Source organism: Amblyomma americanum, chromosome 1, assembly GCF_052857255.1.
Source record: "Amblyomma americanum isolate KBUSLIRL-KWMA chromosome 1, ASM5285725v1, whole genome shotgun sequence".
Lineage (NCBI taxonomy): Eukaryota > Metazoa > Arthropoda > Arachnida > Ixodida > Ixodidae > Amblyomma > Amblyomma americanum.
The window spans coordinates 306,151,360-306,291,089 of NC_135497.1; the positions used below are offsets into that span (position 1 = coordinate 306,151,360).

Sequence of the window (139,730 nt, forward strand, 5' to 3'; positions counted from 1 at the left end):
CCGCGAGGCGACACCTCATCTCGCTCTACCCCAGAAGAGCACATCCGGTGGAGCGAGCGGCGACTGTAGCGGCGTCGACGGCGGCCCCATCTGTTGGAGCGCGGCTGCGGCGTTGCTAGGCAACGGCGGATCAAAGTTGTTCGTGGGCCACGGCATACGGCTCAAGTGCGAACACGCGACGAGCCCAGCTGGCTGGCGTAGTGTTGCTTTCGCAACAAAAACAGCTTTGCTTCTTGGCGAGCAAAGGCGAAACTAGCGTATGCGTTGGCTAATGAGTGGGAGTGTCTTTATAAAGGAAAAGAAAATTAAATAAATAAATAGGGAAATAAGAAACCAATACTTTCGCATCAAAGCACATAACTAGTCTTAAGTGCGCTCAGCAATTTTTCGCACCCAGTACTCTCAGCCTACAATGCTCAGGGAGCTAAAATGCACAGGGAGCCACTGCGAAGCGAACTATTTGGAACGGCCAATAAATGGCAACAGAGACTTGGCATGTGTGCTTTTTGAAGGCTCTCTAATAAATCAGAGCTGACCTGTGGATTCATCGCGCGACTCAGTATTCGTTGCCGCACATCATATATACACGATGCGACCCACCGTTGACCCATGACGCAGTGAACGTGTTGAGCAGTATGGCCACAAAATTTTCGTTGCATGCTTTCTTCCTTGTAACGATACGTAACGCCTTAGTATGCACGGATCACCACATGCTGATCGCCTGCGACTGCTATATAATTTATAACTGAGTTCTTTCTGAGGCTGCTTCGGCTTTGGTTTAACAGCCGGTTGATGGCTTTGTGGCTTTGATGTCAAAGGTCAGTATATATCACATGAGGCATAATAAAACTTTTAACACTATAATCGCTGCTTTTTCATTCGTTGTCGTTTCGGCTCTTGAAGAAGGTTGGCTTTAGTGCTGTAGCGTATTAAAGCAACGAAGCGGCGATTCCATCAGAGCTTTTACATACGTTCGGTGTTAAACCGAAACTTAAACAGCATAAGAAAAGGAATTCGATTATAAATTTTTCAGCTGTCGTAGGCAAATACCATGTGGCCATGCATGATTACAAAGAAGAAAGAAGAAAGCATGTGACAAAAATTTGGTGTCTGTACTGCCATCCAACCAACCAAGGTGTGTTTCGTTCAATAAATGTTTTCCAACCAACCAATACTCCTTGAATCCGCAGATGATGATGTCATCAGACTGAATCGCACATCAATAGGGCACATTTTCCCTTTCTTCTTTTACTCCCTCCTTGCTCTGGAGCCCCAAAGAAGCGGGAAGAAAAAACAGAGAACGACCAACAACGTAAGCAGGGGCCAAAACGTGACGAAATAAAGGAGGACAGCCATTCTTTACAGCGAGCTTCTTTATGTGCGAGTACTCGAGTACCTGTACGAGACTTTTTGATCCCAGCTTCAGAGCGCGCCCGAGAATTAGCAGCGTACTTTCGCTTTTCACAAAGCGAGATCAGAGTATCGCATCCTATATTATCACATCTTCTGGTCACACGTACGCGAAGCACACTTTAACTTCCCGCACCGTCGCATCACAGAACGTACGCGAGAAACACAAACGGAACAGTTGAGAACGCCACCTCAAAGAGGATGACACTACGACGAAGTTAATCCAGAGCTCCGCGCTACGGCAGTTGTCTTCATTCATTAAAACACCTCTCGCCATCATCGCTTCACTGACAGCGTGACTGAGCTGTTCTCCGAGATTAAAACAGTTATTGCGTAATACCTTTCCTCACTGCCAGTTTTCAGCGATACCAGTGAGGTGATAAAATATAGAAGCCTTGATAGTGACGAAACCTTGGATCAATGAGGTATTGGGTAACTGATTAAAATCCATCCGAGATGTACGCATTTAGCACACTTTCAAAGCGGTTTAAGTAAGACTTTGCGCGTTGATCAAGGTGACAACTACAGTAGTTAAAGAGTATGGTTGCGGAAAACAGCTGTAATCCACATCCTAATGCACGTATCCGAAAAACAAGCGGAGCTGAATCGAATTTTTTTCACTAAGAATCTCTATCCGCGTCATTCCGATTTAGTGAGAACTTTATCGCGGAATGTTGAAATATTCGGAGAATTCCACCTTGCTCCGCGATTCCCGTGGCTGAGGAAAAAACAAACAGGCAAGACATGATAGAAGCCAGGAAAGTACCTGACGACGACGGGAGAAATTCTTCGCTTTCGGTCTGAAAGCGCGTTCCGTCATGCATCCTTGTAAGCTGATCGATGAAGAGATGCTCGTCAGAAGAAGCGGAGGGTACGGCACTCAGTGTCACGAGACGCGGAGCATCGCCCTCGTAGTTGGCGCATGACTCATTGCTTCCTCATCTTGCGTCTCACTATTGCGCTGCCCAGTGGCTCGCTTTCCATAGCGGAAAAGATGGGTAGTCATCGCGTACGTGTTAGAGGACTTTGTTGCACGTCCGCACAGGTCGTCTGCGACATGCACGAGTATTGTGAGTCGCGACAACATGGACCTACGTATCGCTCCTTCTCTCAAGGAGCGGCTCATGTGTCTACCAAGAATGACGGTGACATCACGCATTTCCTTTCCTCGAAGCGTTATCGTCCTGCTCCTCCTAGAACAACTTCTCTCAATCAACGTCAGACAATATAGTTTCGTCATTCGGCTGCTGAGCACGAGGAGCCGGAATCAGACCTCGACTGCGACGGCTGCGTTTAATGAGGGACAAATGGAAAATATGTCCGTGTCTTGTGCGATGTCAATTCGCGTTGAAGAACCCTTGAGGCGCCAATATTTACCGGAGAGCCACTTTTTCTCTTCTTTCACTCCTCGTTTTTTATCTGGCGCTCTTTGGGAGTCCACACTGAATGAGACAATTACTTGTGTATTTATTTTCCTCGTAGCCAATTGTAGAGCGAAAACACTTTCTGGGAGGCACTCCGCTAAGAACCGCGCACCGCAGCAGTCGCACTGTTTCGCACGCGCTGCTGAGCAAAGTCCTAAACGCCGCCACTGATGGCGCTTTGGCCACGGGCATCGGAGATCTAGCGTTAGAGAAAAAAAAAGGTGAAAATAAAATTGGTTGTGAGGAAAGAAAAGACGCAGTAATTGTCTGACTTCTTGGTGGACACCTCAACCCCGCTGTGCAGGAAGGGATGAATAAGGGAGTGAAAGAAGGAAGAGAGAAAGAGGTGGCGTTGTGGAGGTCTCGGGAAAGAGAGAGAGCGAGAGTGAGAGAGTGAGAGACAGTGAGAGATAGAGAGACAGAGAGACAGAGAGAGACAGAGAGGGAGAGGGGGTAATAACTTTAATTCGCACCCGTCAGCCTAAACGCCCATTCATTCCCGTAACTGTCGGCCGGAAGCCCTTGGGACTGGGCGGCGGTCATGGCGAGACCGATGCCTGTGCGTTGCTCTTCTGCCTCGTGGTTGAGTAATAAGGTCTCCCAGGATTGTACATGTCTGTTCGGGTTGTTATAGGAAGGGCAGATCCAGGCCAAGTGGACTAGATCCGAAAAACTCTAGCAGCGCGTATATCTAGGATTAAATACTTCTGGATGCCAATTACTCTAGAGTTGAGGGTTTGGAAACACCCCGGTTTGCAATTTCCTCCACATGATTTCCTATTTTCTGCTGAGCTGTTTATCTGCTGCTGGATAGGTCTTACGACCGAGCTTATAATGAGAAATGATTTCGTGGAATATTGTGAGTTCGTCACCAGAAGAGCTCCTCGCGTGGAGGCAGCGCGTCAGCGAGTGATCGACCAGAAAGTAAGCCCTCGGGCGATCGCGTGCGCCTTCTCGTTCCCCCACAGACGCTGATGAGCCGGGGACCAGATTATTGAGATTAGCTCTTGTGGTACTTGCCCTTCTCTCAAAATTTTGGCGGCTGCAGCAGAGATTCTGCCCATATCACAATTCTTAATGTCTGTCTTAGAGTCACTATCACCCTTTTACCGTTTTGTGTTATTGCTAGAGCAATGGCAACTTTTTTGGCTCAGTTGCACTTGCGTTTTTAACGGTGCAGAGCGAGACTGGGTCTCCGCTCTCACGGACCACTACCACTGTGTATGCTTCCTTCGAACACTTCGACGGTAGGGCTTCTAAGGCTAGGTGTCGGGCGCGCAGCCGCATCGCATGCGAACGTAGCCGGAAGAAACTGCCGCCGCGGTTATGTGCGTGTACGCGCGGGCGATTCGGCGCACCCAAGAAACAGCCGGCGCTTTGTGTTTTTATGTGTGTGCTTGCCGCTAAGCGGCGAGGGACGAGAGAACCCCCCCGAACAGCAGTTACGGGGGCATCATCCGATAAGACCAAGGTCTGCGCGCCGCCTCCGTAACGACGGGAAACTGCTCAAGATGCCTTCCCAGGGAGCCGACCGAAGTGAGCAGCGGGGAAGCAAGGACGAGAGAGGGCAAGCTGGAGAGGAGGACCGGGAAGCGAGGAGAGACGACCAAGAAGGACTGGAGAGACGGGTCGTGGACGCCGAGACGAGAGGCCGCATCCCGACGGCACAGTGGTGTCACCGCAATAAGTGCATAGAAGTCAATAAATTCGGCACTTTATAATCTGAAGTCTTCATGTGGTCTGGCTGAATCGGGAGAAGACAAAGGAGTGAAGGGAGGAGAGGAGCCTGCCTGACTCTAGGTGTCTCCAACACTCTGAATGAGCTGACAGAAGCCGCCACGGTGTCGCAGCATCAAAGATTTTTAAAAAGCAAGACCGGAAAGAAAAATCATGCAGCGTCTGGGGTTCGAACCCTCGGAGTGTTCAAAGCGGACAGATAACGTACCTCGAGCAACTAGGGATAGACTCAAAATTCCAGCCCTGCCAAAGAACGTGCATCCAGTATCTCACGAAGGTAGACGCAAAGATAGGGCTGTGGCCCTATAGGTCAAATTTCAAGCTTAATCCGATGTGCTCTACACGCACGCTGTCGAATATGATAACAATGCTGCATTTGGCTGCATCTTGCGATAATACATGCGCTTTCGAAAGCGTGCTGGCAAAACGACCCCTTGAGTGCACGTAACTGGTCGAAAAAGAAAAAAAATTGTCGAGCCACTTCGCAAAAGAGAATCGCGTATTCGAAATTCTTAAAACTGATATGGTTATTACCATCGACTAGCTACAAATCTCTAATGGCAACTAAGCGCCAGCTGTAATAGTTTAAAAGTTAATTATTAGAAATTAGTTAACCAGCTTACTAGTTAATATGATTCACCTCTTTTCCGGCGTCTGCCAACCCCGGCAATCCCATGCCGCAAAAGCCACAGTTTGCCCGCGAAACAGTGGCAGTCTCCAGGGTCCTTACCTGTAATAATGTATAAGCATGGTGCCAACACGTTTCCGTTTGTCACAGACATCGGCGACGCAGGAACACTTCGGCTTCTCCCCGGTAAATGCTATGAAGACGCACAGCCTTGGTCAAAAGTCTTAAGGCCAAAGGCTGTTCGCTTCAGTCGCATAAGAGAGCCGTTACAACACTATTGAAGACCGAGTGACCTTGAAATGCTAGCAGAAGTTTTCTTCTTGCGGTAGAGAAGCTTCCTGCTTTACTTTTGTTTTGACTGTTCCGCTACACGAAGCATTCTAGGAACAATCATTTTGCTGCAGCTGAACGCTGTAGCCTTAAGACTTTTGACCAAGACTGTACGTCTGTTAGCGCGATTTAGCAGCGGTCGACAGCCACGCCATCGCCGCAGATTAAGTGTGATACCCTCTGGTGGCCTTAGAGAATTAAGTGCTCAACGTCCAAGACGCGATTGACCTCCACAAAACAGCGCGAATTTCGGCTCAAGCAAGGAACGCCCATGCAGTCATTAGCGACGAGCTATGCGTGGACTTCCACTCATACCTTGTTGACAGACTTCGCAGCGCCCCCTCAAGTTGAATTTCCTCGCGAATAGCTTACGTTTTTGTGCGAGAAGTACCACATCATCCACGTACAATCAACGAGGAAGACATTGGGCAATCGTTAGTCCTATGTCAATTAAGCTGAATAAAACCTGACTCTACTCTCATCTGGCATCTGTTCCAACATTGCTATCAAAATCATAAAAGACTGTGGCGACAGGGGGCACCCTATTGTCGTAAGCCTCTTGTATGTTCCCCCCTGGCATGCTATTTAGCCCTTCTCAGTATATTACATCGTTTTAATTAGCCCTATTAAGTAGGCATCTACACTGCCGTGCCCACTACCGATACTTCCCGGCAATATGCAAGACAGCAGTTCGTCAAGTGTTTCATAACTCGGCAAAATCACGACTGCTAACTCAGGCTCACTCACAAAAGTTTTGATACCCTACGGGCTCCCTCAAACTCACACTCACAAAGGTCCAGGCTCACGCGAACTCATGAACTCAAACTCATTTAGGCTCACAACTCACTTGAGTTCACTCAGACTCACTACTCATCCGGGGTGAACCACCATAGCGACTCATGTCTCAAAGACTCACTACTCATCTAGGCTCACTCTCATTTCAAATCGCGACTCATTCGGACTCACTCATTTCAACTCCCGACTGATCTGGACTGAATACTGACCTGGATTCACCCATTTCGCTCACTCGTTCGGACTCACATGCACACTTCAACTCATGACTCAACCAGGCTCACCTTGACTCAGGACTCCTATTAGCTCACATATCGGGCATATGAATTTTTTTCAGACCCAACGGCCCAAGTTACGCGCCTAAAATGCCAACGATGGTGCGGCGAGATCTTATCTGCAGCTAGCCTGTAGCCACGCCTGGCTCAGAGGCCTAGAGACCTGTCGCTGCCGCTCGCGGAAGACGTAATGATCTAACGCCAAAAGAGCTACAACTGGGGCTAGTTGGAAATGCATCCTTGAAGGTATTGGTGAGCGCTACCAAAATAGGGAAAGGGACGAACACACAGGACAAGCGCTTTCTAACACCTGTTTATTCTCTGAAGAAGCATGACTATATACGCATATTAACGCCAAATCATACACAGAAGAGGGAAGAGCACACAGCGCTGACAGGAGCGATATGAAAGAAAAATATATAATAATAAAAAAATAAAAAGATCAACACGTACCTTTACAACAGCCGAAGATTACTATTCCTGAGGTAGTTTAATTCAGTCCTCCCTAGCATCACCGAAGAGGAGCTGACGCATTGGTTATCTGGAGCAACATGCATAGCGAAAGCTTCGATAATTTCGCGTTCCCGCCTGTTTCTGGCCCGACCTATTACCTTGGTGATTTTTAGCATCGGGGTGCATTTGCAGTGTGCGCAATGTGGTGCCGGATTCCCGGGTTTTGCTACTTGCTCGCATAGTCTTTCGTGCTTTCTGAGCTTCTTGTTCAGGCGTCTACCCGTTTGCCCTACGTAGGTTCGTTGACACCTAAGAGGAATGCTGTAAATGACGTTTTCTTCACACTTACATAGGTGATGTCGTGTGTTGCACCTGGCTGCAACGTCAAACACGACATCACCCCTTCGGTGATGCTAGGGAGGACTGAATTAAACTACCTCAGTAATAGTAATCTTCGGCTGTTGTTAAGGTATGTGTTGATGTTTTTATTTTTTGTTGTTATATATTTTTTTCTTCATATCGCTCTTGTCAGCGCTGTGTGCTCTTCCCTCTTCTGTGTATGATTTGGCGTTAATATGCGTATATTCATGTTTTTTCAGAGAATAAACAGGTGTTAGAAAGCGCTTGTCCTGTGTGTTCGTCCCTTTCCGTATTTTGGTAGCGCTCACCTATACCTTCAAGGATTTAAGGCCGCTGAATGTGTTGTGAAACCAATTAAAAACAGCAAGGGAAGATATAGAGCAACTGTGATACAGCAAGCCACAGTTAATATCCAACAAGGCCAAGAGCGGCGACTAATCAACTTTTCTCGCCTTTTATTAATGTTCTAGAGTGCAGCAGCCATAAAAATTACATACCACAGAGCAATGAAATTGCTATCTATCAGCATTTCTACCAAAAACTTATTCAGTATGACCAGTGCACAGGAAACCCTCGTTTATGAAAGTTACAAAGTCGCGCCCGATCGACACCATGGATTCTCTTGAGATCATGGGATTGCTCAATCTCACATCATGGTCTTATTTGGTTTGATAGGCCCACACTCTGCCGGACGACCGGGACTGAGATCATGATCTGAATGTGAGTACGTAGTCACGGCTCACAGAATGATTTATATGTGAGCCCGGATTCACGACCCAGATCGTGATATGAACGTGAGCCCGGACTCACTCACAACTCACATTACGATCTGAAGATGAGTCCGGGCTATGGCTATAAATGGTGGACTATAAAAACCTCTAAATACACTGAAAAGCCAAACTAACACTCAGGAAGTAACTATTAATGTCAGGAAACCAATCCAAACGCTAACACGCCTTAGCTGTTCGTCGATACATCCCCTACAGGCAACAATTCTAAAATATCATTTGGTTCAAGAGATCTATTTTTTAAATATTCTTACTGCTGCAGCCCGCATGACATCCAAGCATGGCATCAGGGATCAGAAGTGACAACAGATGGGACAGTTTGCATAGAAGAAGACGAAGCCGTAGCGCACCATCGCTCGAGGCTCTCGTGCGCTCTCGTGTTCGAAACCGTGCTAGGCTTCGTTCCCCCGACTGATTCCCAAGTGCTGTCGCCTTGGGGCACGCCCCCAGTATCGATCACGTAGCGTGCTACCACTGGCATCGCCACGGCCGCATCTGAAGATCCGGGAAAAAAGCAAGAACTCGTGTTCCGACAATGGCTGCGCACACTCTGAGCATGAGAGCGTGAGTACCAACGCTTCGTCCAAGCGCACGTTAGACCGCTGTGGAAGGAATACACCTGCTTCGTTTCGTATTACGGCTCCAACGGAGTTTTTCCGGGCGTGTTGAAACGGCGATACTAGCATGGACGGTGCGGATAAGCATTATCCTTGGCGTTGGAGACTCCAACACTTGCTACGTGGCCTATGCAGCGAACGCTCTTGCTCCGCGGGCGACCACAAAGAATGCTGGCTTATTGACAATATAGCCTCGTGGAACAAAGCGCTGCGGGCGACGAGGCTTGTGTTGTCACAATTTGAACCGGGCAAGCTCCGTCTGCGCTCTTACGATGACCGAGATGACCACTGGGCGAGGTACCAGGGTTCCGGCAATGAAAACGATGGCGCCTTCCTCATCGCCTGGCTCCCGAGGCAACATCCCTGCATCCGCGAGGTGCGTGTGTACGACCGCACACACATTGCCCGGCTCTCCTTTATCTCGTCTCTCATCGTTGGACCGGCGAACAACCTGCAGAGCCTCGTGCTTCATGCCAGCCGTGGACTTCTGCCTGAGAGCAGACTTCTCGAAGCCTTTGGCCCTCCGAAGTGCCTGCGTGAGCTTCACCTTACCAACGTTCACATCAGCGATGCCCTGGCGCCCAAGGTGGCCGATGTGTTGAAGATAAACGGGCAAACTCTGCACAGCGTCAAGCTGGTCGGCAACCTACTGTCACGGGAATCTGCAAGCTCCCTGTTTCTAGCCCTAGTCGCATGCAAACGGCTTGAGGAATTGACGCTCAAGGACAACAGAAAGTCTTTCGCCTGCGATGCCATGACAGAGGCCTTCAAGAACATCAGGTTTCTGCAGAAACTCTCCTTGGGCGGTCTATGCGCAACAGGTATGAGCTGCGGGCACTTAAGCGGGCGGCGAGGCTGCGTTGAGTGTTTAACAAGTCTGTTTGGTGCGTTAGAAGGCATTCGATCATTTCAGCATCTGGCTCTGGAAGAGACAACAATTAGTGACAAAGTGGGAGAGCCATTGGCAAAGTTCTTGATTGGCCAGCACTCACTCCACACACTGTCGCTTCTAAATTGCACCATTGATGGCAGAGGCGCTACATATATTGCCGAGGCAGTATCTGCGAACTGCTCTTTGGAGCACCTCAGTTTGCACAATTGTTACATTGTAGCAGGAACTGTCAGCAAGTTTTGCATGGCACTTCCTTCCAACGATACACTGAGGAGCCTCGTTTTACCGAAGCTCAGCAGCAGAAGGCCATTCCTACAGGAGAAAAACTCCACTCTTGAGCAGCTCAGACTGGAGTGTCCTGGCCGCGTGCAATTTTACCTGTTTGTAGACGCACCTTCGGCCGTGCCCGAAGTCCTGGCACAGGCCCTTGGATTCGCTACAAAGGTGAAGATCAGCCACAGCGAGCTCGTCGCCAACGTCCTATGCTCTGTGTATGCCTCGTTGGCGTTGAATCCCTCACTGCGCTCACTACACGTTGTCTACGGGGGAGTTGCCAATAGCAATGACGGCAAAACACAAGGAGATATTTCCAGTGCGCTCTGTGCAGCTCTCAGGGCATGTGGGTGCCTGCAGAGCTTTCACATAGACGTGCGAACAGCTTACAATGAGCGAGAGGAGACGGCCCCACTGATGGCCGAGATCTTTGATGCCCTGAAAAGCAACAAACGCCTAAGGAAACTGAAGCTGGACACCTCTCGGCTAACCTTGAAGACTGCTCAGTTACTTTCGGTCCTGGTTCCCAAAATCAAGAGAAGCTTAGTTCAGCTGCGCATCGGGAGCACCGGCGTCATGTCCGGCGCGGTCCGTGGCGTGCTTCAAGATATTATCACCAAGAATGTCTTCCTATCGAGAGTTACTGTAAGGTGCTCTGCCTGGGAAGACGTGGTGTGGTCTTGTGAAGCGATGAACGATGCTAAAGAACAAAACCAGGGCCTGCTGAACAAGGCAGTGAAATTCGTGATGAGCCTTGAGGGACGCCCAACACCTTGTGCCAAACATCCCTGCGCATCTGCCTTCGACGAATTGTGCGGTACTGCATCGCTACAGGAGCACCTGGTGTCACTGTCTGGAAAATCCGAGCTCCAGGTGTCCATGGACGTGAAAAAGGCAAGGTGCTATCTGGATAACAACTACATGATCTATGCTGGCGTCGTGCGTGCAAGGGTTCTCTGCGAGGTTGGCGATGGCAGCACACAGCTTGATGAACTTGATTCTGACTGCTGGCGCTCCATAGTGCAGTACCTGAAACTAAGTGATGTGGTTTGACAACTAACCGAGTCCAATGACACTGGAGGATCGCTGTGGTCTTGTTCGTGGTATGTGTGTCTTCTGTGTGCATGTTCGTTCTTCACACTTAACACATTTATGCACTTGTTTCGTTGGCTTGTTTTCAGTGCCGTAGCCCAGCACGGTGTCCAGTGGTGAACGTGAATTTCAAACGAAACCTCATTCTCCCGTTGAGCTTCCTCCGCGGCTGGGTCTCCAAGGGCGTTATAATGGCTTGACAGGACTACATGGTGGAGACAGCACTGTAATTTACCAACTCCCTGCTGAACCGAAAAAATATTGCATTTTCTTGAAAGCTTCTTAAGTATAAATTTTTCTTGGCAGGAAACGCAAAGATGGGACGGGACAATCGGCACCGAAAATTCATTTTGAAAGAACAATAAAGGCGATTACTTTCCACTTGGTTCAAAAGAAAGTCCTTGTCTTCGCGAACAAGTTGGAAAAGTGTCACTGCCGTTGCATGAATATGTTCTTCAAAAATGTTCCCTAGCGAAAGAAAATTCCATCTTTTTTTTTACACCTATAGCATGTTTAAGGTTTCTGAATGAGACTTTGCGTGCTTAAGTAAAACAGCTTTACAAACGACGCGGAAAGTTGTTTCCTCTAAGAGGAGTTGAAACATTGCGGAGACAAGTTGTGTTATGTTGAGCTACCATCCGCCATTGAGACAGCCCTGTTTGTTCCTTTCTGCCTACCACTGGCTGTGTTAACAAAGGTTACCCATGGTGAAGACTTAAAGCTTAATTTTCATGTTCACATGTCCGTTAAACTTGTGCTACGACTGACACAGTCATTTCAGGTCTGTACAGCCATTCCCGGAATCATAACGGGGATGTCCTATCTTCTTCTTCCTTGCACTTCGGCTGGTCTTTAAAGAGGCTAAAAGGAGACTCCCACACACTAACGCTCTTCTAAGAAAAAGTGAGAGGAATAGTTGAGCTGCCCCATGAGTGCGCCCGCTCCCAGGTCCATCGGATCACATGACTAAAGCTGGCTCACTCACGACCACTCCCCAGAGCCCACATGTCCCTTACCGCTCACGTTCGCCTGAAGAACGTGTTCTTTCGCAAGCAAGGAGAACGCCTCAGTGTTCGGACACGATAAACTAACTCGACGTCGTATATCCCGAAGGAAGTACCCCAGACTGATACTCCTGCAGAAACTCCCGAGCATTTCACTCTCTCTTGCGGTGAAGTGGCAGCCGTACTTTTACCCTAGGCCCCTTACCTCTCTTTCGATAGAGGTATTTCTCGTGAGCCTGCAATTCATGGACTTGTGTCGCATGGCCGCAGTCTGAAAGGCCAATACGTGAACAAGTCAATGCCCCTTTTCCCTTGGGCAGAAGATGGACACGTAATCTCGGAGTGAAACACCATTGAGAATTTTCCGTCACTAAAGTCATAGTAACGCTCATCATCGTCATCACCTGCATGATTTCGTCCACCGCAGCACTAAGACCGCTCCCACTGATCTCCAATTAATCATGTTCTCCTACAGTTGTGGCCACAGTATCCAAGCAAATTTCCCAATATGCCCTCCCCACCTTACTCTATGCTGCGCACTGCTGCATGTTCCTTTCCGTTGAATTGTAGTGGACTGTCGGTAGTATATTCCCAGCGTTACATGCCCCTCCCGAGTCCCTTTCTTCTTCCTTATCACAGCTTAACATCATCAGCCTAACCACATCCACCGCAGGACGAAGGACTCTGGCAGCTGTCCGCACTGTGCCGAGAAGTCTTCGGACATCTACCACATGGTATAGGCCTGCCCCCCCCCCCCAACCCTGCTAAATAAATAAATAAAATTCATTTATTTCATCACATATATACATGGTAGGAGCTCTTGGGCAAAAAGCTGCTCGGGGCAGCTTGACAAGGCCCAAGAGACCATAACAAGGTAGAGCTGTGCAGACACATGATTGCAGTATCGCAAGAAAACAATATTATATGCAATGTTATATACAAGGAAAGCACGGCTGGTGCATACAATACAAAAATTGACTCTGGATAGAAGTGAGCATATTACACGTTCAAAAACCAACTATCGTAGATGTTTCAACAGGACTTGTCGGGCTAGTTGGTTGATCATAATGCAAAAAAGACGAACTGCGCAACAAGAACACGGACGAAAGGGAGGCAGACACACACTAACGTCTCTGCCTCCCTTTCGTCCGTGTTCTTGTTGCGCAGTTCGTCTTTTTTGAACTATCGTAGGCGATGTAATTCGTATTTGTATCAGTATTTCATAAAGAAACACAGGATGATCAAAAGCTGGACAGACATTTAGGTTTTTATAATGCTTTTAGAAATTGTTCCCGCAAGTCGTTTCTTGTGGGCTTAGCGTTAAATTTAAACTTGTTTAACAGTGAGGTGAGGTTATGTTTCAATGACTGGTTCTTATGATTTGTTCGGAAACGGGGAACGTGCCAGTTTTCTGTGTTTCGTGCGGATACGACTCCCCCAACCCCACCCGTTAGAACTAGGAGGCGACCTTGCTCGGCTGCTCTGGCCAACAGGCCCAAAAAGCCCTGGTTGAGCGCTCCCGGACAGCGGCCGACTCCGCTGAGGTGCCGTACTAGGGAGCTCCACCCAGTGTTTTTGAGGGCCGCCCCTAAACGTCGGTCCAATCATACCTCTCTGCGCTCTTTTTTTTTCAAGGCAATAAAGGTCTTTCACCACCACTACCACCATCAAGTGAGGGGCGGATTTAAGGGAGAAGGGCAGCCACCCCCCCCCACCCCCCCCCCCCCCACCCCGTCTCCAGGCGAGAAATTTTAGATAGCAAACGGCGCTGACTCTCATCGTTTTCCACAGAGAGAGTGGACAGAAAGATAATTAGATAAATTTAATGAAACGAAGGCAAAAAAAGTCTAAGCCCCGCCCCCTCTCCCCCAGCCGTCCTGCAGGAGTGAGCCATACGCCTCTGCTTCCAATGATCTCCCAGTGACCCGGTCCTGCGCCTGCGTTAGCCGCCGGCTTCCTAATCTCATCCGCCCATCGAACTCTCTGCCACCTTCTGCTACACGTTTGCCTTCTTTTGGAATCCGTTCCTTTACTTCAGAGATCTTAGGTTATCTTGCCTTCGCATCACATGTCTTGACCAAACCCATTTGATCTTATTTCGACTAGGTTGTCATTAACTCTCGTTTGTAGCCCGACCCACTCTGGCGTCTTATAACGGTGATGCAATAACTAAGATGGAAAACTGCGCGCAACAAACTATGCGGCTCATACAGCGGATTGCCAACAGAAGACACGGCATGAAAGAGCATAATCTCCTACGGCTGGTACAGGCGTTCGTAGTAAGCCGTATCTCGTATGCTGCCCCCTTCCTTGATCTTAAAGTTTCAGAAAAGGAAAAAATAAATGGAATTATCAGGCGATGCACGAAACAAGCTCTAGGATTGCCCATCCGTACATCCACTCACCGCCTCCTAGAGCTGGGAATGCATAATACCCTGGAAGAAATTACGGAAGCAGTGAGAACGTCCCAAATCGAACGCTTAGCCGGGACCACAACCGGCAGGGCCATTCTAGAAAAACTCAATCTTAGCCGAGATAACAGAACAACCGCCAAAGTTGACATGCTCGGAAAAATTCGAGACAATATAGTTGTACCCCCATTACCCAGGAATATGCATCCTATTCATCACTCAGTGCGCCGGGCCAAGCGGGCAGAGGCGCTAGAGAAACGCTTCCGCTCCTACAAAGACGAGGACGTGGTCTACGTGGATGCCGCTGAGTATGGTAAGAACACGATGATCGTCGCGGTCGTCAATAATAAACAACTCCTCAAAATAAGTGCCTCCATACTCTCGGGTAACCCAGAGACTGCAGAGGAAGCTGCCATAGCACTGGCTTGTGTAGGCACAAAAGCGAGATACATCATCAGTGACTCCAAAGTTGCCATACTAAATTTCAGCAGGGGCCGGGTCTCCCCTCTAACGAATACAATTCTAAGCCGTCATGTAATAGACCGGAAAATTACGCTAGTCTGGACACCAGCACATGCATCCCTGCCTGGTAATGAGACGGCCCACGAGTTCGCCCGAGGCTTTTCTTTCCGGGCGGACCCGAGCGAGGTGGTCTTTACAGACAGGGATCGCATGGTGACCTACAGAGAAATTACACAACACTATCGTTTGCAACGAGCTAGACTTCCTCCAGCGGATAGATCCTTGTCCAGATACCAAGCCATCAACTGGCGCCGGTTACAAACTTACACATTTCCAAACCCGGCCCTCTGGAGTCTTATGTACCCAGGGCAATTTTCAGAAAAATGCGCGAACTGCGAACTTAGGGCCACCTTGGACCACATACTATGGGAATGTCCTCATGCTCCCCGGGAGGGACGAGGTATTAACACAAAAGATCAATGGGAGACCTTACTACTGAGCTCCGACCCGGCGACTCAGTTACAACTCGTCCGACTGGCCGAAGCCGCCGCCGAGAGTCAAGACCTTTCGGCCGTCGTCTAGGCGGGTAGCCCTCTGGCTACCCTCTTTCTGTTGGATATTAAAAGTTTTCCTATCCTATCCTATCCTGTATATTAACGTCACGCCCATTATTTTCCTTTCAATAGCACGCTGGCCTCAGCCTTTTCGTTAGCCGTCAGATTGTACCCCTCTAGACGTCTGCTGGTAAGACTGCACAATTACGTACCTTGCTCTTGAGAGATATCAGTAAGCCGCTGTTAATAACTCGAGGGTGCTTGTCCTATGCTCTCCATCCCATTCTTACTATGGCGGTTTTTTCTGCTTTTATAGAGTTAAGATTTGAGGCCTGTTAGAAGTTGTAACGCCGTAATAGCTATCGTAAATCTTTGTTCCAAGAATACTGATCATTAATTTTTTCTTCATAGGCACTTTTAAGCCCAGCCATTTTACTTTGTGTTTTTAGGCACTCAGTCACGTGTTGCGACCCATCCCCTGAGTTATATAGCCGACACTGCAAGCAGCAAATCGAAATTATCTAATGTGTGCTTTCTTAACTCTTGCGCTGAGTTCTTCCCAACCCAGCCATTTACGCTTTTTATTTGGCTCTCCAGTTCATCTCCTCGGTGCGAGACCCGCGTACGTGGGTAATATTCACCGATTCGCAATCCGCACTGGAATCACTTGACAGCGCTTGTTCCGTACCATGAAAAGTTAGACTGGTATACGAAGTTCTTAAAGAACTTTCCAAGGCTACCAAAAATCAGCATATTATAGCTTTTCAGTGGATGCCCGGACATTGCTTTATTCCTGGAAACACTGAGGCGGATACAGAAGTAAGTCAAGTACACTCCAATGCCCTCACTTCTGGCCTTCCTTTATCGAGATGTGCATTGCGCCGTTTCTTGAATACCATGAGCAATGAAATGAACGAAAAGATGTGGTTTGAGCGAAAGCATACAGGCTATGATCTGCATTTCATCGATCCGTTGCGGCGGTTTAATATTCAATTATCTATCAGCAGAAGTTTGGAAACGCTCCTTCATCGCTTGCGTTTAGGAACGGCTTACACGAAGCACTTTCTTTACAGAATTTGCCGCGCGGACTGCCCATGGAGTGCGTATGGTCAAGAAAACGAGGATGCCGCTCACCTATTATTGGACTGCCGAGTGCCAGACAACCTCAGATCCCGATTCAAGAGAGACTTGAGCGCTCTTGATAAAAGACCCAAAAGTCTGAGAAAGCTCTTAGGCCCGTGGCCGACATGTGAACTGCGAAAGCGAGCGCTTGTGGCATTGATAGCATTTCTTGTGGACTGCGGTATACTTGGGAAGTACTAGCTTTGTAGAATTGCAGTCAATGCTAGAGCTCTTACCTCTCTGTGTGTGAGTGCTTCAAAATCTTTGTTATTTGCTTTTGGTGTATTTACTGCAAACAAACTCATTTTTGTTTTTGTTTTCTGTTTTTGTGAGTGAGTGCTTTAATGCGTTGTTATCTACTTTTGCTGTGTGTACTGCAAATGAGCTTATGTCTTGTTCTTCTGTCCGTGTTTATTCATATCTCTTATGTATATTGTATTGTGTACTGTTCTCTTAACACTCAAGGTGTTTTTGTTTTCTCATTATTGTTACTGTAACTGACGCTTGTACGTTGTTTTACATATGTTGCGTACTATTTGTGCTTGCTTTATGTTATGTTGAACAGTACATCGGCCGATCGAGTGGTTCCTACGAATTGGTGAAAAGAGTAGCCGGAGCCGCTATGCAGCACCAACCAGTCATTTACTGTTCATCTAAATAATAATAAAATGGCTGTGGTTTAGCTCCGGTTAGCCCTAGTTCAATTGCGAAAGCTTTGTTTCCTTGGCACGTCGTCTACGCTGCGTCTCATTCCGACGCTCTCGATAACTCAAACCGGTCTCTTCCGCAGTTCTAGAGTCACCCCGGGACGCGGCACGACTTCTTCTAGCCCCATCTTCGTTACGACGCTTCTCGAGTCGTGCGGCGCGTTCTTCTGCCGTTTCGTGAGCTCGTTGTCTCTTCCTCGCTTCGTTCTTTCGTCGTTGCCTCTGTTTCGCGCTCCCCATAACGATTAGAATCCAAAGAGGCGAAGCGCATATATATATATATATATATATATATATATATATATATATATATATATATATATATATATATATATATATATATATATATATATATATATTGTAACGGGGGGTTTGTTACGAGGTACTGGGGCGACGGGAACGGCAACGGCAGCAGTCTGGGATCAGATCGGCAAAAGACACACAAGCGTAGCGCTGGCAAAATCTCTCGAGAACACTGTCACCTCGTCTTCGTCTTTTCAAATCATCCCACGCATCTTCTTCTTTAGCCTTACAATCACCCCGGGGACAAGAGGAGCCATCCTGGCGACTTAGGATGATGGCAAGACGGCGGGGTCGTAGTAGGGCTTGAGGCGCTGGACATGAACGGTCTCCCGTCCTCGGCGGCGATCAGGAGACGGCGTGAGGGGTTCCACGATATAATTAACCGGAGAGGTGCGCTCCAGCACACGGTAGGGACCATGGTACTTCGCAAGAAATTTTGAGGAGAGACCGGGAGTTCCTGAAGGGATCCAGAGCCACACAAGTGCACCAGAAGTGTAGTTCGGTGGGGTTTGGTCTTGGTCGAGGCGGGAGCGCTGGCGATGCTGGGTGTCAGTGGTGAGTGACCGGGCAATTTGGCGGCAGGCTTCGGCGTGTTGCGCGGCGTCGGAAACAGGCCGATATTCGGATTCATCAGGGCGGTAAGGGAGGATAGTGTCGATAGTAGCAGAGGGTTGGCGGCCGTAAAGTAGGAAGAAAGAAGAGAATCCGGTGGTAGACTGCGTAGCGGTATTGTACGCATAAGAAACGTACGGAAGGACGAGATCCCAATTCGTGTGGTCAGAAGCGACGTACTTGGAGAGCATGTCTCCGAGTGTGCGGTTAAATCGCTCAGTGAGGCCATTGGTCTGCGGATGATAGGCGGGGGTAGTTCGGTGAATCGTGTTGCACTCTTTGAGAAGCGCCTTCACCACCTCAGATAAGAACACGCGGCCTCGGTCACTGAGCAGTTCACGAGGTGCACCGTGGCGAAGGATGAATCGGTGCAAAATGAAGGAGGCGACGTCCGTCGCTGTGGCAGCCGGAAGGGCAGCAGTTTCGGCATATCGTGTAAGGTGATCCACCGCTACTATAGCCCAACGGTTGCCGTCTGCAGTGTATGGAAGCGGACCGTATAAATCAATGCCAACGCGGTCGAACGGGCGTGGAGGGCATGGTAACGGCTGCAGCTCAGCAGCAGAACGATGGGGAGGTGTCTTGCGACGTTGGCAGGGAATGCATGCGCGCACGTACTTCATGATAAAGGTGTACATTCCGCGCCAGTAGTAGCGCAGCCGTATGCGGGTGTAGGTCTTGAAAACGCCCGCGTGACCGCTGTGGGGGGCAGCATGGAAGTATGCGCATATCTCCGAGCGTAAGTGACGTGGAATAACGAGCAGCCACTTGCGACCTTCGGAGTTGTAGTTACGGCGATAAAGTAGGGTGTCACGGATCGCAAAATGGGCAGCTTGGCGGCGGAGCGCACGTGACGGTGAAGCAGCCGTCGGGTTGGCGAGAAAGTCGAGAAGGGAAGCGATCCAGGGATCCATGCGTTGCGCTGAAGGCATGTCGCTGAGGCGAAGCAAGGGCAGAGAAGCGTCGGAGGTGGAAAGGCTGGCGATCTCGGCTGGAAGGGGGCAGCGTGACAGTGCATCGGCGTCTTGATGCTTGCGGCCGGTGCGATACACGACGCGGATATCATATTCTTGCAAGCGAAGGGCCCACCTAGCGAGGCGACCGGAGGGGTCTTTCAGGTTGCAAAGCCAACAGAGCGCATGGTGGTCGGTCACAACGTCAAAAGGGCGCCCATAAATGTACGGTCGAAACTTCGCGAGGGCCCATACAATCGCCAAACACTCTTTTTCAGTTACGGAGTAGTTGCGTTCTGCTGGTGTGAGTGTGCGGCTAGCATAAGCAACGACGTATTCGTCAAAGCCAGGTTTTCGTTGGGCGAGGACAGCGCCGAGGCCAACACCGCTGGCGTCCGTGTGCACTTCGGTAGGAGCGGCCGAGTCGAAATGGCGCAGAATGGGCGGCGCCGTGAGGAGACGGCGCAAGGTGGTGTATGCGTCGTCGCACGCTGGAGACCACAGTGATAAATCCGCACTTCCAGACAGCAGTTGAGTCAAAGGCGCAGCAATGGACGCAAAGTTGCGAATAAACCGGCGGAAATATGAGCACAAACCCAGGAAGCTGCGCAGGTCTTTGATGGAGGTAGGTTTGGGAAAGTCAACCACAGCACGAAATTTCGCTGGGTCGGGACTGACGCCCTGCTTAGAGACAACATGACCTAAGATGGTTAATTGACGAGCGGCAAAACGGCATTTTTTTAAGTTCAGCTGCAGGCCGGCGTCAGAGAGGCAGGTCAAGACGTGCTTCAAACGGGAGAGGTGGGTGTCAAAGTCCGGGGAAAAGACCACAATGTCGTCGAGGTAGCAAAGGCATGTCTTCCACTTAAGTCCGCGCAAAATGGTGTCCATCATCCTCTCAAAAGTCGCGGGGGCGTTACAAAGCCCGAAGGGCATCACCGTAAATTCATACAAGCCATCCGGTGTCACAAAGGCGGTTTTGGGGCGATCGGCTTCTTTCATAGGAACTTGCCAGTACCCGGAACGCAAATCAAGAGATGAAAAGAGTTCGGCCCCTTGCAAAGAGTCCAGAGCGTCGTCTATGCGCGGGAGGGGATAGACATCTTTGCGCGTAATCTTATTAAGGCGGCGGTAATCTACACAGAAGCGTATGGAGCCATCCTTCTTTTTGACGAGCACCACAGGCGACGCCCATGGGCTGCTTGAGGGCTGAATGACGCCGCTCTGGAGCATCTTGTCGACTTGGTCTTCAATAACTTGGCGCTCGGCGACAGACACACGATAGGGACGTTGTCGCAGCGGTGCGTGGTCACCTGTGTCGATGGCATGGGTGACAGTGGAAGTTTGGCCCAAGGAACTTTGATGTGAGTCAAATGATGAGCGAAACTGATTAAGTAAAGTGAGAAGCTGTGCCCTTTGCGGCGCTGGAAGGTTGTCGTCGATGGAGCGAAGGAATGCTTCGGTTGAGGAGGGATCGGGCGCAGCAGTAGGTGGGCTGAGTGCGGCTATGGAGAGGTGCGGCGCGTCGTCCGTCTCTTCGCGGATGAGCAGAGACGCGAATGGTTGTACCGTGCCGAGACATTCACCTAGGCGCAAGGCGTTGGGGAACGAGAATGGGTTAGACACGAACAGTACGGAGAGGCCAGCGGATATAGTCAGTACAGCGTATGGCAGAGGCAGACACTTGCGGTGCAGAAAGATAGGGGACGGAGTGAAGAGGACAGTGTCGTCGCGAAGAGGGCCGCAAGAGAGGGGTACGAGGACTGAAGAGCAGGGAGGCAGGTCAATGTCTTCGGCAACTAGGGCCTTAACACAGGCACCAGGAGGGGCAGTGTCCAAGACAGCTTCGGGCAGGTGAGAGAACTCGACTTCAGCTCGAGCACAATCGATGATAGCAGCATGGCGCGATAGGAAATCCCAGCCCAGGATAACAGCATGAGAACAGCAGGGCAGTACGACGAATTCGACGGCATAAATGGTCCCCTGGATTACAACGCGAGCGGTACACGCTGCTGACGGCTGGATGTTCTGAGCGCTGGCGGTGCGCAGTGAGAGTCCAGCAATTGGCGTCCTTACTTTTCTTAAAGAACTACACAGCTTTGCGTCCATGACGGAAACGGCAGCACCAGTGTCGACAAGCGCCAGGACAGAAACGCCGTCGACGGAAATTTCAATGAGGTTAGCGGCTGACGGATGAGGCCTTTCGAAGTTCGTTGTGGACGCAGTTCTCGCCTCAGGAACTGCGGCGCCTAGTTTTCCTCCTGGTTAGCGGTGGGGCGCCGTCGCATAGGCGAAATAGACCGGCGTCGTGGAGAAGAGGGCCGGCGGCTGGAGAGGGTAGAACGGTCCGGCGAGGAAGTACGACTTTGCGGCGGCGCAGCTGGTACAGAGTACTGACTCGGTGGGGGCCAGTACCCAGGAGCTTGGGGAGGAATTTCCGCGTCCGGGAGACGACGGCGGCAATGCCGAGCTACATGACCTGGGAGACCACAAAAGAAGCAAATCGGCCGATTGTCCGTTGTGCGCCAGGAATCGCTGACCCTTGGAGTAGGTCGTCGGTAAGCCACTGGCCCTCGCAAATGCGCCGGAGGCGCACTATAGATTGGCGGCTGCGGTCTTGTTACGACATCGGCATATGTCACTGGAGCCGCGACAGGAGGCGGTCTCGCGACGGCTTCGGCATATGTGAGCGGAGCCGCCACAGGTTGTGGTCTGGCGACAACGTCAGCGTATGTCAGCGGAACCGTGACAGGTGGTGACGGATGAGCCGGTGGAAGAGCCTCAGCAACTTGCTCTTGAATTGTATGTCGGAGCGCTGGAGTCAGATATGATGGTCGGTCGTGAGCGCTCGGCAGAAAGGAAAGTTGACGTGCCACTTATTCCCGCACGAAGTCTTTAATCTGCTGTAGCAGCGAGGGGTCAGGAGCAGGCGTGAGCCCAGCGAGCGACTCAACCTGCTGTGGCCGCTGGCGTGTCAGAATCCACTGCTTGCGCAACTGCTCAAAGCTTTGACACAGCGTGACGACTTCAGCAACGGTACGCAAGTCGCGCGCTAGAAGCATCTGAAAAGCGTCGTCATCGATGCCTTTCAAGATGTGTTGGATCTTGTCGGCTTCCGACATACGAGCGTTGACCCGCTTGCACAAGTCGACGACATCTTCAATGTAGCTAGTGAAGCTTTCACTAGCCTGCTGAGATCGTTCACGCAATCGCTGTTCGGCTCGGAGTTGCCTGACAGCCGGTCGACCAAATACGTCTGCAAATTTAGTCTTAAAAATGGACCAGGTTTGAATATCTGCCTCATGGTTGCGATACCAGAGGTTAGCCACACCGGCGAGATAAAAGATGACGTTGTTTAGCTTCGTCACATCGTCCCATTTGTTGTATACGCTCACCCGCTCGTACGATGTGAGCCAATCTTCCACATCGTTCTCGTCAGTCCCGCTGAAAATGGTCGGGTCCCTTTGACGAAGAGAGCCGCCACAGATGACAGCCTGGCCCACTTGTACGGCCTGGTGTTGGACGTCCTCAGGCATCGTGCGCGCCGGGAGAGCACGACTACGGAGCTCCAGGGCCGATGTTTTTACCCGGCACCTCCACCAAATGTAACGGGGGGTTTGTTACGAGGTACTGGGGCGACGGGAACGGCAACGGCAGCAGTCTGGGATCAGATCGGCAAAAGACACACAAGCGTAGCGCTGGCAAAAACTCTCGAGAACACTGTCACCTCGTCTTCGTCTTTTCAAATCATCCGACGCATCTTCTTCTTTAGCCTTACAATATATATATATATATATATATATATATATATATATATATATATATATATATATATATATATATATATATATATATATATATATATATACGCACACCAACCGCGAGACACCTCATCTCGCTCTACCCCAGAAGAGCACATCCGGTGGAGCGAGCGGCGACTGTAGCGGCGTCGACGGCGGCGCCATCTGTTGGAGCGCGGCTGCGGCGTTGCTAGGCAACGGCGGATCAAGGTTGTTCGTGGGCCACGGCATACGGCTCAAGTGCGAACACGCGACGAGCCCAGCTGGCTGGCTTAGTGTTGCTTTCGCAACAAAAACAGCTTTGCTTCTTGGCGAGCAAAGGCAAAACTAGCGTATGCGTTGGCTAATGAGTGGGAGTGTCTTTATAAAGGAAAAGAAAAATAAATAAATTAATAGGGAAATAAAAACCAATACTTTCGCGTCAAAGCACATAACTAGTCTTAAGTGCGGTCAGCAATTTTTCGCACCCAGTACACTCAGCCTACAAAGCTCAGGGAGCTACATTGCACAGGGAGCCACTGCGAAGCGAACTATTTGGAACGGCCAATAAATGGCAACAGAGACTTGGCATGTGTGCTTTTTGAAGGCTCTTTGATAAACCAGAGCTGACCTGTGGATTCATCGCGCGACTCAGTATTCGTTGCCGCACATCATATATACACGATGCGACCCACCGTTGACCCATGACGCAGTGAACGTGTTGAGCAGTATGGCCACAAAATTTTCGTTGCATGCTTTCTTCCTTGTAACGATACGTAACGCCTTAGTATGCACGGATCACCACATGCTGATCGCCTGCGACTGCTATATAATTTATAACTGAGTTTCTCCTGAGGCTGCTTCGGCTTTGGTTTAACAGCCGGTTGATGGCTCTGTGGCTTTGATGTCAAAGCTCAGTATATATCACATGACGCATAATAAAACTTTTAACACTATAATCGCTGCTTTTTCATTCGTTGTCGTTTCGGCTCTTGAAGAAGGTTGGCTTAGTGCTGTAGCGTATTAAAGCAACGAAGAGGCGATTCCATCAGAGCTTTTACATACGTTCGGTGTTAAACCGAAACTTAAACAGCATAAGAAAAGGAATTCGATTATAAATTTTTCAGCTGTCGTAGGCAAATACCAAGTGGCCATGCATGATTACAAAGAAGAAAGAAGAAAGCATGTAACAAAAATTTGGTGCCTGTACTGCCATCCAACCAACCAAGGTGTGTTTCGTTCAGTAAATGTTTTCCAACCAATCAATACTCCTTGAATCCGCAGATGATGATGGTGATGATGATGTCATCAGACTGAATCGCACATCAATAGGGCACATTTTCCCTTTCTTCTTTTACTCCCTCCTTGCTCTGGAGCCCCAAAGAAGCGGGAAGAAAAAACAGAGAACGACCAACAACGTAAGCAGGGGCCAAATCGTGACGAAATAAAGGAGGACAGCCATTCTTTACAGCGAGCTTCTTTATGTGCGAGTACTCGAGTACCTATACGGGACTTTTTGATCCCAGCTTCAGAGCGCGCCCGAGAATTAGCAGCGTACTTTCGATTTCACAAAGCGAGATCAGAGTATCGCGTCCTATATTATCACATCTTCTGGTCACACGTACGCGAAGCACAATTTAACTTCCCGCACCGTCGCATCACAGAACGTACGCGAAAAACACAAACGGAACTGTTGAGAACGCCACCTCAAAGAGGATGACACTACGAAGAAGTTAATCCAGAGCTCCGCGCTACGGCAGCTGTCTTCATTCATTAAAACACCTCTCGCCATCATCGCTTCACTCACAGCGTGACTGAGCTGTTCTCCGAGAGTAAAACAGTTATTGCGTAATACCTTTCCTCACTGCCAGTTTTCAGCGATATCAATGAGGTGATAAAATATAGAAGCCTTGATAGTGACAAAACCTTGGATCAATGAGGTATTGGGTAACTGATTAAAATCCATCCGAGATGTACGCATTTAGCACACTTTCAAAGCGGTTTAAGTAAGACTTTGCGCGTTGATCAAGGTGACAACTACAGTAGTTAAAGAGTATGGTTGCGGAAAACAGCTTTAATCCACATCCTAATGCACGTATCCGAAAAACAAGCGGAGCTGAATCGAATTTTTTTCACTAAGAATCTCTATCCGCGTCATTCCGATTTAGTGAAAACTTTATCGCGGAATGTTGAAAAATTCGGGGAATTCCACCTTGCTCCGCGATTCCCGTGGCTGAGGAAAAAACAAACAGGCAAGACATGATAGAAGCCAGGAAAGTACCTGACGACGACGGGAGAAATCCTTCGCTTTCGGTCTGAAAGCGCGTTCCGTCATGCATCCCTGTAAGCTGATCGATGAAGAGATGCTCGTCAGAAGAAGCGGAGGGTACGGCATTCAGTGTCACGAGACGCGGAGCATCGCCCTCGTACTTGGCGCATGACTCGTTGCTTCCTCATCTTGCGTCTCACTCTTGCGTTGCCCAGTGGCTCGCTTTCCATAACGGAAAAGATGGGCAGTCATCGCGTACGTGTTAGAGGACTTTGTTGCACGTCCGCACAGGTCGTCTGCGACATGCGCGAGTATTGTGAGTCGCGACAACATGGACCTACGTATCGTTCCTTCTCTCAAGGAGCGGCTCATGTGTCTACCAAGAATCACGGTGACATCACACATATCTTTCGTTTCCTCGAAGCGTTATCGTCCTCCTCCTCCTAGAATAACTTCTCTCAATCAACGTCAGACAATATAGTTTCGTCATTCGGCTGCTGAGCACGAGGAGCCGGAATCAGACGTCGACTGCGACGGCTGCGTTTAATGAGGGACAAATGGAAAATATGTCCGTGTCTTGTGCGATGTCAATTCGCGTTGAAGAACCCTTGAGGCTCCAATATTTTCCGGAGCGCCACTTTTTCTCTTCTTTCACTCCTCGTTTTTTATATTCCCTGATGGCGCTCTTTGGGAGTCCACACTGAATGAGACAATTACTTGTGTATTTATTTTCCACGTAGCCAATTGTAGAGCGAAAACACTTTCTGGGAGGCACTCCGCTAAGAACCGCGCACCGCAGCAGTCGCACTGTTTCGCACGCGCTGCTGAGCAAAGTCCAAAACGCCGCCACTGATGGCGCTTTGGGCACTGGCATCGGAGATCTAGGGTTAGAGAAAAAAAAAGATGAAGACAAAATTGGTTGTGAGGAAAGAAAAGACGCAGTAATTGTCTGACTTCTTGGTGGACACCTCAACCCCGCTGTGCAGGAAGAGATGAATAAGGGAGTGAAAGAAGGAAGAGAGAAAGAGGTGGCGTTGTGGAGGTCTCTGGAAAGAGAGAGAGCGAGAGTGAGAGAGTGAGAGACAGTGAGAGACAGTGAGAGACAGAGAGACAGAGAGAGACAGAGAGGGAGAGGGGGTAATAACTTTAATTTGCACCCGTCAGCCTAAACGCCCATTCATTCCCGTAACTGTCGGCCGGAAGCCCTTGGGACTGGGCGGCGGTCAGGGCGAGACCGATGCCTCTGCGTTGCTCTTCTGCTTCGTGGTTGAGTAATAAGGTCTCCCAGGATTGTACATGTCTGTTCGGGTTGTTATAGGAAGGGCAGATCCAGGCCAAGTGGACTAGATCCGAAAAACTCTTGCAACGCGTATATCTAGGATTAAAGACTTCTGGATGCCAATTACTCTAGAGTTGAGGGTTTGGAAACACCCCGGTTTGCAATTTTCTCCACATGGTTTCCCCTTTTCTGCTGAGCTGTTTATCTGCTGCTGGATAGGTCTTACGACCGAGCTTATAATGAGAAATGATTTCGTGGAATATTGTGAGTTCGTCACCAGAAGAGCTCCTCGCGTGGAGGCAGCGCGTCAGCGAGTGATCGACCAGAAAGTAAGCCCTCGGGCGATCGCGTGCGCCTTCTCGTTCCCCCACAGACGCTGATGAGCCGGGGAACAGATTATTGAGATTAGCTCTTGTGGTACTTGCCCTTCTCTCGAAATTTTGGCGGCTGCAGCAGAGATTCTGCCCATATCACAATTCTTAATGGCTGCCTTAGAGTCACAATCACCCTTATACCGTTTTGTGTTATTGCTAGAGCAATGGCAACTTCTTTGGCTCAGTTGCACTTGCGTCTTTAACGGTGCAGAGCGAGACTGGGTCTCCGCTCTCACGGACCACTACCACTGTATGCTTCCTCCGAACACTTCGACGGTAAGGCTTCTAAGGCTAGGTGTTGGGCGCGCAGCCGCATCGCATGCGAACGTATCCTGAAGAAACTGCCGCCGCGGTTATGTGCGTGCACGCGCGGGCGATTCGGCGCACCCAAGAAACAGCCGGCGCTTTGTGTTTTTATGTGTGTGCTTGCCGCTAAGCGGCGACGGACGAGAGAACCCCCCCGAACAGCAGTTACGGGGGCATCATCCGATAAGACCAAGGTCTGCGCGCCGCCTCCGTAACGACGGGAACCAGCTCAAGATGGCTTCCCAGGGAGCCGACCGAAGGGAGCAGCGGGGAAGCAAGGACGAGGGAGGCCAAGCTGGAGAGGAGGACCGGGAAGAGAGGAGAGACGACCAAGAAGGACTGGAAAGACGGGTCGTGGATGCCGAGACGAGAGGCCGCATCCCGACGGCACAGTGGTGTCACCGCAGTTTTGAATAGATGTCAATAAATTCGGCACTTTATAATCTGAAGTCTTCATGTGGTCTGGCTGAATCGGGAGAAGAGAAAGGAGTGAAGGGAGGCGAGGAACCTGCCTGACTCTAGGTGTCTCCAACACTCTGAATGAGCTGACAGAAGCCGCCACGGTGTCGCAGCATCAAAGATTTTTAAAAAGCAAGACCGGAAAGAAAAATCATGCAGCGTCTGGGGTTCGAACCCTCGGAGTGTTCAAAGCGGACAGATAACGTACCTCGAGCAACTAGGGATAGACTCAAAATTCCAGCCCTGCCAAAGAACGTGCAACCGGTATCTCACGAAGGTAGACGCAAAGGTATGGCTGTGGCCCTACAGGTCAAATTTCAAGCTTAATCCGATGTGCTCTACACGCACGCTGTCGAATATGATAACAAGGCTGCATTTGGCTGCATCTTGCGATAATACATGCGCTTTCGAAAGCGTGCAGGCAAAACGACCCCTTGAGTGCACGTAACTGGTCGAAAAAGAAAAAAAATTGTCGAGCCACTTCGCAAAAGAGAATCGCGTATTCGAAATTCTTAAAACTGATATGGTTATTACTATCGACTAGCTACCAATCTCTAGTGGCAACTAAGCGCCAGCTGTAATAGTTTAAAAGTTAATCATTAGAAATTAGTTAACCAGCTTACTATTTAATATGATTCACCTCTTTTCCGGCGTCTGCCAACCCTGGCAATACCATGCCGCAAAAGCCACAGTTTGCCCGCGAAACATTGGCAGTCTCCAGGGTACTTACCTGCAATAATGTATAAGCATGGTGCCAACACGTTTCCGTTTGTCACAGACATCGGCGACACAGGAACACTTCGGCTTCTCCCCGGTAAATGCTGTGAAGACGCACAGCCTTCGTCAAAAGTCTTAAGGCCAAAGGCTTTTCGCTTCAGTCGCATAACAGAGCCTTTACGACACTATTAAAGACCGAGTGACCTTGAAATGCTAGCAGAAGGTTTCTTCTTGCGGTAGAGAAGCTTCCTGCTTTACTTTTGTTTTGACTGTTCCGCTGCACGAAGCATTCTAGGAACAATCATTTTGCTGCAGCTGAACGCTGTAGCCTTAAGACTTTTGACCAAGACTGTACGTCTGTTAGCGTGATTTAGCAGCGGTCGACAGCCACGCCATCGCCGCAGATTAAGTGTGATACCCTCTGGTGGCCTTAGAGAATTAAGTGCTCAATGTCCAATACGCGATTGACCTCCACAAAACAGCGCGAATTTCGGCTCAAGCAAGGAACGCCCATACATTCATTAGCGACGAGCTATGCGTGGACTTCCACTCATACCTTGTTGACAGGCTTCGCAGCGCCCCCTGAAGTTGAATTTCCTCGCGAATAGCTTACGTTTTTGTGCGAGAAGTACCACATCATCCACGTACAATCAACGAGGAAGACATTAGGCAATCGTTAGTCCTATGTCAATTAAGCTGAATAAAACCTGGCTCTACTCTCATCTGGCATCTGTTCCAACATTGCTATCAAAATCATAAAAAACTGTGGCGACAGGGGGCACCCTATTGTCGTAAACCTCTTGTATGTTCACCCCTGGCATGCTATTTAGCCCTTCTCAGTATATTACATCGTTTTCATTAGCCCTATTAAGTAGGCATCTACACTGCCGTGCCCACTACCGATACTTCCCGGCAATATGCAAGACAGCAGTTCGTCAAGTGTTTCATAACTCGGCAAAATCACGACTGCTAACTCAGGCTCACTCACAAAAGTTTGGATACCCTACGGGCTCCCTCAAACTCACACTCACAAAGGTCCGGGCTCACGCGAACTCATGAACTCAAACTCATTTAGGCTCAAAACTCACTTGAGTTCACTCAGACTCACTACTCATCCGGGGTGAACCACCATAGCGACTCATGTCTCAAAGACTCATTACTCATCTAGGCTCACTCTCATTTCAAATCGCGACTCATTCGGACTCACTCATTTCAACTCCCGACTGATCTGGACTGAATACTGACCTGGACTCACCCATTTCGCTCACTCGTTCGGACTCACATGCACATTTCAACTCATGACTCAACCAGGCTCACCTTGACTCAGGACTCCTATTAGCTCACATATCGGGCATATGAATTTCTTTCAGACCCAACGGCCCAAGTTACGCGAATAAAATGCCAACGATGATGCGGCGAGTTCTTAACTGCAGCTAGCCTGTACCACGCCTGGCTCAGAGGCCTAGAGACCTGCCGCTGCCGCTCGCGGAAGACGTAATGATCTAACGCCAAAAGAGCTACAACTGGGGCTAGTTCGAAATGCATCGTTGAAAGTATTGGTGAGCGCGACTAAAATACGGAAAGGGACGAACACACAGGACAAGCGCTTTCTAACACCTGTTTATTCTCTGAAGAAGCATGACTATATACGCATATTAGCGCCAAATCATACACAGAAGAGGGAAGAGCACACAGCGCTGACAGGAGCGATATGAAGGAAAAAATATATAATAATAAAAAAAATAAAAAAAGATCAACACGTACCTTTACAACAGCCGAAGATTACGATTCCTGAGGTAGTGTTATTCAGTCCTCCCTAGCATCACCGAAGAGGAGCTGACGCATTGGTTATCTGGAGCAACATGCATAGCGAAAGCTTCGATAATTTCGCGTTCCCGCCTGTTTCTGGCCCGACCTATTACCTTGGTGATTTTTAGCATCGGGGTGCATTTGCAGTGTGCGCTATGTGGTGCCGGATTCCCGGGTTTTGCTACTTGCTCGCATAGTCTTTCGTGCTTTCTGAGCTTCTTGTTCAGGCTTCTACCCGTTTGCCCTACGTAGGTTCGTTGACACCTAAGAGGAGTGCTGTAAATGACGTTTTCTTCACACTTACATAGGTGATGTCGTGTGTTGCACCTGGCTGCAACGTCAAACACGACATCACCCCTTCGGTGATGCTAGGGAGGACTGAATTAAACTACCTCAGGAATAGTAATCTTCGGCTGTTGTTAAGGTATGTGTTGATGTTTTTTATTTTTTTATTGTTATATATTTTTTCCATCATATCGCTCTTGTCAGCGCTGTGTGCTCTTCCCTCTTCTGTGTATGATTTGGCGTTAATATGCGTATATTCATGTTTTTTCACAGAATAAACAGGTGTTAGAAAGCGCTTGTCATGTGTGTTCGTCCCTTTCCGTATTTTGGTAGCGCTCACCTATACCTTCAAGGATTTAAGGCCGCTGAATGTGTTGTGAAACCAATTAAAAATTCCAAAGGAAGATATAGAGCAACTGTGATACAGCAAGCCACAGTTAATATCCAACAAGGCCAAGAGCGGCGACTAATCAACTTTTCTCGCCTTTTAGTAATGTTCTAGAGTGCAGCAGCCATAAAAATTACATACCACAGAGCAATGAAATTGCTATCTATCAGCATTTCTACCAAAAACTTATTCAGTATGACCAGTGCACAGGAAACCCTCGTTTATGAAAGTTACAAAGTCGCGCCCGATCGACACCATGGATTCTCTTGAGATCATGGGATTGCTCAATCTCACATCATGGTCTTATTTGGTTTGATAGGCCCACACTCTGCCGGACGACCGGGACTGAGATCATGATCTGAATGTGAGTACGTAGTCACGGCTCACAGAATGATTTATATGTGAGCCCGGATTCACGACCCAGATCGTGATATGAACGTGAGCCCGGACTCACTCACAACTCACATTACGATCTGAAGATGAGTGCGGGCTATGGCTATAAATGGTGGACTATAAAAACCTCTAAATACACTGAAAAGCCAAACTAACACTCAGGAAGTAACTATTAATGTCAGGAAACCAATCCAAACGCTAACACGCCTTAGCTGTTCGTCGATACATCCCCTACAGGCAACAATTCTAGAATATCATTTTGTTCAAGAGATCTATTTTTTAAATATTCTTACTGCTGCAGCCCGCATGACATCCAAGCATGGCATCAGGGATCAGAAGTGACAACAGATGGGACAGTTTGCATAGAAGAAGACGAAGCCGTAGCACACCATCGCTCGAGGCTCTCGTGCGCTCTCGTGTTCGAAACCGTGCTAGGCTTCGTTCCCCCGGCTGATTCCCAAGTGCTGTCGCCTTGGGGCACGCCCCCAGTATCGATCACGTAGCGTGCTACCACTGGCATCGCCACGGCCGCATCTGAAGATCCGGGCAAAAAGCAAGAACTCGTGTTCCGACAATGGCTGCGCACACTCTGAGCATGAGAGCGTGAGTACCAACGCTTCGTCCAAGCGCAAGTTAGACCGCTGTGGAAGGAATACACCTGCTTCGTTTCGTATTACGGCTCCAACGGAGTTTTTCCGGGCGTGTTGAAACGGCGATACTAGCATGGACGGTGCGGATAAGCATTATCCTTGGCGTTGGAGACTCCAACACTTGCTACGTGGCCTATGCAGCGAACGCTCTTGCTCCGCGGGCGACCACAAAGAATGCTGGCTTATTGACAACATAGCCTCGTGGAACAAAGCGCTGCGGGCGACGAGGCTTGTGTTGTCACAATTTGAACCGGGCAAGCTCCGTCTGCGCTCTTACGATGACCGAGATGACCACTGGGCGAGGTACCAGGGTTCCGGCAATGAAAACGATGGCGCCTTCCTCATCGCCTGGCTCCCGAGGCAACATCCCTGCATCCGCGAGGTGCGTGTGTACGACCGCACACACATTGCCCGGCTCTCCTTTATCTCGTCTCTCATCGTTGGACCGGCGAACAACCTGCAGAGCCTCGTTCTTCATGCCAGCCGTGGACTTCTGCCTGAGAGCAGACTTCTCGAAGCCTTTGGCCCTCCGAAGTGCCTGCGTGAGCTTCACCTTACCAACGTTCACATCAGCGATGCCCTGGCGCCCAAGGTGGCCGATGTGTTGAAGATAAACGGGCAAACTCTGCACAGCGTCAAGCTGGTCGGCAACCTACTGTCACGGGAATCTGCAAGCTCCCTGTTTCTAGCCCTAGTCGCATGCAAACGGCTTGAGGAATTGACGCTCAAGGACAACAGAAAGTCTTTCGCCTGCGATGCCATGACAGAGGCCTTCAAGAACACCAGGTTTCTGCAGAAACTCTCCTTGGGCGGTCTATGCGCAACAGGTATGAGCTGCGGGCACTTAAGTGGGCGGCGAGGCTGCGTTGAGTGTTTAACAAGTCTGTTTGGTGCGTTAGAAGGCATTCGATCATTTCAGCATCTGGCTCTGGAAGAGACAACAATTAGTGACAAAGTGGGAGAGCCATTGGCAAAGTTCTTGATTGGCCATCACTCACTCCACACACTGTCGCTTCTAAATTGCACCATTGATGGCAGAGGCGCTACATATATTGCCGATGCAGTATCTGCGAACTGCTCTTTGGAGCACCTCAGTTTGCACAACTGTTACATTGTAGCAGGAACTGTCAGCAAGTTTTGCGTGGCACTTCCTTCCAACGATACACTGAGGAGCCTCGTTTTGCCGAAGCTCAGCAGCAGAAGGCCATTCCTACAGGAGAAAAACTCCACTCTTGAGCAGCTCAGACTGGAGTGTCCTGGCCGCGTGCAATTTTACCTGTTTGTAGACGCACCCTCGGCCGTGCCCGAAGTCCTGGCACAGGCCCTTGGATTCGCTACAAAGGTGAAGATCAGCCACAGCGAGCTCGTCGCCAACGTCCTATGCTCTGTGTATGCCTCGTTGGCGTTGAATCCCTCACTGCGCTCACTACACGTTGTCTACGGGGGAGTTGCAAATAGCAATGACGGCAAAACACAAGGAGATATTTCCAGTGCGCTCTGTGCAGCTCTCAGGGCATGTGGGTGCCTGCAGAGCTTTCACATAGACGTGCGAACAGCTTACAATGAGCGAGAGGAGACGGCCCCACTGATGGCCGAGATCTTTGATGCCCTGAAAAGCAACAAACGCCTAAGGAAACTGAAGCTGGACACCTCTCGGCTAACCTTGAAGACTGCTCAGTTACTTTCGGTCCTGGTTCCCAAAATCAAGAGAAGCTTAGTTCAGCTGCGCATCGGGAGCACCGGCATCATGTCCGGCGCGGTCCGTGGCGTGCTTCAAGATATTATCACCAAGAATGTCTTCCTATCGAGAGTTACTGTAAGGTGCTCTGCCTGGGAAGACGTGGTGTGGTCTTGTGAAGCGATGAACGATGCTAAAGAACAAAACCAGGGCCTGCTGAACAAGGCAGTGAAATTCGTGATGAGCCTTGAGGGACGCCCAACACCTTGTGCCAAACATCCCTGCGCATCTGCCTTCGACGAATTGTGCGGTACTGCATCGCTACAGGAGCACCTGGTGTCACTGTCTGGAAAATCCGAGCTCCAGGTGTCCATGGACGTGAAAAAGGCAAGGTGCTATCTGGATAACAACTACATGATCTATGCTGGCGTCGTGCGTGCGAGGGTTCTCTGCGAGGCTGGCGATGGCAGCACACAGCTTGATGAACTTGATTCTGACTGCTGGCGCTCCATAGTGCAGTACCTGAAACTAAGTGATGTGGTTTGACAACTAACCGAGTCCAATGACACTGGAGGATCGCTGTGGTCTTGTTCGTGGTATGTGTGTCTTCTGTGTGCATGTTCGTTCTTCACACTTAACACATTTATGCACTTGTTTCGTTGGCTTGTTTTCAGTGCCGTAGCCCAGCACGGTGTCCAGTGGTGAACGTGAATTTCAAACGAAACCTCATTCTCCCGTTGAGCTTCCTCCGCGGCTGGGTCTCCAAGGGCGTTATAATGGCTTGACAGGACTACATGGTGGAGACAGCACTGTAATTTACCAACTCCCTGCTGAACCGAAAAAATATTGCATTTTCTTGAAAGCTTCTTAAGTATAAATTTTTCTTGGCAGGAAACGCAAAGATGGGACGGGACAATCGGCACCGAAAATTCATTTTGAAAGAACAATAAAGGCGATTACTTTCCACTTGGTTCAAAAGAAAGTCCTTGTCTTCGCGAACAAGTTGGAAAAGTGTCACTGCCGTTGCATGAATATGTTCTTCAAAAATGTTCCCTAGCGAAAGAAAATTCCATCTTTTTTTTTTACACCTATAGCATGTTTAAGGTTTCTGAATGAGACTTTGCGTGCTTAAGTAAAACAGCTTTACAAACGACGCGGAAAGTTGTTTCCTCTAAGAGGAGTTGAAACATTGCGGAGACAAGTTGTGTTATGTTGAGCTACCATCCGCCATTGAGACAGCCCTGTTTGTTCCTTTCTGCCTACCACTGGCTGTGTTAACAAAGGTCACCCATGGTGAAGACTTAAAGCTTAATGTTCATGTTCACATGTCCGTTAAACTTGTGCTACGACTGACACAGTCATTTCAGGTCTGTACAGCAATTCCCGGAATCATAACGGGGATGTCCTATCTTCTTCTTCCTTGCACTTCGGCTGGTCTTTAAAGAGGCTAAAAGGAGACTCCCATACACTAACGCTCTTCTAAGAAAAAGTGAGAGGAATAGTTGAGCTGCCCCATGAGTGCGCCCGCTCCCAGGTCCATCGGATCACATGACTAAAGATGGCTCACTCACGACCACTCCCCAGAGCCCACATGTCCCTTACCGCTCACGTTCGCCTGAAGAACGTGTTCTTTCGCAAGCAAGGAGAACGCCTCAGTGTTCGGACACGATAAACTAACTCGACGTCGTATATCCCGAAGGAAGTACCCCAGACTGATACTCCTGCAGAAACTCCCGAGCATTTCACTCTCTCTTGCGGTGAAGTGGCAGCCGTACTTTTACCCTAGGCCCCTTACCTCTCTTTCGATAGAGGTATTTCTCGTGAGCCTGCAATTCATGGACTTGTGTCGCATGGCCGCAGTCTGAAAGGCCAATACGTGAACAAGTCAATGCCCCTTTTCCCTTGGGCAGAAGATGGACACGTAATCTCGGAGTGAAACACCATTGAGATTTTTCCGTCACTAAAGTCATAGTAACGCTCATCATCGTCATCACCCGCATGATTTCGTCCACCGCAGCACTAAGACCGCTCCCACTGATCTCCAATTAATCATGTTCTCCTACAGTTGTGGCCACAGTATCCAAGCAAATTTCCCAATATGCCCTCCCCACCTTACTCTATGCTGCGCACTGCTGCATGTTCCTTTCCGTTGAATTGTAGTGGACTGTCGGTAGTATATTCCCAGCGTTACATGCCCCTCCCGAGTCCCTTTCTTCTTCCTTATCACAGCTTAACATCATCAGCCTAACCACATCCACCGCAGGACCAAGGACTCTGGCAGCTGTCCGCACTGTGCCGAGAAGTCTTCGGACATCTACCACATGGTATAGGCCTGCCCCCCCCCCAACCCTGCTAAATAAATAAATAAAATTCATTTATTTCATCACATATATACATGGTAGGAGCTCTTGGGCAAAAAGCTGCTCGGGGTAGCTTGACAAGGCCCAAGAGACCATAACAAGGTAGAGCAGTGCAGATACATGATTGCAGTATCGCAAGAAAACAATATTATATGCAATTTTATATACAAGGAAAACACGGCTGGTGCATACAATACAAAAATTGACTCTGGATTGAAGTGAGCTTATTAAAAGTTCAAAAACCAACTATCGTAGGCGATGTAATTCGTATTTGTATCAGTATTTCATAAAGAAACACAGGATGATCAAAAGCTGGACAGACATTTAGGTTTTTATAATGCTTTTAGAAATTGTTCCCGCAAGTCGTTTCTTGTGGGCTTAGCGTTAAATTTAAATTTGTTTAACAGTGAGGTGAGGTTATGTTTCAATGACTGGTTCTTATGATTTGTTCGGAAACGGGGAACGTGCCAGTTTTCTGTGTTTCGTGCGGATACGACTCCCCCAACCCCACCCGTTAGAACTAGGAGGCGACCTTGCTCGGCTGCTCTGGCCAACAGGCCCAAAAAGCCCTGGTTGAGCGCTCCCGGACAGCGGCCGACTCCGCTGAGGTGCCGTACTAGGGAGCTCCACCCAGTGTTTTTGAGGGCCGGCCCCTTAAACGTCGGTCCAATCATACCTCTCTGCGCTCTTTTTTTTTCAAGGCAATAAAGGTCTTTCACCACCACTACCACCATCAAGTGAGGGGCGGATTTAAGGGAGAAGGGCAGCCACCCCCCCCCCACCCCCCCCGTCTCCAGGCGAGAAATTTTAGATAGCAAACGGCGCTGACTCTCATCTTTTTCCACAGAGAGAGTGGACAGAAAGATAATTAGATAAATTTAATGAAACGAAGGCAAAAAAAGTCTAAGCCCCGCCCCCTCTCCCCCAGCCGTCCTGCAGGAGTGAGCCATACGCCTCTGCTTCCAATGATCTCCCAGTGACCCGGTCCTGCGCCTGCGTTAGCCGCCGGCTTCCTAATCTCATCCGCCCATTGAACTCTCTGCCACCTTCTGCTACACGTTTGCCTTCTTTTGGAATCCGTTCCTTTACTTCAGAGATCTTAGGTTATCTTGCCTTCGCATCACATGTCTTGACCAAACCCATTTGATCTTATTTCGACTAGGTTGTCATTAACTCTCGTTTGTAGCCCGACCCACACTGGCGTCGTCCTGTATATTAACGTCACGCCCATTATTTTCCTTTCAATAGCACGCTGGCCTCAGCCTTTTCGTTAGCCGTCAGATTGTACCCCTCTAGACGTCTGCTGGTAAGACTGCACAATTACGTACCTTGCTCTTGAGAGATATCAGTAAGCCGCTGTTAATAACTCGAGGGTGCTTGTCCTATGCTCTCCATCCCATTCTTACTATGGCGGTTTTTTCTGCTTTTATAGAGTTAAGATTTGAGGCCTGTTAGAAGTTGTAACGCCGTAATAGCTATCGTAAATCTTTGTTCCAAGAATACTGATCATTATTTTTTTCTTCATAGGCACTTTTAAGCCCAGCCATTTTACTTTGTGTTTTTAGGCACTCAGTCACGTGTTGCGACCCATCCCCTGAGTTATATAGCTTGACACTGCAAGCAGCCAATCGAAATTATCTAATGTGTGCTTTCTTAACTCTTGCGCTGAGTTCTTCCCAACCCAGCCATTTACGCTTTTTATTTGGCTCTCCAGTTCATCTCCTCGGTGCGAGACCCGCGTACGTGGGTAATCTTCACCGATTCGCAATCCGCACTGGAATCACTTGACAGCGCTTGTTCCGTACCATGAAAAGTTAGACTGGTATACGAAGTTCTTAAAGAACTTTCCAAGGCTACCAAAAATCAGCATATTATAGCTTTTCAGTGGATGCCCGGACATTGCTTTATTCCTAGAAACACTGAGGCGGATACAGAAGTAAGTCAAGTACACTCCAATGCCCTCACTTCTGGCCTTCCTTTATCGAGATGCGCATTGCGCCGTTTCTTGAATACCATGAGCAATGAAATGAACGAAAAGATGTGGTTTGAGCGAAAGCATACAGGCTATGATCTGCATTTCATCGATCCGTTGCGGCGGTTTAATATTCAATTACCTATCAGCAGAAGTTTGGAAACGCTCCTTCATCGCTTGCGTTTAGGAACGGCTTACACGAAGCACTTTCTTTACAGAATTTGCCGCGCGGACTGCCCATGGAGTGCGTATGGTCAAGAAAACGAGGATGCCGCTCACCTATTATTGGACTGCCGAGTGCCAGACAACCTCAGATCCCGATTCAAGAGAGACTTGAGCGCTCTTGATAAAAGACCCAAAAGTCTGAGAAAGCTCTTAGGCCCGTGGCCGACATGTGAACTGCGAAAGCGAGCGCTTGTGGCATTGATAGCATTTCTTGTGGACTGCGGTATACTTGGGAAGTACTAGCTTTGTAGAATTGCAGTCAATGCTAGAGCTCTTACCTCTCTGTGTGTGAGTGCTTCAAGATCTTTGTTATTTGCTTTTGGTGTATTTACTGCAAACAAACTCATTTTTGTTTTTGTTTTCTGTTTTTGTGAGTGAGTGCTTTAATGCGTTGTTATCTACTTTTGCTGTGTGTACTGCAAATGAGCTTATTTCTTGTTCTTCTGTCCGTGTTTATTCATATCTCTTATGTATATTGTATTGTGTACTGTTCTCTTAACACTCAAGGTGTTTTTGTTTTCTCATTATTGTTACTGTAACTGACGCTTGTACGTTGTTTTACACATGTTGCGTACTATTTGTGCTTGCTTTATGTTATGTTGAACAGTACATCGGCCGATCAAGTGGTTCCTACGAATTGGTGAAAAGGAGTAGCCGGAGCCGCTATGCAGCACCAACCAGTCATTTACTGTTCATCTAAATAATAATAAAATGGCTGTGGTTTAGCTCCGGTTAGCCCTAGTTCAATTGCGAAAGCTTTGTTTCCTTGGCACGTCGTCTACGCTGCGTCTCATTCCGACGCTCTCGATAACTCAAACCGGTCTCTTCCGCAGTTCTAGAGTCACCCCGGGACGCGGCACGACTTCTTCTAGCCCCATCTTCGTTACGACGCTTCTCGAGTCGTGCGGCGCGTTCTTCTGCCGTTTCGTGAGCTCGTTGTCTCTTCCTCGCTTCGTTCTTTCGTCGTTGCCTCTGTTTCGCGCTCCCCATAACGATTAGAATCCAAAGAGGCGAAGCGCATATATATATATATATATATATATATATATATATATATATATATATATATATATATATATATATATATATATATATATATATATATATATATATATATATATATATATATATATATACGCACACCAACCGCGAGACACCTCATCTCGCTCTACCCCAGAAGAGCACATCCGGTGGAGCGAGCGGCGACTGTAGCGGCGTCGACGGCGGCGCCATCTGTTGGAGCGCGGCTGCGGCGTTGCTAGGCAACGGCGGATCAAGGTTGTTCGTGGGCCACGGCATACGGCTCAAGTGCGAACACGCGGCGAGCCCAGCTGGCTGGCGTAGGGTTGCTTTCGCAACAAAAACAGCTTTGCTTCTTGGCGAGCAAAGGCAAAACTAGCGTATGCGTTGGCTAATGAGTGGGAGTGTCTTTATAAAGGAAAATAAAAATAAATAAATTAATAGGGAAATAAAAACCAATACTTTCGCGTCAAAGCACATAACTACTCTTAAGTGCGCTCAGCAATTTTTCGCACCCAGTACACTCAGCCTACAAAGCTCAGGGAGCTACATTGCACAGGGAGCCACTGCGAAGCGAACTATTTGGAACGGCCAATAAATGGCAACAGAGACTTGGCATGTGTGCTTTTTGAAGGCTCTTTGATAAACCAGAGCTGACCTGTGGATTCATCGCGCGACTCAGTATTCGTTGCCGCACATCATATATACACGATGCGACCCACCGTTGACCCATGACGCAGTGAACGTGTTGAGCAGTATGGCCACAAAATTTTCGTTGCATGCTTTCTTCCTTGTAACGATACGTAACGCCTTAGTATGCACGGATCACCACATGCTGATCGCCTGCGACTGCTATATAATTTATAACTGAGTTTCTCCTGAGGCTGCTTCGGCTTTGGTTTAACAGCCGGTTGATGGCTCTGTGGCTTTGATGTCAAAGGTCAGTATATATCACATGACGCATAATAAAACTTTTAACACTATAATCGCTGCTTTTTCATTCGTTGTCGTTTCGGCTCTTGAAGAAGGTTGGCTTTAGTGCTGTAGCGTATTAAAGCAACGAAGCGGCGATTCCATCAGAGCTTTTACATACGTTCGGTGTTAAACCGAAACTTAAACAGCATAAGAAAAGGAATTCGATTATAAATTTTTCAGCTGTCGTAGGCAAATACCAAGTGGCCATGCATGATTACAAAAAGGAAAGAAGAAAGCATGTGACAAAAATTTGGTGTCTGTACTGCCATCCAACCAACCAAGGTGTGTTTCGTTCAATAAATGTTTTCCAACCAATCAATACTCCTTGAATCCGCTGATGATGATGGTGATGATGATGTCATCAGACTGAATCGCACATCAATAGGGCACATTTTCCCTTTCTTCTTTTACTCCCTCCTTGCTCTGGAGCCCCAAAGAAGCGGGAAGAAAAAACAGAGAACGACCAACAACGTAAGCAGGGGCCAAAACGTGACGAAATAAAGGAGGACAGCCATTCTTTACAGCGAGCTTCTTTATGTGCGAGCACTCGAGTACATGTACGGGACTTTTTGATCCCAGCTTCAGAGCACGCCCGAGAATTAGCAGCGTACTTTCGCTTTTCACAAAGCGAGATCAGAGTATCGCATCCTATATTATCACATCTTCTGGTCACACGTACGCGAAGCACAATTTAACTTCCCGCACCGTCGCATCACAGAACGTACGCGAGAAACACAAACGGAACTGTTGAGAACGCCACCTCAAAGAGGATGACACTACGAAGAAGTTAATCCAGAGCTCCGCGCTACGGCAGCTGTCTTCGTTCATTAAAACACCTCTCGCCATCATCGCTTCACTCACAGCGTGACTGAGCTGTTCTCCGAGAGTAAAACAGTTATTGCGTAATACCTTTCCTCACTGCCAGTTTTCAGCGATACCAATGAGGTGATAAAATATAGAAGCCTTGATAGTGACAAAACCTTGGATCAATGAGGTATTGGGTAACTGATTAAAATCCATCCGAGATGTACGCATTTAGCACACTTTCAAAGCGGTTTAAGTAAGACTTTGCGCGTTGATCAAGGTGACAACTACAGTAGTTAAAGAGTATGGTTGCGGAAAACAGCTGTAATCCACATCCTAATGCACGTATCCGAAAAACAAGCGGAGCTGAATCGAATTTTTTTCACTAAGAATCTCTATCCGCGTCATTCCGATTTAGTGAGAACTTTATCGCGGAATTTTGAAATATTCGGGGAATTCCACCTTGCTCCGCGATTCCCGTGGCTGAAGAAAAAACAAACAGGCAAGACATGATAGAAGCCAGGAAAGTACCTGACGACGACGGGAGAAATTCTTCGCTTTCGGTCTGAAAGCGCGTTCCGTCATGCATCCCTGTAAGCTGATCGATGAAGAGATGCTCGTCAGAAGAAGCGGAGGGTACGGCATTCAGTGTCACGAGACGCGGAGCATCGCCCTCGTACTTGGCGCATGACTCGTTGCTTCCTCATCTTGCGTCTCACTCTTGCGCTGCCCAGTGGCTCGCTTTCCATAGCGGAAAAGATGGGCAGTCATCGCGTACGTGTTAGAGGACTTTGTTGCACGTCCGCACAGGTCGTCTGCGACATGCGCGAGTATTGTGAGTCGCGACAACATGGACCTACGTATCGCTCCTTCTCTCAAGAATGACGGTGACATCACGCATTTCCTTTCCTCGAAGCGTTATCGTCCTCCTCCTCCTAGAGCAACTTCTCTCAATCAACGTCAGACAATATAGTTTCGTCATTCGGCTCCTAAGCACGAGGAGCCGGAATCAGACCTCGATTGCGACGGCTGCGTTTAATGGGGGACAAATGGAAAATATGTCCGTGTCTTGTGCGATGTCAATTCGCGTTGAGGAACCCTTGAGGCTCCAATATTTACCGGAGCGCCACTTTTTCTCTTCTTTCACTCCTAGTTTTTTATCTTCCCTGATGGCGCTCTTTGGGCGTCCACACTGAATGAGACAATTACTTGTGTATTTATTTTCCTCGTAGCCAATTGTAGAGCGAAAACACTTTCTGGGAGGTACTCCGCTAGGAACCGCGCACCGCAGCAGTCGCACTGTTTCGCACGCGCTGCTGAGCAAAGTCCTAAACGCCGCCACTGATCGCGCTTTGGGCACTGGCATCGGAGATCTGGGGTAAGAGAAAAAAAAAAGATGAGAATAAAATTGGTTGTGAGGAAAGAAAAGACGCAGTAATTGTCTGACTTCTTGGTGGACACCTCAACCCCGCTCTGCAGGAAGGGATGAGTAAGGGAGTGAAAGAAGGAAGAGAGAAAGAGGTGGCGTTGTGGAGGTCTCTGGAAAGAGAGAGAGCGAGAGTGAGAGACAGTGAGAGATAGAGAGGCAGAGAGACAGAGAGGGAGAGGGGGGTAATAACTTTAATTCGCACCCGTCAGCCTAAACGCCCATTCATTCCTGTAGCCGTCGGCCGGAATCCCTTGGTACTGGGCGGCGGTCAGGGCGAGACCGATGCCTCTGCGTTGCTCTTCTGCCTCGTGGTTGAGTAATAAGGTCTCCCAGGATTGTACATGTCTGTTCGGGTCGTTATAGGAAGGGCAGATCCAGGCCAAGTTGACTAGATCTGAAATACTCTTGCAGCGCGTACATCTAGGATTAAAGACTTCTGGATGCCAGTTACTCTAGAGTTGAGGGTTTGGAAACACCCCGGTTTGCAATTTCCTCCACATGGTTTCCCCTTTTCTGCTGAGCTGTTTATCTGCTGCTGGATAGGTCTTACGACCGAGCTTATAATGAGAAATGATTTCGTGGAATATTGTGAGTTCGTCACCAGAAGAGCTCCTCGCGTGGAGGCAGCGCGTCAGCGAGTGATCGACCAGAAAGTAAGCCCTCGGGCGATCGCGTGCGCCTTCTCGTTCCCCCACAGACGCTGATGAGCCGGGGACCAGATTATTGAGATTAGCTCTTGTGGTACTTGCCCTTCTCTCGAAATTTTGGCGGCTGCAGCAGAGATTCTGCCCATATCACAATTCTTAATGGCTGCCTTAGAGTCACTATCACCCTTATACCGTTTTGTGTTATTGCTAGAGCAATGGCAACTTCTTTGGCTCAGTTGCACTTGCGTTTTTAACGGTGCGGAGCGAGACTAGGTCTCCGCTCTCACGGACCACTACCACTGTGTATGCCTCCTCCGAACACTTCGACGGTAAGGCTTCTAAGGCTATAAGTGTCTCCAACACTCCAAAGGACGTGCATCCGGTATCTCACGAAGGTAGCCGCAAAGATGGGGCTGTGGCCCCACAGGTCAAATTTAGAGCTTAATCCGATGTGCTCTACACGAACGCTGCCGAATATGATAACAAGGCTGCATTTGGCTGCATCTTGCGATAATACATGTGCCTTCGAAAGCATGCTGGCAAAACGACCCTTCGAATGCACGTAACTGGTCGAAAAAGAAAAAAAATTGTCCAGCCACTTCGCAAAAGGTAATCGCGTTTTCGAAATTCTAAAAACAGATATGGTTATTACTAACGACCGGCTGCAAATCTCTAATTGCAACTAAGCGCCTAGCTGTAATAGTTAAGAAGTTAATTATTAGAAATTAGTTAACAAGCTTACTAGTCGAAATAAGATGAAATGGGCTCGGATAGGGCATGTGATGCGAAGACAAGATAACCTAAGATCTCTGAAGGCAAAAGAACGGATTCGAAAAGAAAACAAACGTGTAGCAGGAAATGGCAGAGAGTTCGATGGGCGGATGAGATTAAGAAGTCGGCGGCCAACGCAGGCGCAGGACCGGGTCACTGGGAGATCATTGGAAGCAGAGGCGTATGGCTCACTCCTGCAGGACGGCGGGGGTGGGGGGGGGGGGGGGGAATGGGGCCTTAGGCTTTTTTTGCCTTCGTTTCATTAAATTCCTCTGTCCATCTTCCTCTCGACTCTTTCTGTGGAAAAAATGGGAGTCAGCGCCGTTTGCTATCTAAAATTTCTCGCCTGGAGACGGTGGGTGGCTGCCCTTCCCCCTTAAATCCGCCCCTTACTGGATGATGGTAGTGGCGGTGAACGACATTTATTGTCCTTGAAAAAAAAAATCGCAAGGAGGTATGATTGGGCCGACTTCTAAGGGGCCGGCCCTCACACACACTTTGTGGAGCTCCCTAGTACGGGACCCCAGCGGCGTCGGCCGCTGTCCGGGGGCGTTCAACCAGGGCTTTTTGGGCCTGTTCGTCACAGCAGCCGAGCAAGGTCGCCTCGTAGTTCTCCCGGGTGGGGTTGGGGGGGCAGGCCCATACCATGTGGTAGATGTCCGAAGATTTTCGGCACAGTGCGAACAGCTGCCAGAGTCCTTGGTCCTGCGGTGGATGTGGTTAGGCTGATGCTGATAAGCTGTGATAAGGAAGAAGAAAGGGGATCGGGAGGGGCATGTAACGCTGGGAATATACTACCGACAGTGCACTACAATTCAACGGAAAGGAACATGCCGCAGTGCGCAGCATAGAGTAAGGTGGGGAGGGCATATTGGGAAGTTCGCTTGGATACTGTGGCCACAACTGTAGGAGAACATGATTAATTGGAGATCAATGGGAGAGGTCTTAGTCCTGCGGTGGACGAAACCCGGCGGGTGATGACGATGATGAGCGTTACTATGACTATAGCGACGGAAAATTCTCAATGGTGTTTCACTCCGAGATTACTTGTCCATCTTCTGCCCAAGGGAAAAGGGGCATTGACTTGTTCACGTATTGGCCTTTCAGACTGCGGCCATGCGACACAAGTCCATGAATTGCAGGCTCACGAGAAATACCTCTATCGAAAGAGAGGTAAGGGGCCTAGGGTAAAAGTACGGCTGCCACTTCACCGCAAGAGAGAGTGAAATGCTCGGGAGTTTCTGCAGGAGTATCAGTCTGGGGTACTTCCTTCGGGATATACGACGTCGAGTTAGTTTATCGTGTCCGAACACTGAGGCGTTCTCCTTGCTTGCGAAAGAACACCTTCTTCAGGCGAACGTGAGCGGTAAGGGACATGTGGGCTCTGGGGAATGGTCGTGAGTGAGCCATCTTTAGTCATGTGATCCGATGGACCTGGGAGCGGGCGCACTCATGGGGCAGCTCAACTATTCCTCTCACTTTTTCTTAGAAGAGCGTTAAGTGTGTGGGAGTCTCCTTTTAGCCTCTTTAATGCCCAGCCGAAGTGCAAGGAAGAAGAAGATAGGACATTTTTATTTTATTTCATTTATTTCATAATACTGCAGGCCACTGCTTGGCCCAAGCAGGCCCAAGCAGGAGTGAACATATAATGTTACATAACCAAAAGAATAAAGTTATTCAATATTAGCTGCGCACGGATACCAAAAGAATAAACCAAACGAATAAACGTATACAATATCAGCAGCACACGTATACAAAACATACATATAATCAATATTAGCAGGTAAATAGACGATTTAACGCATCAGAAAAATTTTGCGAGGAAAAAACAGATTCCGGTAACGAATTCCAATCTTGCACTGTTCTAGGGAAAAAACTGTATTTAGAACTGTTAGTTTTGGCGAAAAGGGGAGTAAGTGAATGTTCAAGAACGTTCCGAGTCCTTCTCACTAGAGGACGCTTAATGCACTCCGGAAGCTTCAGTTTATTTTTAATTGTTAAATTATTAAACAAGAATACCAATCTATTAATCTTTCGGCGGACTTCTAGTGCAGGAATGTTATTTGGCATCATTAACTGCGATGGAGAGTCTTCCCTTTTGTATTTTCCGTATATAAACGTAACCGCTTTCCTATTTACTTTTTCAAGGACCATTATGTCCTTTTTCGTGTACGGGTCCCAAAAGATTGAAGCATATTCAAGTAAAGACCGCACACAAGTTTCGTAAGCCAATTTTTTCATGTGTGCTGGGGCAGTTTTTAGCTTTCTTCGTAAAACCCATAGCTTTCTCAATGCGGCTGTAGAAATATTAGTAATGTGTGACGACCATTTTAACTTACTGTCAAGTGTTACACCTAAATATTTATATTGCTCAACTTCCAAAATCCTATTACCGCGAATAAGGTAAGGCAGCAAACTTGGAGACTTTTTTCTAGTTATACGTAAGACAACAGTTTTTTCACTCTTAAGTTCCATAGCCCATTTAAGACGCCATTCTTCAATGGCAAAAACTGCTTTTTGTACAGAGCTGTGGTCATATTCGGATGAAATTTGTTTAAACACAACACAGTCGTCTGCGAATAACTTAACAGAAACATCTTCAGGTACGACCGCAACTAAATCATTAACATATATTAAAAACAACAATGGCCCAAGCACACTTCCTTGGGGGACTCCTGATTGAACATTAACAACACTTGAAGCGGTCTTATTAATTTCTACATATTGCCGTCTGTCTGTAAGGTATGCTTGAACCCACCGAATGATAAAAAAAGGCACACCCATACATTCCATCTTATAGAGAAGTTTACCATGTGGCACCTTATCAAAGGCCTTGCTAAAATCAAAGAAAACCACGTCCGTTTGCCCGGACATATCAAGCACCCGCGCAAAGTCGTGCACAGCCAGAACAGTCTGAGTAATTGTAGATAAACCCGGCCTAAACCCGTGTTGACAATCAGACAGAAGATTATGATCGCTCAGGAACTTTCGGAGGTAGCCGGCTACAATGTGCTCCAACTTCTTACAGCAACTGCATGTTATGGAAAAAGGCCGATAATTTGAAACTGACAGTCGATCACCTTTTTTATACACAGGAACCACACGTGCTATTTTCCAATCTGAAGGAAGTTTTCCGCATGCTAATGATAGTTTAAAAATGTCTGTTAGGCAACCTGATATTTGTTCTGCGTATCGCCTCAAAAATACATTCGGAAGACCATCGGGTACAGCGGATTTTTTAGTGTCCAGTTTCAAGAGCATCGCCAGGACACCCTCACGAGTCACTTCAATGCCCTCCTCTGGTGCAGCCGCTGCTTTTATTTCATATTCATCTAATTCTGAAAACGCCTCGTAGAAATACTGGTTAAAATTCTCAGCTATTTCGGCAGCGTCCGTGATAATCTTGTCTCTAACTTTTATTTTGGTAAGTGCATCTTTGGGTCTTCTGAAGTGCCGCCAAAATTTCTGCGGATCAGACTTTAGAAACTCTGCTAAAGTGTGCGAAAAATATTTAGTCCTGGCGCTGCTCACTTTTGATAACAGGTCATGTTTGATGTCTTTAAACAGCGGCGTTGGCGTCCCATGATTTTTACGATATCTCTTAAGTCTACGCTTAATGTGTATAATTTCACGAGTAATCCATGGATGTTTCCGCTTTTTAAATGTTTTTCTGTCTGGAACGTAATCTTTAATACAATGCCTAAGCACATTAGCGAACCGTTGCCAAGAGCTTTCCACATCACATGTAATCACAAGATTTTCTTCAATATAGTCAATAATCGCCACATCGTCATCTCGACTAAATTCCTTAACTGTAGCAATATCGAGCGCGTGTGTTTTTGATTTTTCAACTTTCCAGGAACAAAAAAACTAACTTTGGTCAGATATACCGGGTTCAATTGTAACCGTTCCTTCTTTAAATCTTTCGCTAATGAACAGCAGGTCAAGAATTGATGTTTCGCGAGTACATTCAGTAATTATTTGATCAAGACCAAGAGCAAGCATAACATCAAGGATAATATCGCTCGTTTGCGATAATCCAAAAGACAGATTGTTCCAATTTAGTAAAGGCAAATTAAAGTCACCCGTTACAATCACATTCTTGTTTCGTAACAACAACAATCGATCATACAATTTACTCAAGAAGCTTTCATCAGCATCTGGAGCACGATAAACCGCACACAAATGAAACGCTGTTTCCTTCACTTTGATTTTTAAAAAAAGGCTTTCATACTCAGCAATCTGGCTTTCGACGTCAACATCGACACAGGATTTAACAACAACAGCAACACCACCCCATATAGATCCTCGGTCCCGCCGATATAGCCGATAACCTGGTGGGACGGTGTCATCGTCACTGATTTGCTCATGTAGCCAGGTTTCAGTTATGATGCACACGTGCGAATCCAAAGAGAGCAAACATTCTTCCAGTTTTTCTGTTTTGTTTACAACGCTTCTAGCATTGAGAGAAACTAACCGCACATCGGACGTATCTGGCCATTAACTTTCAGATAAAGATGTGGTGTTGCGTTCTATCAATCTCCTAGAGTTTAGAACAGCATCCCATTTATAGAACCGCCCATCAACCTTCAACTTGTCATAAATCAAGGAAACCTTACTTCCAGCCTTTTTTTTTTTTCAAGTTTTGCACTTTGCCAAAGATGCTTGCGTTTGCACAACGTTTCCGCGCAGTAGTCATTATCGATTCTAATGTTTTCTCCTTTTAGTTTAGACACATTGCTCCAGACTGCTTGCTTTTCCCTATAGTCCTGAAAGTACATTATGACAGGGCGATTAGAACTTTTCCCCATTCTATGAATTCGAGCTACAGATGAACACTGCACTCCCAATTTAGCGGAGAAAACATCATCTATAACTTTCCTGCGCAAATCCGACTCTGATTCAATAGGATCTTCCTGTACGCCAAAAACAATCAAATTTGACCTCCGACTTCTATCTTCTAGATCTTCAAGCCTGGCTTGATGCCGTGCAAGTGCATCGTGCACACCATTCAAAGCTGTGCTTATGCTTTCAATTTCATCTGTTTTCATCCGCAGCTCTTTTACGTTTGCCTCTATGTTACTTAAGCGATGATTCCGGGAATTGCTGTACAGACCTGAAATGACTGTGTCAGTCGTAGCACAAGTTTAACGGACATGTGAACATGAAAATTAAGCTTTAAGTCTTCACCATGGATGACCTTTGTTAACACAGCCAGTGGTAGGCAGAAAGGAACAAACAGGGCTGTCTCAATGGCGGATGGTAGCTCAACATAACGTTTGACGTTGCACCTGGGTGCAACGTCAAACATGACATCACCTATGTAGAGTGTGAAGAAAATGTCATTTACAGCATTCCTCTTAGGTGTCAACGAACCTACGTAGGGCAAACGGGTAGATGCCTGAACAAGAAGCTCAGAAAGCACGAAAGACTATGTGAGCAAGTAGCAAAATCCGGGAATCCGGCACCACATTGCGCACACTGCAAATGCACCTCGATGCTAAAAAACACCAAGGTAATAGGTCGGGCCAGAAACAGGCGGGAACGCGAAATTATCGAAGCTTTCGCTATGCATGTTGCTCCAGATAACCAATGCGTCAGCTCCCCTTCGGTGATGCTAGGGAGGACTGAATTAAACTACCTCAGGAATAGTAATCTTCGTCTGTTGTAAAGGTACATGTTGATCTTTTTTATTTTTTTATTATTATGTATTTTTTCCTTCATATCGCTCTTGTCAGCGCTGTGTGCTCTTCCCTCTTCTGTGTATGATTTGGCGTTAATATGTGTATATAGTCATGCTTCTTCAGAGAATAAACAGGTGTTAGAAAGCGCTTGTTCTGTGTGTTCGTCCCTTTCCGTATTTTGGTCGCGCTCACCAATACCTTCAAGGATGCATTTCCAACTAGCCCCAGTTGTAGCTCTTTTGGCGTTAGATCATTACGTCTTCCGCGAGCGGCAGCGACAGGTCTCTAGGCCTCTGAGCCAGGCGTGGCTACAGGCTAGCTGCAGTTAAGAGCTCGCCGCATCATCGTTGGCATTTTAGGCGCGTAACTTGGGCCGTTGGGTCTGAAAAAAATTCATATGCCCGATATGTGAGCTAATAGGAGTCCTGAGTCAAGGTGAGCCTGGTTGAGTCATGAGTTGAAATGTGCATGTGAGTCCGAACGAGTGAGCGAAATGGGTGAGTCCAGGTCAGTATTCAGTCCAGATCAGTCGGGAGTTGAAATGAGTGAGTCCGAATGAGTCGCGAGTTGAAATGAGAGTGAGCCTAGATGAGTAGTGAGTCTTTGAGACATGAGTCGCTATGGTGGTTCACCCTGGATGAGTAGTGAGTCTGAGTGAACTCAAGTGAGTTGTGAGCCTAAATGAGTTTGAGTTCATGAGTTCGCTTCAGCTCGGACCTTTGTGAGTGTGAGTTTGAGGGAGCCCGTAGGGTATCCAAACTTTTGTGAGTGAGCCTGAGTTAGCAGTCGTGATTTTGCCGAGTTATGAAACACTTGACGAACTGCTGTCTTGCATATTGCCGGGAAGTATCGGTAGTGGGCACGGCAGTGTAGATGCCTACTTAATAGGGCTAATGAAAACGATGCAATATACTGAGAAGGGCTAAATAGTATGCCAGGGGTGAACATACAAGAGGTTTACGACAATAGGGTGCCCCCTGTCGCCACAGTTTTTTATGATTTTGATAGCAATTTTGGAACAGATGCCAGATGAGGGTAGAGCCAGGTTTTATTCAGCTTAATTGACATAGGACTAACGATTGCCCAATGTCTTCCTCATTGATTGTACGTGGATGATGTGGTAGTTCTCGCACAAAAATGTAAGCTATTCGCGAGGAAATTCAACTTCAGGGGGCGCTGCGAAGTCTGTCAACAAGGTATGAGTGGAAGTCCACGCATAGCTCGTCGCTAATGAATGTATGGGCGTTCCTTGCTTGGGCCGAAATTCGCGCTGTTTTGTAGGGGTTAATGGCGTCTTGGACATTGCGCACTTAATTTTGACATTCTCTAAGGCCACCAGAGGATATCAGAGCGAATTTGCGGTGGTGGCGTGGCTGTCGATCCTTGCAACATCACGCTAACATACGTACAGTCTTGGTCAAAAGTCTTAAGGCTACAGCGTTCAGCTGCAGCAAAATGATTGTTCCTAGAATGCTTCGTGTAGCGGAACAGTCAAAACAAAAGTAAAGCAGGAAGCTTCTCTACCGCAAGAAGAAAACTTCTGCTAGCATTTCAAGGTCACTCGGTCTTCAATAGTGTTGTAACGGCTCTCTTATGCGACTGAAGCGAACAGCCTTTGGCCTTAAGACTTTTGACCAAGGCTGTGCGTCTTCATAGCATTTACCGGGGAGAAGCCGAAGTGTTCCTGCGTCGCCGATGTCTGCGACAAACGGAAACGTGTTGGCACCATGCTTATACATTATTACAGGTAAGGACCCTGGAGACTGCCACTGTTTCGCGGGCGAACTGTGGCTTTTGCGGCATGGTATTGCCAGGGTTGGCAGACACCGGAAAACCAGACCTTGCTCTTGAGAGATATCAGTAAGCGGTTGTTAACTCGAGGGTACTTGTCCTATGCTCTCCGTCCTATTCTTATTATGGCGGTTATTTCTGCTTTTATAGAGTTAAGATATGAGGTCTGTTAGAGGTTCTAACGCCGTAATAGCTATCCTAAATCTTTTTTCTAAGAATACGGACCATTAATTTTTTCTCCATAGGCACTTTTAAGCCTAGCCATTTTACTTTGTGTGTTTAGGTACCCAGTAACGTGTTGCGATACATCCCCTGAGTTATATAGGTCGACAGTGCAAGCAGCAAATCTAAAATATCTAATGTGTGCTTTCTTAACTCTTGCGCTGAGTTCTTCCCAACCCAGCCAACTGAACACTTCTGGTACGCATGCAGTGAATAACTGCGGATTGTGACACGTTCTTTTATTATATTTTTTCGCAGAAATTTGACCGCTATGTAGTGGTTGTAGATATTTTCTGCAGCGTTTACAAATTCCTTTCTACACGTTGACAAGACAAAACAAAATGAACAAAAGTCCAGGGGGAGTCTCATTCAGCGAGCGTATTTGATAAGCGTACTTGCCTTCGTCTGGGCTCGGTTACGAAGAGCCACACCCTGATTACGCTATGCCAGCATGGCTCCTGGACACTAAAATGCACCATGCCCTTTTTCGTAATCTATAAAATCTGCGCATTGGAGCCAGTTATATTCCTTGCATTACTCTATAACCTGTTTGATGTCATGCAGATGCCCTGTTGTCTAGTGTCTTTTTCTGGAGCCAGCTTGTTCCTTTCATTTATAGAAACTTAACGGTGCTCTGATTCCAACATCAATTATTTTAACACACAACGTGCTTTGCAAGAAAAATATAGTGAATTAATCATTCTATAATTTTTCCAGCTTTTGGCATTTGTTCGTTTTGCAATATTAATTTGTCCGCATTTTTTTGTTCTTCTGTTACGCTTTCGGTCGTGAGGCATAGTGTATACAAGGTTTCAAGCGTTCTTAGCACAGTGTCTTCGCCTCTCTATCTATCTCTTTCGCCGTCTGTGAACAGAACTGCAGTCACCTGACCGTCACCTGCTCCTTTTGCTCCTCTGCGTTTCCTAAATTTGCAAATGACATTGCCATCCTTGCACTGACTACGAAGGTCTCATGCCTACCCATACCTAAATACTGCGTTGCTTTCAGGCTTCCTCCGTGGTTTGCCCTTTACGTGTTATACTTACTTATGTCGCTTACCTTATACGCTTATTCATTTTGACAATTCTGCTGGCTCTGTGTTGTCTGTAGGGCTTGATATATTTTCACGTCTTGGCATTTCTTAATAACCGCCCACGTTCGTAGTCGAAGTTACCCCAGCAGCAGTTTTCTCAGTACAAAGTGGCTGGGCTGTGACAGTGTACACCAGAAATTAAACTGCCTTTGTACTGTACTTGCGTAAACAATTCCTAAGGAAGAAGTTCTTCCGAGTGGTCAATTCATATAGACGCCGGCCAGCTACACGAACTACTCGTGCGCAAAATAAGCTTGGCGAATGCTATCCGGTTCCCTTTCCCCCGGCATTCGGCGTTCGATGAGGTCACGTGCAAGGTAGCCACGTCATACCTGCGCCACTATTGCGCTGACGGCAAATTACGCAATACGTACGTCAGCCCCAGCATTGGTAGCGTCTTCGTGAGTTTTAGCAATTGAGGCAGAAGGTAGGCTCAAGGCATTGCCTGACTGCGTTCAGTCGACACTGACAACCTTCGCAAAAGTCCTGCTCCGCGCTGAGTGTTAATCACTGAGCAAGAGGCTGCGCGTGCGTTCTGCATAGAGCACGTGTTCTGACTCCACGTAAAAATTCAAAGCGTTATGTTTACAATTTACCAGCTCGACGACACATTCGCGCGTTCCGAGCTGTATTGCGCTCAGGCAGGCAAACGACCCCCGCTAGGTCTGCTCTCCAATCGCGTGTCAGTAGAGCGTTGTGTGTGGGACGGGCGGCGCTTGTTAGAGCAGGCCCGGGAAAACCGGCACTCTACCCTTCATTTGGGAGCACGCGATCGGGGGACCCTGTAATGAGGCACGCAGCTATGTACACACCCATGTATTCCGTACACGACAGCGCCGCGTCGTTAGAAAAGGTGTGCCGTCAAGGCGAAACTCGACACCGCGTGGCCTGCATCTCGGCCGAAGGCGTGCGGCGGAGAAAGGCGAAAATGAAATCCGGGAAGAGGAGGGTGGAAGGGGGGAGGAGGAGGGAGGGTGTAGCAGGAGCGGCGGCACACAGTGGCATCACGTCGTAGCCGCGCACAAAGGGGCCCACTGGCACGCGGGCGGCCGAGTCCCTGTCGGACGATACGCACGCGGCACCGATAGTGGGTCGCCAGAGAAGAATGGCCTGCTGGCAGCAGCAGCCGCGAAGGTGCGGGCCATCGACACCTTCGCGGCTGCGCGAGAAAGCTTGTGGCACGCGAGCAACCTTTGGTGCGGAGACGAAAGAGTTGGCACAAAGACAGAGCGGGAACGAACGCCGGGGGGGGGGGGGGGGGGGAGAAAACAAAATCAGGAGGGAAACGTGACCGAGAGCAAATTCAGAAAGTTCGCCGTCTCTCCTGTTCTAGAGCCTTACTGTCGGTACAGGGCTTCCAGCCGAGCTGCGACAGTCTTTCAGCAGCGTAGTTATTGCTTCGCGAACGCAGCGGTGAAGGCGTCAACATTAAGCCACGCTATACTGCTACCGGCACCGCACAAAGACACGCACATCAGAGCACCACCCTCGCAGTGTCGCAACGTCACGCTGAGTGGAGTCCACGCTGAAAGCTGTTGTCGAAAACACTTTGCGATGGCCGGTTCGAATTCTTGAGAATTTATGCCTTGCCTGCACTTTTTCGAGATAGCGAGAGGTGCGGAGCAAATCCCCACCTCTCTTCTAATCCGCAATGCACGACGCATAATAAACTTCTCGCAACACTTTCGCCCGACCCTTTGGCCCCGGCTTCTCTGGGGACGCGCAGGACGGCAAGCTGTCTTCTCCGCAGCGCTCGGCGGCGCACGCGAGTGCCGGCGGCGGCGGCCAATGCGGGCGCTGGCGCGGACTGCGGCCAGCCGTAACCGGCTCTGCTGCGCGGGCACTGCGCGCCGGCGGGGGGGAGCGAGGAGGGCCCCCGAAGAAGGGAGAGGGCCCGAGAAGCTCATCTTCGAAGTAGGCCATCACGGACCGGTAACTGAGTATAAGAGACTCGCGAGGTCCCCGGGCTACATTTGGGTGCCCGCTATCCGTACCGGCGGCAACGGGACGCTCCTCCGCGCCGCAGCACTGAAGGAGAAGGGCCAGAGAGACGCTTCGTGTTGTGACGGGATGAAGGACCTGTGTGTGGTGTAGCCGCTCTTCTTTCTCCTCCCTCCCTCCTCCGGCTTCGGATTTGACTGGGCCGTCGGCTGCCACGCCACGACCACGACCACCGCAGGCAGCAGGAACAGCCGACGCTCTCAGTGATCAGGACTACTGCTCCAGTGTAGGAAGGACCCCGAGGATGCTGCTCTGCTTCTGAGGCTCCAAGTGCTCCCGTTTGCCGCCTCTTGACTCGCACCCTGGTCAGCCGGGGCGACGCTGACGCTCCCTGAATGCGTTGTCTCGTGCGTGCGCGACAGACCACCGCCTGACTCCGCCCCTTTGTTTAAGGACGAGGATACCCTTCTGGACTAAAACGAACGCCTACGACCAGGTGAGCGCTTCCTTCTAGCTACGAGGGGAACCGCGGCGTTGATTTCCGTTTGCCTTGCCTGATATGCAATGGTATTCCGATGGACTTGGGAAGTTGTCCGAAAGGAGTGTGCGGCATCGCACGACATGAGCTAACGAACCCCAACGACGACAAAAATGCTTTCTTTAATGAGCGATAAGGTGGCGGCGCACGGACGCTGCTGCATTTCGATGCCTCCAGATTCGAAATGCAGCCGCTCCCGCCTGGAATCGGATCGCTCTGAATTATATGTCTAGCACTGGATGGATGTTGTAGGGTGCACTGAGGGAGTCCCCCAACTGGCCTATGAGCGACAGTAACGGTGTGCTCGGGTTCGCTATCGTGCGCATACGCGGAGGAGAGGAGAGAGAGGAGCAGCAATCGAAATAATTTGCAACTTTCGCGCTCTTCATGCTCTGAAGGCAGCGTGCAGTTTGTCTAGGAGGCGTGGCAAAAGCTATACGGCGCGTGCACGAAACAGCCATCCCGAGTAAGCGCTTTCCATTCCCCGTGCCTCTGCCACCGACTGCGACAACATACCGGCACGCGTATCGTGCACGCTACATTGTGCAGGAGGTGGCGCGAAAGAAAGAAAACAGCGTCTGACCGGCCGTTTTCGCCCATCCGGGCCTTTCGCGCGAGCCACCTGCAGTGTGCATTGCAGTGCACGAAACACGACGACAGCATAGACGGCCTTCAGTTGACAGTGCCGGAGTACACACAGACAGGCTTTAATGAGCGAGTAACTAAGATGGTTCTCTGCGCGTAGATCCGCAGGATGCTGTGTACTACACATGCAGGCTGATAATGCAACACAAGAGATCATGTCAGGAAAGAAGTGATGCCTCGTAGTAGTTATGTGAGCTCAGTAAGGAAGCAATGTCATTTCTCACATTTGATGATGCAAACAAATGGCACAAAGGTGCTGCAGTTGAGGCGGCCTAGGAGGACCACTAGGGGGATACAGGTTGACCGCTCCGTTGCTTAGCGAGGCGCGGATACCTCTGGATGGAAGAACGCGGAAGCCCAACGAGCGGATTCGCCGACAAAGGTTGGAAGAAGAGAGCGCCGCATCCAGCCAGGGCCAGACGGAAGGACACGACTTGCCACTAAAGCCATGCTTTCTCAGTCGTGAAAATAACCGGGCGGTTAAGGGGTCATAGCCAGCGCCGACCCCTCCGCCAGCAGCAGCGACAACAGTGCAAGGAGAAGACACGGACGTCTTTTTTTTTTCTCTCTCTCTCTCTTTCCCGTGGAGCGGAATAAGCGGCTTCTCTCCAGCGCGTGGACCGCCTAGGATGACAGAAAGAGAAAGAAAGCGCCGCAGCGATTCACAGAGAGAGAGAAATGCAGGGGAACAACGGCGCACTCGAGCTGTACAGCAGCAGCGTCTTCTGTGGCGATCGCATGAAAACGAGAGAGCGAATCCGAAGCCGCCACTGTCCCCGCGATCGAGCGGAACGGCTGCCGCGGTGGTGCGACCGCCAGGCTCTCCGTCGGCGGCCAAGCGCGCAATCGGACGGTCGCCCCCGTATAAAGAGACTGCCGAGGGAAACTGTTTTCTTTTTTTCCTTATTCGCTCCCCTCTGAACTCCGCTTCCTACCGAAATCCCCGCCAAATCTTCCGATCTCGTTCTCTCTTTCTCCGGCGCATGCAGCTTTCCACGCGGCGACGAAAGTCGCGTCGGGCGTCGTCGTCGCGGAACGGGGATTCTCCCGTTATTCGGGGGGTCAGTGTCGCGCCTAACGGTCCTTGCGTCCAAGGCCAGAGGCTCGTTCGCGAAAGTAAACGTAGTACGTATATACGTACACCACGTCGGCTGGGAGCAGCGCGTCCGCAGTGCCTGAAGGCGGGCCTCTCTCGAAAAACAGCGCCTACTGGTGGGCGAAAGCCCCCTCGATGTGATCGGTCCTGTGAGCTCGTGGGTAGTGGTTTTGAGCCTCGCCAAAGCGGCATTCCGAAAAAAACGAGCAGGAACCAAAGTCCAATGCGTCGCTCTGCGAGGGTTGGCCGATATGTCGCAAGTCACCACTCAGTGCTCAAAGTTTCTGCCACGTGTGCAGCGTCTTTTCTGCGTGCTTGTGTACACTTGCGAACTTCACTTTGTATATTACGTGAGAAGACGAGGCACACTTGTACCCAGCTCGCAGTCTATGTCAGCAGTTCTGCTCGTGGGAGCCGTGACACTATATTTCGTATGTATAACCAGCTTTACTTTGTGTGCACTTGATCGGTAATAGTTTATGTCCGGTAACTACAGGGGTATTTTCTGACATTCGTAAAAAGGAAAGCAACACGCTTAGTGTGTCCCCGAGCAGCCGAGAATGTACAGGAACCGTCTGGCGCTGATAGCCGCTGTCACATATGAATAGTGTAGTTTCTGAGTGGCATGAAAGTAGTCACGTCATAAGTGTTTCGAGGTTCGACGAGCAAATGTACGCCTTCAGCCCTTAAGCAAAAGGGAAACCGCAGCATAAGGCCCAACGCTCTGCCCGCAGTGCTGACTCAAAAGTGCAACACCTTGCGTCGTTGGAGTAAACTCTCAAGGATTTTCTCATTGATTTCTATCTGATGCAGTGTGCCGAGTTCGCCATTCGTATTTTACCCATGCGTATAACGTGGCGAATACAGCATCATCGGTCGGCAAGAGGCGATGTAGAAAACTGTATGCGTCAGACTCGTGACGAGCGAATGTACGGCTGGAAGTGCAACCTGTTACCAAGCCTGTTGCGGTGCTCTTCTTCCACGTGTTCCAGAGCGCGCTGAGAAGCTGAGCCTTCCTCATATTCGTCGCCGACTTCACAGTTGCAGTTAACTTGAAGAGAAGTGATGACGCCCAATCTGTGATTGGGCGTCATCACCCCCCCCCCAGCTGTCATTCCAGCCAAACCAGGGTGTAACGAAACAGGGGCTTCGGACAAACGTCCCGGCTGCACTGGCCCGGCGGGGACGGTGTCCTTCCAGCCTCGTCAGACACAACGGCGTCCGTCGCTTCTCTGTAACACCGTCTCTGTCGCCACTTCACGCCCGGTTTTACCTCTCTAGTCTTACTTTCGTCTTTTCTCGGTCTTCAATCTCGAGTCATCGATTTTTCGGCAAAACGCATGTGATCCAACCGAATCAGGAATAATCCGACACCTCGACGTTCCTTCGACTTAAAGCGTTCAAGCTAAAAAGCGTAATTTCAATAACGTGGTTCCCCCATTCTGTCCCCGTCTGTGAAGTTGAGCTCTTTGGTCATGGCTGCGAATATGCATTGAGGACAGTGCCACTTTGACCAAGCATATCCTCGCGAGGCAATGTGACAATTTTAATTCTTTTCAACTTGACGCACTGCGAGCAGAGATACATATTTTCTCTCGTTGCAAATTAGTTTGTTGATCCCCGCATGAAGGAACCCAGCACAGAAGGACGGTACATCAGCGAAAGAAGACGGTCCTATCAATTATTCCAGTGTGCAGTGTTTTTATTGTTTGTCCTGCTACTCTCTCTGTCTACAGCTAAAAAGGATACTAAATTCCTTGACGACGCCTATTGCACAAAACAAGCTATGGGAGGTAACATAGCATCCTTGAAAACTTTGCACTGAAGCTACATTTAATTGACGCTGAAAATCGCAAGTGAGAACGATTGGTTTGGTTTGTAGGGGTTTAACGTCCCAAAGCAACTCGGGCTATGAGAGACGCCGTAGTGAAGGGCTCCGGAAATTTCAACCACCTGGGGTTCTTTAACGTGCACTGACATCGCACAGTACACGGGCCTCTAGAATTTCGCCTCCGTCGAAATTCGACCACCGCGGCCGGGATCGAACCCGCGTCTTTCGGGCCGGCAGCCGAGCGCCCTAACCACTCAGCCACCGTGGCGGCTGCAAGTGAGAACGAAAAAAAAATCTTTTGGATTTCATTATAGGTGGGTAAAACTGTCGAGTGAAGACGAGGCTCCCTCAGCCCCGGTTAATTCAAAACACTCCAAAAGTTGGCTCTAATCCGAAGAAGGCATAACACGGTTGCCACCCACGAAGTCGCTATCACGAGGCCCCGACGAGCAGGTGCCCCCTGCCAGCGGCAGCCGAGGCCTCCTAAACGTGACGTCACCGGTGCCAGCGGCTATGCTTCGGGCCTCGTCGGCAAAACGCGCTCGTGATGCAAGTAGCCGTAATGGCACACAGTGACAGAGCTTGCGCAATGGGGGCTGCGCCAGGTCACATTTTTTTTGGCCGACGCAGCCGAGAGCGGCGGCTATCGGCGGGACGCCTTCCCGGTAAGTGACCCAGAAAGCGGCTCGCGATGACCAGGCAGCCGCGCTCGGGGCGGCCGCTCTAAAACGGGTCACCAAGAAGACGAGGAGAGGCCGCCGGCGGCGGAGGGAAGTGGGCCCCCTTTCCCCCTAATCGATCGAGCCTCCGACGACGCTTCTCCTCTGCGCGCGGAATGCGGTTTCCGCAAATTCGACAGCTCGGGCGACGTCATTGGAGAGCGCGCGCTACAAACAAGCCAGTGTCGAAACAGGCGTCAGCAGGATTAGCATCGACAGCAGCAGGAGCCGCGCAGTACATGCTATCAGAGGCCAACAACAGCCGCAACACCGCCATCTTTTTGTTGTGAATGTTGCTGCCATGCAACCTTTGAAAAATATATATAGAAAGGAAACAGACAAAAATAATATGTACAGCTAGCTACGGCGTCTCCCTATTAATCCGATCCCTTGACACCGGGAGAGGTTCGAACTCGACCGCGGCGGCTGCCTTTTTATCGAGACAAAACGCTAAGGCGCCCGTGTGCTGTGCGATGTCAGTGCACGTTAAAGATCCCCAGGTGGTCGAAATTATTCCGGAGCCCTCCACTACAACACCTCTTTCTTCCTTTCTTCTTTCACTCCCTCCTTTATTCCTTCCCTTGCGGCGCGGTTCAGGTTTCCACCGATATATGAGACAGATACTGCGCCATTTCCTTTCCTCCAAAACCAATTATTATTAAACCGGGAAAATAATAGTAAAAAGGAAGGAAAAGATTTTTGCTAGCCCCGGCATCTGCCATCGATACTGAAGCACCTGCGCTGCCCCATCGATACTGAAGCACCTGCGCTGCCCCAGCTCAGGTGCTTCAGTATCGATGGCAGATGCCGGGGCTAGCAAAAATCTTTTCCTTCCTTTTTACTATTATTGTAATTAAAAAAACCAAACCGTGAAAGCTCTTTTGCGGGTGGCTATTTCATGAGCCTCGATCAACTTGCGTGCTCAGATGCGAACGCGAAGAAGAAACCAACAAAAATACGGATGAGGCGTAGGCATATACTTTAAGAATGCAGAGCGCCCGGGGTGGAATGAAGGGGAAGGGACCATCAGCCTCTCGTGTGGTAGATGCCACACTTTTCGTGACAAACCTGCCAGCGAACAAATCGCCTTTACAACAAAGGTCGTCGCAGAAACAGGCGCCCTCTATCTCTTCACGCATGCATCATGTGCCTTGTTTTGGCAACAGAAGTCGGGCACTGGCAACGGGAGCGGTTGTGCGCTGACATGCGCAAAATTAAATCTTGAAGTGTGCTTCTATTTGTTCTGCAAGTCCCGGCTGTGGTTTCGGGCAACAGATTTTTATTCGTTTCGGAATGCTTGGAAGGTGAGTGTGCACTCAAGTTTCTGAGGTTTAGTTACGTTAAGCCACGTTGGGCAATAAGGAATCTCGGAGTATTCCGAGTCCACCGTCGCAGAAGAATGGACCAAAGACAACTAGAGAATAAAAAAAAATAGACTGATGGCGTCAAGAAGCAAACCTGTAATACAAGTCCGAATTCCAGTTCAAGGTTCGAAACCTGCCTCCGAACAAACGCCGTGATTCAGCTCGTCAATCTATGTCTTTTTCCCCCAATAAGAAAGCGAGAGATTGATTTTAAAATGCACTAAGCGATGTTGGCCTCTAACGAATCATTACCGAGTTCTACTGAAAAAAAAAAAGGCTCATTTCACCCGAAAACGGAGATGTTATTAGGTAGAAAATGCTAAACAATGAATTACAGGCATCGCCGCCACACAGTTTTCACAACAAAACTGCCGTGGCGCTCTTATTTTTGTTTTGGTGTATATTTTAGAGAATCTCTACTCGTTTATCACGTCGGTGACCAAAGAGTCCCCAATATGTTCGACGTTATTGGCAACATCACCAGTTCGAACTGGGCGGCGGAAAAAAAAACTATACCAATTCCATGTTTTACTTCAAATTTCACACCAATAATTGCGGATTGTCATGTCAAACAAACATCAAGAGACCCCGAAAAGGGAAAGGGCCAACAATCGAATTTTGCCAAGATCAAAACTAATTAATTGCACGTAGTTCCCTTTTGTCCTTTCGTATAAACTCCGATGGCCTATACTACTACGAAAAGGGTTGAACATTATGCCATCCATGCTGGCGAGTAACCTCGAAGTTTACATGCATCCGCATAGTTGAGGTAGAGTCTAGCTTTTCTGATTTTATTTGTTTGTCCACCTTGTTTTGATTCCACCTTTCAACGTTGTTGCCAAGACACCGCGCTCGAAAACACTTAGGCACGACATCATTATCCTCCCTACCGTTTCCATCGATTTTTTTTAGCTATTTAGGGCTCGAATCGATCGCAGCGCCGGTGTGCTCTTTCAGAAAAAGAAAAAAAAAACCAGACGGGCACAGTACATGTCACGCATAAGCACTGTTGTGCATTACGGCACTTACCGGACATTTTCTTGCGCATGAGAAACCCACGCACAACTGCAACAACGCACAAGGCTAACACGCGCTCGTGAAAAACGCGGTTCTTTGCGAACGAATCTGACGTAGTTTGTACACTTGCAGGCGACAGCGCAGCAGGCGCGGAATTGGCGTCAATTCCGGTTCTCACGTTCCTCGTCATACGCTCTTTTCTAAACTCTGCGGGCGCTTGACGTCACAGGGTAACTCCCCCAAATCACGCTGTAGAGAGGTTCAGCTCCTGGACGTGGTCGCATCCTTCACGTCTAGCAGTGCATACAACAGCAGCCAATGAGATTTTCGAGCCCTCCTTCGATATAATGTCCAAATTCGTAAAAGTTTCACGGAAAAGAAAAAGTCAAATGGTAAACATGGATCTGAAGGAAGCATCGCGAGTCCTGCCGCATGAAAGTTGCTCCGATGCAATAAAAGTATCCATGGAATAATGCTAATTGTCATCCTACCTTCCTGGACTTCACTGTCATTATCTTTCAGTTGATGCGCGTACAGAATGCTGCCTCTGCGTTCGCACTGTTGTAGCCCACTTAGTTTCAGGGCTAATAAGCGACTTGTGCACCCAACTCCTCATGCGCAGTGTTCCTACGTACTCTTACCGCCCTGCAGGCATGGCACTGTTACTGCTCATGCCGCGCACCGAGCACGCAAAAGTAGTGGAGGGCTCCGGATTGATCTCGAACGCGCGAGGTTTTTAATTAACTTACACCGAAATCTTGAATTATTGGTTGTCACAATGCCTTTGGTTTGTTGCCCTTTGCCCTAACAACGGCGTCGCTGGACGCCAGGAAGACAAAGATAAGGTGCTCAACATGCATTGTTTGACAGGTGCACGTGGTGTAGTCACGGGAAATGCAGCCACGGGAAATGTAAATAAGCTGTACGGTTTCCCTCCTCAACGGAGTCCGACAACGTCATTCGGAGACGGGACCTGCGGGGCTGAACGAGTCAGCCTACTCAAGGGCCTCTCCGCCTCCAACTGTGGCGGCACCGGTGGCGTTGAAGGGCAATCTCCAACACTGGTAGCTTGCGATGGGGTTAGAACCACCCCCCCCATCCTCAACAATGGGAAAATGGCATCGCTAAATAGGGTTACAAAAGAAGCATGGGTTAATTTTTTTTTAGATCTGCGCCGGGGGACACACTTAATGACAGATGTTAATGGTTCCGTGTTAATAGATGACACAGACTGCGGCCATGTATTATCAACCAGAGAGTAATCGCATGTTAGCATCCACCTGAGCGCAGCTACAAAGAAAACCTGTGAAGATGGATAGCTTCCTTTTGTAGCCGTATGGCTACCCTCATGTGGATGCTAATAAGCAATTACTCTGCAACTCTCGATCTCTTGATCAATTCGGCCTCGCCCTACTATCTACTAGCCGTCCTGGGTTAGCTCTATTGGCAGAGCGACTGACACGGTTAGGCGGTGGTCCCGGGTTTTGATCACCGGAATTTTTCTTTAACTGCGAAACTTCAAAGAAAGCTGTAAACACTTCCTTTGTAGCCGTACGGATGCACTAAGGTGGATTATAATGAATAATTGCTCGCTGATGCAAATTTAGTTCGTCTTGAAGGCTTCCCCTAAATACAGCGGGCTATGTTCACTGTTTTGAAGGTTAGACATCTCGCCATTAGGCACGCAAGTAACCCTGAGATGAAGCCAGTTGAGCATTTATTAACTGACTTAACATTTCTGAAGCCTTTCGGCTTCATCGAAACGCGCCGAGGTCGATCCCGCCAACTTCTGCTCAGCAGCCGATCGCCGGCAGCCCCAACCCACCGTGGTGGCTCAGCGGCTTTGGCCTCCGGCGGCTGAACCCAAGGCCGCGTTTCGATGGAGGCGAAATGCAAGCGACGCCCGCGCTCTGTGTCACGTCAGCGCACGCCAAATAACCCCAGGCGGCGAAAATCTATCCGGAGCCCTCCACTAAGCGGCGTCTCCCGTAGCCCACGTGCAGTAACGTTAAAAATTGCCAACCACGTCACGCCAACGTGTAGCCACTGCGCCACCGCGGTCGCGTTAGAGCGAAGCAGGCCCGAGCTGCAGGGCCTTCCTGGCGTCGCTAAAAGCGCTCGGCATCTTCGACCCATCGAGGGGCGCTCACGCCGCGCGGGTCCCGAGCGGAAGTTCGTCCGCTGCGTCGTCGCGCACGCGAAGGACTCCGCTGCTGCGCGAGGCAGCAGAGCTCTTCCGCGGTGGCGCCTTTCGCAACGCCTCGTGGCGCGCACCGGGAAGTTGGAGTGGGGGGGAAGCCCGAGGCGCCAGGAAACGCGCGCCGGTCGAGGTCAATGGCGCGGGAGCCGATGGGCCGCCGCTCGGCGAGTAATTGGCCGCCTCCTCCCGGGGGCAAAGGAGCGCCGTCCGACCGCCGGCACGCGGGGCCACGCAACCGCGTCGCAAGGCCGGGGCGACGCCAGAAACACCCTCCGAGACCGCGCGCGGTTGTAGGAAGAACGCGGGGAGACAAGCACGTGGCGGCCGCCAGCGTACGTCTGCTGCGCTGTTCAGCGCTTCTCCTTCCACCGCACGTCAAGCGGAGCAGACGACAGCGCCGTTCATTTGATGGCACGCTGAGCGGAGTACAGAATCGAGTTCCGATTATTTATTAGCGCGCCGAAACAGATAGTACGCTGTGTCGTACGGGGGAAAGAGCTCTGATAAGGCAGAAAAAAAAGAAAAGAAAAGCGAAAGGTACGCATCGACGCCGTAGTCGAGTTCCAGAGACAACGCACTGTCCACTGCACCCATCGCCGGCCACGACTGGTTCCATAATTACCCAGAAACGTTTGCCGGCTCGTTGCATTCGTGCAATCCTATATAGTCGAGCAAGTTCTGTTCAAATAGGAAGAAAACAGAGCTGTGGGTGCTGACGAGATTCGGTAATGCGAAGCATCTCTCGCTTCACACTTTGTCTGCGAAAGGCGTTCGCACGCAGAGATTTCAAGCGTGAGCTCGCATTCGTGCTCACCGGGCTTTGTCTGGTCAAGCGGTTTCGTTCTCTGGATCCGGCGAGTCGGCCGCTTCCAACATGCTGTGCGCGGTCTCGCAGTGGAAGATGTCCGTATTTTTTTTCTTACGCCGTTTTTCTTACAGCTGTTGCAAAGTCCTCGGCAGATATAAAAAAAAAGCTTTGGACATCCGGCGGCAAGAGGGCTGGTCAGCGAGATGGGAAAGACCAAACCTTTCGAGTAACGCGACTTCATCCTTGCGCCAATTCCTTCGTAGGGTAGGTTTCTGCTTCGTCACCACCCGACAGCGAACTCGCGGCATCGTGGCGTTCCGAACCCGAGGTCTCGCTGGCTTCGCTCTCTCCATTCGGGGGCTGCCTGTGGGGCGCCGCCGTGGGCAAAAACGTTAGCGGCGCTTAAAGTGTAACCCCACTCCCTTAGTTCGAGTTTCGTACTCGAGAGCAGCAAAAGGGTGTATTCTGGTGACACCGTTTCTTGCGCAAAGCGCATGGTAGCCACCACGCCGGGGTTTTCTCTTCGCTTATTCACCGCAATATCCTGGCTTCCGACTGCCTTGGCTACCACTCTACTTCTGCTATTACTACCCGCGATACGTTAGGGATACGGGCGAGGTCTCTCTTTTTAGACATTACACTACTACCTACCTACCTATATACTACCTCCCTACCTACTACTACTACTACTACTACTACTACTACTACTACTACTACTACTACTACTACTACTACTACTACTACTACTACTACTACTACTACTTCTTCTTCTTCTTCTTCTTCTCCACTACTGTGGCGCCTCTGATTCGCCGAAAGCGGGGAAGGAAGAAGGGGGAGGGGTATTATTGCATAACTTTTTATGCAACTCACGATGCAACAGTATGCAACAGTTTTTATGCAACAGTAACTCACGATGTTCGGAGGAGTAAACAGGCAAGGATATTTAGGAAATCGTTCGTCGCTTACTGAGCCTCAGAGTGATACCTTTGCGCAGATGAAAAAAAAAACCGTGATAGCGTCAACGAGGGGCACTATACGCCGTCCAAATTAATGTTTTGCTTTAGTTTTCATTTAACGGCCGCCTTGAAACTGCACGCTCCAAAACACACACACACGCATACACATCGGTGTGGTGGGAGTGAGCACCATGCCGTCCTCGCAGTACTGCGGTCATCAGTACAACGAACGGCACCTCACACTAAGTGCGGGGTATCCTAAACGTATCTTCACATCACCGACGCAATATCGCGCGGCACACGTGAATCGGCGACTGTCGGCGCGCTGCAGCCAAGCGGAGCTGATCTCTTGGCGCTATAAGGCCTGGCGTCGCCACACGCTTCGCACGCACAACAGAGTCGCTCTATCGAAAATTCCTGCCCGAGTTCATCGTGATATAGTCCGTCACCGATCTTTACGGTCGTCCTCTCTTCCGGCTGCCACTTGGACTTTTCGGCGAGGCGGCTGGGTTTCCACACCGCACGGGCCTGCGTCTGCTGACACTCCCCGTACCAGCCGGCGCTTTTGGGTGGCGCAAGAGAAGCGCCGTCTCCGAGTGGTTTTATTACGCAATCATTGGCCCATCAGATATAAGCACTATATTTGAAATCGTTTCTGCTCCGACGCGCCTGGGCTAGACTCCAAAATATCCGGAAAACGATGCTTTTAAAAGAATGCCGCCTACACACACGCACCTTATTGATTTCTTTGATTTAAAAGTGCCACTGCGGAAGACGTTTTCAGATAAGCAATCAATCCGTAATATAACACGCATGCTTTCATTCTTTCGCTCTAGCGTTGCGCTCGTTTATCGCGTTCCTTCTAAGCGAACTTTTGGCGCCATTTCATCGTTGCGGTATAAAGATACGTGGCAGTAAGAGCCGCTTAGAAACAGAGTACTCGAGCGCTATGGACTCTGACGCTTGATCATCACAGGCGAGTTCTCTCAAGTACACGTGTGGGGTACTTTCGGTATAGTTCCCTGCCTCTCTGAACCCGGCTTTTGCAAAGGCGATAAGCCTGGAGCGTGAACATTCAAACGGAATAACCTTGGTGTTATTAGCTGATCGGCCCGTGAGCAATCAATATGAAGCATTGGTCGGGGACGTGTAACACTATTCCAATCTATTCTAGGCCAAGCGTTCCTTCCGGCACTCCTGATTACGCCAGCCAATGTCGAAGGTCGCGAGGCGTCAAGCTGTAATATAACTAACTCGTGCCGTCGTATTACTGCTATTTACTTGAGACCGCGCAGAGAGCAATTTCGTCCACAAGTGCAAGCATAGCTGAAGAACATCATCAGACAGTGGAAAGGTTGTTGCCCGCTGTTCTCACAGAGGCGATTTTCGGTCCATTTACATTCGCTTGAAATGTGGCGTCTGTAAATGCGTGCTGAAATTTTTGTGGTGCGTGCCGCGTGTGTTAGAGGACGAGAAGAATAAAGGAATAGTAGCCAGCGTGACACGGCGTGAGAAAAAAGACTGTCTTTCGAAGGCACTTAGCAGAGAGGTATAGGAGAAGATATGGAAGATCAATATTTTCAAACCTTGGAACAAATGTGCATTTGAAAGTCGGGCAGTTACAGATTTGACGACCATATTCGTCGGGGTTGAGGTCGGTCGTGAATGGCGAGCGCTGCTGTCACGAAGTTATCAGTAACTATACCTCTAACGCGTGAAATTAAAACATGTAATGTCTCAATTTGGGATTCTTGGGGATGCAATTAATAGGATACGGGTCGTAAAACTCACTCATAAAGCTGCCCTTGCGTAAGTCCGGTTCAAAGCTGGATGACATCGCATGCGCTGGCCATCATTTTTTTTTTACCTGCGAAAGCGCGATACGACAGCTAAGGAGACCACAAATGACAGACCTATTGAGAATTTATGCATCTTTCGGACAGCTTCGAAGCCCTACTTCAGATCCGTGCTCTATAGCGCATGCAGCGCCCACTTCATGTCTGCAATCAAGGCGTAATTTTGAAGAATATGGAAACATAAACGTAGCAGTGTGTCTTGCGAACTAACGGTACATGCAGTAGGAAGAGTACGCTTAGCAGGGAGGGCAGTAATTTCAAGTCCACCGAGCTTTACAGGCATCTGAAGCTACACCCTTATAGCCTCGTTTTTGGACCGCAGTACCAAAGGGACGCTGTGCCATGCCAGCGCCAAGTGCACAGGAAAGGCATTTGCTTCGGCTCAGGAAGCAGCCACTCCAGCGCCACGACAGACGAAGCAGCGTGCTGGGATAGCGCCTTGCGAGTAACAACAACAAAAAAAGAAGAAAAGATCGGTCTCCGGCACGAAGATTGACATGGAGGGCTCCTGGGGTTTAGGCATGATTGACACGTGACGCGAACATCTGCGATCACGAATCTCTGCCGACCGAACGCACTTGAACGCGACGACGGTTGGGAGATAACGCGAGCGCACGAGCGCGTCAGAGGTATCCTGGCCGAGCGTTGAAGAGCCCCCCCCCTCCCTTCAGGAATTCAACTGCGCGCGCGGCCAAGTTGGGAGCTGCTGCGGCGCCGCGCGAGCCCCGTAGCCTGATTCCAGTTGCAGAACTAGGCCTCGACGTCTTGAGAGCCGGTGGACGTTTTTTCTGTAAGATTGCAAGGCGGAAGCCACCAGCAAAATGGACCTGCCCTCTCTTGTGCGTGTGTTTTAACGCGTTTGTGGAGCGCCGAACGAACCTTCACTCCCGGGCCGGCAAAACATAGGAAGTTGGTCAGTCAGGGTTCTGACCGCCATTCGGCGGTAAGCTCTGCCTCAATTCGTGCTGAAGCGCTTGCGGGGAACGGGTTGCGAGGACGTCCCACTTTCGAGAGGAGGGGAGAGGGCGGGAGAGGATGTCTGGCGCGTGTATTTGCCGCGCACAAGGTGGCGAACATCGGCAGCATTCGTCGCTCGTGGCTCTCGCGGTCTGCCTGTCATTGCAAGTGGACTTGTCCGGAGACCCCATGTGCCCGCTGTCGTCTGCGACGTTCGCAACGATCGACCGTAGTGAAGGGAGGAGCGTGCAGTGTCCCTACTCGACGGCGACGCATTGGAGCAGGGAGGGAGATTGCTAAAGCTTGCTTTCTTTCTTTTTACAGGTCGAAAGCTTCGCACGTAACGGTTCTGCGGGGTCATTTGCGCCGGCGTCTGTCTGATGGCATCAATATTTCCACTGACCATCCGCCGGTTTAAACTCCAGGGAGGAAAAAAACAATGAACAGTTTTCCATGCATTCGCACACAACGTCACCATTTGATACCGCTCACATCGTTCGAAGAAGCAGTGACAAAAAAATTCAGGCGGCACTTTGTTGACCTAAAGTGCCGTGAGGCGAAAGCCTTTATAGCGCTGTGTTGCTGCTTGTGTCCCTTATGTGTGGTTAAGATGTTAATGAAGCACACAATTGTTTTTTAATCTTAAATGCTGGAGACACTGGAGGGCATTTGGGAGGCATCCGTCTGATTCGACGCCTTTCCGCAAACACTCTCCAGCCTCCCAGACAAGGGGAACTACATATGCGTTGGCAGGAAGTAGCGTAGTCGTTAGCACGCTCGGCTGTGGAACGGAAGGGTGGTGGTTATAGAATACCATCGTGCACAAAGATTTTTTTACTTATTGAGTTGAAGAGTGTCACGGACGGACGGACACCGCGAGTATGAGCCAACAGACGTTTTTAGCATACCGGAGACGTATACCGGTTTACCGGACTCCTCTCGCGCATGCGCAGAGGCTCCCCCTTACCCCAACAATGCCCCTGCGCATGCGTAGGAGGTGTCCGGTAAACCGGTATACGTCTCCGGTATGCTAAAAACGTCTATGAAAGGCTTTCGCCTTAATAGCACCCTTTGAGCTCATAATATATTCACCTGTTCAGTCTCGAATCAGCATGCTGTTGAAAAACCAGGCGCGCACAAGCAAAGTGACGCTGTCAATAAAACGATAATGAAGCCTGCATGAAACGGGCGCACGTGCACGTCAACGTCCCGCTTGCAAAGTAACTCATGGTCGCGCAGAACGCCACCGCTTCTCAAACGTTGTGATCAGAGCGCGTAGGCCGGCCGAGAAAAACACGGATTACCGGTTGCGTGTCTCATTACTTTTTTCTTACTCACCGCGTGTAGACTGAAACTGCATGCCAACGTCTTCGTGTTCAAACAGTGAAGGTTGCCTAAGCTTTAGCGCGAGCATTTGTGAACAGCGGCGCGTAATTCGAAGGTTTTATTGCAATACGTTATAAGATATTGATGCGACCCAGAGAGAGCACAACTGCTACAGCTAGCTTCCACCGGGATAGCATACCGAAGTTCGCACACTTCGTCAAACAATACCATCATATTGTACCGTTTAATCAAGCTCCCTTTCGTAGTAGCCGCATTGCAGTGCGGAATACGTCGCTTGCCTTAGCTACAGCATGAGGTGTCAGCGTGCAAGTCAGCTTACTCAGCGGCGGATGACGGTTGAGTCGCCGCCACGATCGTCAACCGCTACGTGCTGGGCTGTCGCACATTCGAGGAAACCCTTACAGCCAGGTATGCTTCACAGGCGCGCGTGTTTGTGGCAGATGAGCTCGCGCTTGCCGGACCCTTCCCTCGGCCGCCTCAGCGGACCGACCGCGCCGCCGTCTGTGAGACCCCGTCACGCGGGAGGCGCGCAGGCCGAAGTGACGACAATAAAAATAACGAGGACCGCCGTTAGCAGCGTGCCCGCATGCGCGGCCTAAGTGCGCCGCGCCGCTATTATCGCGTCCGAAGGGAGAAGAACGGCAGCCATCGCGGCGTGACTGTTCCCGGGGCGCCGAGAGACGGCAGCCGAGCACACATACGGCGGGCCGCGTTCCCAGCGCCATGCAAATGAACGGGAAACGGACAGAGGAGAACCCGTCGCCGATGCGCGGACAGCCGCCGCTACCCCCGCAGAGAGGTCAGAACGATTTGGACCGAACCACGACGGTGGACGACGCCGAGGACGGAGTCGCATTGCGGAGACGAGAACCAGACTCCCTGTCGACGTCGCCAGACACGCTTTCTTTTTGGGCTTATTCGCAGTTGTCAGCCCCCCCTTGTTCAACTCATCCTCAGCTAGCAAACGTTTGCAGAGGTCGCAGCCAGTGTACGACGCGAATCGAGGCCTCGAGGAGGTTTACCGAAGTCCACGCTCGGCGCGCACGCAGCACTGCTGCATGAAGCACGCACAAGCCTCGGTGTGCGTGCCGCGATAACGTAGCCGGCGTGCAAAGGGACGCAGCAGAAAGAAGAGCTTGATAGCGCTCGCTGTAAACGTCTCACTCCAACAAACGACGACTCCCAGCGCGCAACTAGAACACGGCGACAAGCGCTATACATGGGAGGGGGGGATCTCTTTCTTAACCGCGCTCTGGCGAGGCAGCGTATAATGACGGGGGCGTATGTGGGTTGCGGCGCGCCGTGCATCTCAACGGCCAGTCGTGCCCAGCGCCACAGCCGCCGGCTCTTTTGTCGCCCTTTGTGGACGCCGGCCACGGTCCCGTAAGAGTGGCCGCGTAAACGGCGCGCGCAGTTTTGTAATGCGCCCGACCGTGAAAACCGCCGGCCAGGGGGACAAAGGCGGCCGTCGGCGCACGGATCGGCGGACGGGAAAGTGGCGCACTCGCAGCACACACCACGGCCGCTGCTTTGCCTCCGCCACGCGTTCTTCTTTCTTTTTGCTTTCAGGTTTTGTCCGCGCAGTGTGCATCGTAGTCGTTCAGTGCATAGTGAGACCTTTTTTCTTACGCTCAGGAGCCGTTTACGAGCATTCTGACGAGATTTGGCCTCGTCATTAAGCCACCTAATTAGCTGTCCGGTCATAAACAACATAACTGTGCGAGCCAATTTTCCGCCTTTCGTCGTCTTAGCCACGCTAAACGATGTGAAGATGATGTAAAGAGGAGAGGCAGGCTAGGTAACAGCAACAACATCCTTGCGTGATGAACTGCCACAGGTTTACGAACACTTCGTGATCTAACGTTAGAGCATTCCCACTCAAGATCCTGCATCGCAGCGGAAAGATTTGTCTATTCCTCGCGATGCCGCCATAATGAGCACCACGGCGTACAGCCGGCCAAATCTTTAGCTGGCGCAAGCGACGGCGGTGTTTTCCGTGCTCCTGCAGCTTGTCACTGAGCCCACTTGCGAAAATATCAAATCTAAGCACAGTCTCGCTAAGCCCGTGCTTAATATTGAGCTTTCCGGAAGTGTTCTTGGTCGCAAATCGTGCAGGAGGGCAGAAAAAGCGACCGTCGCGCGCGCCAGCTAAGGATTTAGCTGACTGTACGGCGTGGTAAAATTGTAAATTGGTTTTTGGGGAAACCAAATGGCGCAGTACCTGTCTCACATATCGGCGGACACCTGAACCGTGCCATAAGAGAAGGGATAAAGGAGAGAGTGAAAGAAAAAAGGAAGAAAGAGGCGCCGTAGTGGAGGGTTCCGGAATAATTTCGACCATCTGGGGACCTTCAACGACCACTGACATCTTGTCAGTTTTGTAAACTTTCATTTCAATGTACGACCCGCGTTAATGTTACCCCTTAGTTATACGTGAATAAGTGCGATGTTCCTTTCATGTTACGTAAAAGCACATTTCTATGATGTGCTCAGCGTAATATGTTAATTTGGAAGCCAGGACGGCAGAAAACTTTATTATATATCTAACCATGTATTCTAGTCACCCCGCTTCAATATTAAAAACGAAGCAGTGCTCCTTGACGCCTGCCTTAATTTCCTTTGAAGACAGTTAGCACTTGTTTCAAGTACGTGTTACGTTAAACCTTCGGCACTCGACCTGGAGATTAAATCAAATTAAGGTGGCGGCATTGGTAACTCCAATGTACGGACATACTGGTAACAGATTCTCTTGCCAGCATTAACGATGCATGTCATGCCAGGTGCAGGTTATGGTCGCTGACACGCGGCGTTAAGTGTCCAACTGTCCCGGGGGCTTTTACGGAGAAGAGGTAATCATGACTCTACCGCATCTTTACGAGCAGGTGATGTAAAGAACCGTGAGAACCTAGCCTGCTTGCAAGTGCAATGAAGTCCAAGCTACGACTCTGAAAAGAACCAGAATAGCATTTAAGTTGGTGCAGCTAAACGGCCTGCTCGTGAGGGGCAGCTTCTCTGCAGAACCTGCCATGCAAGAGAAGCCCAGCAAGCAGGGTAAGGGAACGCTGTAGCTTGGAAAGCAGAAGACGGGTGGTAAAATTCTAGGAAGCAGAGGGGAAATGGAGAAAAACGTGGTTTCCGTGTCGTGCTCTTCATTTTAGTTTGTACAGCTCACGGATACGACTCATGGATATCACGCAGTAAGACTCCATGATTAAGATTCGGAACGTCGATCTTGTGGGGAGCATGGTGCACAACGTTCGTCACGAATGTCCGGCAAATGTCGCGCCGCCTAGCGGTACGCTTACAGCAGCCCTGAAGCACAAAGCTCTGCAGCTGTGAGCACAAGAAGTTTGCTCGCCATTCAGCAGTTTCGAACAGCAGGGTTGGCGTACGTGCCCTGCCAAACAGCTCGATAGCGCTCCCGCCGGGCTGGACACTTTTGACAAAGGCTGTACGCGTGATTAAGCAGATATCCACACACCCAGAAGAAAATGAGACTAGCGCTTCCGTATAACCGCTGACAGCTCGAAAAGCCTCACCGCAGGCACACCTATGAAAAAGAAAGGCAAGTATCACCGTTTATTTATTTTTCCCCGGATTTATTGTTATCATTCTGGAACCGGTGAATCCTGCGCAGAAGTCAAAACCAAAAAATTGGCAGTGGTTTAGCTTGGCTAACCCTGGAATTCAGCGAAAAGCAAGCACGCTTGCTAAGCGTCTGAGGCTCGTCCATGGCAGCTCCGCTACACGCTCGCGACCGCCGTTCTATACATACCCACACGACCACGTCGCTATGACGTGGTATCGCATGGTCTTACGGCACCCCCATCGGATGTCATCGCGTGGCTTCACGTCACCCCATCGTATGTTCTTAAGGTCTAAGGTCAACCCAAAGGTCGCCCAATGTAAAAGGTCAACTCAAGGTCAGATGTTAAAGGTCAACTAAAGGTCATGGTTCAAGGGTTCGACACCTTAACTGTACCACATATGGTCATACACGGTTAACGTGGTTGCGCTGAAGGTCGTTCAAGGTCATTCTCCCGCCTACGCGACGACTGCTTACCTAGCGTAGCTTGAAGCCGTTCGCTTCAAAAGTCTCACTAAAAAAAAAGAAAAGAAATGATCACGGCCGTACAATACCTTCGGAAACCCTCCGGGCCCGGCCGCACCCCCGGGCAGCGGTAGCAATAAGCGCGAGCGGCGTTCGTCTCCCGCGCAGTTACGCGTATCCCCGCCAACGCCCGCGGAGGAGGAGGCGCCCCGTGTTTGTAAACGGCAGCGATGGCTCAACAGTGGGCGAGGAGGAACAGGTTCCTCTGGCCGACCTTGAACCAACGCCGAAACGGGGTCAGCGCGCCAACGGGGGAGGAAGAGGGGAAGAGGGACGCGGCGCCGTCGGCGCGCGTAGCGCACGCGCCGGCTCTGCAGCGGCGGGCTGCACTGCTCGCGCATGCAGCCCCCGCTGGCCCGCTCCCTGTTCGCGCAGCGACGCTGCCTCCCGATGGGATCGCCCATAGCGCCACGCTGGCGCAGGTAATTGGAGGAGGAACGAAAAAGCCCTCCAGTAAGGCGTCTCGTTTAGCGGGACGCGTTCTTGCGCCGTGCAAAGGCAAATCTGCGAGGTAGGTGTGCGCTTACTTGGCGTCGACAAAGCAGAGGACAAAACAGTATGCCAACTAGCCCGCCAAAAAGTGCTGCTTCTGGAAAGGCTAACACTGCGGCTTGGCCGAACGCGAAACAACAGGAAAAACCACTCGAAGGCGCCCTTATGCTATTGCCCTTTACACTGCGTGTTCCGTTGCTTTTGTCATTCGCAATACTGTCGCGTTGTAAGCTACGAAAGTGTTATCAGGTAGGCCTCATCACGCCGACTGTGCAGAGCCAGTGTGTTATGTTGCTCGAGGTGAGCTGGTGCGGCGAGTCGGCGGATCCAGAAGATAGCAATTTCGTGTGAACATCAGGCTACACAGACGGTTAGATCAAATGCTCATCTGTTACAACGACGAAACCTAGCAGGCGAAAGTGGTATCATGCAAGTGCTGCCGACGAGAACAAAATAAGAGCACGTCGGATAAGTGTCCAAACGAATTCGTTACTGTCAGACTTGTTGGTTGGGTTCCTCACTGTAATCGAAGTTTTTCTCTTTTTTTTTTTAGACCGTAAGGAACGTAGCTGAACGACAGTCGTTTCAGCAGACCGTGGGATGCAGCGAGGCCCTGGAAGTGATAAGGGAATGCGTCTGCATGGGCAGGTAGTGACCGCAGATCCGGATCAAGAGAGGGAAATAGCTAGAAGGATAATAATGGGGTGGAGCGCATATGGCAGGTTCTCTCAGATCATGAATGGCAGTTTACCACCCTCCCTAAAGAGAAAAAGAATACAACAGCTGCATCTTACCGGTACTCACCTACGGCGCAGAAACGTGGAGGCTAACGAAAAGGGTTCAGCTTAAGGACAACGCAGCGAGGCATGGAAAGAAAAATGATAGGTGTAACGTTAAGAGAGCGGAAGCGGGCACAGTGGGTGAGGGAACAAACGCGAGTTAATGCCATCGTAGTCGAAATCAAGAGGAAGAAATGGGCATGGGCAGGGCATGTAATGCGAAGCCAATATAACAGCTAGCTGCTAGCCGTTAAGGGTAACGGAGTGGATTTGAAGAGAAGGCAAGCGTAGCAGCGGGAGTAAGAAATTTTGGCGGGTGGATGAGATGAAGAAGTTAGCGGGGGATAGGGTGGCCTCGGCTGGCACAGGACAGGGTTTATTGGAGAGATATAGGAGACGTCTTTGTCCTGCAGTGGGCGTAGTCGGGCTGATGATGATGATGATTATGATGGGATGCATAGACAGGCGAAAGAGAAAAAGAAATAAGAGGGTTGGTGCCCTCATTGTAGCCCACCGAAATTAGCCTGACCGCGAGCAGTGTGACCGGCCGCGGCATCGGTTGAAAACTGGCGCATTTCCGTCGTTCATCACCACAGGCAGGTGCGTAAGCTCACGAATTTCACGGTATACTGCACACCGGGCGTCGCCGACGCGCTCAGGCGAGCAAATGGTTTGTCAGGTCTTCGAGCCTTCCCACTTAGCAGCACTTTTCTTTATCTTGACTTTTCTTTCGCCGCATGCCTTCCCTCACACAGTGGTTCACCCAAGTGTTCACCCAGAGTGAGGAACTTACTGCGCCTTTCCTTTCTTCACACTCGGGGCTTTGAGCCGCGATGCTGGCTAATGTTGTCAGCTCTGAATAGCGTCGTTTCAACGCTCTTTCTGCTACGAACGCTGTCCCAGAAACTTAAGCTCCGGGGGGACAGCCGAATCGCGCCGGGATGAAAGGTCTGAAGAAGGGAGAGATGATGATGATGAATTTTTATGGCGCAAGGGCATCTGTGGTCAAAAAACGCCACGGCGCAAGGTTTTCTCTTCTACACAAGGTGTGGTACAAGAGCAATTTCCCAAGCATTTCACCCTGAAGAATCCGAGCACCAAGCAAGGGAAAGCTTGCACCCATTGTATCACCAGTGGGTACCCGGCGGCACAGGGGATCGAACCCCACACCTCCCGCATTCAAGGCGGATGCTCAAACCACAAGGCCACCGCTGCAGTAAGGAGAGAGAGAGAGAGAGAGACGTTTGATTTCGGCCACCTGGTGTTATTTCACATGCACTGACATCGCGCAGGACACGGGAGTCCTTTGCACTTCGTCTCCAACTGAAATGCTGTCAGGATTCGACCTCGCTGCCTTGGACTCGGCAGCCGAACGCCGCGCAACCGCCAAGCCACCGCGGCGGGTCCGGCAACCGTCCACTGCACTACAGCCGCGCCGTCGGAGACACGCGGATGCGGCGGGGGCCGAGCGCACCCACGTTTAGGTCGGCCGCTGCTCGTTGCGAGAGCGGCTCCCGGTGCAGAACGCGGTCACGGTGCCGCGCTCGTAGCGCACAACGGGCCACGCTGCGGCGGCGGCGGCAGTAGCCTCCTCTCCGGCGTGTCAGTCCCGAACGAGCGCCGGCGGATCCGCCAAGCAATGATAAAGCACTCATCGTTCCTGCTTTTTGGGCCGCGGGCACTTCGGTCCCGCACGCGTTCGGACTGTGCGCGCCTCGAGATGAAATCGCTCTCCTGTCGAACACGCTGTCAGCCCTGAAAGGTTCTGAAAAGCGCCCCCCTGCGCCAGTCCCAGGTTTTACTCCGATTACTCCAGCAATCTTTCGTTTTCTTTCTTTTTACCTTACGGTGTTCCTCATCGGTGCTATTAAAAAAAAAGTCGATGTTCAGAACAGCAGAATGTAGAAGCATGCCAGTTCTAAATTCAGAACTGGAGGTGTATGTAGGTCCCTGCGGGATGCGAATAACTTCGTGAAACATCGAAGAACTACCTCCCCTTAATGGCTGCGCATCAGCGTATTGCCTTTACCCCCCCCCCCCCCCCCCCCCTTGCCCCAAAAGAAAGACGAAAGAGAAAACTAGCCCGAAGCATTCATTGGAGGTGCTCATGCACGACTGCGTGTGAAATTTCTCCGTGATATCGAACTTATCGATGCCTAACGCACCCATAAACCCGTCATCTCCGTCAGCAGCCGAAGATCGGGACGGCCTAGTGCGGAGCATAGCAGTTGTCTGTCGGCACTGAACACGTGACATGTACTGCATACAGAGCACGTGCCCAAATGTGGCGGAAATTCTGACAGCACGTGACTCGTTCCGCCTTGAAAGGCACTGCTTGAACTTATCAGAACACAGTAGAGTTCCTTCAGTTTAAGTAATTTCCCAGACACACGCTCTGCTATAGCAGCAGTCGCGTACGTGTCATGAAAAAGTTGGCACGATTCGCATCAACGTATAAACACGCTGGAAAGTATGCATTTTGACTAAGCTGTTAAGATACTATTCATCACCTGTGAAAAAAAAAGAATGAAGAAGCTAATAAAGCAAAACGAAAAGAAACGAGACGTTAAACAATGATAGCTACGAAATATGAAGGAACTAATAAATGGTTAACGAACCTCCCAGCTTACGCAGGTGTCTGAATAGCCCTAATTTGGAAATTGCACACCTCTGAACAAAATTGAAAGGTGGTGGTGGAGCTTCAGGAAGCCATTTCCCTCAAAACTGTTGTCGCCCATTTTCTTTACCGCCCAAAGGAGTACAGTCGGAAAAGTCCAATACTGCTACAGCCATTCGTGTTGGCACCCGTCGGCACCGGGCATATGCGGTCTTCTCTAAAAGGCGTTGACGTTTCAGACCGTTTTACGTGTCTTGCGTTTCCTTCGCTTAGCCCGGTAAAAAAAAAAAAAGTAATGGGTGAGGAGGAATAACACGATTTCTTTCTCGTTAACGCGGTCTTATTCGTTAGCAATCTTCGTCTAGATTAACCATCTTATCGCGCTGTCGTGTCCTATTTTCTTTCTTTTCGGCTCGGCTCATGCTCAATTTTCCAATCAATATGTTCCACCCGATACGCAGTGGCCAGGCCTTCGTTATTCAGCCCGACCAGTGCATCGACTGAGCGGGTGACAAAATAAAAAAAATGCAAGAACGGAGAAGAGACGGCTCTAAAGGAGCACCAACGCTACGCGCACGTAATCAGCGCAACGCCTCGTGCTTTCATCGCCGCACGAACGAGTGGCCCGTTCAATCTGGAAAGGTCGTTCCGCGTTAAGCGGTACTCCGTCCCGTAATACTAGTTCCAAGTGGGTCGCCTCTCGGGGGATTCGGGTTACACGGCGTCCGCGCGGACCGCGTACACTACTACTACGCTCCTGACTGCGTTGAAAGGGGCCGCGTGAAGGATTAACTGGTTCAATCAGGCGAGCACGGATGCCAGCGCCGTTTAATAACGCGACGCCACGCAGCCGAGGAGAAGCGGCTGCAAGAGACGCGGCTGGGGAGGAGGGGGAGGACCGGCGATTAAAACGGCAGGAAGGAAGCGACGCGCCCCTGCGCCGTGGCGGTTGTGTCGCGGATGGAGGAATCTGGGGGGTCCACCGCATCGGCGGCGCAGTCGAGGACGTGCAGGAATGGAGAAGCCGCCGCGTGCCGGCGAGTAAACGCGGCCACGCTGGCCCACCACCGCAGGCAGCACAGCGAGGGGAACTGGTTCCGCGGCGCAAACCGGTACACGCGTCGCTTCGGTGACGTGATCGTCTCACCTCCTTCTACCCTCTTCGCGCTGTCCTTCCGACTGCCGGCCGCCTGGCTGGCCCCGAACGGCGCTCCTTGGGGCGACAACGCGGGCCTCTTGGCGTGAACGATGGCGCGTCCACATATCGGTACGCGCTCGTGTATAGGTCGCTTGGGTAGCAGCCCCCCGCTCCTCTTCCGCGGTGTGCGTTTCACCCAATTCGGGGCCCCATAAGTGGTGTCCACAATGTACTAACAACCCGACGGCTAAAAAAGAAACGGAGCAAATGGAACAACAGATAAGCGCTTTCGAAGCGGCGTGGTTCGACCACGTTGGCAATGGAAGGATAAACAAGAGAACAAAAAAAAAATGCTTCCGTGTCTGCAGCATGTGTCTCAGCCTCCGTGCTGGTGGACAAGGGGCTTTCTCGCGCAGTGAGCAATGAGCCCGCCTTGATTGACGTTTGCGCGTCGCGAGGTTGGTATAGGACGCTGCGGGCAAAATGAGCATTGGTCTCGTCATGAGAAGGGCCGTGAGCTCGAGGCAACGCGCGCTTTCTTTTTTCTGTTATCACCGGATTCCGGCAATGGTGGAAGCGAACACATGCGTCACCTGTGCAGTGGCTGAACGCAAGTTTTCCATCTGTCTTTGGCAGCGATGCTGCTCGAACATGCCGTCTCTTCTCGTTCTTGCAAGCATCCACGCGTAGATTGGTTCGCATGGCAGCTATAGAAGGAGGACTCCGTGACGTCTTTCGTTACGTCGGCGGTTTAGGAATCGGTGTGCAGCGACTCAAATCTCGCTCGCCTTACGACGAAAATGGACGGCTGTAGCTGCAGCAGCACCGAAAGTTCCGTGCTGTAAGAACAGCAGCGTGTCCCGGAAGCATCTGCTGCAGTGGACCCATGAATGATGCAAGAAGGTCACGGCCGTCCGAACGAACTGCTTCCGTGCCCCGTGAAATCACGACGAGGACGTCGAGAATGCGACGCTTTTCTAGTTAACGTGGACAGGATCCGTGTTTACCAGAGGATGTAGAATGCTTGCCGACGGACATCGTCCCTACATGGTCCGATCGCTGTCGTGCCGCTGACGCCGCTGCAAAGGAAGCGGCGAATCACTTCAACGATGCAGGCGGGCGCGTTTACACGATGAGGCTTCTGAGGTCTGTGAGGGCGCTGCAATCGAAAGGCGTGAAATGCTACGCTGACGTTGGGATTTCACTCACGGAAGTGAACTTGCCGATGATGCAGTGCCCTTTTCAATGCACACCTTTCGTGGAAGATGTCGATGCGGGAAAGCAAAATAAGGAAGTGAATAGAGCAAGGCTATGAGGTGGGCGCTGTAGTGAGTCCTCCGGGCAATTTCGACCACCTGGAGTTCTTTAACGTGCACTGACATCGCACAGCAGACGGGCGTCAAGAATTTCGCCTCCAACTAAACGCGACCGTCGCGGCTGGGATCGAACCCGCGCCTTTCGGGTCAGCACCATTACCACTGAGACACCGCGGCGGCTCCTAAAATTTATTTTTCGTGACAGAAACGAAACAATGTGTATCACAGGCTTGCATTTGTTTACACCTTAATAAGGCTGTCTATCTTTATGTCTCAGGTGGGTGTAGTATTTACCTTTGAGCAAAAATCGAAGCACAGTCGCTCATATGTCTGGCGGTAACGCTTCTGCTATAAGACGAAAGAATGGGATCTGCTCACTTGCGAGCCCCATACGGCTTGCGGTATGAGAGACGATCATGTTACTGCCCGTTGCAGCTCACCCGAGCATCTCGAAGCGTCGCCAGTCGCGCACGCGAAAACGCGAACGCACCTTCAACGCGACGACCTTGCCGCAGTTTCTCCGAGCGCATAGGCATCGGGCAAGGTCGTGTGACGTACAAAAATGCAACGACTTCGGCAGTACTAAGAATCGAAGCGTATTCTCTAACCACGTCTGTGAGTTCTCAAACACTGAATATGATACATGCCACCGACTGACTCTTCGATACCGAAAACATGCAAACCCTTGTCATTGACGAACAGTGCGAAATAACAGTTTTAATTCCATCGTCCAGGATCAGAAAACAACGAGTAGTGGATATCAGGTTCTATTGGCCTAGAAAAGCCCTTCCGCTAGGGTTGTTTGAGCCAATTGCTCAGAAATGATAAGTGACGCACGCAACTCCCCCCCTACCCTCTCAAAAAAGAAAACATTAAATTAAATTAAATTAACTGTTAACCTTGTAATCCGTCTACTTACTTAAAGCCATGGTTGATTGTAGCACATCATCTCTGAGAAATGGTTTGCAACATTGAAGCAGAGCCGCCCTTCTGGAAATTATTTCAGAATTATTAATTTATTTCTTCACTGCTTAAAGGGCCTTAAATAAAACCGCAAACAAAGTCGACCGTGATCATGAAAACGCCTTTGTATCTTTTTGGCGACATATCCGATATGTGCGTTAAACTGGGGTGGCGATTTGCAACGCTGGGCAGCCTTAAGACCGCAAATGGCACTTTCAGAGCTGCTTCAACGAGAACATATAGATTTAAACAACAAGTGCTTGACTTTGTGCTCCTGTACACCGATACTTGATCTTTGCTTATTTTTCTGTATACGTTTCGTTCTCTTAGCTAAGTAACATCTGCAAATCCGCGCCTCCCGCTTAAAACTGCACTCATCTGTCAGACAAAGTTAAAGCGCAGACGACGGCAAATGCTACGTGGCCATACAAAACCGGGCACCGGGAGGTTTCGCCGGCCGCCAGTGGCAAACAGCTCACCTTACGAGTAAGTCTCGCGTTACGGTAGCACATTAGATAAAGGCAACGTAAATAACGGCGTTCACAGCAAAAACGCAGACGACACCACGGCGCTGCGGTCAAGGCAGCAAAATGCGCCCAACGCGCAACAAATTCGCACCAAAACGACGCGACCTGCACTGCTTCGACATCGTTTCGACGGGAACAACCGTCCAGCAAGCAAGGCCTCCTCGATCGCGGTGCAAAGTCGGCCGTTCGACGGCGAAGCAGCACGCCGAGATTGCATCTATAGCCTGGAAGGTCGGGTTGGCGGTGGCCGTGAATTCCCTTCCAGTGTTTTCTTCCTGTGACCCTCTGCTTTCATCGTCTCAGCGTGAGACAGCTCTGAGTGGGCGCGCGGAGAACGTGCTAAATTCGGGCCTCGTTAATGACCTCGTTTGGCTCCCAGGAGGGGGACGCCTCCGAAACTGAGCTGCGAAACAATGCACGCGCTTCGCATACTGAGCGCGTGCAGCAGCGCGCGCTCGCTTGAAAGTTCTCACGCGCGTTCCCCGCCGCCGCTAGAGTATATATAGTGCGGAGGTCGCGTGCGAACGCGGCGGGCTCGCGAAAGCGGCTCCCTATGTATATGCGGGCCACCCCTCAGTTTGTAGGACGGCCGCGGGTCGCAGGGCGGCGTGGGCCTTACGCTTTCTGCGCAGAGCTGAGTACGATTCGAGCGATGCTGCTGTTTTCTATGCAGAGGGGCCGGGGCCTTCCTCACAGTCGGGATTAAAAGGTGCGGAGATACGCGAAGACCTAAATATTCATAGCTGGCCCTTGGACCAGACTGCTGCTGCTCTGCGATGTGCACGTATTCGAAGGCTTCAGTGTGTATCAGTATCAGTATGCACGAACTAAAACACTTGCTTCAGCGTGTGTTGCGGGCGGTTCCCCTCTCCTTCCTCACTCCCTCCCCCCCCCCCCCCCCCCGGGTTTTTTCTCGTCCGATTTTGGCACGTTTCTGCAGTTGCGCATCAGGATTTTACAACGCGTTGGAGAAACTATCACGCCTCTGCGTCATGCCTCGGAAAGTAGGTTCAAGCTTGAGGTGAGTCCACCAGGATATATCCCAGCGAGTTAGTATGCCGGCCGGACTCAAAGGAAGGCAGCCACAGAGACATGCTATTGAGCGGAGGTTGGACACAGTCAAAGGCGTACGCAGGTGACCGCTTCAAACTCTTAGGGAGGTGCATCGACCACCGTGGCCTCCGAGATGTGCAGAAACGCACGCGAATCCACCACTTCTGTTTTCGCCGGTTTTTGAATATCATATATCTCTTTCTTTGGTCCGCGGTTAAGCCGTCTATATATTCAGCAATTTACTGCTCAAGAAAATAAAGGAGAACAAGAGATTGTAAACCTTAGACAGCGCACAGGCTAACCACTGGCACATAATCGCTCGTTGTTTCTTTTTTTCTTCTTCTCCTGACGGTGTGCCCAGCACAGGGACTGCGGAGTTGCTACTTTTCGATGACCCCGCACAGTCACTGCTTGCTCCCGAAAACAATGGGAACAAGGAGTGTTTCACGCTCACGAAATGAAGGAACAAGAGGTGTACCAATGACGTGAGCGACCAAGTTAGAAACGTGTGGATAACAGGGCTTCCATATCAGGCGATGCAGGCCGCTGCAGGCAGGACCAGTACCGACGCTATCCTTCCAACCTTTGTTCCTCCTCTCGTTCATTTCTGGCAGTAAGTGGGATTGGTCGCTGTCTAGAAACGAGCACACGTGTACGTGCGTTCGGCAAACAAGACGCGCCTTCGCTACAGTCCGACATGCGGGACGAAAGGGGGCCACCCAAGGCGCCCGCTCTCCGAGTGTAGCGCCCTCGGTAGGTGGGAAAACAAAGCGATCGCTTCTCGCGCGCGGGCTATATGGCCGGGAGAGGGGGACGCGCCAAAACAAAGACGGGGTGAGGCCCACTTCGGAAACGGGTCGAAGATCCCGCGCGGCGCAAATCGAGTTGCCGCACAAGGGTTTGCGCAGTGCATAAAAAGAAGAGGCCCGCACATATGCAGCGACGGCCCCAGGCTCGCACAGCGCAAACTATGCGACTCGGCCCTGTGTGTGTCTATGCGCGCGTGTGTGTCGGCCGTGTATGCATAACGGCCGGCGGCCAGGCGCGGGACGAAACGAAACGCGGCCGCTCAGCTGACAATATTCGCCGCGGGTGACGCGCCGCGCCGTAAGCCACCACTGCGCGGAACAATGTGATCGGAAGCTGCGCCGTTGCCTGCTGACCCAGAGAGAGATAGACGATCGTTCACCTGTCGCTGCGCACTCTGGTAGCGCGCCGCTTTGTTCACTGCATGCACCTGGGAAGACGCGAGGGTGGCTCGCCTGTGCCAGCCTCGACTGGTGGGTGCCCCCATCTGTCTGTCACGTGCTCCGTGCCTGCACGGTGCGAGATTGAACTTCTTTCCAGTGTTTGCGCAGTGCTCGAGAATACGAAAAATAAAAGAGTCACGAAATGAACCATCAGGATTCCAACATTTATTTATTCCTTGATTTTCTGCGCTATGATGAAGCGAACGACGACACCTAGCGGATATAGTCTACTGCACTTAAATATCACGCGCCGGTCTCCTAAAAGTTCTCTCTTCCGCCGCAGTCAGATGATAAACAAAGTTAATCGAGGCGCGTCGAGCGATCAAACAGCGCAGCCGAAGAACTGGTTGCTTTTGCTGGCAAGAACATGGCATTACGTCTGCACTATAGGCTGGTGTCGTGCAAATACTGTATAGCTACTACGGTTGCGCGCGAAATACTGCAATTGTACAAGTAATTTCAGGCGGCTGATCGACACTTTCATTGCGTCTCACACCTTCAGCCTCAGCCTTAGATTAGTTCTCCCGTATAAGCTAGCACGTTGTCGAACGTCGTTTTGTCGTCGGTGACAACTGTTACATTGTAAGTAAGAAGTGCACCGCCGTTGCTTCTTCTTTAGGAAAAACTCCGTCTGGGAAATGCACTGTATTTCCTTTCTTGTAGTAAGCCGCCGCGGTGGCTCAGTGGTTATGGTGCGCGGCTGCTGAGCCCGAAAGACGCGGGTTCGATCCCTGCCGCGGCGGTCGAATTTCGATGGAGCCGAAATGCTAGATGCCCGTGTGCTGTGCGATGTCGGAGCACGTTAAAAACCCTCAGGTGGTGGAAATTATTTCGGAGCCCTCCACTACGGTGTCCCTCATAACCCGAGTCGCTTTGGGACGTTAAACCCTCATAAACAAGACCAAATCTTTCTTGTAGTAAGCAACGGCAGTTTTCCTCCTTCGGACAAATTACAAGCACTATTAACTTTCCGCCTTGGCGTAAATGTGATCACTTTAATCGGGACCTTATTTTTTCCCACCCGCGGCACCTGTTGACATACAACCTGAGACACTCCGCAGAACCAGCGGCATAACAAGCTTCGCAAGCTGGGCTCAAATCTACCCACCAGCTGTTCTGCTTGCTCTCTCGGATGACCGACCTTCGTCGGAAAGGACTGTCCTGGGCCCATGAACACGCCACACGTGCGATGTGGCCAGAAGATTAAGGCCAACGTGTATATTTTGTGTCGGTGCGGTCTCGTCAGTTTTTTGCTTTGGTCTCGACTAGAGACACTGGATAGGGGGGATGCACTCAAGCTACGGTGGCCGTCATTTTGGCGTTCATACAGCACCGCTAAAGGCTACGGCGCGTGTCTAATCGGCTTATGTCCCCTTCCTCCGGCCTGCGCCAATCAAGCTGGGCGTTGGACGCCAAAATGACCCCCGCGACGTCACGTGAATACCCACTATAGGGTATTTGCTCCTGGTGCATACATACCCAGCTATGTATTTATTTTCTACCTTTCTTACCTTTTACTTTTTCCCGATTACTAATAGCTGCGTGGACGTTTATTGATCAGGCCGACCTCTAAGTATTTACTCACACTTACACCTGTTCACCATGAGGAATATGGCAGTCCAAAGGGGCGAGCAGCCTGAATCTGGTTGCTTCATGAAGGCAGAAGCCCGGTAGCATATTATATAGTCGGTACAAGTTTTCTTCCACTTGACGGGTGGCCTGCACGTCTCCTTTTCAATGAGAAAATGTAAGCTGAATAAACGCAGCGTACACTTGATTCTCTCGGCGCCATGAAGAAGCATCTGCACCGGTGTAAAGCTTCGATGTTCGCATTAAACTCTTGTCACCGGTCATCAAAAAGTATTGGTTTGAAAACCACGCACCGCTGAACGAGCCAAGGCAGCCGGTCTTGGGACTTCAAGGCCGGCGCTTTACGACACGAGGCCAGTCACTGTCACGCGCCCAGAGCAAACGTGCGGACTACGGTTGCTTGGAATAAGAGTTGATTGAAACCTTTGTTGAGCCTATATTTACGAGCACTCAGAGGTAGCTAGCACTGCTGGCCGAACGCGCGATGCGTTACTTGATTTTATAGCAGGGACAACACGGATATCCATGCTTCGTCATCGTGTTCCAGAAACCAGCGCCACTGCGTTTTATGACACGGTATAGGCGACCGTATAGGGCCTAGTTTTTGCCCTTGCTCTTGCAATGCATATCGAGACATCTGGAGACGACGGAAGGCAGGCGTTATGTAGCCAAGCTTTGACACAGCCAGCTTGCTATTCGCTGGCCCACGAAAAGCACCCAGACTCCCAAGCAGAGCTATATGAAGAAATCGGACCTTATGCCTCTGCTGGAAAAATCAGGCAAGCAGTCTGTAAACTAGCGTGTTTGCCACGTGAAAGCAGAAATAAGGTAGATTCATTTCAAAAACTGGTTCTAAACAACCCAAAATTACATAGGGAGCAGCACGAAGACGTTTTATTTAATGCACAGTTAATGGCTTTAAAACGCACATTTATAGCAACAAAAGCCAGCGCCCAGTGCAAAATGCGGCCTCATAATGCCGGCTGAGCGTCGCTGTGACAATTTCCGCTCGCACAGACGTCTCGAGTGTGGCGTATTCCGTTTATTTGCCTTTTTCAGACCCTCCATATTACGGGCGTTGTCTCCGACCGAAACTTATTCTCGAGCGAGGATGGTCAAAAAATTGGCCGTTGCATGTCATGCGATCTAAGCCCCATGCAGAGTACACATCTGCACTATAACACTGTTTTAATATGCTTCGGATGTCTATGTCCGAAGAAAAAAGAATATCCTTGCTGCTTTAGCTGCAGAAGAGCGCCATGCACAGCACGCTCGGCCTGTTCCAAATAACGACCGGTCAGCCTGTTCGAGGTACCGTGTTTTGTTATTTAAGGACAGCACAAATTATAACTGGGTCAACACCTTGCTCAAGCTTTAATTGTAAGAAAAATTTGAACGAGGACGATAATTATAGCGTGAGACCTGTACCGAAGCAAACGATGGTACACCGGGTAATTCACGGACACCTCGTCAGGACATGTAATGCGAAGGCAACATAACCGCTGGTCCTTAAGGGCAGCGGAGTGGATTCCAAGAGAAGGCAAGCGTATAGCAGGGGGCGGCAGAAGGTTAGGTGGGCGGGTGAGATTAAGAAGTTTGCAGGCAAAGGGTGGCCGCAGCTGGCAAAGGACAGGGTTAATTGGAGAGACATGGGAGAGGCCTTTACACTATAGTGGGCGTAGTCAGGCTTATGGTGATGTTGTATGTACATTGCAATTCATGTTTTTCCCGAAAGCTTGTGGTTTTTCTCAGACGTAGTGGTTCGCGATTAGTTGGAGCCTTTGCCGATGATCGCCATTGATTAGACCGCCATATATGAGGATGCCCTGATTGGATATAGCTATTATCATTGCCATTATTTGTGAAACACTGGAAAAAGAAAAATAATAATAGAAGAATTTGGCCGGCAACTGCCGCCATCTGCCGGCATCTGCACTCCCGCCATTAACGAAGAGCTCTTACGTAATAGAAGTTATATGAGTTACGCCAGAACGGTGTCCCTGTTCGCATAATGGTGATGTGCGTGGTTTACCATTAATTAAGTGGGCTATTTATTGGCCACAACACACTTTTACCAATTAAGGCTATGAAGCTGACTCGACGATAGTCCTCATGCCTCTGCATAAAGATAGTTAGTCCTCATGCAAAAGCAGTGTTGGACAGCCACAAACATACTTACTTCGTGAGCCACTCACATAACCTTCCGTCAGCGTTTTCCTTTCCTACAGCATGCTGACATCAAATACCAGACTGTTGCCGTTTCTTAGGCCAGACTGCCGTCGGGGCTCGGCATCGTGCCTGCCGCTGCGGGCAGGCAGCCTTTCTCAAAGCAAGCGAAACGCTCGTATGAGTATGCGAGACAGGCAGGCTCCGGGCGTTAATGGAGCAGACGACGCCTTTGTTCCCGCACACAGAGCTATAGCTGCAGCGTTATTCTCGCCCTTTTCATTTCTTTTTTCATTCTCCTCTCTCTCACCTCGAAGTGGCGTCCCGAAAAGGAAGGTCGCCGAGAAAACGGGACTCGCGCGCGCAGACTCTGCGTCCGCCGGTGGCGACAACAATGGGCCGCGGTGCAGCAGCAGCAGCAGCAGCGTCGTCGTCCAGAGAAGAGGCGCGCGCGGGCGCACTCGGCAGCAGCCACCGAGGGGGGCGCCCGCGGATCTGGGTAATTGGCGGGGCCGGCCCCGCTGACCCAGTTCCCAAGACGAAAATCGGCGCGGACAAAGGCAGACGCGCTCAGCGAAAGATGGCGTGGCGGCTGAGGCGCGCAGCACCTGTGGCCGACGGCGCCGGCGGAAAAAGAAACTGCCGGCCGCGACGGCGGGGGTTACGACCTTTCCGGCAGGGGCGGCCAAGAGGCGAGCGCTTCGAGGGGCTGCACGGAGACGAAAAGAAGAGGAACGCGAGTGACCGGGCCGGGGGAAAACCACGCGCGGGGCGCCAAACCAGAGCAGTTTTCATTGCCGCCTGTTCCGCGGGCACGCAACGCGGCTCGCTGGTGATGCGTGCCGCGCGCGGGGTGGGGAGCAGGGCCTCTCTCGAAGTCTCTGCGTGCAGCACGCGTCAGTTCTGCGAACCATCGCGGACCCTCGTAAAAAGCGGAGGCGGCACCGGCGGCAACCGATGATGACGGGGGGCTTTGGAAGCGCGGCGAGCGGGCGTGAGCGTGCGTGCGCTCGTTTGAAGGTTCGTTCCAACGATGCCGCGCAGAAAGCTATAGATTGTAAGCGCAGAAAGTGAATGCCTGTCCATCAAGGGCTTCATCAAGCGTAGCGCCTGCAGGGGCTCTGAGGGCAGTTCCAGGAACGTGCGCTAGTTTCGGGAGGTGACCTTGCATTTTCGATTGACCTTCGAAACTCGGCGATAAGGCGCTCTTTCTTTGTAAGAATGCGGGTCAGGGAAGCTTAGCTAGCGAAGCTTCCCGAAAAGCCGTTAGAAATTGTGAATCCGCCCGGCAAAGGAGCCTGTCCGCACATATGGGCGTCCACAGTGCAGAGGCATGCTGGAAACAAGCTCTTTTTTTTAACAGTAGCCGACGCACTACAGTCATGTTGGCAATAACGTATTGCGTGTGTTGCGCACATTTATCTTTTTTTTTGCCTACTCTGGAGGTTCAGATTTCAGCATACAAGTTTCAGCACCTCTACGTTCATCTGCGTGCACTTCATGTCCTTTCCCATCACGCTGAGCCGTGCCCTGAAGAGATTGGGCACAGTTCAGACTTTCAGTTTCCGTCAAACTTCAAGTTATCCGTCAAACTGTGGCTAGACTCCACGCTGGTCGTACGAAAACGTGTTTCACTCGCGTCTGACAGAAATCTTGCTGTCATCAATCGTTGTGTCCTCCTCTCTTGAAGAATCCAAAAATAAACCTCGGTTAACTATAGCCTCTCTGCAAATTATGAGAGACCTGAGTTAATTTGACTGGCTTAGCTTAGTCCCGCGTTATTTCTGTTGTGGATGTCAATATATATCCCAAGTGAAGTGACTATAAGTCAGCGCGGTTCTGTTGATCCAGGCTACTATTGCGGTACTTCGCCTTTTGACTGTTCAACAGCGCGTCATTGGTTTTAATTTGTTGCTCGTATAGCTAATGACAGTAGACGCGGAGAGAGCCAAAGAACGCTTAGCACGCGCTGACCTTACAGCGCTCTCGTCATGCACGTATCGGCGCCCGTGGTTGGCGCTACACGAAGTAGCAGCACTAAATGCCTGTCGGAGAGCAGTGAACGCCGCGAAACGTTGGTGCGTATGGGAGCTCCTTTGCAAAACGAGGCTTCCGTCGGTTGACTTCTTCGTCGCCTTGGTGACGGCCAAGCTTGTTTAATGCTTTTGAAAACGCTGCGAGTGTCTAATGATATCCTCCACACACAATTAACGTCAACGCGCGGTTTATTCTGGAAAATATGCGCGACGCTTTCCCATCAAGTCAGGTGTCAGATTAATAGTGCAGCACAGTTGCATGTTTAGTAACCGGACATTCTGCTCTACTAGTTAGCCGCTTGTTGCTATAAATCGGTGGTTCGCGAGAAATTGCGACTTCCGGAATAACGTACGCCAGGCGGCCATAAATTACCATATTTATCCCGTCGGACTTTATGCAAGGGCACTTTATGTAAACGACGCTTCTTATATCACGACCTAGAACAGGCACACTGCTGTCTTCTGTGCTTCTTTCCGTTGCCGAGGTCGCTTTTGTTGAAGCTGCTTTATACGTCGCTTACACGCGAACAACCGCATGACCAAAACCACATTTTATCAGAGGTAACCTATCAGTTAATAACTTTATTAACTGATGCGTTGCTGCTATGAAGCCCGAGATAGCAGTACTGCATATCTTGAAAAGACACCTACTTGTCCGCTTGCAAGATTCTTTGTGCAGATATACCGCCAGTGAATAACGAGGGGGGAAAGAAAAAGTAAGGAATCCGATGGCACGTCCAGCGCACACCCCTCGCGTCCAGCAATTCTGCAGTGTTCTCAAGTCCAGCTGCGGCCCCTCAGTTGCTCAGTCGTGGTTTTCAGGTTTTACTCCGTCTCTCAGCTGCGCATTCCTGCACTGATTCCGCAAGAAGAATACACCGATGCGAACGTTGCCGGGTGATGTATCTTGCACCGACGACTCGCACGTTGAGCCGGCGCAGAGGGTGCTCACTTCGAAGGGCGATACAGGAGCGAAGCAAGGTACGATAGGAGTGGCTGCACCTAGTACTATATATCGGGCTGTTACGCTGGCAGCGCCTGGTACGCACTTTCGTACTCCCTCACAGCCGTCCCACCGCAGTTGGAAAAAGATGGTGCAGGGTAGCGCAGCACACGCACGTGCGCACATACGCACGTACATGCATATACAAGCGTTTATACGCACGCACGCACGCACGCTCACAATTTAACGTTTGGTTTGCGTTTTCCCTCCTTCACGACGGACTGTTCGTCGGCAGCTCTGCAGCGTCGAAGTTATGCGGTAACGCGCTTCCTGTTAGGTGAACTTCCACATACCGAATCTGACGATACGCGAAATATGCGGCGCATATGCGCGCTGTCGGGAGCACGGGGGAAGCATTTCGAAGCGACGGAAATGAATAATGCAGCGACACCGTCAGGGCGGGACGACTCCTGGCGCCTCGCACGTCCTGCCACGGAAGCTGCTCGTTCGCACCGCCAAGTGGAGCGATGCAGCGGGACGAGGGAAACACCTAACAAGCCAGAAAGCAGTCCGTGACTGGGAAGCTGCCTGACGATTAAACCTGACACCTGAGGCTAGACATAGTCGAGTGTGTCCTCCTGCTCTGCTGTCTAAGGTGGCAGTGGGTCTCGACAAGGAGTGTACCGGGAACAGAATTCGGCTAATTACGTATACCCGAGTTAAAACTGACGAGGCAGAAAGGGGAGCGGGTGGCGGGGGGAAAAGCTGACCGGACTGAAGAACTCAACCCTTGCGATGGAATGTGTCAGTCCCATGTGTAAATAGAGCTGCCCCCTGCTCTCCTCCCATCTTCCTTTCTCTAAGCACGGACACACCTTAGCCATCCCGCGAATGGCAACTACGAGCGAAAAAGGAAAACAAGCTCGCAACGACATTTACGACTACCGGTGCAATATGCGTGTATTATCTTATTGCACCTAAACTCGTATCACCTTCCTTTATAGTTTTTTTTCTTCTTGTTTGGCTGGAAAACGAACCGAAAAAAATACGGAGTATGTCGCCGCGCGTTGCTTCGCGGCCTCAGATTACCAACAGGCTACTAACTATCGCGTGTTTTGTATAGGCGCGAATTATTCGCATTCCAAGTATTTGCGGCGTTCAGAACCTCAATCCGCGACTGGCAGCTGGGAGGCAAAAGGTCGATTTCGGAGCCCTGAGACATCTTCAGAACTAAACTACCGCTGCTTCTACACAGTAACCGCAATAAAGATACCGACCATTATTTGCAACGCCATACCTCGTTAAACGAAGTACACTGACAGTGACAGCGTGGACGACTCAAGGAAAATTCCCGTCGTTTCTTTACTGCTGGGTATGAAATCCCTAAGGAAAAAAAGCCCAATATAAGCGACACAAAACGCAGCAAAACGCTTGGCCATCTCAGTCGCCGCCAACAATGCACGCGATTCTACCCCACTCACGCACGAAACAAGCGTTCCGGCGTAGCCGAACTGCCACAATTTCGCGTGCTTCGCGCTCGCAAGCGTGCCTCGGGAGTGCGCCCGACCGTTGCCGGCGAACCGCGCCGGGTGCCCTCTTTCGATGGCTGGCCGCTGTGCGCGAACAAGAGGCAAGGCCGATGCGTGTCGGACTCGTTTTTTGCTCCTTTTTTGTTGTTGCTCGCCGCAGCCCACTCCCACAGCGGCGCGCCGGATAAGTACGCAAATAGCGCTCGCGACGAGTCACGAACTGCGTGCTCTCCGTTCTCTATTAGGGACCACTGGTAAAGGCAAAAGGGGGCCACGAGCTGACGATTAAGACCTGCGGTGCTATGGGAAAGCAGGAGAGCACACACTCTCGGCCGTCGACGTAGCAGTGAAGTTAAGTAGAACGACCGCTGCTTCAAATCTGCATGCGCGAGACAATGCAGGTTAGGTTTCTGCCAAAGTGCTCACGTAGTTTCGCAGTTAGCTTCCCCAGTTGGCGACTGCGTCTCGTGGTTGAACTTCAGGAATTCATCGACACTCTGCAACTCTTTCGTCCTGATAATGAACCACCTATGAAATTGCGTCGGTAGTCGCAGATATAACTCGCAAAAGCGAGGTCAAGAACATTTATTCCCAACGAAACATGAGCCTGTAATGCATCTCCACACGAGGTCAATTGTGCTCCCTTGTGCTCCTCAGGATACGTACCCTCCACTTGATTATACTGGTCTTTTCGCCGTGAGGGCATTAGCCAAAAAAGCGTTCCGCTCTAGGCCCGTTTGGCGAAGTCGTTACACTGCAGCTCGCCATGCAAGGAAGCCGGAGAGCTACGGGCCGCAAAACACGGCGCGCGCAAACGAAGCCAGCTTTGGGCGCCGCCAAGAGGCCGCACGCAAGGCCGCGACTGTCATTCAATACGCGTCGCCCCGAACTTGACCTCGCCGCTCAAGGTTCCCGTTGTCTGCCAAGAGCCCGCCCAGTTAGCAAAGTGGCTCAGTGGAACGCGCGCAATGCTCCCCCAATAACGCGTCTCAATCAGCGGAAGCCACGCGGGGGCGCCGTCGATCAAAAGCGGAACTCGAGGACGCGTCACGAGCCAGCCGCCGAGGGGCATCCGGCTCGGGCAGTGAACGGCCGAGCGGCCAACCGCAGAGACGGATCTCCGCCGCCGGCACGCCTGCCTAGCCGCAGAATGGGGTCTGCGCTGGGTCAGCACGCGCTGGGCGCCGCGCGCCTACTGACACACATGGCGGGCCCCTTTCTTCTGCCGCCGTGACGGGCAGTCGGCGCGCGAGGGTGCGGAGGAAAACGCCGGACTCGCGATGAAAGCGCGCGCGCTCCTGGCGGAGGAGGGGCCCAAGGGAAGATCCGCCTGCGTGAGTCGGTGTCGCTTCTGGCGCCTTGGAATGCGACTTGAACACGTCGTCGACAGAAAACGCGAGGTGCTCTAGGAACTGTCCCGCTACCTACGGCTGAATCGAGCGCCTCGCCCCAGAGTGACGACAGAAGGGAGGCTGCGCTGGACTGTCACTTAAATTTAGATTCAAAATATTATAGACACTAAACCCTTCCAGAGTAAAAACAACCGCTCGTAAGAGGAATTCAGATAATCAAACGCAGGGTGCCAACAGAAGGAGGATGCGCCAGACGACTCTTGCACCGTTATCGCGAACTCGATTTCTTAGCCCACTCGTGCTTCGCTTCTGACCGCAACTATAGCAGCCGCTTCACCATAAAGAAAGAAAAGCAGCCCTTGGCAGGCGGATTTAAGCTACCCAAGCGCAGGTCCGGGTGTCTTCCGACTGCAAGCCTTGCTGACTGACCTTGATACGTCCGAAACAATTCGGTCGAACGGATATATATTCTAAATCTTTATGACGTTTGAGAACATTGTCTTACTGCGGGCCGATGTAGATTAGCCGGAGCGTGCGGTCTGACGGGGTTTTCCGTCCTGTCGTGTCGTCGTAAAACCGTACACCCTCCTTCTCGCTCTCTTTCTACGAGCGGCGCGAAACGGGGCCACCGCCAGACGACCGGTTCGAGTTCTTTGAATCCACTTTGCTGCAGATGCTGGCTGCTGTGCGGGAAAGACAACATTAAGACGCGGGGGGGAACGATGTGGAGGCGGTACAGGAAACGGTTTTTGAGCGTCGTAAACTGCAGATTCCGGCTGGGCAGAGCAGATAAGAGGATCGACGACGCGAACACGCGTCTCGAGTCGATTATTTAAGGTCGGGGCTTCTTTTTCCCCTGCACCGCTGTAGTAATGAAAAGTCAGCGTACGCTCGGCGTTTCATTTAGAAAGCCCCGACCACGGGGCCAGTGCATTGAGCACAGCTGCACCACATTACGCGGGCGGTTCGTGAATGATCTAAAGCGGTCGCAGCAGGCAGGCATCGGCCACGAATGCAAACGACGAAGGAACAACTGCGAAGCGCTGGCAGGCGCGTGCTCAGAGGACGAAAAATAGATGGCGGAGGGACGAAAAATGATACCTGGATAATGTATTACTCGGGCGCACGGGAAGTTGCCGAAGTGTTTCGCATGGAATAAGAACTCAATTCGAACGCCGCTGGAAACGTGAAAGAGCGTGAGCTGAGTGCAGCGTTCAAAGGAGAATGCCACGGGTGTGTTACAAGTTACGACGGAGGTAAGTGCATGCCGCCGAAGAAACAGCAAAGCAACCGCTCTGCATGTGGAGAGGAAAGGTACTGAAGCAAAAATATGGTAACAATAAAGCACATCAGCGAGGCAGAAATATGCCCAGGAGATAGCGCAGTCAGGGCGCTGGCACTGAAACAGGGCATACACCCCTGAGGCTGACCCGGACCGTGCGACGGAGGCCGGTTTTTTTCAGTGCCAGTCCGGCGCACGAGACAAATGAACTGTTCAGCGCGTGGGCCGGCCGTGTGCGTATGGCATGCGTCCCAATCAGGCCGACGTGGCCGCCCTGCATTCCTTCAAAGCGATCAACCTGCATGGACTGGTCGAGCGGCGTGTTCGCGGCAGGCGTTGCGGCTTTATCGGGGCGGAGTTTACACGGGCTTGTTTTCATCGATACGGCTTCTTGCTTCATGACCTCATATTGCGCACTGTGTGTGGTTTTGAATTAACTCCGCAGTCTCTTTACCGAGCCTCTTCTCGCAATTTCCTCCTGCGCAACTTTGCTCCCCACCCTGGGTTTATTCTGTACGCGCTGTCTGAGTCCAATAAAACATTTTGCTGGGCGAGTTGGTTCATATTGCTCGAGGGGATGCTTGTAGCGCGACAAAAAAACACAAGAGACAGAGACGAACGGGACAAGCGCCACTCTCAACTGGTTTTATTCAAAAACACGATCGCAACATTTATACATTTCCCCTTCTTCTTCAAGAACATAATCACCCGATCCCACATGCGAATGACACGCAAATATCACGCTTGAATCAAATCAGTTTATCTAAAAACCTGTACTCCTTAGAAAACATCGTCACCGAAGGGCTGCTGACGCATTCCGACCCTTTCTTTTTGATATGGAACGCCTCAATTAGCTCACGCGTAAGCGCATCTTTGCTTCTGCCAATGACCTCTGTTCTGTTTAAAAATGGTGAGCATTTGCATGACTTGCAGTGAACTACCATATTTGTTCCGCTCCCATTTTCGAGGCATTTTTCATGCTCGCGCAGGCGCTTGTTCAGGCATCGTCCAGACTGGCCAACGTACACTTTTCCACATGAAAGTGGAATCTGATAGACAATTCCCACCTTGCAATCAACATATCGGTGTTTATGCCTCGTTTCGCAATCCCTTTTTGCTTTTTCCTCATTCACCTTAGGACAAAGGCTTTTGAGCTTGCAGGGCGCTGAGAAAACCACAGGAATTTTGTATTTATTTGCCACTTTTTTCATGTTGTGGGCCACGCGATGCACATACGGTATCACCTGTGGCCTTACGTTATTCACCTTTTCTCTTCTAACCTTCTTGTTCCTTTGCAGCAATGTTTCTGCGACCATAACCAACAGGGACAAAGGAAAGCCTGCCGATAGCAGCCTAGAAACTTGGTCATCAAAACTTTCCTGGACAGCATGAATACAAGACTTGTTGATGGCTTCTTGAATACACATGGTTGCAACGGCTCTTTTTACTGTCTTGGACTGGGCTGAGTCAAACGGCATTATTTCCTTGAGGGCACGAGGCTTATAGCCCCAGCAAGCATGCACATCATTCACAGAAATCTGTAGATCTAAAAACTGCAACTTGTTGTCTATGGCAACCTCATGAGTGAAGTTAAGCCCCCTTCCAAACTTTTTAAAAGCAGATAAAATTTCCACCACAGTCTCGTGGTAGGTCACAGTTTCTAGTTTTTCTAAAAACACTAAAAAATCGTCAACGTACCTAAAAACTTTAATTACTTTTTTCTTGTCTAAAACTTGGTCTAAATCGCGGTCAATGGAAGAGAGAAAAATCTTGCACAACACAGGCGCCACACATGAACCAATACATATGCCACTCTTTTGCACATACGCTCTGCCTTCGAACTTAACCACCGTTGCACCCAGATAAAATTCAAGAAGTGACATGAAGTTTCCAACATTAATGCCAGCTGAATTTTGAAATGCTATCACACCATTTTCTTCAATGCAGTTCTGAGCGGAGGTAAACAATTCTTCGTGGGGAACAGAATAATAAAGGTCTTCAACGTCTATGGAGAACATGCTGCCAATTGACCGGTTGTCTTGTAGAAAACTAGCTATGACATGCGAATTCCTGGTCTCAAAAGGATCTTTGACACAGAGAGGATTCAAGTTTCTGAGGAGGTACTGGCTCAGCATTTGCTGCCAAGTGTGTCGTTCACTCACGATACTCCTGAAAGGTATTCCCGGTTTATGGGTCTTAGCAGTGAAAAATATTTTTAGGCTATTCTCATTGCAACCTGCTATGCTTTTTGCAAGCTTATTCAGCTCAAATTTGGTGCACAGGGAAACAGCTGCGCTCTTTACCTTAGCAGGCTTACGTTTCGTGGCAATGAAGTTCTTCTTGACGGCACACATGGCTTTTTCGTTGTACATCCCCGCTGTGAGCACTACGAAACCTCCTTCCTTGTCACTCTGCAGGATTCGAAGGGAATTGTCTTTGAAATAGGCCACAACATCGCGCACCGAGTCCTTACGCCGCACCGCGTTCTTCGAAACAGTTCTAGAGAGGCTATCCACACCGTCGAGAAGGCATCGTTCTTGGTCCTCGGATTCTGCTCTGGAAGCTAAGCGCCTGTTCAAAGACAGGAGCTCAGGGGCGCTGGTTCTTGGTTCTTTACTGTACTTGGGTCCCTTTTCGATTAAACTTTTCACCTGGTCCGTGAGGTGTACTCCGTCAAGTGTCCTCAGCCCTGCCTTCTGCACAGGATTCCTGGGTAATTTGGTTAGGTGCAACAAAATGCACCTCCACCAGAATTCAGTCGCCTGGCCGGCAAGCTTCCTAGATGAACGTAGCTTGGCTTCAGCCATATTTTCCGGGAACCTGGAGTAGCAGGCAACGCGTAGAAGGTCGTAGTACAGCCTCACCTGTCTCCACAACTCAGACCGCAGGATTCTGCACAGGCGCTTCACATGACGCACAGAAGGCAGTACACTCCCAAACCAGGCAGCCAACTCTACCGGCACCAGCCCTTTTCTTATGCAATAGGCCAGTCGTCTTGCCTTGCAAGTAGTCCAAGCGATGTGGGTGATTAACACCGTATCTTGACATGGAGAAGAGGAGATGAAAGAAGAAGGGCCCACTGTACTAGAAATGAAGTTCAATAAAACATTTTGCTGGGCGAGTTGGTTCATATTGCTCGAGGGGATGCTTGTAGCGCGACAAAAAAAAACACAAGAGACAGAGACGAACGGGACAAGCGCCACTCTCAACTGGTTTTATTCAAAAACACGATCGCAACATTATACATTTATACAGAGGTCATTGGCAGAAGCAAAGATGCGCTTACGCGTGAGCTAATTGAGGCGTTCCATATCAAAAAGAAAGGGTCGGAATGCGTCAGCAGCCCTTCGGTGACGATGTTTTCTAAGGAGTACAGGTTTTTAGATAAACTGATTTGATTCAAGCGTGATATTTGCGTGTCATTCGCATGTGGGATCGGGTGATTATGTTCTTGAAGAAGAAGGGGAAATGTATAAATGTTGCGATCGTGTTTTTGAATAAAACCAGTTGAGAGTGGCGCTTGTCCCGTTCGTCTCTGTCTCTTGTGTGTTTTTTTTTTTTTGTCGCGCTACAAGCATCCCCTCGAGCAATATGAACCAACTCGCCCAGCAAAATGTTTTATTGAACTTCATTTCTAGTACAGTGGGCCCTTCTTCTTTCATCTCCTCTTCTCCATGTCAAGATACGGTGTTAATCACCCACATCGCTTGGACTACTTGCAAGGCAAGACGACTGGCCTATTGCATAAGAAAAGGGCTGGTGCCGGTAGAGTTGGCTGCCTGGTTTGGGAGTGTACTGCCTTCTGTGCGTCATGTGAAGCGCCTGTGCAGAATCCTGCGGTCTGAGTTGTGGAGACAGGTGAGGCTGTACTACGACCTTCTACGCGTTGCCTGCTACTCCAGGTTCCCGGAAAATATGGCTGAAGCCAAGCTACGTTCATCTAGGAAGCTTTCCGGCCAGGCGACTGAATTCTGGTGGAGGTGCATTTTGTTGCACCTAACCAAATTACCCAGGAATCCTGTGCAGAAGGCAGGGCTGAGGACACTTGACGGAGTACACCTCACGGACCAGGTGAAAAGTTTAATCGAAAAGGGACCCAAGTACAGTAAAGAACCAAGAACCAGCGCCCCTGAGCTCCTGTCTTTGAACAGGCGCTTAGCTTCCAGAGCAGAATCCGAGGACCAAGAACGATGCCTTCTCGACGGTGTGGATAGCCTCTCTAGAACTGTTTCGAAGAACGCGGTGCGGCGTAAGGACTCGGTGCGCGATGTTGTGGCCTATTTCAAAGACAATTCCCTTCGAATCCTGCAGAGTGACAAGGAAGGAGGTTTCGTAGTGCTCACAGCGGGGATGTACAACGAAAAAGCCATGTGTGCCGTCAAGAAGAACTTCATTGCCACGAAACGTAAGCCTGCTAAGGTAAAGAGCGCAGCTGTTTCCCTGTGCACCAAATTTGAGCTGAATAAGCTTGCAAAAAGCATAGCAGGTTGCAATGAGAATAGCCTAAAAATATTTTTCACTGCTAAGACCCATAAACCGGGAATACCTTTCAGGAGTATCGTGAGTGAACGACACACTTGGCAGCAAATGCTGAGCCAGTACCTCCTCAGAAACTTGAATCCTCTCTGTGTCAAAGATCCTTTTGAGACCAGGAATTCGCATGTCATAGCTAGTTTTCTACAAGACAACCGGTCAATTGGCAGCATGTTCTCCATAGACGTTGAAGACCTTTATTATTCTGTTCCCCACGAAGAATTGTTTACCTCCGTTCAGAACTGCATTGAAGAAAATGGTGTGATAGCATTTCAAAATTCAGCTGGCATTAATGTTGGAAACTTCATGTCACTTCTTGAATTTTATCTGGGTGCAACGGTGGTTAAGTTCGAAGGCAGAGCGTATGTGCAAAAGAGTGGCATATGTATTGGTTCATGTGTGGCGCCTGTGTTGTGCAAGATTTTTCTCTCTTCCATTGACCGCGATTTAGACCAAGTTTTAGACAAGAAAAAAGTAATTAAAGTTTTTAGGTACGTTGACGATTTTTTAGTGTTTTTAGAAAAACTAGAAACTGTGACCTACCACGAGACTGTGGTGGAAATTTTATCTGCTTTTAAAAAGTTTGGAAGGGGGCTTAACTTCACTCATGAGGTTGCCATAGACAACAAGTTGCAGTTTTTAGATCTACAGATTTCTGTGAATGATGTGCATGCTTGCTGGGGCTATAAGCCTCGTGCCCTCAAGGAAATAATGCCGTTTGACTCAGCCCAGTCCAAGACAGTAAAAAGAGCCGTTGCAACCATGTGTATTCAAGAAGCCATCAACAAGTCTTGTATTCATGCTGTCCAGGAAAGTTTTGATGACCAAGTTTCTAGGCTGCTATCGGCAGGCTTTCCTTTGTCCCTGTTGGTTATGGTCGCAGATACATTGCTGCAAAGGAACAAGAAGGTTAGAAGAGAAAAGGTGAATAACGTAAGGCCACAGGTGATACCGTATGTGCATCGCGTGGCCCACAACATGAAAAAAGTGGCAAATAAATACAAAATTCCTGTGGTTTTCTCAGCGCCCTGCAAGCTCAAAAGCCTTTGTCCTAAGGTGAATGAGGAAAAAGCAAAAAGGGATTGCGAAACGAGGCATAAACACCGATATGTTGATTGCAAGGTGGGAATTGTCTATCAGATTCCACTTTCATGTGGAAAAGTGTACGTTGGCCAGTCTGGACGATGCCTGAACAAGCGCCTGCGCGAGCATGAAAAATGCCTCGAAAATGGGAGCGGAACAAATATGGTAGTTCACTGCAAGTCATGCAAATGCTCACCATTTTTAAACAGAACAGAGGTCATTGGCAGAAGCAAAGATGCGCTTACGCGTGAGCTAATTGAGGCGTTCCATATCAAAAAGAAAGGGTCGGAATGCGTCAGCAGCCCTTCGGTGACGATGTTTTCTAAGGAGTACAGGTTTTTAGATAAACTGATTTGATTCAAGCGTGATATTTGCGTGTCATTCGCATGTGGGATCGGGTGATTATGTTCTTGAAGAAGAAGGGGAAATGTATAAATGTTGCGATCGTGTTTTTGAATAAAACCAGTTGAGAGTGGCGCTTGTCCCGTTCGTCTCTGTCTCTTGTGTTTTTTTTTTGTCGCGCTACAAGCATCCCCTCGAGCTGTCTGAGTCGTGCACCTGTTTTGCAAACTCTAAAAGAGATTTCGAAAAGCAGACCGCCTTTTTATTCCTCTCCGCGTTTAATCGTCACGCGACCGATAAAAAAAAAAACGTCAGAAAGCAAAGCGGCAGCAACCATTCCCAATTTTTCTTTCCCCGTTGTAATTATTACTTATTTCCCTTTGACGCGCGCAACCCGTTAGCCAAACCTATTAGTCGCGAGCCCCCGCGGCCCCGGCATTAGAGCCTCGCCGCGAGGAGACGCATAATTCGGGCAGCGGGCCGCCGCGGGGTGCCGCGAGCAGGACGAGCGGGTTGTTCGCTGGCCAGCCAAGGGCGGCGCGTGAGAAGGGAGCAGGCGGGGGGCGCCGCGGCCGAGTCATGCGCAAGAAATTGCGGTCGTCCAAGCCGCAGTCGCCCCGGGGCGCCACCGCCGCGACCCGGAGACGCGTTCGCCGAAGTAGGGGCCCCTGTTCTGAGCCGGCCGAGGATCCTCTTCTCAATGACAGCGCAGCGGCAATTAGGCGGCGGCGCGCCGTAATACACCGTGTGCAGTTAGCCAGGGTATACTCATTGCGGAACTCTTCCCCTGGGGCGCGGTGGGAGGGGAAGGGCGTTGAGAGTGCCCCACAGCTCGTAGTAGGCACTCACGCGCGAGAATCGCAAAGCGCATACCCGCGGTGGCCACATGGGAGGCACACACCGCGCTGTGTTCTCGCGAGCCGCAATCGCGCTGCACAAGGCTGACAGGGAGTGCAGTGCGCATTTTCCAATTGCATACTCTTTCGCGTTGCCTGTGTGTGCGGCAGAAGAAGACATATACGGGCGCCCCGACGAAAGAGCGGCGTCCAGTCGCGTCAGAATATTATTGGGACCAACACTGACGCGCAGAGTTGCCAAAGGCAAGCACGATGGTGCCTTTATTCCGCCCTTCAGTACTCATTTCGCATGAGATTTGTGGTCTAGGTACGCAAACTCTCTGCGGTGCATGCAAATTTTTTATTGGCTGAGAGTGAAGCTTCCAGGGGAAATTTACCAGGTCAGTTCTGAAGCTTGCTTCTTAACCCATTAGAGTAGAGGAGACTTTGACGCTGAAAATTACGAAATGAAGACAGAAATCTACGCCAATAACTTCTTATGTAGTGGGAGTACCTTTGTGTGTACCGAACAGATCTGTTGTATTTCAAGGGCAACACTTAACGGTCTAGTGCAGTGATTCCAGAGTTATGCATCAGGCTTCACAAACGCATCTTGTAGTGTTCACAGGCCGGCTCGTGTCCGCTATCCCTTTATCGAAAGAGGCCCACTGTGTGAGCTTAGACTCATTGGGTATAGAGGCAAAAAAAAAAAAAGATGCCCCACTCACTTTTCACGCATGCGCCTCGTTGCGGCCTAGAATAACCTAAAAAAACAGCTGTGCATGTTTTCTTGAAGGTGTAGCTGATACCAAAAGCAGTTTGTTCAAAGTGTGCATAAAGCCAGACTCCTCACGTGTCTCGAGCATATTAAAACTGCGTGAAGGAGGCAAGGCTACCTGATTACCTTTAAGTGCTCGGGTGTGGCGTCTCAGTACTTTATGTCTGTAATTCAGACGTTCGTGCCTAGTATTAGTGCATGCGAAAGCACAACAGGGGTGCCTCGAATATAGTCGAGGGTTCAGATGCCTCTACAGCAACAAAAAATCGCAACAGGGCGCTCCACTCAATATGAGGCAAGCCAGCAAGGCAGTTCACTAAATTCTGCTCAGACGAAGGGTTCCTGGTTTGCTCGTTTTTCCGACCCACGTGCCGAAAAGCAATTTGGCCGCACTGTACATCAAATTACTCGCGACAGCTGCAGTTATTTTCTTCTTAAATTTTAAATCATGCTATTAGCCGTTAAAATCAAGGCGGGATGCTACGCAGGGTCAGAATATAGAGCACAGAATTTCCAATCGTTCCAATGTCATTGCGACTGGGCAACAGTCTGAATCGCGTTTATCTGTTTCTGATTCCGGTCCTACTTTATCCTCATTGTATAATACATATTTAATGAGGTTTGAGACAACAGCGTGCAGCATAACGACACGCAGCCCGTTATGCCGACAATCGTCTGCACTAGTCGAATCAGCTCGGGTGTCAGCGGATGCCTTCAGAGATAGCTTCAGAAAAGATGCCGTATAAAAAGGTGCCTGTCGTATACGCCGACAGAAGATACGGCTTATCCGATTACAGCCGCGCAGGTAATAGATAGCAAGAAACGGATGACGCTTCCAGGCGTAGCAAGAGCCGCGTTCCCGTGTCCAATGTCGCCGCGAAGCCGTACATGACGCGTCGCCCTCGCTTCGCTAAGATAGCTCGGGAAAGTGGCGCTCGCACCGTCCAGTGTTTATACTCTACCCAGAGAGCAAAGGGATTTGCATAGTTGCAGAATAAGGACTTTTTATTGAGAGCGATTAAAATACAGCCTCTCGGTCCTGAAGAGACGCATCAAGGTCATTTAGGAGGTGCATGCACTGGTACAGAAAAATACGTGCACTGGTTTCCAGTCTTAAATGTGGTACTTCTGCCAGACATCTTATGTGGGCAGAATATAAAGCCTAGGAGTGACCCCCTGACTCCGGAGCAAGTCCAGTGTTATATAGAAAGAGGTTTGCAAGAGCAATATTTCCGAGAAGGCTTTAAAATGTATTTCTTCCCACCACACAAGCTGTTCGGTGGCTACCGAAGCACTCCGTGTGGAACATGCCTAGCTGTCACTGGCGAAAGTTGCTTGACAGCGGCATCAGAGAAAGTCCTGTAATAAGGATATCGTAAATGCAAGAGCGTTAATTCTCGCCATTTACACGAAAAAGACGGCTTACGTTTCTTCCGAGTGTCTCACATTCCTCTTTTGTATCAAAAAGTTGTCCACCGCGGTGACTCAGTGGCTTTAGACTTCGGCTGCTGATCCCAAAGTCTCAGGCTCGATCCCGGCCGCGAAGGCCATATTTCGATGCAGGCGAAATACATAAACGCCCGTGTGCTGTGCGATGTCAGCGCACGTTATATGTCCTCAGGTGGCGTAAATTATACCGGAACCCTCCACTATGGCATCCCTCATAGCTTCCTCAGGAGATATTTTTTTTTCAAGTTTAAAGACGTTCATATTTATTGTTCTCAAGACTGTCCGCCTCATGTAATTTCGTCTCGTAATTAGCTGTAATCTTGGTATCTTCCTTCAGTAACTTTGGGAAACGTAAAAACATAGCATGACTAACTTATCCACGCTATCATTCGTTAAATGAGCTTCCATGCACGATACTTGGTTTCTGATTTTTTTTTTCTCACAGGAGGCTCCAGGTAAGGCCATTCGTGCTAAAACGTATACCGCGCGCGATCGAAGTCATGAAGTCATGCGAAGTCTCGCATTAGTGCAGCGGCAAAGAATCGCCTAAAATGTCGGGACGCTCTCCCGCCACTTGCAGCTCGGTCTCCATGAGTGTATGCCCGGTTTGTGCGCAGCGAGTGCCGTCGGGGCCGGTAGTGAGCCGCCCCTCTTTTCCGCTGGTGCAGGGAGAAGCGATGCCACGACCGCTGTGCCTGCTCTGCCTCCTCCTCGTCGCTTGCGCGTGGCCCCTGCAGCAGCAGCAGGTGAGTTCAGCCTCCCCCCTCCCTCCCTCCCCCTTCCCCCACATCCGACGCTGCGCTCATCGGTGCGGCCGAGGCGAGGCTGCCGGGAGGCAATATACAGAGACAGAGGGAGGGGGGTTTACGAACTACGAGGAAGACCGCGGTGGCCTCTGGGACGCAAGTTGCGTGGGAGAAGTTTGAGGAGGCCTCCTGAGCGCCTGGCTTCCCGGCAGCAAACACGTGCGTTTGCAACACGAGGAGCGGTAAAGGTGTGGTCCTTGGTTTAAATTCGGGGAACTGAATAATAGCGAACAAATGCTATAGTTGAGGATATTATCTCGAAAAATGGAAATTGGGGGGGGGGGGGGGGGGCAGGATATACGACGAGCATAGTTGATAGCCGGCTCTCTGTGAAATCGCCAGAGTGGATACCAGGCCCAGGAAAACGTGTTTGTTTGGAGTCGACAAAGAAACCATATGCAATGACGAACTTGAGAAATTCTCAGGGAAAGTGTGGCCGCAACAGGCGCACGGCAGGGGCAGTCGGAGAAACGTGGCCAGAGGTCGTCAATTGGAGAGGCCTTTATCTTATGGGGAACTCGACTGGATGAACCCGATGATGAGAGTGATGCGCTGGAAGCTTTTCGCCGCAGCGCGGTGGAAAAACGCCAAACCCGAAATGTCCAGGCCTCCGCTAGAGCGGTTTGCCACACACTCTTCATTAAAATGTCCATCAAGAGTACGGTAATTTACTGCCCCTCTCTGTTCCTCATAAAGCACTGGATTTGCATTTTTTCTCTCTACAAGTGGTAGCACTGGCATCCGCCCCTTCCGACCGCTTAGCCACGTATGTGACCCTTTCGACGGCTTTGTTATTTCATTTCACTACGAAACTTCGTTTTTTTTTTAGAATACACACTAATCGTAATGTGAAGGGCGTTAGAATGCCTTTCGTAGCGTTGCATGCAAAGCTGGCTTACGCTGTCGAAAGATGCGTCTGCCGCTTCGCTCCAGGCGCTGTGTACACGTTGCACGCCACGTTCGTACAGCTGGCGGCGGCAGTGTTAACAATGATTCGTTGCAGGTCTGCGGAACGGCCACGTCTTATGGCTTTGCAGACGCACCCCATGTGGCAGCACTATACGCCGAAACCCAAGGCCGGGCAAGTAATGCCTCTGAATTGCTCGGCCTTTAAGCTTTCGGCGTATGGTGCTGGGGAGGCTGATAGAGCAGTTTTTCAATCGCCCTGAAAATATAGATGGCAAAGTGTAAAGGCGAACACTGTTGCACGAATAAATGTGCTGTGCCCTAAATGAAAGTTCAGCAATAGTTCGTGAACGAAATGCTGGACGTATACTCTCTACCGTAGGCCTCCTGGGGCCACTTTTATGGCGACCTGCGCGTGGCTTGTCGGAGCGTGTAGCTGACGATTAAATAAAAAAAAATCGGTTCAGGAATATCAGTTCGTCGTCGTGCTCCCAACTTCGTCCCTGCAACATGTGGCAGGCATTAATTCACAAGCAATGTTTCCATGCAAAGGCACTGTAGCGAAGCCCAGGGTTTTCTCGTTTTATTTTTATTTTTTCAGGCCTAGCTCAAGTTTCTTGCCCAGTCGTGTTTCAGCGGGTCACCAATGACGTGATTACGGTTGATCAGAATTTCGGGACGATAGAAACTTTATAGTGATAGCTATCACAAAGGGTCATTCTTTAGCCAAACGGCATCTTATTGCCGTGCCAGAGAACGCGCACCCGCAAACAAAAAAAAATATATATTAGAACCCCGCGCCTTCGCTTTCTGAACTGCGTTTTCTCCCACTACCGAAATTGCTGTTGCCTGGTTTTGGCACTTCGTGTGCTGGTTCCGGCATAACCTGACCCCCCCCACCCCCTAGAAAAGCTAAACAACGGGAACACATCTGTCAATTGGGCCGCTATTGAAATTCAAAGCGGAAGATGGGTCGCGCACTTTGCTACGCGGGTGTACTACGTCAGAATGCCAGTTGACAGCCCATCGATCAAGACACCCGTAAGCAAAGGCGAAGGATACTCTTCTCTGGGAGAGGGCAGGCGTATACAGGGGGTATGCAAGGAGGCACGCGGCTCGGCGGCGGGCGAGTGGAGCGAAGTGACGTCACACTCGTTGATTTGATTGATCGCGAATATGCTGGTCACGGTAAGTCGTCGCCTCGACGCGTGCGCCGAAGCCGTGAGAGGTGCCCCCGCGCGGTCCTCTCGGCGCGGCTGCGGCTGCAGTTAGGCGCATTCGGCTATTTTCGCTGCAGAACGTCTGCGACGCGGGCTCGGCATGCTCAACTAGAAATCAGAGGCGCTCTTGGCTTATTTGCCTTGAGAAGCGTCGCAGGTGAAAAGCTCGCCAGACATGTTCAACTTCGGGGCAACGCTACAGCTATAGTACCCGCTATAATATAGTACGCTATAGTACCCCCGGTATAAGCTACATTGATAGACGTCGGCAGGAGAGCGATCCTTTAAGAGCAGGGGAAACGCGAGCTACTGCTTCCTGCATCACCGGTGAACCTCATCGATGAAAGAGTATCGCAAGTTTCCGTCTAGCGGGGCGAATGTTCCGTCAAGATTGCATTGTTAAAAATGAAAATGCAGAGCCCTACCAAACTGAATCGCCTGTATATGCGCCCTGTGTTTACCGAAAGCGATAAGCAGCACTCGTGTTTATTTTCCCAGATGTGCTCTGCTAAAACAGGCCCTATTCTTCCTGGCTTCGCTGAGGGTTCCGCGAGAGTAAATAAATTAAGCTCGGGTAACTCCTGTTTTCCTGCCCAAAGTATATCGTACAACGCGAAATGGTTGCAGTATGTCGCAGAATGTTGCAGTGCATTACAATTGCTTTAAAGGAACGCTGAAAACAACTCCATCGAATTATTGTTCTCAGTGAAAATTTACTTCCCTGGCTATTCAGGGGTATGGAGGGAGAATTTCAAAATTCTCCTTCCCCTCGATTCAAACTCGGGACGTCCACCCTAAGAAGTACTGGTTGCCGCCAGTTTGAAATGAACGGTGATGTATATAGCACAGCCTCCGGGATCCGCGAAAAAAATTAACTTTCGATGCACACAGAGTTTACTGGCGAAGTCGGCAGGTGATGGCAACACCTGTGTTTCCTTTTTTTTGTCTTTTCTAGCGTATGAAAGCTGCGTTTTCGGTTCGAGTGGTCTCGTTTTTGTAAGGATGCCGCAGTGTGTCGATACCAGCCAACTTCAGTTCGTCGTCATTATTCATTTAACGATTCAAATATGCAGCTGCGCGCGGGGACAGAGCAGCTCGAGACAGCGTCTTCTTCCAGCCTGCCGCGTAGCGTACTAAACGATCGGGAGAGAAATGAAAACGTGAAAGCCTGTTCAAAACAGATGCCACAAGTGTGCATTGTACAGCCTTTGCTTCTCACCCAACGCGTAGAGTTTCTCGATTTCGCTGTCCGCGTTCTCACCGCTCCGACTGAGCCACCTTTCTAAGAAAAAAAAAAGTTCCCATCCTCGTGCGAACGGTGGTCACGGTAACCACCCCTAAATTATACGGAGCCCCACCCACTAACCTTCATTGTGTCTTCAAACTTATGTGCAGCTCGTAGCAGGCGCTGGGCAATCAGCGCTGGAGGCGTATATGCGAACAAACTGGCAAAGCAGCGCGGAGCGCGCGCCTCGGTTTAGAGACACCCAAATTTAACCCACGTGGCCGTAAATAGTACAGCGCGGGTCGCCTGCAGATCCGCCCCGTCAGCGCTCGCACGAAAACAGATTTGTGTACCGCGGGTTTTCCTTTGACTTTTGAGAAAAAGTGGCGTAGCGCTGCGCTGCGCTGACCCGTGGCCGCGGCCTCGTGTCTTCTCGTGCCATGGCACCGAGCTCTCATGCGCCAGCAACACCGGGCAGCAACAGCAGCATTCGGAAATAACTTGGACGAACACCGAAACTCGGGGAGTGTCAAAAGGGCAAGATTTGTGGCGAACTTCCGCGCTCGACATTTTTTTTTTCTTCTTTTTTTCTGTCTCCGTCTCTCTCTCTCACCTTTTCATTCCACCTTTCTTCTTTTCTTTTTAACCGGAAGAACTGAATACGGAAGGGTAAAACGTCGCACGCAGAGTCCGGGCACGATGCGTGCGGAGTTTCCGAGGTGCGTGGGCGCCTAGAAAAAAAGAAAGATCAGGAAGAAAAGAAAAAAAAAATCAAGAGCGACTGCGGAACCCTTCCTAGAGTTTCTCGGCTGAGACCAAGTGCAGCATACGGCACCTCTCGAGGGGTGAATGCTCATAACGTGCGCCTTCGCCTCTCACTGCAATGCAGACACGCGGCCTTGTGTTTTTCTCTGTTTTGTTTCTTTTTCTTTTCCTTTCCCAGAAACCGCGATGGGGACGGAGGGACAGAGTGGTTCTGCAAAGCGGGGCAGCAGAGCGTGCACATGACGCGGTGCAACTCCCGAGTGCGGTTCATATCTTCTCGTCCGCAAAAAAAAAAAAACTAATCATAAAAAAATAACACTCGAGCGCTCAAAAACTGAGTGACCTTGCAGCAAAGCAAAACAGCGGCAGTCACGCTCTACACAGCGTCTCGTAACTTAGAACGATGGGAGGATAAGCGGATGCTGCGTGCGCTTTCTGAAGCAACGTTCGTAATACGTGCCAGAGTTGATCACACGTTTGCCTCGCACTCGTCCCCGTTATGAGATGCAGCGGGTATTTAGCGCTATTCAGCAGGCAGATCAGTTCATTAATACTGGCAGACATGCCCGAAGGTAACTGGCACCACTGACCTGTTTGTCGTTTAGCAACTATTTCGCTGTTTTCTGCGTTTCTCCAACTCAGTGGGCATCTTTCGTGCATGCTATATTTGGTACCTCGAACAGGTTTTCCCACTAACATCGAAGAGGCAAGTTCGATTGACAGCCGAAGCGGCCCACAATTTTAGGAGGCGAAATGCTGACACGACCGGGGCGCTGAGATTACATGTTCAGGAAGCTATTCGGGCCTTACCCTATAGTATACATTTAGTCCCTGCCTTGAACTAGCAGCGCTGACGCTTGCAACTTCTAGTTTTTCGTGGGGAAAAAGCGCCGAATTAGTTTCATTGCAAATGAGATTAACATGCGCAGTTTGGCTTGATACTGTGCAGTAGAACGCGACTTGGCATGCACGTGATTATGCAGCATAGGCCGGCAGGGGCACAGAATACACGAAAACAATTGAGAGAGCACGCGAATAAATTAATCTCGCTCCCATCAACGTCTTTTTGTATGTCGACGGTTTTAATCGTGCAACCGCGCCGCCTTGGGAGGTCGTGTCATTGGCCTTCCAAGGCCTAAAGAAAGCCAACAGAATATGAAGTAAGACAGGTAGTCCGCCCCAGTAACCAGTCCAGTACCTTATTCTGTGTGTGCGTCTGTGTTCCCAGTTGTTCCTTCGGTCATTCCCTGGTCCCCCACCCCCCTATATTTTTTTTTCGCCATTTGCTCGATGCCCTTCAGAAAGCTGATTTCGCGAACTACACCTGCAGGCGCAGGCATTACTTCGACATGGCGCAAAAGCGTCTGCGTTCCGACGCGTCCTGCGTTTGAAGACGCATGACGGAGCTATAAGGTGGAAAAAAGCATACGCGCCGGTTATACGAGCGGCTTTCCTCCAACGTTCGCCGAGCACGCGCTCAAGCAGTCATCGACGCGTGCCTATGCCACGTTGACACGAGTCTACGCGCTCGGCGACTGTGTGTCATTCCTTCTAGAGGCACGGCTGCAATGCATGCCTCGCGTAGCGAACACACACAAAAAAAAGACGGCGTTGAGTCATGTGCGCTTTACTTTTACGCACGGGCGGGGAGGTGTGTAGTACAGGGCCTCATAGCGAGTAGGTCGATGCATCTTGGGCAGCCGCATCATCGGCCGGCGAGGAAGAAGCCAGTGCGAACAAGAAAAAAAACGGGCAGGTATCGTAGTCGATCGAGCCAATCAAGGTCGAATGGGCACAGCGCAGCGCGCGTGCTCGCCGCAGGAAGTGCGCACGTGATCTGTCCGGCGGGCCGGCTACCGGGAGGCACGTCGAGTCCCTGCGTTTTCAACGCGAGCAGCTCATGCATCCCCGGAACACGTTCGCGTCTCCAGGGGCCCCGCAGCGTCCCGCATCTGCTTTCGTACAACTCGCACCGAGCGCACAGCGACTGCGTTGGAGGCATGCGTAGGTACTCCGGGAGCCCGAACGGCTGCGCAGGCGTTGTAGAGTAACAGTTCGAACGCGTGTTGTCTGGCGCCCGCAAGTAATAGACGTTGGAATACGCTTTAAAAAGTAGCATTATCCGGGGAACTACCGCCGAGTGCTGCAGTGCTCTCAAGTTTCAGTGGCCTTCTAAATGTCACTGGTGCTGGCGAGCTAAGTGCGGCGCTCTGCTGTCAATCCGCTCGTTCCTAACGCGTGCAGGAGGGTCCATGGCGCGAGCTACACTATGTACCTGCCTTCAGTCATGCTTCGCAGAATTCAAGCTGTGTGCGAATGCAGTGCGCATGATTTGGACTTAACCAGCGAAATGGATGATGGTCAAGCCGTATACAGCGAATTAATCTTTACTGCTGCCCACTAACCACTTGTTTAACTTTGTTCCCACTACACTCTCCGCGATAATGCACGCACTCAACACGGGTGTAGGCCCCTTACACATGCAGGCTCGTAACAAGCTACTTAAGAGTCCTCTATACCGTGATACGCAATCGTAATAGCTCAAGCAGTGTGCTCATGCAAACAGGAAGCGTGCAACGAATCGTGCGAGCTATATCGAGTGCTGAGATGTACATCTCGGCCATTCACTGGTGGCGCATGACGATGAAAGGCGCAGCTCTCAGCCAGCCAGCCCAGCAAAGACTCTATAGGCCCAGCCGAGAAAAGCAATGCCACCACTCCGCCGCCAGGCGTAAGTGAGCAGCGGAACGTGCTGTCTCCATCAGACTTATAAACTAGCCGGCCAGTTTACTCCCCATGTCCCAACGCAAACTAAGCTCGGCCTCGTGACGTTGTAAGGAGCGAGCACGACCCCCCCCCCCCCCCCCCCCCCCCATTAGATGCGTACGCCTCGCGTCGTAAAAGGCTAGGCAAGATTAGGTTAGAAAGGTAAACAGTAATCACTCCTCCGAGGAAGGGCGGAGGTTATCTCACGCCGAACTCGGTTCTGAGGACGCCCCGCATTGTTTCGGCGTTCTTTTCGAGCCGCGGTAGTGCCCAGGCAGGAGATATCCCCGATAACCTCAGGTCGGATGAGCGCAGGCCGACGCGCGCGCGAGTATCACCCGTGCAAGTACATACACATATCTGTGCGCTGCGCCGTGCGCCTTCACCGCCTCCGCGGGGGCGTTTGCACAACGGTCGACGTATACGCGCTGTACGCCTCACACGCGTGCATTTTAGCCGCTGCGTAGAGAGAGAACCCACGACGTGCCCAGTTATGCGGGTCAGGCTGCCTCCACAAACCCACCCGTTCCACCTTTTTTTGTTTTGTTTTCTTTCGCTACGTAGGGTAGGCACGAAGCATAAAACGTAAGGGTAGGTTTTCGGAGGCCCACTGCCGATATCCCGAAGGACGAGGCCGGCGCGTTGTTCGGCTGGAAACACGGCAGGCGCCTCACGTTCGCGCGCGCGGTACGCCAACAGGGTCACGGTGAGGGCCGTCCTCCGGAAGCCCCAGCAGTCGTGGGCCGTTTGACCCGGACCGGCGCCGCCGCTGCCTCCTTCTCTAGCGCATGCCTGCCTGGGAGACTCTCGAGCGACTGGTTAGAGGCGGCCGTGTTCCTACGTCGGCCGCGGCAGCTCAAACGACCCGCGCTGGCAATTTGTCTTCGCCGGTCCCCGAAAAGCGAGCCGGGCCATTTGGGCCCCGGAGCGTCACGCATCTCGGATGCGGCCGCGGGGCGAGCGTAGTGCGTCTTTTCCGTCGCCAGCAGCTGCTGCCTAAATACCGCGCGTAAAACGGTCGCTGTTCGGCTTCTCGGCTTTGAAAATGGCTGACGGCTTATTTTGCCGGGCTGACCGATCCCGTGCCGGTCGATTAGGCGCACGGGGAGTGTAATCGTAGAGCACGATTGATTCGATCGGAATGCGACCCACGCATATGTGTACGCGCTACTTAACTGCGCGAGGCGGCATTTAAGAGCCCGAGTGGAGCGCCAGGCGCATGCCTGGGGGCGCTTGCCTGCCCCCCCCCCCCCCCCTCGCTCAGCAGCTGTGCTGTACCATTGGCTGCACGCGGGGAAAACGGTGTACGCAGCGGGCTCCGACGCCACGGAGCAACGCGGGAGAGAAGCCCCCAGGTTCAGATTTCTCCGTGCCTTCGGCAGAGACGCCCTTCGCTCTCTTGAAGTGATCGGCAGGATCCATGCTATCGAGGGGGAACGCTGCACGCCGCCCTAGATGGCAGCCGTTGAGCGCGCCCCCTATGTCAGTCAGTCAGTCAGTCAGTCAGTTTTATTTGCAGGAAAATCACATCATCCTGCCGGTGGCAGAGACTGAAGGCATGGTTGCCTGACGAGGTATCTGTCCCCGTAACAAAAGGAGCAACCTACAGCAGTACAGCAGAGAGCTGGTACAAAAAAGAGAAGCATCGTTACAGATAGTCCACGCATACATACAACATGGCTGTACTTAAGCACTATGGACAGTTTTTTTTAATCACATTGAAGATTCGCTCAAATATCACAAAAACACGTAAAAAGACACGTAAATATCACGAAAACACGTCGCGCCTAGTGTCCCCCAGCGAAGACTTGATGCTTTCGCAGCACCTAGTGCTGGATGACTAGCCCGAGGAAGCGCGACCACTTCACGAAATATGGCCTTATTCCGCGGCACCCAGGCAAGGAAATGTCTGGCCTGGGCATATCTAACGGTCGTGGCCGTGAAGTTGAGGCGAAGCGCCGCTTTACGGAATATGCTTGGCGGCAAGTTTTTGTACGAGCGGGTCTCAGTGAGGCCAAGAATATCTCCTATATCTCAGCTCTTCACAGTGTTCCGGACCGGAACATCGGCGCGGCGTACGGTCGACAGGTGTAGTGTGCCCGCATACGGTGGCAGTACTGCGGTTAGCGGTGTGCAGTAATTGATCGCGCCGCGATGCAAGGCGGAAAGCGACTGCAGATCCCCCAAAGAAGTTTGCCCCTTATACTAGCAACCAAATGGATCCTTTCTCAGCACCACGTGCTCCGCACTGCTTCGTGAGGTAAGCTCGCGCCTCGTATTCAAGGCTGCAGGTCACACTGTATACGCGAGCATATATGAACCACGGGACTCGCGTATCGGAACCAGGACGCGCAAAAAGCTGGAAGTGCGGCGCCTTACGCTTAGTGAGCATGCGCATGCGTAGGGCGCAGTAGTCAGTGTTCTCTAAAGGCAGCGAAACAGGAAGCGCGCGTAGCAGCCAAAAATGGCACCCCGCGAAGGCACCGTCGTCTCCCACTCCTACCGCCCACACTCACGAATGGTTTATGGAAATACTAACTCTCTCTGGGTTGACTTTCATTAAAGCAAAAAGTAAATACAAATGGACTAACATCATCATTAAGTCCTTAGTCTGAGAGACGCACAGGTATAAAATGAACACATAAGAGAGAAAGCAAGCAGAACGAAACATAGTTGGAGTAGTTGGTGAGAATTAATACTTCGACTTGAAAGTGCAACATTGACGGGGAGGAAGGAAGACAACTATACAAGCGCCTCTGCCGTCGTCTACCTTCGGACTCTGTCACTGTCACGCTTTGAAATGAAAGGAAGCAGCTGTTCGGGGAGATTCAGACATCGAGCTATGTTAACAGTAAGAAAAGAAAAATCCGTTAGCCGCACGTGCTAGCAGTGAAAGAATAAAGTGCAATACGCGACTTCAAACCTTTCGGGAATCGCTTAAGCGAATGCATAGTATACGTATAAGAGGGACCGCACAGGCAAAAACAGCGTCTTGCTCGTTCGGCACCTTCCTCTTTACGGGTGCGGAAACGTACAGGGCGAATTAAATTAAACTCAGTCGCTCTAGAAGATGAAGTGCAATACGGTCTTCTAAAAACTCGACGTAGGAAGCAAATTTGTAATGCAGCAGCTACCGAGACATCCTATAGGTATGCAAGAAGTACGGGGCTTTTAAAAGTCAAATTCAAAGCTGCTATCGCACGTCTTCGTTTCGTTTTATCTTCTTTCTCTGCGTCCGTCAAAGTGCTGAATCCGACACCCGAGTATCGTGTTCAAAGCGCGGCGCTGCCGTAGACGTAAGAATGCGGAGCTCATGCGCGTTACATGGCTGGCATCCGCGAAAGACGAGATGGGGTATGGAGTCAGGAGAAATGTGTCAGCTGGCACGCTCTCAAGATTGCCTGTTTGCTCCAACTTTGAAATAAACAGAGAAAAGACGCATTGTTGCGCGAAGGCAGCGAAGGCGTACTAACCATTTGACACGCCATTTCTTGTTTCAATCTAAATTAAATATTTTGTCGCATAAATAGTGTATTCAGGCCTTGAGAAAGACAATTAGTTTTCCAGCGAAAATACCGGAGTTGATTTTTTTTTTGTCAGGGATGTGCAAGGCTTCTTCGTACAAAGTATCGTAATTGATGAAGATAGCAACATCGAAATGCCGCGACTTATCATGTAAACACCCGGAGGATCGTAGAAATAAGTTGTTTCGAAGGTGCACATTACCCTTGAAATTGCGAAAAAAAAAAAGTGGTAGGGGTTTAACGCAGTTAAACCGAGTAGACGTGTGAAACCATGTGTTAATTCTTCAATTAGAGCGGATACTTAAGAGTTGAAATCTGGGCCAGTTGGTGCATAAGCGAAAAAAAAACAGTCAAAAACAGACGAGGGACAAGGGGAAGAATTGCCACCACAACTGGAATTTCGTTGTGGTGGGGCACAGTCGTTGAGGTGGTACGCCTCAAGGGTATGACGCGATAGTTTCAGTGGATTAATCCATATATGCAGAATCGGTCATTCGCTACTAAACATTGCTAGATCGCGGCGAGTCCTCATACCGCTACCAGCGCAGTGGCGCAGCGGTTAAGCGATGCACCACTGCAACTGGCAGGTGGCTCTTTCGATCGCAGCCACCCATAGGGACTGTGTGACCCAGGTTGGTCTTCCCGAGCGACCAGTCATTAATTTAACTGCCACCTGCCTCCCATTGGCGACTGCTGGCGCGACGCTGCTCCGGACTTACCCGAGTAAGCTTGGGTTAGCTCGGAGCACAAGACAAGATTACAAGATTCTTGATCGGGGCTGGTACGTCTCCCCCCCATTGCACATATATGGCAAAGGCAATGGGAAACGTGCAAGCAATTCATTCCTGTAAAGAAAAAAATGGGAAGAAGACCAATTTGGAGGCTGTCTTTTTGGATTGTGTATGATTGAGAGCACCTTGTTTTTAGCAGCAGAACTCTGGCCTGGGGTAGATGGTGCACTATGCTTGCAAATGAACAAGCGCGGGGGAAAGAGCGACGCAATATACGGGGCAATCACTTTCCTGTGTACATGTGGCCTTTTTGCATCCTTGTTGTATTCCCGGGTATCAAGTTTTGACAGTCTTTGCGAATTTGAGCTCAATATGAACACCCTCAGAGCTACCTGGAGGAGGCCCTTGTCGTGAAGTGGCCGTAACCAGGGTGGTGAGTAGGACAGTGAGAACTAAATGACACATTAACCAGTCTTCTACAAGCGCTGAAAATACAAAGGTTTAAGAGATTAACTATCACTGATGCACAACGCCCTCCACATCTTTATCGGAGGCATTTAACTTATGCTGGCAGTAAAGTGGCATTCTCCTCCTCCTTTTACAAAGGCATACCAGTGAAAGTGATCACGAGAAGGCAGACCAACAATATCAGGGGGACTATATGGAGCAGCCTGCACACATGTATAACACCGTTTGTCGCGATGTTCTGTCGGCCTTGTCGACCTTCTTCGTGATTAAAATTGTTTTTACACTGTGCAGCAACGCGTTGTTTCAAGTGAGGGTGCGTTTATGAAAGGCTGTGCGAAAAAATAACAGTTCAAGTTGAAAAAAAATTAATTTCCTGTCGCTAGTGTACAACATTAATTTACGAGTTTTCTGGACACTTCCTAGTGAGCTGCAGGGCAGCCTGCGTGTTTCGTTTGCTGTCGTCAATGGGCCGTCTCACTAGCACTGCCTCACTAGTTTCTGCACGCAAAATGTGCATTTTGTTTTCGCAGTCTGCAATAAGCGCTGAAGCTGATCACGAAGTCTGCTGTACAAAGAAGAAAAAATAAGCAGTATTATTCGGCTGGTTCAGCTTAACAATGATGATGGCGGTTATGATGATAACGAATTTTAATGTCCCAAGGGCACCTTTGGTATGCTTCTTTACGTAAGGTGGGGATCAAAGACCTATTGTTAAAGCACCCATTGTATCGCCAGTGGCGAATGGTGCGAGCATTTGCTGCGCGCGGGCAGCGAGAAGGCTGACGCCGTTTCTGTTCTGGACGACGCGCAGGTGCGGGCCAAGGAGATCGACAAGGCGCAGGACCTGCAGCAGGAAGAGACGGCGCACATCCCGGCCGAGCACCGCGGTGGCGGCTACGAGCCTCCTGAGCCGCCGCAGCAGCGGCCGCACCACGAGGCCTCGGCGGGCCACGTGGCCGCGGTGCCCGTCATACCGATCCACGACGGGCACCACCACGGCGACCACCACGCCGTGGCAGCCGTCGCGCCCCAGGACCCGGGCGACCCGTGGCCCCTGGGCCGACCCGACATGCCGCAGATCAAGAGCCTCAACGTCAAGTGTGAGAAGAACCACATGAAGGTGTTCCTCGAGTTCGACCGGCCCTTCCACGGGATGATCTTCAGCAAGGGCCACTACAGCGACCCCAAATGCGTGCACCTGCCGCCCAACACGGGACACATCGCCGTGAATTTCGACATTTTCCTGGGCAGCTGCGGCATGTCGAGCAGCCAGCAGGGCGGGTACGACAACCTCGGCAGCGGCGTATTCATCGAGGACACCATCATCGTCCAGTACGACCCTCAGGTTCAAGAGATTTGGGATCAGGCGCGCAGGCTACGCTGTACCTGGTACGACTTCTACGAGAAGGCGGTCACTTTTCGTCCCTTCAACGTGGACATGCTAGACGCTGTCACAGCCAACTTTCTTGGCGACAACATCCAGTGCTGGATGCAGATCCAAGTGGGCAAAGGCCCCTGGGCAAGCGAAGTGGCTGGCATTGTCAAAATCGGACAGACCATGACCATGGTGTTGGCCATCAAGGACGACGAGAACAAATTCGACATGCTCGTGCGCAACTGCATCGCCCACGACGGCAAGCACCAGCCCATCGTGCTCGTCGACGAGTACGGCTGCGTGGCGCGCCCAAAGATCATGAGCCGCTTCCAGAAGATCAAGAACTTCGGCGCCTCGGCTTCCGTGGTGTCGTACGCCTACTTCCAAGCCTTCAAGTTCCCCGACTCTATGAACGTGCACTTCCAGTGCGTCATCCAGGTTTGCCGCTACGAGTGCCCCGAACCGAAATGCGACGGCGACGCTGCGCTGGGTGGCCACTACCTGCCGGCGCCGAGGGACCCTTCGTCGGCGTACTCGGAGCAGAAGGCGCACTTCGTCAAGCCGTCCGAGTCGCAGAAGCAGACCGTCTCCGTGACCAAAAAGCAAGGCGCCGTGACCGTGTCCACGGACGCGCCCAAGGAGAACCCGCCGCCTGTCTTCTACAACCGGCAGGGCGAGCAGCTGCCCAGCGACAACGACGTGGTGCACTCGAACACGGGCTACGCGATCGCGCACACGGGCGGCATGCCGCGATCGCACGATGCGCGCCGTCGCCGGCGAGAGGTCGGCGCCGACGCGACCGACATCCAGACGCAGAAGGTCATCCAGGTGGTGGCGCCGGGCGACGTCGCCTTCAACCTGCCCACGGGAGACAACGACACCCTCGTTGACGTGTACAGCAGCCGCGCCGCGTCGGCTGACGGGAACATCTGCATCTCGCTGCCGGGCTTCGCCGCGGGCCTCATCGTGCTGCTGCTGCTGCTCATCGTGTCCATGCTGGTCGCCTCGTTCCTGTTCGTGCGCGTGCGCCACATCGCGAACAGCAAGAGCCACGACCAGATCATCTCCTACGACAGCCCCGAGTTCGTCAAGGTGGCCATCACCCCGCAGTGAAGATGCCGCTCGCCCGTGCGGTCCCTGCGTGTTCCCCGATGCGCGTACAGTGCGAACACGTGCGCGGAAGACGCAGGCGCCGCGGGAACGACGGAGCGCTAATCCCGGAACGACAGTTGCCTGAGTGAGAAAGGCTAGGAAACGATGCGATAGAGCTGACTGGTCTGCCCCGACAGTATCACTTGGCCTGTCGCATTTTAGGCTAACAAGGTCAAAACTAGCGGCGAAGAATAGTCCCTCTTCTTGCGATCCTCTAGCATCACGTGACCCGCGAGCAAGCGTAGCCAGCCTAATAGCGCACGAGAGGAATGCATGTGGGGCCACACAAAGTTACTTTCTCTCTTTGCTGCCCGGCATCAAATGCCATGCGGCCTTCGGGCATTTCTCTCGGAAGATCTTGCAGTGCAGGATGACAATCATCTGCTTTGTGGTTAGCGCCCTCATCGATGTACGCGTTGTTAGTCGATCGTTGCAGTTAGGTGACGAAAGAGATCAACGAAACGCACGCCAAAAACCGACAGGGGCACCCCTCTGAGGTTTAGCTGCGGCTACGTGTATCGATATTTCCGGTAAACGAATGGCTGAGCAATTAGTGGTTTTCCGCGAACGCGGCGTAGCATGCCGGTCATTACTGAATCAGTGGAAAGATGACGCAATAAGCAACGACTTTCGACGGCTGGGGTAAAATGAAAGCAACGGCAAAGTGAGTTCTGCATCGCTGTCGAAAATGCACGTCGTCAGTGCCGTTTTGTGCTCAGGTACGCGGGCAAAGGGTTCTGGCTGTCCTGGAAGCAGCTTAACCGCGCAGTACAGTAGGCGCGCCAGACGCCGTCGGCGGTTTCGCTGCGGCCAGTTCTTTTCGCGTTCAGGAGAGTATTAGTCATCCATTGACGCACACGCACCAACGCTTTTGCGTGTGCCTTCTTTTTTATTTTTTTATTTTTGTTGTATAGACGTCCGCTATGACAATATGCGACGCGATAGATTCGCAGCCCTGCCTGTCCGCGTTACTTTTTGTAACATATTTATTTCGTGTTGGCGAGACCACCGTGCTATTTTGTTGTTGCAAGCATACGCGTATATCCTGTTGTTGAATTTGATGGACACTAATCGCCAGTAGTGTTGCACCATGGGACCTGGACTCTTAGTTTTACGGTCTTCTTGCGTGAATGCATTGTTCCTGAATGTGTGCGTCCTTTTCACAGCTTGCTTTCTTTATTTTCTTCTTAAAAATGTTGTCTTCGACATGTGTACAGCGACTTGTTGTTGCGCATGCAAAAAAAAAAACACGGGGTTATGTCTCCGCACTCGGACCAGCACAAGATCTAAGAGCACGGGTGCATGCAGATGTTCTAGCACGGCGCTCGTTGGCGTTGGGTTCTGCGTAAAAGGACCCAGCCGAAGCCATCACTGGTTCTAGCAGTAATAGCGCCTTCCAGCGACACCGCGCAAGCCATGTGGGCCTCGCCGCTCCGTCGATACGCTGCACCACACTGCCAGCGCCGCCACCAGAGGCCGCAGCTTCGAGCACTGTCCTCGTGTGGCGTTCTTGCCTTGAGTCTAGGCACGAGTGTTAGCGGCCTGCTGTCGCCAGTAGGAAAAACACTTCAGGTTATCGGTTTGCTGTTGTCTCACGTGGCATTGTACTTCTCTTCGTGACCTTTATTGCTTGGATGAAACGCACTGCCTCGGCCGCGCTTGTCTAAAACACTTTTGTTGGGCGTACAGGGCGCCTGAGGCACAGGCGCAATCTTTGGCATTGATTTTTGCTGTTGCCTCTAAAGGCTAAGCAGCGCCTCCTGTTTCCCCGCGAACAGCTTCTGGCACAGTCTTGTGTTCCTGTATACCGATCGACAAGCGAGAAGACTCGTGCTTTAGGCAAGTGTGATGGGGACAACGAGTGCGCAGTTCCTTCCAGCAAAGCGATGGGTGCGGGTGTATGCAGTCTTCGGGAAACAACGGCGCAGAGATTGCTCGCTGTGTACCCAGTCACGTCGCACTTGTGTACAGCTCTGTCTTTTTCTTTGTGAACAATGTTGCACCATGCATTAAAACCTGCCGCATTGTGAAGTTCATACTGTGCTGTACTACTGAACAAAGTTAGGTGCGATGGGAATGACATTTATGTTCTCAAGGTTTTTTTTTTTTTTAAACACGCGTACATGCACTTCAAACGACTTTGCAAGACTTGTCGCATGCATATGTTGTCACAATTCCTGGTCGCGCGCTACTTTTTTTTTTTGCTACGAGTATAGAAACCGTGGTAGCATCTTGGCGCCATGAGATGGTGACGAATGACCTTAATAAATGTAGTAAGAAATGACCATTACGCCTTTTCTTGGGAATTAAAGAAGCATCCTGCGAGGGAGGTCAGCGTCCAAGGCACAATTCCACAATCAATGGAGTTATGCCTTGATCTGCGCCCCGCGGCAGTTTCTGCAACTTTGGGACCGTAGTCGATGAAGTGGCGACGCGGTAACTGTAATCGTCCTTTTGGTAACGCCTACCTGAATGACATGCGCGCAGTGTAAGACAGCAAGGGTTGCTGTATATACGCACGGTATCTGCCATTATGCTGAGCGTGTGAGACTGTAATGAGTCACTGCAACAGTGCTTGCTCCATCTGCTTTATTTTGCTTTGTGTGATGATGTCAACTCCCGCAAGTGTTATTCTCACGTCTTCAATGAAGACCGCAGCCATCTCCTGTTTGTTTTGCTGTGACCTCTATAACACGCTTGCATCGACGTCTGTCGCTCTCCAAGAGTGTGAAACCCTGCAAGCGTTAGCTGACTTGCACCACAGTGCCCCGTCAGCACTTACAGTACGCCTCAAACGTTTGGACGTGCATACTAGCGTGGCCATAAATGCACTGCAGACCCTGCACGCGTAATGTCCCTCTAGATTTGTGCCCGCAGTAGAATCGTCACCGGCGATACCTCACAGTCCGACAAAGAGCCCTCGTCCATACATTTGCTGCCAGCCTTGGTTGATGAGAGCTAAATACCGCGGAAGAGTATTGCGACACTTGAAGCAACAAGTGCGTTGACTGGCAAACTCTGCGCTGGAGGTGTACCCACCGCATTCGCTTAAAACAAGCGGGTCCATAATATGGGCCATGTTCTCAGTGTACTTATTAAGCATCCTTGCCGCTGATTAGCCAAATAATGCGTACAGCATGTGACGAGTCGAGTATCTCTCGTCGTGTGCAATCGACAACGCCACAAGGAATTCCGGCAATCATGAGTCTTCACTTGGCCGCTCGGTGAGGCAGCCCGGTTGGATTGCTTACGATTACGTTACATACAAAAACGTTACATATTACGCTAAGTGCGTATGGGAGGCCAGAGAAAAGGCCTCCCATGTAAGAGTCAGCTCTTCTAAGGACGAACGGTTGTTCGAATGCCGTTCCAGAGCTAAGCATCTATCAGGCATCTAAAGCGCTCGCGCACTTAGCTCACATCGAATACACTTTCCTATCAACGCCGGCATGACACAAATGCAAGAACGACTCGTTCGCGACACAAAGGTCCACCCAGCGGTTAGTAGATGCAGACTAGGCTTCGCGCATTGTGTTCATGAAGCTTCGGCAAAAATTTCGCAGACAGAAGCTCTGTGTCGTGCTGCCTGCTTGCCAGCGTTTTCCATAGTCGAAAACGGCGTAGGCTGTGGATGTACGGTTTAAAAATAGTGTGCACGAGCGTTGCCATGCCTTCGTCGACTCCCCGATGCTTTGTGTCACCGCGTGTTGCTTCGTGCTAGTTTGCTGTGGAGCATCTATAGAAACTACTCTTTCTGAACGCGTCTTGTTGAATTGCGGTGCCTTACTTGTCGCAGAAAATGTCACATCACACACAAACGGAGGTGCACCACCTCCGCAGTCCAGTAAAGACGTGCTAGGCAATAGCTTGTCTCAAATACTACAACAACGCTTTATTTCTTCCTTGCAAAAGGCAAAGGGACCTGAAATAGCGTCCGCAAAGCATTCGCCCTTTCTTTATTCATCTTTGCTATTTCAGACATGAATGTATACCTCCAAGCCCAACTTTCCCTTCGACATAAAAATAACGCAGGGAACAGATGGGCCAAATCGACGATTACAATCAACCGTACTGTGCTCGTAATGCCTGAAAAGCCAGTGTCTCACACTGTGGAGTGTCGTGACGGCACAACTCATATCAAACACTGTCACGTGTAGCCTCTGTCGAAAGTAGAGAGTCCGGGGGGGGGGGGGGATTGCTTCAAAGCCGGGTATAGGGGGTCGTAACTTTAGGAGGGGCTGAGGACGTGAGTTCCTCTCGTCACAGACGAGATTTGGAAAGCGGACGGCGAGCCTCACAACAGGGCCCCAAAACAAACTCCTTGTGATATATGCTTTTTGACTAAGACTGTACACGATTCAGTGGATGAGCTGACGAACGGTGCACTTCCTTTCTGCGCTGGAGCGCCTTATGCACATCCGGCAGGACGCTTTCAGCGAGTGTCTCGTTCTCTCCCCACGGCCAGGATGCTGGCACAAAGAGCGGAAAGCAGCGCAGCCTACGTCTGCAAGTAATGATCATGGGAATTTAGCTGGAAGCCCGCCAGGGTGTCCCCAGCGGTGACACTACGCAGATACAGATGTCCCGCTGCTCTGCGAGCTCGGTGCCAAGTGCAGACGTTCCACGTGTAAGGATAACGTCTTTGAGGCCAGAAGGGGCAGGTTTGGAACAGCTTACAGAGCAACGGATGTCAGACTGGCCACTCGAATCGCAATTAAATTTGCTTAGGAGTAACGGCAGTCAAACATTCCTGGGCCACTCTGCGCGTAGTTTGCAATGGCCTTACAAGACACGAGTGTCTACTCGATCCCCCTCAGCCCAATGGGAGGCTATATGTGCCCTCGAGCCTTCTTCCCATAAATACAGAGGGTGCCACTTTCACAGGCAAACAATTAAGTCCCTGTGGTTCGACCCTTAGCCATAAGTCGTGTTCCGCGCCGGCAGGGGCTACCTCTAGGTAGGATTTCAGCAGCTGTGGTAAGAAGGGCTACAAACAACAAAGCCTGGGAACTGCATCGTACGGCGGATGTTCAGGTTGTGGTTTTGCAGCTACAACAGCTGGCATTTGCGAACACTGTAGCACTGCCTGAACCCACAACGTATGCGCTAATGCGAATGAATTTGCCGACGCTTCGAAGCATATAGCAAAATGGCATGTTGGTGGCAAGAAGCGCGAACGGAGAGAGGCTTTCGTCACTACAGCCCGATTGCATCTTAGAGCATGGCGCCTCAGAGCAATAAAAATGCTTCACGGCAGATGACGTTACATCTTCGTCTACACGTTCTCTCGCACGTTGGTGTAAGCTTGTAAGCAGGGCAGCATGGCGACAGTTTCGATAACACGGGCTTCTGCGGCCACCCGATCATCTTGTGAGAACAGGGGGGCGTAGTTAGCCGCATTTTGCACACAACTGTGATTAGTTGCTGCTCCTGATCTTCTTACTGCCCTGTGCGCTAACTGATGCTGCGGCGACTTCGTTTACACTTTGCACTGGCCTTCGCTCGCAATGTAGCCAGTTTTGTGAACTGCGCAAATAGGGCGCATAATAAAATTGGTAGGTGCGTCAAGCAATGGGCAAGGAGGATGTTGCCGCGCCTCTATGTCACCGCCGCACTAGGGAAAGTATGTTTTCTGCGCCGCTGATGCAAAGAATCAATTAAAAAAGCATCAATTCAGTTTTCCGGTGTCGGCGAAAAACTTGGAGCGTGCGGGGTGACCTTGGCACTGAAAGTAAGAAGCGGTTCTTACACATGCATGCCTGAGAACCTGAACAAGTCGATCGAGCTACCCCGGAAAGTGCCTGCCCCCCTCCAAACAAAAAGTAAAAGAAAGAAACAAAGTATCCACTGCTTCGTGAAGCCGCAAGCTCGAGCTTCTTACTGCGCTTCCACAAATGCATACCTCTCCTCGCTCATTTCCGTCCAGATTCGCCCGAATACGTTTCCTGGAACTCGCCACACCTGCTGCGCCCCGAGCGCGGAGACAGTGCCGCCGAAATAAAGAGAGAAATAAACCAGGGGGCGTCCCCTGTTCGGAACTACCTCGACCCCCTTGTCCAGATTCGCCGCAGCCGACCGCAGGCGCGTCCGATGAATTGCGTCCGCGCATCGAGGTGGCGTAGTACATTTTCGCCCGCGGCCCCGTTGCTGCCGAAGCGCGGCCCACGCGAGCCCAGATGGGAGCCGAAAAAGGAGCCACCAGAGCGTGCCGGCCGCCGCGTGCTCGCATGCGGGCTGCTGCGCAGGCAGACGACGTGCGGGTTAACGATGCGGAACGCTCATCCGCTTCGCCTCGTGCGTTCCAATGGGCGAGTTTCGGGGCTAAAGAAGAGAACGGCCCCGATGAGACAAACACGCAGACGGATGACGCCCCCCTTCTTGCAGCGATTGTCTCTCGCCTCTTCCCCAACTTTTCTCGGGAGTCGCTCCCGTTCTCTCTCGCCTCTCGATGCGCGGCGGCTCAGCCCTTCCGAACAAATATGCTCGGCGCAGGCAGCAGCCGAGGAGGATGCCCGAGCGAGACGCCCTCGTTCGAGCCTGTTCGAGCAGGCGCGCGCTCCTTCCGAAGCCGCGTGCTTTAGTCGCGTATGCATCTTTCATGCGCGGGTCGCGCCGTGACGGCGTAAACAGCGCTGCTCGAGGACGGCGCGACTCCCGAGCCTGGCTTGGCCGTGGAAGCTGCGTCCACGATCAACGCTTAACCTCCAAGTCGCTTGGCAGAAGCCTCGCTGCGAAGGCGCCGATTCAGAACTCTGGGGTGCCGTTGCACGTCCGCGACGTCTTCTCGAGAATGAAGGAATCCTCACATGGGCTGGTCGAAAGCGCACTGATTGTCGCCGACAGCTCACAAGGAACGGGCAGTGAAGTTGACCGCATGTGCCCTGTCCATGTGCTTCGCGTTAATGCACCCCACCAATTAGCTAGAGCTAATCCGCTAGCCTTCTTGAGAACGGTGGCTGCGTTCCTCATAATTGTTACCTTAGGTGACAACATGCAATGGGTGCATGCGTGAATCGCAAGTACACAGCCCAAAAAAACTCGCTACAAAAGACGTTTTTAGCATACCGGAGACGTACTAGCGGAGACATATACCGGTTTACCGGACTCCTCCCGCGCATGCGCAGAGGCTCCCCCTTCACCCCAACAATGCCACTGCGCATGTGCAGGAGGGGTCCGGTAAACCGGTATACGTCTCCGATAATACGTCTACGGTATGCTAAAAACGGCTATTACCAACGTCGTTATCCGCTCCGACGTGAGGCTTGCAGCAGGTATGAAAATAAATCTAAGGAAGAAGTATTTAAATGCCCCGGTCGAATACGTCAAACAAATCTGCATTACTGATTCCAGTGGCACAGCGGTGCGCTGTCAGTGTATAGTTATTTTTGTTGTCCAACGCAACATATCTAGTAATATCCATAGCTAATCAAAGCCTCCCCGCCATGCATTGGAACGTGCATCCAGGGGACCATGTCATCAGTCACAACGGCACCATGAGCGTTAGGACTGCCTCCGGCAAGAAGGCCAGATATATGGAGCGTCCAGAGCGTCGTACGCGATAGAGGACTAAGTAAAAACGCAGAGACCACTGCCGGCAGCGACCAGGAAAGAAACGCGCTAAGGCGCTGAGAGAAGCCAAGCAGAAAAATGCTGTGCCGGGGTGGAGGAAAAAGAAATCAGAGAAAGAGCGCCGGAGCTCGTTCAGCGGGTCATCGCAGCCATCACGGAGCGCGCTAAGGACTTATAACCAACCGGACCGCATTTAAGAAGGCAAGGGGGAGAGGGGGAGCCCGCCGTCATCATATATGCACCGCAGACAGACGCTGCTGCAGGAAGCAGAGCGCTTGCTTCGCGTCGGCAGTAAAAAGGTAACAAAGGGGGTGGCGGGGTTAGTCGAGGCGGATGAATTGAATACGCGTCGCCGCTCTGGAAATGGCAGAAAGCGAGAGAAAGAAAGAAAATGCGAGCGCTGATGACGCCAGAAAAGAAATGTCTGCGGAGAACGCCGCAGGGGGAACGAAGCTCTCACGCTGTATACAAAGACCGCGCGTGGAGTCCACCAACGTGGTGCGCGATCTGCGCGAAGTCGGCGCCGTTCTTTCTTTCTTCCTTCGCTCGTTTCTGCGGCGGCGAAGACTTGCTCTTGACGAGGTCTAAAGAGCCCCCCCCTCCCATCCTCCCAGCAAACCTCCCGCGCCATTAAAATTTATACAAGTGCACGTCCGTGCCTTCTGCGCTCGTGCCGTCTGGGTGGAGCGCGGAACCACGCTTCTGGGTGAAGCGGTGGAAGTGGGGAAGATGTTCCGAGCAGCGCGCGCTCTCTGTCGGCCCCCATCCCGCCAGGACGGGCGGCAGGCACTCTAAACGATGTCGACGCGCGCCCTTGGCATTGAAGAGCGAGGCAACCGGTGGCCTACTCAGCCGCGGCCGCCTCTGGCTATGCGCACGCAAATTGAAGGCCGCCGTAGAGCCGGACTGTGCAGCTGGGCGGACGGCAAGGCAGCAGGCGCGGGGAGAGAGAGTGCGTGCGGCCCTGGGAATCGGCCCCTGGCGAGGGGGAAGGAGATGGCTGCGGCCGCTTCCCAAGAACGAGCTGGCCTCCTCGTTCGCAACACCGCGTCCACTCGAAGCGTACAACGCATGCAGGACACCCCTAAAACGGTTCCCGCCGCTGCGGGAGTGGGGACCACGTTGCAAATAATGCCAGATGCCGACCAGCTACTGCGCGAAGCCAGTGTCTGCCTCGAAGCGCGGAAGCAGCACTGGGACGGAACCAGCATTCAATGGCGCGCCGTAAGCATTGGCCGGTGCAGTATGCCGCTCAGTATGCAGGTGTGCCACTCAGGTGTAGTATGCCGCTCCCTCAGCGGCGGGAACCTTTGAGCCGTGAATGTTGACTGCGGAAAAAAACGGGCGCCAGAAAACGCAAAATATAACTGCTCCGCACTCCATGCTATACAAAACCGCACAAGAGCGAGACAAAGCTCAAAGGCAGAGTAGCAGATGAGAGCTGAGCCCCACGCGGTTCGAGAAGGCTTGGGAATGCATTGAAGTAGATTAGTACAAGACGAGGCCTAAGGAGTGGAGGACAGAGGTTACGCTCATAATTGCTACATTGAATAAAGTCTCCCGATTCGACACAGTTCATTTACCCTAGAAATTACAAAAAGAGCGCAAAAGTACATTTGCAGCTATAGTAGCCGCTATGTGTATTCATCAGTGTGTAGACGGAGAGGCATTAAATTAACGTTTAGAAAAACTTTAAACTAACTGCGATAGCGCTTCCTTAAGTTTTCTTCTCCTGTTGGCCTGTGTAAGAAAAGCGGCCAGTGGAAATCTACCAGTCGACCCTCGTAAAAGAATACGACAACTTTAAGCGAGAATGCAGGAAAGCTCAGAGGACAAACAAGTGAACGCCCTCAGTATCGTACAAGAAGCTTCAATAACGATCGAAAGCATGTCATCTTTAAGCGGTTGGTGAGACGCAGCACTGCTGACTCCAAGGCGCGAGAGTTCTGCTGGGACAGCCTTCCGATAAAATAAAGAAAAATAACCACGTGTGCCAAGATTTTTTATACAGGTTAAAAAAACCCAAGGAGCCGAAATCATTCAAAAGTCCTTAAAAAAAAACGGCGTCCTTTTCCTTGCGTTCCCAAACGAGAGCATACACAGGCCCCGTGACTCATCGTCATAAAGAAATTAACTCCAGAGGGTTCAATAACAGTTCGCGCAATTCTCCATTCAAGAGCTCTACCCGCGCTGGGATGCGCGGAGCAGTGGAGGACTGGGGATTAATTCCGAGCATGTTTTATTTTTTTTTTTACGTGCGCGAAAGTCTATAGGTACACCTCCATCGAAATTCAGTGACGCTGACACAAGTTACCAGCCACTCCGACGCGCAGTCCTGCTAGCGCAAGCAGCACAACGTGCCCGAACCAGTGACGGCTGCGCGTTCTTCACTAGGCGGTGATTAACATGTGGCCGCCACTTGTACGTATATACATAGTTAACACAGTCGCCACAGTGGCCTCATCTTTGGGCCCAGAAAGCGCGGCGAAAACCTGACCGCCTTCCAAACCCGCTTATCGCCAACCGGTTCCCGCGTACACTGCGCAAGCTACCCTGTGCGCCCAAAGGCTGTATTAGACACTGAACTATGCGAAGCACCTGCGAACACCTCCTCATAGGGAAAGGAAAGAGTTGATGCATGAAGCTACTCCCCGCTCATCCCGACAGCCCAAAAGCCGGCTGCCCCGAGGTTCCCGGCGATTGGTGGTAAGTTCCGCTATACATAGGTGAAGACTCAGGTATATTTTCTAAACCATTGCCAATATGACTTTAGCAGTTCATACGAATATACGCCTTCCACTCGCGTTAGTTATAACAACAAAAAAAAAAAACGTGCATGCAGTAACCAGTTACGTCCTCCCTATTTCGGTCAAGTGAAACTGCACCGCACGCTACCGCTCTGGTAACTTTTTGGTCAGCAGTCCGCAACTTAGGAGTCGAGCTGTAGGCAACTGTCACTACATAAAGGGTCACATGTTTCACCTTGTTTTATTTTTTTACACAATTTTTAAAAATAGGCTTTTTGAGTTAGAAGAGCGCTTCTTTCGCCATAGCAATGTCGGTGGCGTAGTACATCAGAATGCACCTAAGGCGTGCTAACTAGCGAGCTGGTTAACTTAAATTGAATAGTTAATCTTTTAACTCATAGTAGTAGGCTCCTTAATTATTGAGAGGCGTGTAGCCAAACGTAAGTAATATTCGTATCAGTTTTTAGAATTTTGAAAACGTGGTTACCCTCGGCGCTGTGGCCTAACAATTTTTGGTTAGGTCGTGCCAAAATACATGTGCTTTCGAAAAGCTTGCAGGCAGAACAAGCCCTCCAGTGCATGTAACTAGTCGAAATGGCCAAATTTTATCGAGCTATTCAATATTAGTTAACTAGCCTGCTAGTTAGCACGTCTTAGCTGCATCCTGACGAACTCCACTGCTGACAATGTTTTGCCGAAGAAGGCTCTCTTCAAAAAGCCTATTATTAAAAATCGCGTAACGTCTTAAGTGAAACGCTCTCTACATAGCGCCCAAGCACGGGGGAGTAATTTGACGAAATATTCAATCGAAGCGGTGACAGTCAGCGTGATGGACGTAGCTTACGGTATGAACGTCGCTCCTGAAGGTGGAGCGCTGCGGTCACCGCAGGACGGCATTCCTCAGACCCGCTACACCTCTCTATAGCCAAATGCTACAATGGGAACGTATTGACGCTCTCAATTTGCTATAGAGATGGAGTAGGTTTAAACAATAAGCTGCATGCGGAAGGAAAGGTTTCTTCGTAATTTCTTATGGTGTAATTAAAAAAAGAACAATGCAAACACGGGTAAATGCCAAGTTCAGAACACAAAAATCTACCGCAGCATATAAAACAGAAACTAAGCCACACACGAATGCCTTTTTATATGGCAGAAATATTTCTACACCGACACTTTTCTGTTTAAGGTCACGCACAAACGACGAAAAGCCCTTAGCGGAACGCAATCTTATCAGCTTCGTGGGCTTCAAACACTCTAGCGAATGAATACCCTACCTACTGTATGCTTGGTTCGTTTCACCGCGACTGCGTCACTAAAATCCAAACAACTGCGTCAGGCGTGAACCAGTGTCTGTCGGCTGCTCCATGTAGCACGCTGAGAGCTTCGACACCGCTGCCGCTGCAGGGAGTCTATAGAGCGCCGGCCGCCGCGCCCATAGCCTCCGGGCTGCCGTTACACGAGCCTCTCGTCCACGCCCAACTCGCGGCGTGTCACCGCTACCAAGCACAGCTGGGCGCGGACGAAAAACCGACGCGCGGCGTCGTCCGCTTTCACCGGCCCAACTGGAGCGTGCCGCGGCGTCTTTCGGGAGATTCCTTACTTTCGGAGTTACGCGCTCCAGAAAAGAGCGACCACGAAGGACCTGGCTCGTGCAGGCAAGCGCGAAAGAAAGCGCCGCGTCTTGTAAAAGAGGAGCAGTTGGAAGAGGGGGGTTGTCCCTGTCGCGCAGTTTCGGCCTCGCTGGCCCCGAATGGACCCGGTGTGCACGCGCACGTATACCATAACGCATCGCGGGAGCGCGCTCATCGGCCGTGGCACGCGCGACGCGGCTTTTCACGTAAGCTCGCCGAACACGCGCGCGGGTCCGCCACAATGGCTGAGGACGCGCGCTATCAGCAGAAAAGCGCCCGAGGCGGCCTCAGCTGGCGCGGAAAGTCGACCGGTGCGGTGTATGTAAGCGAACGGTTCAACACTCCCGCCAGCACACGGCGGCAGCCCTCCTACGCGACAAACTGCCGCGGTGCAGTCAACTCCGATCCCAGCTGGTCGCCGCGGTACGTAACATGGCCCGTCGCGGGCTATGGGAGAGCGGCAGTTCACCTAAGCAGCGACCACGTCATGCTACTGCATGCGTCAGCACCTGTGTCTCGCCAAAGGACCTAGCATCGCAATGGGAAGGTCGCCTACAGGATTCCGCTTGCGTTACTAACCGCAGCAGGTGCGTTTCAGCGTTGCGCGGAATGCGAACTTCCAAGAGAAGTTTGCCAGACGTGAACCTCCCAGCTGTTTACGCCCTCAGAAACTTCCGGTTAACTTTCGCACACGACAGTGTAAATTTATAAATAAAAATGGCTGTCGGTTTAGCAATGCAAAGCACAAAAATGGTGCGAAAGCACAGTTTTTTGCGGGTGGACACCACCGCCACGCACCTGAAAGCGCTATTGAGGTCTCCACTGACCCAGGGAGCCAGTTATGCGCGTTTAACGCGATAGCGTTAAGGAGCTCGTGTCGCAGAAAAGCCGGTGTCGTCGGCGTCTTTGGCCGGGAGTGAAAAATGGCGCATCTCGGTGGACACCTGAACCGCGCCGTAAGGGCTCATTCACACTTGAGAGTCGCAGAAGTCGCGCGACTGTTTTGGTCGAAAAACGACAGTCGCAAAAGGTCGCGTTGGTCGAAAAGCGACAGTCGCGGGCCAGTCGCTCGCTGCTCGATTTTGCAGCCCCGAGACTGCGAGTCGCAAACCGTTGAACCAATCAGCCAGCGAGCCGAGCTTTCGGCAACGACGCCGCTCGCGGGAGCGCCGAGCGACGAACTGCGCTTCTGCTCCTTGGCTGCCGTAGTCGTCGCTAAGCCTAGCCGGTTTCACATCGATGCCGCAGCTGAGGGCGTTTCGGAACTGACCAGCACTGCAACCAAGATGCTACTTTCGTCAGGGCTTTATTGTGAACCCCGTCTCATGATAATATAAAAATATGCTCGACTTCCGCGACGCCTTCAGCAGGGGAGAAAGCAGACGCCAGGCGATCGAGCCGCTTTGGGCAACAACAGCAAAGCGGGTATGAGAAGAAATTTGGTTGTATCCAGCAGCTCGGTATTGGCCAACGACCCTCAAAACTGATTCATTTTTTAATTTCGACTTCCCAGAGCATGGTATGAACGCAAACAAACAACATACTAGCGCATTTTTCTGACGCTAGCGGCCGGCATCCAGGCTGGCTGGCACGTTTGTACGGCCGCGGTGCACATTGCCGCTATATCTTCCTCTTCGCTCAGGTCGTCGCAGTACATTGCTAATATCGAGGGACCAGAGCACTTTCGAGGGCCAAGCGCGAGCGCAGCAGGAGACGCGGCCAAAGCAGACGAAACTCTCGAAAACGTGCGAACGGCGTCATTCCCAAGAGTTTTAATTTCAAACGACAATCCAACGAGAAGGTGACACGCAGGTCGCCCTTGGAAGTGTGAACATCGGTGTTGTCGAACTGCGGTGTAGTCGCAGGCGGCTGCTGGTCGCGCGACCTCTGCGACTCTCAAGTGTGAATGAGCCCTAAGGGAAGGGATTTTCCTTCCCTTAAGGTGCGGTACGGGTGTCCAGCGAGAATTGTGACAGACGTCATTTCCTTTCCTTAAAAACAATTTTCATTTCATTTTCCTTGCGTTACTGCGCGGTTCGGGTGTCCACCAAGATATGTTTCCTTTCCTTAAATTGTCCGGGCAAGGGGTCGCACCAAAAGACGATGGCGTTCCCTGTATTCCTTGGCAATGCTGCAACACGCTGTCGCGTCCTGCTCTTACAGGCGAAGCTTAAGCGTCCTCCAAATTTTGCGACCTCAAAAGCCAGAGCATCCATCTGTTGAAAAAAAAAAATGGCTGTGGCTTAGCTCTGGTTAACCCTAGTTGAATTGCGAAAGCTTCGATTCCTCGGCACGTCGTCTAGGCATTGTCTCATTCCGACGCTCTCGGGAACTCAAACCGGTCTCTTCCGCAGTTAGAGTAACTCCTGGACGTGGCACGACTTCTACCTGCATCTTCGTTACGATGCTTCTCGAGTCGTGCGGCGCGTTCTTCTGGCATCTCTTGCGCGCGTTGTCTCTTCCTCGCTTCGTTCTTTCGTTGTTGCCTCTCTTTCGCGCTCCCCATAACGACTAGAATCCATAGAGGCGAAGCGCATATATTAAATCATGTTATGTTTCTTCAATTTTTCGTAAATTTATATATATAAATATATATATATATATATATATATATACCACCCGCGAGGCGACACCTCCTCTCCGTCTACCCCAGCGGAGCACATCTGGTTGTGATGACCCCCATAATGCGCCGGTCCACACGGGACGGAGAGGCAAAGAGACACCGTATGGCTCAGTTTAAACAAACAGATATATTCAATAATTATACATGATTAAGATTCAGAGGCTGGGGCGTCCGAGCTTACGTGCCGACGACTTCATGGGGGCGATGGAGTGGCTCCGGAGTTGGGCTCGAGCGGTTGCTGGCAGAAGCTGCACGCCGTCGGGCTTCGGCGCTGAAGGCCCTCTTGGCGAACGATGTCGTCCTGAGCGTCTATGCAGTAGAATTTCAATAGTCGTCCGTTTCTTCGAGGATGGTTCACAAACCCTTCCTCTAGTGTCGTTCGGCTTGGAAGATGAACAGGAGGCGAGCTTGTAGATGATGACAGCAGAGCATAATTTTACAACATACATATGCAGAGAGTTAAACTGGAAAAAGCAGAACTGAATTTACAAAAGAACAAACTTTGCACTACTTTACTCATCGACCGGGCAGGTTAGTGCCTAAGTAGCATCACATTACATGCTAAGCATGGAGCCCCAGCTCAGACTGGACTGCATCCGTTTACATGTGCTTTTAAGCACTTGATTAACAAAGGACTAAGGGCGGTCATTTCCAGTGGCCCGCCCAAAGCATCAATTCTCCAATCCAAAATAACATGCGAGATGGGGACAACCCCCTTGGGTTGGGCTTAGCCTCGAACCCAGAGTCTGTTAACAATACAAACTAAATAAACAACAAAAACGCCACCACTCTCTCTCAAGTGAGAGTATACACAGGCTCTCTCTTCGGAGCTAATTCACTAGCGCCTGTCTTTCCACATTCTTGGCGAGTACTGCCTGTCCGCCATGACAGGTGTCCGTCACGGCCCTTCTGGGAATGCGCTTTTGTTCGCGAGGCACGGCGGGAAGCTGTGGGTGCCTTCCCGGCGATAGCCCACGTCGAAAGGGGAAGGAGGGAAAGAATGTTGTCTTCGCGGTAGCGCATAGCGTCGGCTGTGGTACGGCGCGCTCTGGCCCGCTGACAGCTCCCTTGTCCTGGAATGTGCCCGGAAATTGGGGAGGATAAAGCCTGTTTCCCCGGGGCGGCGGCGGGTCCGGTTGTTCTGGTCGTCACTCAAAGAGCATGGCTGGGTAATTGATGATGCCGCTGTCACGGCGGCGGGTCCCTTCGTTCTGGTCGTCACTCAAGGAATGTACCTCGTAGCACACAAGGAATGTCACACTCGCTCACCCTCCAGAAGAATGTTCTCCGAACATTTGAGTCCCTGCAGCTCCCCTTGTCTTTCTGAATCGCCTCGCACAGTGCGTCCGACAAAACACTTTTCGCTGCACTCAACACCACTGCACAACACCATATGCCTCCGCTGTCATAACTGGCGTCTCCAGGGGCAGCACTGATCTTCTTTTACAGATAAACATGAAACTCAGCACCCAAGCCTCTCCTTTCTAGTCCAAACTGGACGAAATAAATTTACCACAGTTACAAAGGAGCTCCCACTTCTAGCACGATCACGGCACAGACAAAAATATAGATAACGAAAGGAAGTAGGGCAGGTTCTGCATGCGCTCCGCATGCTCTCCTGTGCAGGTGTTACTTAATGACAGAAAGGTTTAACTACCAACTCCGATAACTTAACACATAAGCACATAGCAATGTTATGAGCTGCGGCATTACACAATTCTAACCAGTTCACAACTCCGCTCTGTTTACGCCATTAGTCCGACTTAGCTTTCCGATTTCGCAGCGGATATCGGCCTTCATGAGTCATACTAAGTAAGTCTGTGCCCCTTTGTCTGCTTTGGGACTCGCGAGGGCTCGTGGCAGGAGCCTCTCCTGGCGTTATCTGCGCGGCAACCTCGCGCGCTTCTTCTAGCAATGCATGAAGTAAATCCGGTGGCATTCCGGCCGTCACCTCGGGCGCCTGCCGAACAAATGCAGGAGAGGGCGTTTCTTGCGAACTATCTGCGCGCTCCGCTTCACTTCTGTCCCCATCAAAATCCGCGCTTTCCCTTTCCTCATTTCGTGAATACTGAACCGGTGCCGACTTGAGGCGATTTGCGTGTATCCTTATCAAACGCCGGTTCACGTCTCGGACTCTGAAGTTTACCGGAGAAAGCTTCTCGACAACCTCGCACGGTCCTCTCCACTTCGTCTGGAACTTACGAGCTAGCCCAATCTGCCTTTGGCAGTTTTCAATGTACACGCTGTCCCCCACATCAAACGGCGCGTCTCTAGCACTGCGATCGTGCACCTCCTTCCTGCGCTTCGCCGCTTTCTTTAAGGACTCCTTTGCGATGTCCCTCGCCACTTGCAAGCGCGATTCTAGCTCAACCTTATAGTCGTCCAGTGAAGCGTATGGGACACGACGGGGGCCCTCTGGCACTTCACTAGGCTGGTCCGGGTCTCGGCCGTAGAGAAGAAAGAATGGCGATTCGCCCGTGCTCTCGTGTGCTGCGGAATTGTAGGCAAACATTGCATACGGGAGCCACAAGTCCCAGTCCCGCTGGTCGCGCGAAACAAAATGCGACAGGAACCCGGCCACGGTTTGGTTCAGTCGCTCCACCGCGCCGTTGCAAGCCGGATGGTACGGTGTTGTCTGCTTCTTAGCGATCTTAAGCAGCTCGCAAACTCTCCTCATTAGCTGCGACACGAAGTTCGTTCCCCGATCTGTCAAGAGTTGCCTCGGGGGTCCATGTCGGAGCACGATCTGTTCGACAAATGCTCTTGCAACCGTGTCTGCCTTCTGATCGGGGAGTGCTACCGCTTCCGCGTATTTTGAAAGGTGGTCGACAAATACTAAAATGTACTTGTTTCCGGAAGTGGTCGTGGGCAATGGGCCCATTATGTCCATACCTGTCCGCTCGAAGGGAGCCGAAACCTCAGGGAACGGCTGAATTGGAGCTGGTCTTCGTCCTTTGGGTGTTTTTCTTTCGAGACAGGAATGACACTTCGCACAGTAGTCTCTAACATCCCGTCGCATGCCACTCCAAAAGTACAAACGCTCCACACGCCTGCGTGTCTTCGCTACGCCAAAATGACCGGCGCATGGCGCATCGTGAAACTCGCGAAGAACCCTTTCTGTCCACGACCGAGGTATGACGACTCTCTCCCAAGCGGTTTTCTCTGGTCTCCCTTTCCTGGTTGGCCTCGTGCGCCGACACAGGGTGCCGTCTTTGCCAATGAAATAACCTAGCTGTTCGGGGTGAGACGGTGCGCCCTCTAAGCTTTCGATTATTCGCTTCAGGTCAGGATCTTTGCACTGCTCTGTGCGTAATTCGGCGGGGTCGACTACGGGGACAAACTCATCTATAGCTGCCACGGCAGCTGTGCGGCTGAGTGCATCAGCATTCAGATGTGTCTTTCCTGACTTGTGCTCAACTTCAAAGCAGTATTCCTGCAGGTGTAGATTCCATCTAGCGAGTCGCGAGCTAGGGTCCCTGACACTCATCACCCATTTCAGAGGATGGCAGTCTGTGACTAGCTTGAATTTGCGGCCGTAAAGGTAGCATCTGAAGTGCTTTACTGCCCAGACAACGGCGAGGCACTCCCTTTCCGTAGCTCCGTACTTTTGCTCTGTGGGGCTCAGCTGTCGGCTAGCAAAAGCAACGGGATGTTCTTTGCCCTCGATAACCTGAGATAGCACGGCACCAACTGCGAACTTTGACGCATCTGTGGCCATAACGAAGGGCAAATTAAAATCCGGGTGGCGCAACAGCGGTGCACTCATTAGCTTCCTTTTCAGGGCCCCAAAAGCATTCTCCGCGTTTTCGTCCCAGCGAAAGGCGACATTTTTGGCTGTTAAGGCGGTGAGCGGCTTAGCGAGCTTGGCGAACTCCTCTATGTGCCTTCGGTAGTAACCGATCAGGCCGAGAAACTGCCGGACCTGGCGGACGCTAGTCGGGGATGGAAAATCCGAGACACACCTTAGTTTCTCAGGGTCCGGTCGCACGCCGTCAGCTGAAACAACGTGCCCGAGGTATTTCACCTCGTTTTTGAGGAATTGGCACTTAGAGGGCTTCAGCTTGAGACCCGCTGCTCTTAGTCGCACCAAAACCTGCTCAATATCGCGCAAATGGTTATCAAAACTGTCACTGTATATGATAATGTCATCCATATACACGAAGCACAGCCTCCCCAGAAGACCTGCCAGGATAACATCAGCGGTTCTCTGCCAGACAGCAGGGCTGTTGGCCAGACCCATCGGCATTCTTTTCCATTCATAGTGCCCTGAGGGCGTGTTGAATGCCGTTTTCTCGGCATCTGCCGGATCCATTGCTATCTGCCAGAATCCCGCCGCCATGTCCACTACCGTGAAGTACCTGGCAGAGCCCAGCTGAGAAAGCGTCTCCTGTATATTGGGGATGGGGTATGGATCGATGCGAGTTACGGCATTTAGTTTGCGGTAGTCCACTACCAATCGATACGAGCCATCTGGCTTTTCCACCAATAGTGCTGGTGCTCCCCAGGGTGACTTTGAGTGTTCGACAATGCCGCGATCAATCAGGTCCTGCACCTGCCGCTCCATCTCCTCACGTTGGGAGTAAGGAATCCTGTACGCACGCTGGTAAACGGGCGATGAAGTGCCGGTTTCTATCCTGTGCTTTATAACGCCACAGCAGCCCAAATCCAGGTTGGACGCGGCGAATACCTCCGAGTAGTCGTTCAGCAAACCAGCCAGAGCCTCCCTTTCCCTGGATTTTACGTGAGAAAGATCGAACGACACCTTTGGAGCAGCCGAAGAACTAGCATGCTCTACAGTTGCGAGTACCGTATCGGTGGGCTCACGTTGCTCTATCGCAGAGGTGAAGAAAGCCAATGTTTTGTTCTTGGGAAGGCTCAGTGGCTGCTGGCTACAGTTAACCACCCGTAGGGGCACTCTGTGGGCGTCATTAACTGTCACGAGGCACGCGGCTGCCTTCAGGCCATTGCTGAGAGAGTCGACCGGCTCAAGCACTCCCACGGCGCCGCTCTCTACATCTGAAGGCACAAACGCGTACAAAATGTGCTCCGACCAAGGAAGGACGACCGCCTCCTCGACCAGCCGGACGGCAACCCGCGAATATACCTTCTCCAATGATCCCACTGTTTGACGGGTGTCAATATCGGTAATGCGAATCTCAGCCCCTCTCCTGTTCAAAAACGGAACTTTTGAGCCGCCCGCATTAACCTCTTCCTCAGAGAATGAGACTACTACCTTCCCTTTTCTCAAAAAATCCTGCCCTAATATACCTGACACTCCGTTTGGCAGAGACACCGTGTCCGGGCATACGTAGCAGGGGTGCTCCAATGCAATTCCGCCGAGAGAGAAGTGTAACCGGTAGAGTCCACTTATGCCAAGAGGATCCCCCGTTATGCCTACAAATTTGGTTGTCATACCACCAGACGCTTCCAACACCTCGCGGTCCCCCTTCCTTCGAAGCGTGTTAAAACTGCTCTCCTTAAGCAATGTCACCTTTGACCCCGTATCTATCAACAATTCCATACAACAACCATTTAACTTGCAACGCACAACAGGGCATGCCTCGTCGGCCCCACAAACTACCACCACCTCATCATCTACTGCTCCCTCCCCACGCTCCTCAGGCTGGGGAGGACTAACTAGTTTTTTGACTCGGTATCTGGAGCCCCGCTGTAGGCTTGCTTAGGGCGTGTCTCGCCTGCTTCTCTTTGTGGCTCCCCACGGCGCACGTTTTGGCAGAACCTGGCGATGTGTCCGCGACCCTGGCAAGCGAAGCATACGATTTCTTCAAAATCTCGCATACCGCGCCTGTAGCTTTGTGGCGGTCTCCGGTTTCCAGCGAATGGGCGCTGTTGAGCGCGCGCTTCAACCTGGCATTCTACCTGCTGAGATAGCAGCTGTTCTAAGCGATCTAACCGCTCTGTCAAGAGAGCAACCTCAGGGTTGAGCACCGCTCTCTCTATGACGCGTACTCTCGCTGCGGCTGTCGTTAACGCCTCATTTCGTTCCTCATCCAATGCGGCCTCCACGGCTTGGTCGAAATTGCTCGGCTTGCGCGAGAGCACGAACCGGCGCACTGGGTCTTGCAGACCAGCCACGAACAAAGCGGTCATTTCCTCTTTAAGTATATCCTCCGCGTATTTCTTCCTTAGCTGGTCTCCTTCCTCCTCCCTGCTTAACGTATCGCGTGCTAGGCGCTGAAGCCG

General features: G+C 50.8%; 1 protein-coding gene across 1 annotated transcript; it reads left to right on the forward strand.

Moving 5' to 3' along the window:
• The first annotated feature begins 54,365 nt into the window (after positions 1-54,365).
• LOC144115321 (uncharacterized) lies at positions 54,366-121,241 on the forward strand. The gene is made up of 3 exons (XM_077649657.1): positions 54,366-55,015; positions 104,687-104,764; positions 117,241-121,241. The coding sequence occupies exons 2-3, from the start codon at positions 104,696-104,698 to the stop codon at positions 118,915-118,917; spliced, it is 1,746 nt and encodes a 581-aa protein (XP_077505783.1). The 5' UTR covers positions 54,366-55,015; positions 104,687-104,695; the 3' UTR covers positions 118,918-121,241.
• The last annotated feature ends 18,489 nt before the right edge of the window (positions 121,242-139,730 follow it).

Coding starts and splice junctions, on each gene's coding strand:
- LOC144115321 (XM_077649657.1), top strand. CDS start 104,696: ATGCCACGACCGCTGTGCCTGCTCTGCCTCCTCCTCGTCGCTTGCGCG. Junction 104,765..117,240: donor GGCCCCTGCAGCAGCAGCAG/GTGAGTTCAGCC, acceptor GACGACGCGCAG/GTGCGGGCCAAGGAGATCGA.